Source organism: Salvia hispanica, chromosome 4 (assembly GCF_029641045.1).
Source record: "Salvia hispanica isolate PSC_SH4W2 chromosome 4, Shi_PSC_v1, whole genome shotgun sequence".
NCBI lineage: Eukaryota > Viridiplantae > Streptophyta > Magnoliopsida > Lamiales > Lamiaceae > Salvia > Salvia hispanica.
This window is the reverse complement of record NC_142695.1, coordinates 7,092,823-7,212,636: the sequence shown is the minus strand read 5'-3', so window position 1 is coordinate 7,212,636 and position 119,814 is coordinate 7,092,823. Positions and strand designations below refer to the sequence as shown.

Sequence of the window (119,814 nt, the reverse complement as noted above, 5' to 3'; positions counted from 1 at the left end):
GTGAATTCTTATGGCAATTATTGACTTGACTCGGAATAACAAAGGACAAATACAATAGATGAGAAGAAAACATGATTATAAATTTTGAACATGGTATAAATTTGAGACTCATATAATAGTATAATACTATTTCTAAAAGCCATCTCTAAAAAGGTTCCTAAAAAATTGTGTCGATTTATTTATTGTTTTAAAGTTTAGTACTATTAAAAGTTTTCTCTCAAAATTTGTGACTGTTCATTTTATTGTTTTTAACATAATAGTGCTAGTACTTATTATTCCTTACAAATAACCAACTGATTAAATAACGAATTGCGTATTAATTTTCCTTCCAAATTTATAACTTATTTTCAATAAATTGTGTATTAACGAAATATAAATCTATCGACAGTGATCAAAGAGACACATTTTCGTCTGAGGGGGGAAATATACGTACTCTCTCTGTCACATTCTAAGTGACACATTTTACTTATTGAGATGTTCACACTCTAAATGATACTGGAGTACTATATTTCTAAATATATAAACATCACTCTTTCTATTTTTTTCCTCTCTTATCTTATTGGCTTATTCTCTCCACTTTACTCATAAATCAACAATACATAAAACATCATGCCAAATTAGAAATGTTCCACTTATAGTGAGACGGAATTATTTTCCTTTTTAGTAAAAGTCAACACATTTCTCTCGTTTAGTTTACTCTCTCATTTTATAGTCTCTTCATCTCTGTACCTTTTTCATTTCTTACTTTATTCTTCATTTACTTAACTCACTTAATATAATTTTTCTTAAATCTCGTATAAAATAAACGGCTTCATTCCTGCAGAACAGAGGAAGTATATATTCAGCCCCTACAAGTATATTATTTTGTAGAGTTAGGCCAAAAATGGTCCCTAACATATGACTGTTTTATGAATTTGGTCCCTAACATTACCTTTTTGATTATTTGGTCCCCCACATATTAACTCTGACCCGAATTGGTCCCAAGTTGACGGGACCGTCAATAATAGACGGAGCAGCGGCACCGCCGCCGGCTGAAAACCGCCGCTATTGTCATCGGGCCGCCGCCGCCGCCGCGCCGACTTCGTAAAACAAGTTTCTAGGTTAGAAACTTGTTTCATCCGCCCCCAAATCAGAGCTCCTCAAGGAGGTGAACTCCACAACCGTCGTCCTCCCTCCGTCATCGCCGTTCCGACGCCACGCCGGCGGTACTCTGATGGTTCAGGCCTCCGTCGGCTGAGGTGCATCTCCAATTTGAAGAGATCTTCCCCCAAATCGACCAAATCGGAAATCCCCAAATTTCAAACTCTTCAAATCCGTTGCCTTCGTCACCGGTCACCACCAAAGGTCGTTGCCTCACCCTCACCGGACATCACCGTCGCTCAGCCGCTGCCGCTGCTCTGTCTATTATTGAAGGTCCCGTCAATTTGGAACCAATTCGAGTCAGAGTTAATATGTAGGGGACCAAATAATCAAAAAGATAATTTTATGGACCAAATTCAATAAATAGTCATATATTAGGGACTATTTTTAGCCTTAACTCTATTTTGTATCCGCCCTTATTTGAGTAGGTATTTGAGTCTAGCCGTCATGGCCCACATTTATATTATTATATTTCATCTATTGCATCAAACAAATAGCAATCGATAGCTAGGATTCATAATGTATTAAGAAATGGCCGTATATATATATATATATAGGGGAGCACTAGGGCGCATCCTTAATTAGAGTGCTAACGTACATCCAACCACGTGCTGCCATGTGGCACGAAAAATGCAATATTGTATATATAAAAATGCAATACACATTTGTGAAGTTGTTCATGCATTTTCGCAGATTGCATTTTAGTTATAGGAAAATTGCATTTTTTATTGTTAAGTTTTGCATTTCACATAAATTGCATTTTTTATTGTTAAGTTTTGCATTTTCACATATATAAATGCAATCCGTATAGATATAAAATGCAAATTAAACAGTCAATATCAAAAATGCAAAACTCAACAATAAAAAATGCAATCTTCATATAACAAAAATGCAATCTATCGAAATTCATATTGCATTTTTCTATATATAATATTGCATTTTTCGTGCCACGTGGCAGCACGTGATTGGATGTACGTTAGCACTTTAAAATTAGTTAGCATATATATATATATATATATATATATATAGGGGAGCACTAGGGCGCATCCTTAATTAGAGTGCTAACATACATCCAACCACGTGCTGCCATGTGGCACGAAAAATGCAATATTGTATATATAAAAATGCAATTCACATTTGTGAAGTTGTTCATGCATTTCCGCAGATTGCATCTTAGTTATTGGAAAATTGCATTTTTTATTGTTAAGTTTTGCATTTTCACATAAATTGCATTTTATATTGTTAAGTTTTGCATTTTCACATATATAAATGCAATCCGTATAGAAATAAAATGCAAATTAAACAGTCAATATCGAAAATGCAAAACTCAACAATAAAAAATGCAATCTTCATATAACAAAAATGCAATCTGTCGAAATTCATATTGCATTTTTCTGTATATAATATTGCATTTTTCGTGCCACGTGGCAGCACGTGATTGGATGTACGTTAGCACTTTAAAATTAGTTAGCATATTAGTACATCCCTATATATATATATATATATATATAGGGGAGCACTAGGGCGCATCCTTAATTAGAGTGCTAACATACATCCAACCACGTGCTGCCATGTGGCACGAAAAATGCAATATTGTATATATAAAAATGCAATACACATTTGTGAAGTTGTTCATGCATTTCTGCAGATTGCATTTTAGTTATAGGAAAATTGCATTTTTAATTGTTAAGTTTTGCATTTTCACAAAATTGCATTTTATATTGTTAAGTTTTGCATTTTCACATATATGAATGCAATCCGTATAGATATAAAATGCAAATTAAACAGTCAATATCGAAAATGCAAAACTCAACAATAAAAAATGCAATCTTCATATAACAAAAATGCAATCTGTCGAAATTCATATTGCATTTTTCTGTATATAATATTGCATTTTTCGTGCCACGTGGCAGCACGTGATTGGATGTACGTTAGCACTTTAAAATTAGTTAGCATATTAGTACATCCCTATATATATATATATATATATATATATATATATATATATATATATATATATATATATATATATATATATACACCAACTAGCACTAAATAGTTACTCAACAATAGAAGACGACAACATAATCTAATAGTATCTATTTTAATTAGTACTACCGATTAGATGAAGGAATTTAATATGCGAGTTCTTTGAACTTTAGCAGCAAACATTTTGGACTCTGATCCATCACAAGAATGGGAATGCATCATCCAAAAATAAATTATATAAGATTTATGCGCTATCCCAATCTCATGTTATATTGATTAATTATTTAAGGCCGGCCATCTCTTTCCTTCTTTTTCCACTTGTTTAGTCGGTCAATTCATTTATATTTATATAAACAAATTAAAGTGGCCAACTAATTAGACTAATCTAATTTAATACAAATTCAATTATATTTATGTAAAATAGATTATTTAAATTCGGCAAAATTGTAAGAGAGCTCGCTAACTAATTAGGCCAGAAATATCAGTAATAAGATTAATTAGGTTAAAACCAGTCTCCATCTGGATGCGGCTCCTACATACTGTATATGTTTTCGTTGTTCTTTTTTTTTTTAACTTATTCATCTCCATGCTTTTTCTTCTTGTATGTTTATTTTTTCCCCTCTCCCTTCTCTATTTTGATAACTATACAATGATTTGGCTTGAAAATAATAAATTAAAATTTTTAGAAAGTGATTTTTGTTTCTTCATTGTTTTTACGCATGAGTGCACTAGCTAGTCTACTAGCAAATATCTCATACTAATATCAAATTTTTATAAGATCATCTGAAGTCAAGGTCAATTAAATACTACTTTACTTCTATTTCGTTTTTCAATTCAGAACCATTCATCACAAAATATTTACGTTTCATTATCAAATTTACCGCTCCATACGTCCAATAAAAATATGGACATATGATATAGCACGGGAATTAAAAAAATTGATAAAGTGAGAGGATAACTAAAGTAGTGTTAGTAAATAATAGAACTCAAATTATTATTAGTGTTTTAATGAATGTATAAATTGTAAAACTTGATGTATATGAGTAATAAGTTGGAATAACATTCCATAAATGGAAATGTCCATATTTTTATGGGACGAGCGGAAATAGAAAGTGTGCATATTTTCATAGGACGGGAGGAGTATATTCTTCTTATTTATACAATTTTATAATTCAATAAACTCTAATTATAATGTACTATGATTTGAAATGAATGGACAAACACACGATAAATTAAAACTGAGGAAAAAATTCAAAAAGTTAAAAAAAGTTCTCACTAAAACATAACGATTCAAATATATATGGTGGTGCAGTGCAGTCTAGAGTTGTCTGCGTCTTAATTAGAAAATACTACATGGTCTAGTTTGATTATATGCTAGAAATAAGTTAAGATCGAAATTAATACAGTATATAATTACATCTACGCTAGCGTCTAGTATTGACTGATGCAGACTTATTTTTAAGATACTTATTTTTGTATGCATCCTAACCGCATGTGGGTCCAAAGATTATAGAAGTATATCTCGAGCTTAATGTTTCAAATTTAAACTATGTTCAAATTTGAAGTCTAGTTAGAAATTTTGTCGGCTCAAATTGAACAAAGTAAATCTATTCTGAATTTCCTTGCAGGCTTATTTGAATTCCTATGATTCTCAAATATATATGGTGATCAAATATAACTGCTTGGTTCACCACATAAAAAATGGTGCAAGAGTATATAATGGAGTAACTTAAAACTAGGAACCTCTTTTCATAGATAAATAAATATATAGGAGTAGTATTTAATTAGTATTCATTTTTGATAAAAAAGTGAAAAATGCACATTTTACAATATTTTTATTCTTTTAGAGATCTCCAAGAAGAAAAGATAAGTGAAAGAGGTATATCATTTATTTATCTTCTAAAATGTTTAGAAAGTAATATACAGCCTTCCAAAAAGTAATCCATTCTAAAGGAAAAATACATATAGAAAGGTAAATTATTTTTTAAAAAATAAAATAATACTAGTACAAATTTATTAAAACATATAAAATGTAATACATTCTCAAAATACCTTCCTTATTGGAGAATGGTTTTTCATGAAAAGAAGGCAAATATGATAATTATAAGATTTTTCTTTTCCATTAATAGAAAGGCAAAGATACATTTCAAAATAGGAAAATGTATGATAACTTCTAAAATCTATCTCCTTGGAAAATAATTTTTTATGAAAAAAAATAAATATGAAAATTATATACTACTTTACTCTCCATTTATCTTTTTTTTAGAGAAGTTCTTATACTTCAATTAAGTAGGGACGTGGCAAGTTAATTTATCCAACCGTACCATTTTAGTGAAAAATGGATCTTGCATAATTATCTCAAACGTTATAGTATTATTAAAGATGGTCGTAACAATACTATCTCATAGTTTCAATTCATCGGTGGTGATGAATTGAGATTTTTTATGCTAATTGAGAAATGAGATGCAATATCAGCCACTTATTTTTATTAAATGAGTCGTCCTAAATTTGCCACATAAAAAATATTTTTACATTAATTAATTATGAAAGGGCAGAAGGGTTATATCATGGTAAATTTTATTCCATAGATATTTAATTAAAAATTTTAATTTAAATTTTAATTTATATTTTTTTTTATTTTTTTAAATTTTTTAAATTTTTTTATTAATTTTTTTAATATTTTTTTATTTTTCAACTACGTATACAATTCATGTCAACTACACACATATAATGTCAACTACATATACAATTCATGTCAACTATGTATACAATCCATGTCAACTATATACATATAATGTCAACTACATACGTATAAAATTAAAAACAAAATAAATTTTTTTAAAAAAAAATTTAAAATATAAAAAAATAAAAAAAATAAAAATATTTATTGAATAAAGTTGTTGACATTTAATGTGTAGACTATTGACGATAATACCATCTAGTTGACATAAACTACATGCTGTTGACATCTCATAAATATTCTGGATGAGTGGCTGAAATTCATCTCAATTCTCAATTAGGTTCAAAAATCTCAACCTAACAGAACCCTTCAATTCATAGTATATTATTAATATAATAAACGAATGTAAACTATTTTAATCTTTATAAATGTGGCGCCAAAAAATCAAAATATAAAAATAGACAAAGACCCATGTACCTATTGTTTGTTCTTTGTTTCTATCCAAGCTGATTATATGAAGTACCACTCTCTTTCCATCTAAACTATAAAAATATATGCAATTTCAGATGATACATATTTTAATATTTTTTTTGTCCCACAAAAAATATCAGATTTATGAAATGATACAGGATTTTAGAAAATTTTGTTTTATATATTAAAGTGGAGAGAGAAAATATAATATTTTTATTAATTGAGAGAGAATTTTATCCATAAACGAAAATGTCACATCTTTAGCGTGACAAATTAAAAAGGAAAGTGAGACATATTTTATGGGACGGAGGGAATACGTAATTAAAAAGAGAATATAAATATTTAATAGTACAATAATAATTGATAGTAAAACTATTATTATTAGTGTTTGTTGAATTATAATGATAAGTTATAATGATATAAGTAATAAATAAATTAATATATCTGAATAATAAATTAGAGACAACTTTCTATGAATAAAAATGTGTATATTAGTATATATCTATAGAATTTATGAAATAGAAATGCACTTACTATTATGAAAATGAGAAATACTCCCTCCGTCCACGATTAAGAGTCTCATTTCTAAATGGCATGGGTTTTAAGAAATGTTAAGAAAAATGGGTGAAAGAAAGTTAGTGGAATAGAGGTCCCACTTATATATATTAGTTTTAAATGATGTGTGAGTGGAATGAGTTAGTGGAATGTGGGGTCTCTTTACCATTTATGGTAATTATGAATCGGGACTCTTATTCGTGGACGGACCAAAATGGAAAAATGGGACTCTTATTCGTGGACGGAGGAGGGAGTATGTTTTAGGTGAAGTTCTATGAATATATATATATATATAAGGATGTGTTAAGATGACAACACTTATTATAATGACATCATACCACCATTCTCGGCCCTTGGATCTGGAAATCGGGCGATTGTAAAGCTGCCATGTGGCAGCAGATTTTATTTAATTTTAATCATGAAAAATTGCCTAGGGGTAAATTTGGAACTCTCCTTCCCAGATCATTTACACGACAGCAACAATCACACAATTTTTCATTCCAGAATCACCAAATCAAACTCCAATTTTCATCCAATTCTGGGAAATTTTACGCGATTCAATTGCGCATTTCATCTCCAATTTAACTCAATCCATTCCATATGAATCTGCTCCAATTTCTCTCCACACGAATCTGCTCCAATTTCACTCCATAAAAATTTGCCCAATCCATTCCATACGAATCTGCTCAATCCGTTCCAATTCCACTCAATTTTTGATTTACTGAATCTCGTTCATCTGATATGGCCGACGACTCTATTCTCAATTTTATCTGTAATTTTGTGCATAATTTTGGAGCATATTGTTAATTGAAATCGTTGAATTTTGTGAATTTCGTTCTGCAAGTCGTGATCTGTAATTGAACTCCATGAGTTTTGATGTGTAATTGAACTCCGTGAATTTACTAAGTAATTGAACTCTCCGATTTGTAGTAGTTTACTTCGTGTATTCTCCTTTGGTTTCTTTGAATCTCTTCTTGTTTCTTTCTTTTTTGCTGCTGATTTCATAAATTTTGTTGTTAATTTTGCTGCTGGTTTCAGTTTTGGTCACAAATTTTTTCCAGTGTTATTGAATATTGCAGTGTTACCATGGTTATATTGCAGTTTACATGTTCTGTTAATAATTTTTGTTCATGTTGTAGTTTAAAAAAACAATTGCAGATTAATTATTAATTTTTATATTATTGTTCTCAGGTTGCATTCCATTTTAGTAATTGGTGTTTGCTGACGGAATAATTTTATTTGTGTCGAGATTGCAGTGCATCCAATAACTAAAGGTTCGGCAAAGTGATTCTAAAAGCCGTTTGGTGTCCGCGAAGGAGAAGGCTATAAAGTTGAACAACAAACCATTGCGTCGTTGTAAAAATTGTGGAGAATTAGGTTACCGTGACTCTAGGAACTACGACCGACAAAAGGGAAAATAAAATTATTAGTTTATATTTTTCATACCCATATTGCAGTCTTATATATTGTATATTGCAGTATTAGTACCACCATATTGCAGTCTTATATGTTGTATATTGCAGTATTAGTTTCGCCATATTGCAGTCTTATATGTTGTGTATTGTAGTATTAGTATCGCTATATTGTTGTCTTATATTATACATTGTATATTGCAGTATTACTTTCGCTATATTGCAGTCTTATACGTTGTATATTGCAGTATTAGTATCGCCATATTGCAGTCTTAATGTAACGATTGTCGACTACACTATTTGCTTCAATCTATTATTTCCAGAAGGATTAATTATTAATTTTATACTATTTGTTTTCAGGTTGCCTTCATTTCAGTAATAAGTGTAACTTCAATCCTTTTTAATTACAAATTATTACATTATCATATTGCTGTGTTGTTCAATGAATGTTGCACTGTTACCAAGACAATACTGCAATTTACATATTATTGATGAGAACAACTTAGTTTGTGTTGAGATTGCAGCACACGACTATATGAGTTGCAATGCACTTAATAACAATATGATGTATAATGTTGAGACGTATTCTTTACCTATATTTGATATCAAGCATGAAACATTTTATAAGTAACTGACATCAAAACAACTACGCAAAAAAAGTCAAATCAAATTAAAACTGCAAAATTACATGTTTCAGTACTAAGTTCATTTACACAGCCAAGATTTCATTCATGTTCAGAAAAGCCAAGAGTTAATTTATTGTTCATGGTTTCTTGTACTCCGCAACCATCTTCTCAACATCTATCGGTCATCTCTTTTTTACCTCCTCGAACTGATGTAAGGCAATTCTCAACACACAGCCAAGGGCCTATTCTTGTTGCAGGGCCTTTAATCTGAACAGCAAGACATTTTTTACCCCCTTGTTTAGCTTTACCAGAACTACAAAAAAAGAAGATTGTTTCAATACTGCATTATTCTAAATGATGCACTGAAATATATAACAAGCAATACAGTAATATAACATGCAAAACTGCAAGATGATGCATTATCCTTAATGGCCCACTGCAATATATAACAAACAAGACAACATTATTCTAAATGTTGCACTGCAATATATAACAAGCAATATAACAAGACAATATATAACAAGCAATACAACAAGATGATGATGCATTATTCTAAATGGCCCACTGCATTATTCCTAATGACCCATTGCAATATATAACAACCAAGAATGCATTATCCTAAATGTTGCACTGTAATATATAGCAAGCAATACAACAATATAACTTGAAAAACTGCAAGATGATGATGCATTATTCTAAATGACCCACTGCAATATACAACAAACAAGACTGCATTATTCTAAATGATGCACTGCAATATATAACAAGCAATACTGCAAGATGTATCACAATACCTTCACCTCCTGGCCCTCTTAGTTCTTCATCGATATTCATTCTATTGCTTGTTTCACCTTCCACTTCTTCCTCATTCATATTCTGATGATAAGTTCTGGTTTCAGCTTCACGTATATCCCTTCTAGACTCTTCCTCTTCTGCCTCTGATCTTGTTCTTTTTCGTGCCATTTTAATTTATCTTGCACTGCATTAAACCAATAATATCAATCAAATATCGTCCACCAATCAAGCAACATCCAAAAATGAACCATATACAATAAAGCAACATACAAAATGAAGTAGATACAACAAAATCATCCACAAAATGAATCATGCAATAACATAATTAACACCGCTTTTATACATTAATACAACCAAATCAACAATTGACCCATATCATATAGTAACATAATTAACCCCACTATTATAATTAACACCACTTTTTTACATTAATACAACCAAATCATCACCACAAAATGAATCATACAGTAACATAATGAATCATACAACCAATCAGAAACTAGCAACCACAGAAGCATAAAATTGACCCAAATTCCATATACTAGGAGCAAATCAGCAATTCAACAATTCAGATTTCAAATGCAGACACAACTTGAGCTAGAGAACTTGCAGACAAGTTATTTAAAGAAGAAATTCAAGGAATTTTGAGCTATAGATTGCACAGGGTGTAAACTATTTATTTTCAATTCACTTCGGGTACAACAACACTTAATCCAATAGAAAAAAATCACAATAGTCGATCACAATGTGTCAAAAAACCTTTATATCACCACTACATGGAGCAAATCATCATACAATTGCAAAAATCACCAATAGATGGAGCAAATAGCTACACAATTGAGAAAATCACCAAAAACACCCATTAAAACTGAACTCGCGACTATAAAAAACTTTCATATCACCATTGCATCTCTGAAAATCGATATGCAGAAAAAAAAAATCATACCGCCGTTCGAAATCGAGTTTTCCATCGGAAACGTTGTTTCAGTTCGCCGTCGAAGTGAGTCTTAATCATCATCGAAGTGAGGATTAATCGCCGTCGAAGTGAGGGTTAATCGCTGACTCACGGTGTAGAGGCGCAGGCGGCGGCGCAGGCGGCGTGAACTTGTGAATTTAGGGTTTCTCGTAGTGAATCAGCGGTAGAGAGGGGGGGGGGAAGAGAGAGAGAGAGACAGATTTAGAGGTAGAGGCGGAGGCGGCGGGATTCGGAGGCGGTGGGATTCAGAGTAATCGCTATCGGAGAGTCAGGGAGGGAGAGAGACGGATTTGGAGAGTGATGTTATTTTTGGGGGATATCCCCAATATGATTCTATATGAAATGACTAAACCGCCCCTGACTGCAATTTCGTATACACTAGACAGCAATCTCAATTCTGTTCGCGAAATTCAATCTTGAGCGTTGGATTTTCGAATCTAAGGGTGTATATTGGTGATATAGTGTTATTTTATTTATGGTGGCACCATAGTGCACATATATATATATATACACGTCGCGAAAATGGGGGTGGGTTTCATAATGATAATCATGTGTGACGAATTGGTGCTCATTTACTTTTTTTTTTCCATCCGTCTTTGCATTTAATTATCAATTTTTTTCACCTTAAAGATCATCAACAATGGATGCTCTGTCATTTTTCTGGCTATATTTCTCAAGTCACATTATCATTCCTTCTTATTATGCACATACACAACACAACACTCGATTATTTCTTTTAACACATCTCTCACGTAATACGCAGTACGCCCTCCGTTCCACAGTAGATATCATACCTGAGAGATAACATAGGATTTTAGAAAATGTTATTTTGTGTATTAAGTGGTGAGAGAAAATATATTTTTATACTCCCTCCGTCTCATGTTACTTGAGGCATTTCTTTTCGGCACAAATTTAAGAAAGTTGTATTTAGTGAGTTAAATAAAGTAGAGAGGGGAATAAATAAGAGAGAGTAAAGCAAAAGAAAGAATAAAACAGGTGTGATTATAGTTTCGATTGATGTGATTCAAGTAAGTAACTTGGGATAACCCAAAAAGAGAATACGACTCAGGTAACTTGGGACGGAGGGAGTAATTGATGTGAGGGAGAACTTTTTCTAAAAGAGGAAATGTGACATCTTTTGTGAGACAAACTAAAAAGGAAAGTTTGACATTTATTATAGAACGGAGAGTACTTGGGTTCACAATAGTTTTTTTCTCTAATATTTTTTCTTTTCTTTTATTTTTTTCTCTATTTTAATTATTTATTCAAAACTGAGTGCAGAAAATGAAACACATTTATTAAGACGGAACGAATGAAGTTACTTCCTCATTCCCAAAGAATATACACTTTGGATTTGACACAGATTTTAATGCAAAATTGGTAAAATAAGATAGAGGTAGAGAGAAAAATAATTAAAGTGTTTTTAATGGAGAATGGTCTCATCTCATTAGGAAAAGAGTTTTCAAAATTAGAAAGTATATATTCTTGTGAGACGGACTAAAATGAAAGTGATATTCTTGTGGCATGGAGAGAGTATAATTTTAATTTCAAATAACTATAAAATTGAAACACTCTTACAAAAGAATAATATACATTGTGAAACTACAATGGCCACGCCTTCCGAGCATTGGCCACGATGCCGCCAAACTGCGTCACGTCTTTATGTGCTTGATACCAGTGTTTCCATAGCATATCATGTTCAGGGACATCTTTCTGCCTACTCGTGATGTACTTCTCAGCGACCCGTTTCCAAAACATCTCGAACTTGGAATAGAAAAATTAATATTTCTCTCCTCACCTCTGCGGTGCAACGCACACTCGCAATGGGAGTGCTTCTTTTGAGATATTGAAATGACTCAATTATAAGAGAATTTTCAAAAATTAAAAAATGACTTAATTATGAGAGAATGGTTGGTGTAGTTATTATTTGAATACATTCCTATATACTCCTTTCATGACTTCATCCCAATAAATACTATACGCCATAAAACATTTGGTTTTGATATGAGAATTTATACAAAGTTGTTTTGTGACTTGATGAAAAGAAAGTAGGGTAAAGAAAAAAAAAATAGAATGAAATTATTTTCATTTTAGGAGATATTTCAGTTTTAATAGGATAAATGGAGTGTGCATTATTATATTTCTTCTCTCATGGCAATCGGTAATAGTGTAATAGATCTGATTCAAAAGTCAATATTTGCATCTAGAATAATGAATTTAAATGTGCGTTTGAAACAATACAAAATTTGGACTTTGATAGGACTCCTTTCATTCTGTACTAAAAGAGTTATACTATTAATTTTTTTTAAATTAATGTTTCAGTAATTTCAATTTGTGGAAATTTTTTAACATATTCTTCATGTCTCTGAAAAGTATGAATTATTTTATTTTTAGTCCGTTTTCAAAAATATAAACTTTCTAATTTAGGAAACTATTTTGTGAAATCTATTCTCTACTAACAATACTTTAAAAACTTTGTATTTCTATCTCCCTGTTACTTTTCTATTTATGCATTAAAACTCGTGGCGAACCAAATATTCATACTCTTTGGATCGGAAGTAGTATTTTTTATATATATTTTATTAATATTACTCTTACTTTGATTTTTATTTACTTACTACATACTATTTCTACTATTTTATTATTTCTCAAATTAATATATAAAACATATTTTCTTAAATCTCAAGAGCTATAAATAAGAAAACGTCTATGTTTACAAAGAATGAAGGGAATATGTATCAGGTCATGCACCATCCAAAAAAAGTTATTAGTCTAAGTCTACTAGTCAAAGCATATTATATAATGATTCCGGTAGATATTTTTACATATCAAGGAAGGCTAGTTACTATTCTTCACTTGAAGGACGCATGAGGATCATATTTACATCGACATTGTAAATTTATAACAATAATTGCACATGTGGATACACGGGGCAAACCCCACCAAACAAAAGTCAATTCTAAATTTTCTTTTTAAAATCGTGGAATTGATTAGTCCACAAATTAATGAGAAAATTGTTTTTCTTAAATATTACTACAGTCTCAAAACTTGAAATAAATTAAGTTACAATGTACACCACGAGTAAATCCTCATAAACATTGGAGTATTAGAGCAGAGAAGGAGGTAGATGAACGGGCCCCACCTATGTATAGTAGAGAATGTGATGGTAATCTGGCTATGAAACTACCAAATTTCAAAATTTATTTTCGATCAGTAGACAAATAAAAATAGATTTGTTGTTGCTAACCAACTTTTCCTTGTCCAATCTTCTTTCTGTTTACTATAGTCCATTCGTTTTGGATCATTAATTAATCCACTCGATTTCGATCGAGATACTTTTTCATTCGATTGCATTAGATTGAATAAACCATTCCTTCAATTTTGGGTGAATATTGAGCTTTTGCTAATTTTTTTTGTCTAGGGTCAATTTTATTGAGCTCGCAAATATTCTGGCTTATTTATTTATTTAGTATACTATATAAGTCTCTATCTGTCACAAAACTTAGAATCTTAAAAACCTTAATAGTTCTAGTATTAAATATCAAAGAAAGCAACAGGCAAAGTTGGCTGCCACCAACAGTTGAAAATTCTACCTCAACTTTGTATTATAAATAGAGCATTCAGCTTCTTCATTTTCCACTGCGCCATCACCTTCTGCTTCAACTTCTTTGCAACATACAAACTTCCTCATAAAAAAAATGTCTCAGACACAAGCAGAAATTCAGCGCCCTGTCGCCAATTTCTCCCCGAGCCTGTGGGGCGATCAGTTCATCAATCAGGATTGTGGTGCCAAGGTACATTCCTCACTCTATATATAGTATTATTATATACTAAAACCTTTATCAATGACCATATATTAAACATTACTAAGTATATACTCCACTAAAAGATTTCTTCATTGTTTACTTTATAGGCTGAAGAGAAACACTCCAATGCAGTAGAGGAGTGTAAGAAGGAAGTTTTGGATATGATGACAGCTGCTGAAAACAATCTAGTTGAAGCAATGAACCTTATTGACACGCTCGAACGTCTTGGCATTTCTTATCACTTTGAAAAGGAGATTGAAGAAAAACTGCACCATTTCTTCAATCTAAATACGGATTATAGTGATGATGAATCCTGTGATTTGTACACTGTTGCACTTCATTTCCGATTATTCAGGCAGCATGGCCACCGTTTATCTTCTGGTACGTATCATTTTCTCTTAATTCCACATCTCTGAAAACTAAATTCAATAGAAGTACTAACATACTATTATTGTTGAAGCAGACATTTTTGCAAGATGGGTCGATGTGAATGGCAAATTCCAGGAAGGCCTTAAGAATGATGGCAAGGGTTTGTTAAGTCTCTATGAAGCTTCGTACCTGAGAACACGTGGAGAAACTATACTAGACGATGCGCTTGAATTTGCTACTGCCACTCTCAAGTCCATAGCGCCACACCTCGAATCTCCTCTTAGCAAACAGGTTGTGCATGCTCTAGTTCAACCTCTGCACTATGGAAATCCAAGAATCGAAGCTCGTAACTTTATCTCCATCTATGAAGAATACCAAGACAAGAATGAATCTCTCTTGAGGTTTGCTAAATTGGACTACAATCTATTGCAAATGCTACACAAGGAAGAGCTCCATGAAGTCTCAAGGTAATAATATATATATATATGATGACTGAGGCCTTTAATTTATCATCAATACTTCTAAATATATTGTAAAAACTAATTAATATTTATGTTGTACATTTATATACATATGTGTAGGTGGTGGAAAGAATTGGACCTAGTCTCCAAACTCCCATATGCGAGAGATAGAGTGGTGGAGTGCTTCTTTTGGGCTATGGGAGTATACCATGAGCCACAGTTCTCTCGTGCTCGTGTCATGCTCACTAAAACTATTGCCATGACCTCAATCATAGATGACACTTATGATGCTTACGGTGTCATTGATGAACTCGACATTTTTACTGAGGCAATAGAGAGGTAGACCTCTAAACTTACACTGTTTACAATTCTTCTTGACTTGGTTGGTGCACAACTTGATCAATTGCTTTATTATTCAGGTGGAATATTGAAGAGATGGATAAACTACCTGAGTATGTGAAGCCATTCTATAAAGCTCTTTTGGAACTCTATGAACAATTTGAAGAAGAATTGGCTAAAGAAGGAAGATCCTATGCTGCACACTATGCCATAGAATCTGTATGAGTTCAAATATTAATTATTCCTTTATACATGCACTTAAGAAATATCACATGATTTTATATAATCTGATAATATTATTTGTATTTCTAAAATAGCTCAAAGAATTGGTGAGAAGCTACCACGTTGAGGCCAAATGGTTCATACAAGGATATTTACCACCATTTGAGGAGTATCTAAAGAATGCCCTCATCACCTGCACTTACTGTTACCACACAACGACGGCGTTGCTGGGGGACGAATCTGCCACCAAGGAAGACTTCGAATGGCTAAGCGAGAAGCCTAAAATGCTTGTGGCAGGGCTACTCATATGCCGAGTCATTGACGACATAGCTACTTATGAGGTGGAAAAGGAAAGAGGTCAGAGTGCTACAGGCATAGAGTCATACATGAGAGACAATGGAGCCACAATAGAAGAAGCGGTCGCTAAATTCTTCGAAATAGCAACAGACGCATGGAAGGATATAAATGAGGAGTGTATGAGGCCATCTCCATATTCGAGAGATGTTTTGATGCGCATTCTGAATCTTGAACGCATCATTGATGTTACATACAAAGGAAATGAAGATGGCTACACTCAACCTGAAAAGGTTCTGAAACCACACATCATTGCTTTGTTTGTAGATCCTATTGAAATGTAGAGTTTACTTTCTTCTTGCCTTCCATAAGGCCTTTTGTTCTCTTCTCATGAGAATATAATAATACCAATAAAATGTTTTATTTTACGTATGTTGGCTTCGTAGATTCTAACAATTCGGTTTCTCATCTACATGCCTTGGAAGTTAACAATTCGTCCCCCAACAACGCCGTCGTTGTGTGGTAACAATAAGTGCATGTGATTAAAGATAGAATTAATAAAATTTATATATAATCAATTTTGGTTTTGATTAAAGACACTTCATTAGTCCACATTCAATACTATGCAGTCTATGTAAGACTGTTAATTTGATCATACTTTATGTGGTCAATTATCTACAAGGAAAATATGCACATTAAATTAATTAAATGGAATTTCTACATACTTTTATCGGAATGTTCATGTTTCACGAAAATTAGTAGCAACATTTTTCAACATTAACTTTTACTGGAATTATGCACGCAGACGTGCTTTGACTGCTTATCATTCCCTATTACTTTATTTTGAAGTAATTATCCTAGCAAATAGATAGTCCAATGTTTGTTGCTAAGATATTTTATAATTTCAAAATATTGTTCAATTAATACTTTATTATAAAAAAATGGTATTCATAATTTGACTAAACCCTATTTTCTTCCCGTGCTGAATTAGGTGAAGTCAGTCAAATATTTTACCCGCATATTGAGACCCACTCACCAAAACATACTTTTAGTGGAAATAAGTGATTTGTACGTGTAAATTTATCATGGTAAATTTATAATTGTGAACTATATGTTGATATAGTTTTTCTGAAATTCAAAATTACAATGAGGGTATAAAAACAATAAATATAATTATAAATTTTTAGATAAATACTTCCTCTGTTTAACTAGACACTGGAGATAATACAAATTTTAATATTGTAAACGCAAGAAATAATTATTTCCATGGGCTTGATACTTAAGCCGTTTTACTTGGGCTTGATACTTGGCCACTTTTATCACGTACTAGCTATGTCCCTGAAAATTTGATACATATTACCATTTTGGTTCGTCTCTGAAAATTTGATACACTTCACTTTTACTATTTTTGGTAGTGGACCACATATTCCACTAACTCATTCCTACTCATATTTTATTATAAAACTAATACTTTAAAAGTAGGACCCACATCCCATCAACTTTTTCAACTCACTTTCCATTACATTTCTTAAAATCCATGTCAGATCAAAATGTAGCAAATTTTGGGGGACGGAGGTAGTATAGAATTAGACAGCAATTTCAGCGCATCTCGTTGACTGCTGGGCTTATCAGTCTTGTTCTTGCCCGTTTGATTTGCAACTCTTTGCTGGGCTTATGCAGTGAAATTAATTCATAGGAGTATAAAATATTCAAAGTATACATCTTAAAAATTCAATATTATAAAATACTCCTATAACAAATTAAATATCCTAAAAATTTAATGTCCTTTAATAGAAAACTACTTCATCGACCTTATGTTGGCGACTTGGCGTGGAGTGCGACAATCATGTCAACGTTTCTCGCTGCGAATCTTTTTTGTTGCTATTCCACACCAGTGTCATTCGTCAATCTAAAGGTTAGACGAACTTTTTCTAGGCACTGCAACAATTAATCCAATAGATCATCCATGCCGATCTAGATTGTGAAACTTAATTAATCTCTTCTGCCATACTTGATCATCGTTACTACTACAATATAGAAGAATTAGACTATGTGTTTAAGAAGTAAATCCTAATGTTATGAATTAAATGTTTATATGCATAATTATACTCCTAATTCTTTATCTCATATGAGAATTCAGATCGATACAACACATCTACTTCATATTTAAAGTGTAATTTGTAATGTGTTTTTAGTGAATAAAAATGGGTCCATTATGTAGAAAAGTGGTGTGGCTTTTCATAAATAGAAAGAGTACCATATTTTAATAAAACAACAACTACAATAATCGTTAAACATTATATATTCGTGATAGTCGATTGTTTAAAACCTCGTAAAAAAATTAATGTCTTTTCCACGTAAAATGAAATGGAAGCATTTATTGTGTCCTTTGCTCCACGTCCGATAAAAGTTTACAACAAAACATAGAAATGAGGGTAGTTGGCGAGAGTGACGAATAGTTGGCCACGACGTTATGGTAGATTTAAATAAGGGTACCATTAATCACTCCCTCCTTCCATGAAATATTGTCCAATTTTAATATTTTGGTTTATCCGCGAATTGTTGTCCATTTTTATTTTCCTTTCATTTTTGGTAAATGGACACACTTTTTTATAACTCATTACACTCGCATTTATTAGAAAACTAGAAGTGTATATATATGAGATCTACATTTCACTAATTTTTTTTCACATTTCTTGACACTTATAAAGTCAAACTTGGAGAATATTTTGCAAAAAAAAATGAAAAGCATTTCCCTTTTGTCCATTCAACATCAATGTCTTACTAAATACCAATTCCATACCATTGCTTGACCATTAATGCTTGGAATAACGCCACTAGAATAAAAAAAAATTGTACTACAATAAAGAAAAGCATTTATTATATTTACTGACATTCCGCCAAACTAATTAATATCCAATTTTATAATGGTAGGATCACATCAACCGCTATACTCCCTTCGTCCGCGATTAGGAGTCCCGGTCACTTTTGCGCACCTATTTTGTAAAAATGATAAAAAATAATTAAAGTGGAGAAATGGTAAAGTAAAAAGAGAATAATGTTGAGAAGACTCTTGTCAACATTATTCTCTCTCTTACTTTATCATTTCTCCACTTTAACTATTTTTTATTATTTTTATAAAATAGGTGCGCAAAAGTGACCGGGACTCCTAATCGTGGACGGAGGGAGTACTAATTAGTCGTATCGACCATGCATTGTAGTATGAAAGTTAGTTAGGCCATCAGTCCTGGACGTGAAACTAATTATGCTAAATTAATTGTGTAGTTGTCACACAAAAAAAATTAACTATACTACGGGCACTACATGTGATTGGTGGTTCTAATTTTTTTAATAGTAAAAATTAAAAAATAATGTGATTTTTTAAACTTTTAATATTAAAAAAAATAATCATATCATAATTAAAATTAGCTATATGTTAATATATTTGAGAGTTTCATTTTTGCTTTCTAAAAGTTCCAGAGAAAGAGAAAGAAAGAAAATTTAACATAAAGCGATTAAAAAGGTGATGTAAAAAAACTATTTCAAACTTTCAAACTATAAGAGAATATCATACTCAATACTAGAGAGGAGAGATAAAAAAAAATATGATAACCAGTATCCAAATATTCCATTAAATATTCCATTTTTATGAAAGTTCAAATTAACATATTCTTCGTATCTTGAGATTATTTTTGGTGCAAAATTGTACTAATGATTAATGAAAAATACTACGAATGTGATTATAACTTAAACTAAAAACTACCTATAATATTTTTAAAATTTAAAACTATTAACGTGCAAAATGCAAAATTTAGGGACCATATGGATAGTTTCATTCTAAATACAAATAGTATGATTGCATGCATATAATAATTATTCATGCGAACCATAAAAGTTGAGAAAACAGAAAACGACGAATCAGGGTAGTTGGGTTTAGTGATATATATATGGCCACGTTTTGCAATACAGATTTTTACTATATTAATTTTCAAGTCACCAGTCATATATTGCCACGAGTTCAACTTAATTTTTACAAAAAAATATCTTTAAAATAAATGAAAATTTAAGTTATGTTTGGAAATTGCTTGAAGTTTTAAAGTTAATTTTCGATTTACTATAAACTAATTAAGCTTATCGTTTTTTAAACTCAACCTGGCTTTAACTTATATATGTACACTCAAACCGGTATACTGTGTTGTGTGACAAACTGCATCTTTTTTTATAAATTAGTTTGATTACCATATCTTTTATTTTAATAAATATCTATAATTATAGGGAATAAGAGATAACTAATTAAGTTAATTTTTTTGTTTTTTGCAAAGTTTGATTAATTTATGGTATTTGAAAATATACCAGTATTTAATGTTTTTATTGACAGCAAAGCATACATACTCAGATACTCTAATCTTATGTAAGGGTAATATTGACAATATATATGAATGTAGTGTTATTTAGAATATTTACTACATCAAATTAATGATTAGGTATTGATCTTAATTTTGAATTGAAAATTGTTAATTAGTTAGCAATTGATCACATTCATGTAGGGCTTACAATTTTTGGTACGACACAATAACAAGACACAGACTCGCATGAAATTAATACGACACGAACATGCACGTTCAGGATTTGGGTCCTAATAGTGTCGACCCAATAAGAACACGAAGATAACGAGTTGGGTCGGGTTGGGTTACACGTTAAGAAAAAAAAAAATTTATTAATTAAAAAAATATTTTTTATTAATTAAAAAATTATTAAATTTAAAATTTTAGTTATTTTTTTATTAAAAATAACTTACTTTAATTTTAATTAATTAAAAAAATATTATACTTTAATTTTAATTAATTAAAAAATATTATACTTTAATTTTATTAATTAAAAAATATTAATTAATTTTTTAGTATGAATTTTAAGAAAATATAATGCTTAGATTTTATTAAAAATTAATTTTTTTAATTAATTAATTTTATTATATAGATTTAATATCACTTTATTTTTAATTTTATTATTTTGATTAAGAAAATAATTATTTTAATTTGTAATTTTTTATTTTATCGAGTAACATCATGTTTAAATCGTATAATAAAATCATGTTTAAATCGTTATCGTGTCGTGTCAAGCTAACTTACTATCATTAACAGAGAGTTGACTTTTTTTTGGGGGGGGGGGGGGGTACACGATAACACGCACGAACCCGTTAAGAACCCGATGATTTCGGGTTGGGTGGATTGGGTCGATAATTGGTTGACACGATAACGACCCAACACGCACAATTTGACAGCCCTACATCCATGTAGTATAGAATATTCTAATTTAACACTACCCCCGTTCGGCCGGTCCCAACCCTCTTTGTAAAAAAAATTAGGGTATATAAAAATAAGCATTTCACCTCATACTATTACGTCTAGCTAAAGCTTGAACGACTATGTTCTAATCGATCAACTAAAGTTTTTCAAAACAATCGAGTAGTTAAGCCACCACATTCCATACGTAAACATCATCTAAAATTTTGCCTAGGGCTGTAGGATAGCCAAGAAAAAAAATTAAAATTATATACATAGAAATTAACTATTTAGTTTCAAACTTTGAACGACTACTCAGAATAGGACTAAACTCTATAATTCGAAATTGCTATTTACCTATTCTGTTAATTAGTACATCTCCATTCGTCACTCTTTGCCGTCTTTTGTATTACTGCCTCACAATATACGAAATCTTAGTAGTTGAGATAAATTTCCAAATGCATAGAAATCGATATGGAGGCGTACGATTTATTCATATAGATTTGTCGTTCCACTTTTACTATTATCAGTAAATGACCTCACATTCCATTAAGTCATTTTACTCATAATTATTTTGGAACTAGCATTTCTTTTTAGTTTATCCCACCAAGTAAATATCACACTTTCTTTTTAGTTGTTCCATAAAAGATGATACTTTGTGAAAAGATTCTTTCTCTCATCAATGTATAAAAATATATTTTTCATCTCCATTTAACACTAAATTCTCGTTCAATCATCAAGTGTGACATCCGTTATGAGATAAAAGAATAGTATATAAAGTGGAGCTCACGTTATACTAACTTTTTTCATCAACTTCTATTCACATAATCAAATAATTTTGAAAACCTGCGCACATATATTAAGGCTCGAGGAGTAAATTTTTTTATTCCCTGTAGTCTATTAAAGAGCCATATCAATTGGGTTGATTTAGGTGTATATTTTAATTTAGCGATATGTCATATTTTCGAAGATTGCTGATTTTTTTGCCTTGTAAATGGGCCCGATCCCAGGAATTTTACACTTTGTTTACACATGATTTTCATTTCTAGTTAGAGTAAAATTGTTAAGTTTGTGATATTGATGTCACGTTTATATGTTCGTATACGATATAATGATTCAAATCCAAACACCGTTTATTACACTAAATATGTCAATACGTCCCAAAAATATGGACGTAATACATACATTAACACTCTCCCTGATTCATTAGTTACATCCTGAAAAATATTGAAGTACTATTCCGAAAGCCAAAAATATCGATCTTTTCACCAAATACACAAATTCATTTCTTTGACAATTGTATAAATACTTATCAATAATGTGACATAGATAAATAACCGAGCCTTTAGAAATAACATCTAAACATATCTTATTAGTAAAGAAAAATCACAAAGTTGCATAACATACATAGAGACAGAAAATAACAAAGAAAAGCATATATATTACCACACCAACTTAACTTATATTATGAGAAACCACACATGACATACCATTTTATCTTGAGCAATTAATAAAAATAAATGAAAGCACAATAGTTGTAGTAGGAATAGATTAGCTAGCATATCCCCACACTTGAATTAATTAATGTTGACGCTGTGTAGCACGACCGTCTCGACCGTGAGGCCCGGCCCGAACCCGAAGAGCACCCCCCACTCAAGCCCTTCCCCGGTCGTGCTCAGCCCCTCCTTGGCGGAGGCCTTCCTCATCTCGTCCAATATGAAAAGCACGCACGCGCTCGACATGTTCCCGTAGTCGCTAAGCACGCTCCTCGTCGCCCTCATCTTCTCCGGCTTCAGCACCAGCTTCTCCTCCACCTGGTCCAGAATCGCGGGCCCACCGGGATGCGCTATCCAGAAAATCGAATTCCAGTCCGATATCCCTATGGGCGCGAAGGCCTCCTTGAGGCTCTTCTCGATGTTTTTCGAGATGAGCCCCGGGACGTCTTTGAGTAGGTGGAATGTGAGGCCTACTTCGCGCAGGTGGCCGTCTATGGCCCCCTCGCTGTTGGGGAGGATGGTCTGGGCGGCGGAGACCAGCTCGAATAGGGGGCGCTCGACGCCGACGATGGGGTCGGAGCCGACGATGACGGCGGCGGCGCCGTCGCCGAAGAGGGCCTGGCCGACGAGGCTGTCGAGGTGGGCGTCGCTGGGGCCGCGGAAGGTGACGGCGGTGATCTCGGAGCAGACGACGAGGACTCTGGCGCCGGCGTTGTTCTCGGCGAGGTCCTTGGCCATGCGGAGGACGGTGCCGCCGGCGAAGCAGCCCTGCTGGTACATCATGAAGCGCTTGACGGAGGGGCGGAGGCCGAGGAGCTTGGTGAGCTGGTAGTCGGCGCCGGGCATGTCGACGCCGCTGGTGGTGCAGAACACCACGTGGGTGATCTTGGATTTGGGCTGGCCCCACTCCTTGATGGCCTTCTGGGCGGCTTCCTTGCCTAGCTTCGGGACCTCGACCACCACGATGTCCTGACGCGCGTCCAGGGACGGCGCCATGTACGCGGTCACGTTCGGGTTTTCTTTCAGGTACTCCTCCGTCAGGTGCATGTAACGCGTCTTGATCATCGACTTCTCGCCTGATCATAATTAGCATAAATACTTAATTCACTTTTTTTATTAGACAATGGATTTTGTTTGGATTGTAACGGGAATTTGAAATTGAGAAGCAAAAGATGAGACATGAGTGCGTATGGGTGTTTTTAGGTTAAGACACATTGCATGTTGTAAGATGACAAAATTTCATGCAATTTCGTCATCTTTTTCTTGGAATGGAAAGAACTACAATTGGAATATTATGAAAAATAACCTAAAGTTTTCCGAGTTAGTGTTTAGTACTCCAAAACTCTGAAAAACTAGCCAAGAGTGGGAATTTGGATGAAATTCTATCTGACGAGTAAAAAATCAGTGGTCCGGACTGATTGACAAGCTGTGCGTCCAAGCAATTGTAATCACAATTCCATGAAGATAGGAACGGGCTTCTATAATTATGACTTATTGAACACACCACGTGCAATACGTTCTAATGCAAAATAAAAGGAAACAAGGAAATAGGAAAACTTACACATGCGCTTGAACTTCTCTTTGAGGTCGGTCATATGCTCGCTGTTGGTGATGCGGAAGTAGTAATCCGGATAGGTGCTCTGATCGACGCAATTGGGAGGGGTGGCGGTTCCGATGGCGAGCACGGTGGCGGGCCCCTCGGCGCGCTGGGCACGGCGGATCTCTTCCACGGTCACCATTCTAGTTCAACAAAAAAAAGCGGTGGTTTAGGAGTGGGAGAGAGTGCAGTGGTGTGGGAGAAAGTTTGTTAATTTGATTATGGGAAGGAGTAGGCTAAGGGGCCATATAAATATGGGTTAAGTGGTTTGGTAGCTGGGATCACGTGAAGGAGTAACGCCTTGTTGAGTGGTAACAACTTAGGGGCAATGTAGCACGTGACATCGGACCATCCACGTGACTTGTATTTTTTGTACCAAATTCATCCCTTCAAATTAGGTTTCTAGTTCTACCGAAATAAATAAATAAGTATTAACCTTTCAAAATATGAAAGTAAGATTATATGGTTGAGAAAAAGAATTATTAAGTGACGATTTTATTAAAGCTATTATACTTTCTACAACTTTATTTTTAAGATGCAAAATAAATTTATTTTTATAGTAGTAATAAATTTGGTTGCCCCGGTGAAAACAACAAAAAGAGTGTCTAAGTTCAGTTTGGCAAATAGCCAATTTGGTACATAGCTAATAAATGCCACTATAAACTAAGTGGAGAACTAGCCACGTTGGTATACTTAATAAGTTGGCCGAAAGTTGTTGAAGGTTAAATGTCATTTCTACATCGATAAATCAGCAATATTATCTAGCCATGGCTACATGCGAACGGTTAACTAACTATTAGGATGTTAATTTACTATTATAATTTATAGGGAAGGTATGATTATGAATATGTAGATGTATGGTCATATTAGAATTTTAGACCGCTGACTACACTTTAGGAGTTTCTAAAAGAAGTTCGTGCTTTTCAGAGACATATTAAAAATAATAGAATTTATATTTCTCAGGACGAATGAAATATAATAAATAACTAAATCATCATTTTTCAATTAATTAATACAAAATGAATTTTTAGGGGGCAACACTAAATACCACTAAATATTTTTAATTATTCCTGAACTCCTTTGTTAAATGATTTTGATTCAAAAGATGATACTTAGGCTATCATATATATTTCTATTTGTCCGATTATACACACGAAATTGAATTATTCCCATTTCACAAACAATTTTATTAAATGATTTTGATTTAAAACATAATAGCTTATGGATCCCAATATTACGAATTTGTTCATTTTATTTCATAAATTAACTTTAAAATGTAATTATACTACAAAAATGATTAATTTTACTGATAGAATTTTTTTTTAGTAATTCCTATTTTTACGTCGTTAACGGTGCTATGGGCAGAAATTTTTGTCTATAATTTACGCATCGGTAAATTTTTTAGCGAGTTTCATAGGTAATTACCGAGGGATTGTCCACCTTCGGTAATTTATCTTTTTTTCTTGTAGTGTTAATTTTATTTAAAATGAACAAATTAATTCTAGGATGAATAGTGGCAAAAATACCACTTACTACCTCCGTCCACCAAAATTTTTCTCATTTTTCCATTTCCGTTCATTCCCCCAAATTTGTCCCATTTCACTTTTACTATTTTTGGTAGTGGACCCCGTATTCCACTAACTCATTCCTAGTCATATTTTATTATAAAACTAATATATAAAGTAGGACCCACAATCCACTAACTTTTTCAACTCACTTTCCATTACAATTCTTAAAACCCGTGTCGGGTCAAAGTGGGACAAATTTTGGTGGACGGGGGTAGTATATGATTATATTTTAGTCCAAGGATCTACCAAAATATTTTTATAAGTCCAGAGGCTACTGATATGCAAACCTCAAAGTTCACGGACTAACTATGTAGTTCACTATAAAAAAAAGAGTGAATTACAAAAACAGTCCCTGGACCATGTGTTTATCTCGCCCTTAGTCCCCAGACTATTAAAATATCCTCAGAAAACCTTGGAATAAGCGTTTATCTCGAAAATTGTCATTTTTCACTGTTTCGTGACGAAAATACCCTTTGAGAGGGGGGGGGGGGGTTGGGTAATTTGGTTTTTTTACGTTTTAAATCTGATATTATTTCACTGATGTACTAAATCTGATATTATTTCAAAATTATCATTCTTCTTCCCTTTTGTCATCATTCACTTTGTTTCTTTATTTCAATATTAGATTTAATTTTATAAAATTAAATTTTAAATTTTGATTTTTAAATATCAATAAATTTTTTTAATTAAAACTATTAATTCATGGACACTATAAATATTGATTAAAACTATTAATTTCTGTTATTTAATATAATATTCAACTGAATTGAAGAAGTACAGATTAATCATGATGGAAAAATAAGAGCTATTCTATTTAGCCTTCGTTCGACTGTTATAATTGCTTGGATTAAATATTATGAAGTTGATTAAAAATTTGATACTACTAAAAATTTGATATAGGAGAATTTTTGTTAAAATTTTCTAGTTAATTTGATTATTTTTAAATTAATAAACGAAAATTATATTAGTCTTACATTAGATGCATATTTGTTTCAGAATAAATCGTGTTATATGATCTATTTATGATTAAAATTATTAAATATTGATTAAAACTAAGGCGTCGTCGTACCTTATTGATTAAATATTAGACACTATCAAATATTGCTTAAAACTATAAATTTTTTATTTAATAGTAATTTTAATAATTAAAAATATATTGTTATTTAAAAATCAAAATTTAAAATTTAATTTATAAAATCTAAAATTTAATTTTATAAAATTAAATCTAATTTTGAAATAAAGAAACAAAGTGAAGGATGGCAAAAGGGAAGAAGAATGATAATTTTGAAATAATATCAGATTTAGTATATCACTGAAATAATATCAGATTTAAAATGTTAAGAGTGTAAAAAGACTAAATTGCCCAAACCCCCCAAAAGGGTATTTTCGACCAATTACTTCCTTGAATTATGGTCTCTAGAGTTACTAAGCTATCACAGATGTAAAATTATATCTTCTCCCGAAACGTACAATTCGTAGATTGCTACCTAGAACCGAAGCGTCCTTCCTAGAACTAAGACAACAACTCCTAAAAGCTCCTAAGACAAATTTGCTTTATTCAAAGGCTCAAATCTCCCGATTGTATTGGGAAAGACGTCAATTTCTCCTCTTTAAATTAAACTACTCATCTCCCGAGTATTATAGTAAAATCAATCAAATAATATATAAGCACAAGTGACTCAACTTAGTTTAACACAAGTAGTACCCGCAAGTGTACGGAGACAGTGTAGAAATTTGTATCAACTTAACTACCACGAACAAATGTTGACTACTATCTAAAGAATCATGAAAGGTTTGGTTGTTTTCTAACACTACGAAAAGCATATAATGAACAAATAAACAAATAAAAGCAAGTAAACATGGAGTAAAAAGATAATATGGAGAAAATTGTAGAACTCAAGGATCCGATGCACAATTCCAAGCTCTTATCCAATCAAATTGTCTTACCTTTTGGCGTCTCTAGAATTACTAAGTCGACCACAATTATAGATTAAACCCCCTCCCGAGGTGAGAAACCTGCAGATTAGGTGCTAGGATTGAAGTCCTCTTCTAATCCTAAAACCCCTAACTCTTAAAAGCTCGATTAGGTCAAAGACCTCACTCAAAACCTCAACTCTCCCGAGTTTTATTGCATTAAGGTGTGAATTATTCTTATTTCCAGATTAATTATTTCATCTCCCGATTAATCTACTTAATCCTACACAATCAAGTGGTGATCAAGCAATTGAAAGGAATAAACCCAAGAATAATCAAATAACTACAAGAGCAAGGTAAGAACAAAATTAATTGGATAAAAACTATGAAATTAGTGCATCATCACCAAGAATTCTACAATAAAGTGTTTAGCTACTCATGTTCATGGAGAAAACTAAGTTTAACTCAAAGGATCCGAACAAAAACATGAAAGATAGATACTAAGAACTCATATGGAACGAATCTATGGAATGAAGTCTTCAATCTTCCGATTTGGAGTCTTCAATCTTCAATTCTCTCTCTAGAAGTGTTCTTGGAGGTCTGTGTAGGTGTTGGAGGCGGTAAGGTAGAATTTATCTCGCAGAATGCAACCCTAGGCGTTTTTCTCCTGATATTTTTCCGTCAAAAATGGCGTTTTCAGAAGTCAAACCCGTCAGACTGATATACCCGGCCGGGTGGGATTTTTTTGCTGGAAATTCTACCCGGCCGGGTGTCGTTTTTCGACCCCTTTCTGACCTTCATATGCTGATTCCGTCCTACCCGGCCGGGTGGAATTTATCAGCATGAAATGCACCCGGCCTCCACCCGGCCGGGTGAAGCTTTTGGAGGCTCCGCTGCCTCCTTTGCACATACGGCCGGATTTTCGCCTCTTTTTCGTCTATTTATCCTAGAACACTCAACAAACACATGAAACTCCAAAAGATAGGATAATTGGCTGGAAATAGACACTTCAAGCATCAAAACTCAACATTAGGCACCTCAACAGACCAATTAAGCCGACTAAAACATGAGTTTATCAACAAGAGAAATCAAAATAACTACAAGAGCTAACAAGAAAAAACAATTGAATAAATAACTTATAATCGGGATCGGGTATTCAAACTAGGAGATCGTTGGGTATCGGGTATACCCGATTACCTGACCAATTACCCGATTCAAACTCTAATTAGGTCTAAATTTTACCCTATATTTATACAACACAAACTTAAACCACCATATATCTACTCTCGGTGTGGGAGAACCAAGCATGAGAAAGAGCCACAACAATTTTCTTAACTCTCCTTTCTTATTTCTATGGCTATACTCGTCTCTAATTACTTTCAACTTTTAAAAATAAAATGAGTTTTAAGTATATGATGAACCCACGAGCATGAGTTTTTATTCTCCTACATCAACATTGGTTAATGTTTGATATGCATATTTAGTTGCTCGGCTGCTCCACACCATGTCTGAACATATATTCATAGTGTTTATATCACCATAAAAAAGTTGCAAGATGATAAAAGTATATGCGAAATTATTTCTTTCAGTTAATGAGTTAATATTTTACATTAACTTGAGCAGTAAAGGGATGAATAGGGTTATACCAGTTGCATAAGAATATTTCATACCATTTGTATTAGTATTAGGAGAAGCTTTTAAGCGAGAACAATTCCCACATCGATGATAGATAAAAGAAGGCGGACCAAAATCTATAACTAACACAGTAATTTCTCATTACTTAGCGGGACACGCGGCGGGTGTGGGTACCCTCATATGTGGGTCTGCATACCCGCATTGCGGGTCGTGTATCGGGTGCCATAAAACGTGAATTTTTGGGATCGGGTACTCGCAAAATCGGGTGCGGATACCTGCTGGCACCCGTTTCGACACCCCTAGACTGACGCTAGCTAGTGTTGGTGTAGTAAGGATTAATAATTAAATTATAAAAACTGGTTAAATTTTGATTAGATTTATGAAGTTTAATATTGAAATATCAAATAACAAAATTTTATTTTTTTTTCTAGTTGTCTCTTTTTATATAAAATGTAGTATTACGATAATAGGAATGGGATCAAATGAAAACTCTAAATATTGTACAAGTTCAAAATTATGATCTGGACCTTTGAAAAATGTCAACAGATCACAAAAAAAAACAGAAAAATGTTAACAGAATTTCAACGGTAGTCAATAATTGATGTTGTGTTGATACTGTGTTGACATTAAAATCTTGGAATTTTACAGTGTGTTGATATTGTATTGAAACAGTGTTGAAGCTGTGTTGAAGAGTTTTGAGTTTGTATAATATATAAGTTTGCATTTTATTACTAACCCTGTGATAATATTTAAAATTATTCTCTCCGTCACACTTTAGGAGTTCCATTTGAGTTCGACATGAGTTTTAAAAATGTAAAGAAAAATTGATGACAAAAATAGTGGAATGTGGATCATACTTTTACATATTAGTTTTAGAATAAAATATGTGGAAAAAAGTTAGTTAAATGTGGGGTCTATTACCATTTATGAAACATTTGTCTCGAGACTCCTAAAGTGAGACAGAGGAAGTAAATTTTTTCATTAATACTATAACAAAAGAAAAAAGAAATGAAATAAAAATTACTTATTTTTATGAGATATGTCATTTTGAATATTAGTAATTTAAAGACGAAATTTTGTACTATATTATTGAGACAATTGAGAAAAATTAAAATTTCTTAATTTTGTATTACAATTTTAAAATTCATAGGATATATTAAAATTTGACCAAACTTCATGATTTAAATAACTATTAATCCTAACAGTGATAGAATTTACTTTCAAATATGCGGTCAGCCAAACGTCCCTCTTCACCACCGATCCTCCTCCTCCTCCTCGGTCACCAGTGTCGCCTCTCCCACTATAGCAGCCACTGCAACCACATTACAATACCAACGTAGACATCTCCGAACCGCCTCGTGACCAAAATTGACCTTTTAAACGAGTTCAATAACCAAAATGTACATGTTTTAATTTTTTGGAAATATAACAAACTATTAAATCCACAGTGTCTCTTACCCATACGTATAAAATAATAAAATATCGAAGAGCCAAACACGTACGTATACAGATCAAAATTTTGTTATTTAGCACAGTTAAACCACATTTTTCATGTATTAATCTAAAGAATCTATGAAACTTTAGATCATACTAAAAATCAGTGCTTTTGATTTTAATATCTAAATTCTTATAGTAGCATTTTCATGAATATAATTTGTCCCGAAGTTGATATTTTTGTTAGGTACAATCAGAATGAAATGATAGGCAATCCTTTTACAGATCATACATTTATTGAGGAGAATTGAAATAATGAAACAATATGACATCAATTCAGTTTCTACTTTCTACTACAATTTTATGGACAAGCAAATAACACGAGCAACTGAGATTAGTTTCTCTACACTAGAACGTGGACATTCCATGTCCAATTAAATTCCTCATGCATTGCTTAGCAACTAAGATTTTCTAATCACTTCATTTATTACTACTACTATTATTATCACTATTATTATTTTTTAGTGTATTAAATGGAAAAATAAATATAATAAAATGTATTGATGAGGAGACAAAAGAATATTAATTGATGTAATAATGAATAAATGAAAATTATAATTAAACGTATTCATGATGATTTGTACAGTACCTGTTAAAAATTCGAGTTTGACATTTTTATTGGGAAGTCAAAAGATGAGTGGAAGAAGATAGTAGTACTACAGTACATAATTGCAAAAAATTATGGAGTAGTTAATGGAAATGTTTAATTATAAAAACACACCGTAATTGTTAGAAATATAATACGGTTCATATACATGTCTATACTATCATCAATTTTGTGGATCCTTTACGTAGAATCTTCATAAACAAATGTACTAATTTTCTATATCAATATTTTCGACATAGAAATAGAATGCTTTATAGATATTTAGATATTCTTGTTTATGGTCCCAATATAGAAGCATTTGTGAAAAATGGTCCCATGAGACATTAGTAAAAAATGGTCCCATGAGAAGTCATTTATAAAAATGACAAGGACTTTTAAAAATAAAAAAATATGTAGTACTAGTATTAATATTTTAAAAATGGTCCCATGAGAAGTCATTTAAAGAAATATTATGAATTTTCATATGATTTCTTGATTCGAAATAATTAAGGTGTATTTAATAAAAATATATTTTTTTCGAATCTATACTATATATTCAGTTTTAAATTTTAATATTTTACTAATTATTACTGAAAGATTAGCATGTAATATATTTACATTATCCGTCCACTATTTATTAAGTCCGTTTAACTCGGCTCTGGTTTAAAGAAACATAGTAGAAAAGTAGGTTGAAAAGTTAATGGAATATGAAATCTACTAATTTTAAAATAATATGTGACTGAAATGTGTTTGTTGAATGTGAATCCATTACCAACAATAATAAAAAATAAATGTGTCAATTAGTTGTGAACGGAAAAAGAAAATTAGCGTCAATTAGTCGTGAACGATGGAAGTAATATTTATAAATCAATTTTTGTTAATATCTAAAAAAGTTCAAGTATATATGTATAATTTATCTATATTTATTAGTTAAATTGACTCCAAATTTTTGGGCTGTAATATAAGTACTAGTGTACTACTCCTACTTATAAATTCTTTTAAGACATAACAATGGGCAAAAAAATTTTGTGATTTTGAAGAATAGCGTATTTACAAATTTGCCCGCAGCGCAGTATATCCGTCCACACGAGGAGTATAACTACAAATATATAATATTCTTGTAAAAGGTTCAAATCTCATCCCTAAGGGCCTCCCATATAGAAAATTAAATGATGGAACGATAAGTAAGGATGTGCTTATATTATAACCATATGAAACATGATTTTCTGTTTTTAGCTTGAATCAGCTCTGGAAGTTAATTTTATTTAAAACTAGATAAATATTTTTATAAGATAGCAATTTTAAATAGTACTCCTAGTTTCTTATCACAAGCCCTCAATGTTCACCCTTCACATCAATATCATTTAATAGAAAGTGCAAACTAATTTTCAAGAATCATTAGATGTTTCAGCCGACACGCGATAGCACCATCATGAGTAATGTCTAATGGACATTGTGACCCACACTTGAAAAATGAAGAGTTAGGTAGCATACTGAATTATAATTTGCTCAAAATATTACTCCGTATTTGAGGCGTTAGATCTACGATGTGGATGGTGGAGACTAAAAGGCATTTCACATCTGCAAATAGAATTTGGAGGAAATAATATACGGATCTATGCATACATAGGGTTAGGTAGGGATGTCAGTGTAGCTCGAAACTTGTGGGTTGGTGCGAATAGCCCGCTAAATTTATAGGGTTAGAGTTAGAAATTTCTAGTCCGATAAAATTAAAACCCGATTAGCCTGCATCCGATTAACCCGCAATCTGTTAGGGCCAGACCCGAAAACCCTATGGGCTGGCCCGAAAACTCGATAAAATTTATATTATTATTTTTTTACTCCTAATTCAACACTTCATTGATTAATTTTATAATATAGATAGCTAAAAAAATAACTTTCAATTTTATACTAAATATATACATTATATATTAAATTTTTATTAATATAATATTAATAAATTAATTAAAAACTTCATATTCACTAAAAAATATTTAAATTTCTAAACCACATTAAAATTTCACAAAATATCTCAAATATTAATATTTGATCATGTTTATGATTGAGTTTAAGCATATATCTCAAATTTATCGTGATTATATATTTTACATTTTATGAATATAACTAAACTTCTTCATTATTTATTGGATTGATCGCATATTAATCTTATCGGTAGCAACCCGATTAACCCGATGGGTTAGCACGGAACCCGAACTTTTAGGGCTAGGGCTGAACTTTTATACCCCAAAATCACAACCCGATTAGCTCATATCAGATTGACCCGCAACCCGAATAGGGTTGACCCAAAATCCGATGGGCCGACCCGTTTGACATACTACATAGGGTATTATTAAACACACAATTTTGTCCTATCTTAAATCTTGTAAAAATAGAATGCGCACGTGGAATATGTATAAAGTATACTAGTCCAAATAAATTTGTAAGCTAATCCAGCTGAATTAGTATATTGATCTACCCCCTCTCCTGAAATGTTATCCAATATCATTTTGATCCGTCCGCAAAATATTATCCACTTTAAATTTTTTCTATTTTTGGTAAATAGTCATCATTTTCCACTAACTCATTATACTCACATTCTATTATAAAATTACTCCCTCCGTCCCATTTAAGATGACACGTTTTTCTTTTTAGTTTGTCTCAACTAAGATGACATATTTCCTTTTTTGGAAACTTTCTCTCTCCAATTAATACACTGAACCACTTTTTCTCACCCCTATTAAAATATTCACCTTTCTTTCTCTCTCTATTTTAATACTTCCACCCACCTTTTCTCTCTCCAATTAAACACATTAACCAATTACTCATAAAACCCCGTGCCGGCTAAGGAATGTGTCATCTTAGCCGGGACGGAGGGAGTAATATATAAATGTGGGACCTGCAATCCACTAACTTTTTCCACTCACTTTTCTTCACATTTTTTAAAATTTGTGTCGAGTCAAACCTGAACAATATTTTGCTGACGGAGGAAGTATAATAAATCTCATATGGATCTGTATTTTGTATTTATATAATTATACATTCATAAATTCCGTAAAATTGGCATGTGAAGGATGATTCGGGACAACCACGCAATTTAATCAGCACAATCGTACAATATAATCAACACAAGTACACAACCATACAATTCAGTCCGTACAGCCGTACAATACAACCAACATGGTCATACAACAACATATACTAGAAACTCAATCAACATATATTACCCCTTCGATGAGATGAAGACTTGCAATAGGAGTTTACCTTTGTACTTCTAGTTTTGATTAAATTTCAGTTATTTTGTAAGTCAAATCTATCCCCTTGAGGGATTAAATATACGTTTTTGGCTGTTTTTAATTTTGGATTTAAGTTATTTTTATTTGTGTCAAATTCTATCGAAGGGATTGAATTTATTTGCAGTTGTTTTTATATAAGATTAGAAGTTGGATTATAATATAGTTCTATCCTTTAAGTCATTAGAGACTATCTTTTAGTTTCCAATTAGTAATACTCCTCTCGTTCCATAAAAATATAAATATTTGGGACAACACGGGTTTTAATACACAACTACTGAAGTAAGAGAGAGATAGAAAGAAAAAATTCAGAGAATATCATAGTTCATGTATTTAAATTACAAAAGAGGAAAGTTTAGGGAAACAATTAGAAAATGTCGAAAGTTCATTTATTTGCAGGCTAATAAAATGTTACTATATCGCTTTTTAACCTTTCGCCTCGTAGACAACTATATGTCAAGTGTACTCCACATCAACTTTAATTTGACCGAAATTATTTGTCGGAGAAAAAAAATAGAAAAGTTGATGTATTCATATTAAAAAATAAAAATTCGAAAAAAAGCTCGAAAATGTTGAAAGATCATATATTTATCGGCAAATAACTTTATAATAATGATAAGAAAATTTTAATCCGGGTTTTTATTCAAATGCTATATAAAAGTGTGCATACAATTAAGACAAGGCAAAACATATGAAGGTCATTGTACTAAGAGTATATATTATTTTATTATGTTAGTTCATAAATTTTTGTATGTCCTTTTACTAATGTATTTTGTTTCATTATATTCTTTGTTAATGCATTTTATTTTAAGAGATTTTTTTGTTTGATTTTTATTTAATAGACTTTATAATTTAATTAAATTTACTTGTGTTAATTAACTCTACTTTTTATCTCTTATTTATTTGGGAATTAATTCAATTGCAATATCGTTTCAATAATCATTGAAAAAATAAAAAACTTTATAAGTTGATAATGATCATATCAATAAATTTAAAATTTTCCAATAATTCTTTAGTAATTATTGTTATTGAATTAAATAGGAGAAAAAAAAAAACTAATGAACGTAAGAAAAAATAATTAAATTCTGAAGTATGTTAAAAAAAACCAATCAAATGAAAAATAAATGCATATAAACTTTTTATATCAAAATACATTAGTATAAAGACCTAATTAAACAAAAAAAATTATAAAATGATCCAATAAAAAAAAATGCATTTGTAAATTGACTAAATGAAACAAAATTTGATAAAAGACCTAATGAAAATGTACTAGTAAAGGACCTTTCAATGTGTTTTGTAAAATAAAATGCACGTTTCACAACCATGCATAATGCTGAATACAAATAAGAATAAAGTAATTACTCAAACATTGGTTAAACAAAAAATACATCATGCGAAATAGAATAGTGATTAGTTTATACAAACACATATTTTGCGCTTAATTAATGATGAACAAAAATACTGCGTAAGGTTATATATATTGATATACTAGTGTTGAATCAGCAGGATACGATAATCTTCCCATAAATTGATTTTTGAAGAAAACAAATTAAAAACAGACTCATGAAGATTCCTATTTTTCGAAGGGATCATGCGTTTGATTACGACGACGTAGAAAGAAATTTGTGACCAATGATAGCAAAACAATGGTGTACAATGAATTTGGAACATGCCTAAAAATATCAGCCTGTATAAAATAAAGGGTGAAAGAGAATTTCACGACATCTGAAAATATCTCTTAACTAATTAAAATATTGGCGGAGGACATCATCTTTTTTACACGATATAAAAATAGAATACGAAACCACATGAAATCAACAGATTTGGATTAAGTCCGGATTGTCAGTTTTTGACACAACACGATTATTCAACATGAATTTATAGTATAAAATTAATGGACTTAAGGCTAATCCTTATTGGATTCGTGTCTTTATTAGTTTAACCTGTTAAGAATTCGATAATTTCAGTTTGGGTTCGGGTTGAATACTGATAACCTATTAAAAATTAATATCTACTTTAATTTTATTCTTTAAATGGTGTAATATCATATTTAATCACGTAAATCAAGTCTAAGTCGTTATAATGTTGCAATTGTGTCATAGATCAATTCATTTAATATCATGTCGTTCACGAGTTCGTGTAATGTGTGACTCATGTTCAGGTTTGAAGGTAGCAAATTGGATTCGTTTTCAAATTGAAACTTTCTTTAATAGCAGATTCGGTAATCCTGATTGAATTAAATCGCTATCAAATTGACTTGATAACGACCCAACTCAGATGAGTTTGCCAACCTATTGAAAACATAGCAAGAAATTACATATCATGTGGTGATGGTAGGTGATGAATATTGTTTGTCAAATCGCAAATACAATTTATAAAATCAAAAAGATTCGGTGAATCAACAAACAAGTTAATTCAAATTAAAAAAAAATACATAAATTGCTTCTACCTTCCGAATAAATATTTAGATATAATTTGATCAGCTATTTACAAGGGAATTACGGACATTAACTAATCATTTTTACTGTAAAATAAATTTTGGCCACAATCCTAACGACGTACAAAATTATAAACATACAAACTTTTAACATTAAATGGTAGTATGAATAAAGAAATATATGAAAATTTCCATATGATTTTGTTGTCGCGTAATTCCACTAACAAGATTTTCGAGTCGTCGCCGTGTCGTGTAACAGTTAAAAATGAGTAGTTACGAGAAAACTCGAACTCCATTTTTTGAACATTTTTTAGCATCGATGTAACATTTACATAGTGTTATATTTATGGTCACTTCTTTTATACTACACTATATGGAGTCCTAAAATAGAAACAATTTATAACTTGTATATTTATTTATTACATGTTTTGATATAACGTGCACGATCCATGAAGCAAGACCACATATATTGGGGCACTGTAACTATCGAGGAAAGAAAAGGAAATATTTTCCACATATATTGGGCATTATTATAGTATATGAAATGGGTTGGTAGATCACAAGGCCATCATATTCCACTTTTGAATCAACGGTCATGGTTCATGGTTCATGATTCATGATACAGTTAGTATACGTTCATTAATTAGATTGTACCAAGCAAAATAAATGGTTTATGCTATGCACATTTTGAACAGTCTAGCCTGATGTGTGATGTGTATCCACTTGCGTTTGTCGGTGATTTAATTCCCTTAACTTCAATTTTAAATTTATCAGTTTCTTTTATAGGAAAGTAGCAGACGTGGTTATGCTAACTATTATATTTATAGTGTATTAATAAATAAAATTTTTATTTATCATAAATTACACCAGTTTTTAAGTGTCTTAACTTATTGGAGGAGTTTCAAAGTCTAATATCTAGATGGTTGAGTAATTGATTCACAAAGTATCTCATTGGACGATATTTCAAGTTGCAATCTCATATGTTCAACGATGGAATTATCTCATTATACGATAATTCAAGTTGCAATCACAATGGGGGCCGATCTCCCATCCCCAACGCCTCCGCCCTTGCGCCGGTGCAACGCCCCAGTCGATGCGGATATCGGCCCTCATCGGTCTTGCGATGGGCCTCCATTGCGGGGTCTCGAGTCGATCGAGGCGCAAATATTTTTTTTTTTATTTAATTAATCTCTTCTACACATCTCGGGCCGATTGAGGCGCCGAGTCCGAATGATTTGTGTTTCCGTTATTCTCTATGTATTTACCTATCTTTATCTTGGTTTTTTTTAATGTAGGATGTTTTATTTTGTTTTTAATAAAATATATTTTTTTATTACTTACGTTGTCTTTAATTTACACCAATAATTAAAAGTGAAATATATAAAAATAGTGCTAATGTGGAAATAAGATGGGCTCTGAGATAGGCTCTGGGATAGATTGTCACTGTATGGAAATAAGCTCTGAGATGAGCTGTTGACGTGGCAGGAGAAAATAGAGATAGGCTCTGAGATGAACTGGACATCTCAGACAATAGATTGAAAAAACTTAAATCCCAGCATGGGTATGTGTTGTAAAAAAAGAACCTTGATTATACAATAAGTTCAGGGACAATTAGTGATATTTGTTTTCAGAGACTACGCTCCATGCAAACACAATAATTCGTTTATATTTGGTTCACGTTAGCATTTGTTCCTTCTATATGTTTCATAGATTCGTTTTGATTCTGAGATGTAATATTGGTATCATATGAGTATCAAAATTTGTACATATGACAAACATCAAGTTATCCCTTTTTCTCTAGCTTCATAAGATTGATTAGAATAAATGTAGGGTCGATTGGAGGAAACCTTGAACAAGTTCATCAAATTTAAGCAAGGAATTGCTATCTTATGGCCATCTTCATTACTTTATTAGGAAATGGTGTTTGGGCTGGATCTGTGGGCTCGGGCTTGCTAATGGGCTTGAGTGCAGGAGAACTAATACTATTATAGTTATCTTATCAACATGTAACAAATCCATCTTAAAAATAAATCTGCCCATCATAAAGGCCCAATAGATCGTTCCTAATTGAATATATCCTCAACCTTTATTATTACATCATGAAAACATAAATACATCTTTATGAGTTATAGCATTACAATTTACAAAACCGAAGTCACAGTGAATGAATCGGCATGCTTCGCAGCACAACCGTCTCCACCGTGAGGCCCGGGCCGAACCCGAAAAGCACACCCCAATCGTGCCCCTCCCCAGTGGTGGTCAGCCCGTCCTTAGCGGAGGACTTCCTCATCTCATCCAAAATAATCAGCACAGTCGAGCTAGACACATTCCCATACTCGCTCAGCACGTGCCGCGACGCCCGCAGCTTCTCGGGCTTGAGGCCCAACTCCGCCTCGATCTGATCCAGTATCGCAGGCCCACCGGGATGCGCAATCCAGAATAAAGAGTTCCAATCCGAAAGCCCCAGCGGCCCAAACGCCCTCTTCAGGCTCTCCTCCACATGGGCCGAGATAAGGCCCGGTACATCTCTCAGGAGATGGATCATCAGCCCGGATTCACGCAGCCGCCCCTCGATCCCGCCTTCGCTGCCGGGGACGATCGCCTGCGCCGCCGAGAAGATCTCGAAGAGCGGCTGCTCCGCCCCGGCCACCGGGTCGGAGCCGACGATGACGGCGGCGGCGGCGTCCCCGAACAGCGCCTGGCCGACGAGGTTGTCTAAGTGGGCCTCGGTGGGCCCGCGGAAGGAGATGGCGGTGATCTCGGAGCAGACGGCGAGGACCCTGGCGCCGGCGTTGTTCTCGGCGAGGTCCTTGGCGATGCGGAGGGCGGTGGCGCCGCCGTGGCAGCCCTGCTGGTAGAGCATGAGGCGGTTGACCGAGGGGCGGAGGCCGAGGAGGGTGGTGAGGTGGTAGTCGGCGCCGGGCATGTGGGCCCCGCTGGTGGTGCAGAAGATGAGGTGTGTGATGCTGGATTTGGGCTGCCCCCATTCCTTGATGGCCTTCTCGGCCGCCTCTTTGCCCAGCCTTGGGACCTCAGCCACCACCATGTCCTGCCGCGCGTCAAGAGACGGCGCGGCGTAGGCGGCGATGTTCGGGTTTTGGTTCAGGAGATCTTCCGTCAAGTGCATGTACCGTTTCTTGATCTTCGAATTCTCGCCTGCACACAAAATCAATACCCGTCAAAAGTTGACCCGGCACGAGTTTTAAGAAACTGTAATAGAAAATGAGATGTAATAGAAAATGAGTTGAAAAGGTTAGTGGAATGTGGGGTCCACTGGCAAAAGTATTAAAAAGTATGCGTGACAAGTATTGACAGACGGACTAAAAACTAAAACTAGTGACAAGTAACGACGGACGGTAATTCTCAATAGGTAGCCAATAATTGTGCATGCATGAAATAGGAAGTCTTACAAATGCTCTTAAACTTTTGCTTGAGATCGGTCTTATGTTCGCTGTTTGTGACACGGAAGAAGTAGTCGGGAAACGTGCTCTGATCGACGCAGTTCAAGGGCATGGCGGTGCCAATAGCCAACACGGTGGCCGGACCATTGGCTCGTTGAGCACGACGGATCTCCTCCACATTCACCATTTGAATATTTGGAAAAGTGGTTCTTGCGACCGAGAGAGAAAGAGATAGTGAGTGATAATTAGATATTGATGTACAAAGAATCGAATAACAATACAAACAGAAATGATTTTATTAAACTCAAAAATACTGTACGAAATGCTAAATACACAAAATAGCACCATAATACTTGAAGAACACACCTTAGAGTAATTAATTTTGTCTGATCAGTTGTACACTAGTTAGGCCAAACACAGTGTGTCTATATATTGATACATATAATATCGGTGGTGAGTGATCACACGCTTTGGTCTCGATGAAAAGACATGATGCCTATTTATAGGCAGTGATCACATAAACCACTGACGTGTTTTGGCTCTAAATAGCTATTCCAGATCACTCTAGCTTCTACTAGATCTTGTTTATGTCGACCATGTTACTCTCCATCACATGTCGACTCACAACAAGTTGAACGGGAGGGTCGCTTGCAATTAAAGAGCCGACTTCCTCTTCGTTTGTCCAAAAAATGATCACGGGCTATTTTCAAATTTAATTAAAATTCAATTTTAAATTTGAAAAAAAAAATAAAAATAAATAAATAAATAATAATAATAATAATAATAATAATAATAATAATAATAATAATAATAATAATAATAACAACTTTTTGGACACCCGCTAATTATCCCACTTCTTCGTGTGCTTAGGGCAGCTGAGCATCGTGCTTAAGCGATAGGCACGCGGTCATGTGGTTTGAGCAACCAAAAGCATGCGTTGATGTGTTTGCCCTAATTAGAATTTAGAGCAACTTAATTCAGAGTTTTAAACCTTACACTACAAAATAAACGAACATTTACCTAGCAACGAAATAATAGGAAAAACCACATAGTGCTAGGAAAGATGACATTTCCCGATCACGTTTTCGAGCACATGTGATGCTCGCCATTTGTTTCGTCGAAATTATTACCGAACACTTTTTCGAACACAACACTAGTTTTTCCGAGCACCAGAAAAGTGCTCGGAAAAGTGATCAACTCCTTTATGCGAAGTCCGAGCAACAGAGCTCGGAATTTCCAAGCACCAATTTGTGCTCGTATTTCACTTTCCTGCTCTTCCTGCATGTGCTCGGAATAATGCAAACACCAATAAATTTTTTGAAGATTCCTAGCACAATATGGATAGAAGGTCAATATTATCTTATATGGCGATAGAATCCCCACAGCAATAGATTTTTCAAGATTCCTAGCACAATTTGTTGTTGTACCTTGAGTAATTAAATCACAACCCTTAATTTAATTCATGCCAAAAGAATCTTGTATCGCCATAGAAGATAATATTGACATTTCATCCAATCTGAGATAGTTGAGTCAATTCTTTTTTAAACCCTAACAATCTTAAGTGAGTGAGCTTCAGAATTAGTCCCTAAAGAAATGTGGTTTATCTCTTAAATAGGAAAAATCAAGTTTTAAAGATCTGGACGAAGAAAAAACATACTACTCCAAAGTACTTCTGATGACTATTTTGCCCCAGAGGCCTTGAAGGTGTATGATTCTATTTAAAATTCATTAAATCATTTTATTTATTCTATAATATTTTTTATTTAACTCACTAAACTTCTTAAATCTCATCTTCAACAATTTGCATCATATCCAACATGTTTTCCAATAAATATTGTTATACAACAACTCTACTTCAACTATACGCCAAATTCATCTAAAAAAACTTCATTTATTTACTACTATGTGCCATAAAAATAGATATTTTTGGGATTATTTAAGTTTTAGTGCATAATTTATACTCTCTCCGCCCACAATAAGAATCAAACTTTGTCATTTTAGTTCATACCACAATAAGAGTTATATTTCATTTTTACCATAAATGGTAAGTAGGTCTCACATGCCAGTAACTCACTTCACTCAAATTTTATTATAAAACCATGATAAAAAAGTGGGTCGCATATTTCACTAACTTTTCCAACTCACATTTTTCTAAAATTCTTAAAACTCGTGCCCACAATAACAGTGACTCCTATTGTGGGACAGGGGGAGTATAATATGAGAGAGATAGTATATAAAAAAAATGATTGAAGTATTGTTAATGGGATCGAGCTCGTTAGAGAGAAAAATTTTACCAAAATTAGTAATGAAAGTAATGTTTATTTTTATGGAATGAACGAAGTATATTTTTTTTAATTATATTTACACAATATATCTAAAGTCTACAATAATTCTACAACACTTTTACCGATCGAAAATTTATAATCATAGCCTCATAGGTAGTACTCCGTGCGGTCTTAGTTTTCAATATTTTTTAATTACTATTTAATAAGATTTTATCGTCTATGGTGAAATTTTATTTAACTAAAAGTCAATTAAATCCATTAATACATTAACTAAATGAGACCTTGAAAAAATTTATAAAATTAGTTTAATGGGCTAATTGACCAAACTATATTAGGTCAATTAAACACATTAATGTAAGAAAACTATTAAATTGGGCCAATTAAACTCACTAAAGAAACAAAACTGTTGAATTAGGCCAATTAAATACATTAATGTAACAAAGTCGCTCTGCCTGTAGGGTTATTAATTTTATTAAATTTTTATTTATTATTTTCTCAATTCGTCATTCTCATTTTTTTTTCAGTCTATCCACCAATAAAAGTTTTAATTTCACTTTTATTATAATAAAGTGAATATTATATTTCACTCACATTTTATTATAAAATTAATACATATAAAAGTAAGTATGACTCACTCAAATATTTTATTATTAAATAAGAGATATTTAATCATGAGAGGAAAAAATAAGATCAATCAAATTATTTAGATTCAAAGTCATAAATTTGATCAAAATATATTTAACTGTTAAAGTTTTAAAAGAATTATTAATTTATAGACTAAAACATATACTTTTAATGAAATTATTAACTTTAGACTAAAACATATTGTGAGACCAAAAGTTAACAAACTTAATAACTTTAGACTAAAACATATACTTTTAACGAAATTATTAACTACTCTAAACTAAAACATATAGTACTATTTAAGACCAAAAGGTAACACATTTAATATATCGGTATATGACTAAATCTAAAATTTTTTGAAGGCAAATATGAAATATCAATTTTGAATTTTGAACTTCAGTCTTAATTTCAATAATTTTCAACTGTCATAAAACGACGCTCATTCATGGACCAGCCACGCACACACTACAACAAGCCCCGTGGGGGTAAAGAGTGCGCGTGGCACGCTGGCTCGCTAGACAACTACCCCCACAAGCAACTCCCCGAGCCAGCCCACTCGCAACTAGTCTCGGCAAGACGAGTCCGAGGCGTTATCCCTAAATTTCATTTTGTTCCATAAGAAAACGATTACTCAAACTGGCGTCACACCTAACTTAGATAATGGAGTAGACAATAGTACAAAGGAAATAACTAAATAAGTTTATCAATACGATTAACCATCTGTAAAATCATCACAATTTAACCATAACCTGTAAAATCATTTAAGGATAAAAATGTGGTGAAGGACCAGAGCCCTCGATGTCCAGTTCTACATTATTACCATCCCAACAGTTGTTTCTTTTTAGCATATATTATCATCACAATGCCGAAACTTCAACTGCTCATTTAGCATCCTTGGACAGAAAATTCTGAGATTCGACTTTTCGAGTATTGCAAAGCTCGTCACATGAGTCCCCTCGTTCGAAAACAGCAGCAGCTCCCATCCCTGTGCCTGTAATTAAGATTCACACAGCAATATCTTGAGCAAACTATACACACACACACACACACACAAAGACAGAGACAGACCTATGCACATTGACACCACACCATAGCGGCAATCTTTGCCTCGGCGCTTCATCTCATGCAACAAGGTAGCTACACATCGAGCTCCTGCACTCAACAAGCATGCAACGATAGATATAAGATACAAATCCCTGTGCTTAGGAGTATAAGTTGTTCAAATTCAATACTTTTACCATCATGCTAGTTACCGGTAACAAACTGTAAGCTACATAAACTACATCGTAACAAATAATTAAACACCTGTTGCGCCCAGGGGATGTCCAATAGCCATCGCGCCTCCGTTCACATTAATCTTCTCAGGGTCAAGTCCGAGCTTGTTACGGCAGTATAAAAATTGAGAAGCGAACGCCTGAAGAATGATTACAGGAATCAAAAACCGCGCAACAATATAAACATTTAACCCTTTTGCTTTTCAATAACTTCACCTCATTTATCTCGAATAGGTCTATGTCCTCAAGTTCAAGACCAGCAGATTTGACAGCAGCAGGAATTGCGACTGCAGGGCCAACACCCATGATAGCAGGGTCTACACCAACAGCAACAAAGGTCCTACACACGCATACAACAAGAATTAGAGAAGATTAGTCGCTCAGACAGCCTCAAGGCACTTTTTACTAGTGCATTCAAACCCCATCCATCTCATAGCTCAGCACAAAACAACAGTACATTAAGAGTTTTTCATTTCCAAGCAAAATGAAGAATCTACTTAAAATAGAATATGCATGCACTGTTTTAAAGAGATGGGATCAACAGACTAATACAATAAGAATGTATGAGCACGGAAGACGTGGTTTGGTATATTTTGCAGGTTCATGCTTCTCTAGATATAAATTACTCAGGAACTTGCTAAAACTGGCAGAACAGAATCGTGTATTTGAGGATAGAACAATGAATCAAAACACAGGTTCCAGCTAACAATTAATTTCCAAGATTCATTGCACAAACCTAAATACTCCAAGGATGGGAAGCCCCTTCTGCATGGCAACACTTCTCTTCATGAGAAGTACGGCTCCAGCACCATCACTCACTTGGCTCGAGTTCCCTGAAGCATCAAGATCAAAATTAGCCCAGTAGAAATATCTGCTTTACAGCACTCAGCAGCAATAACATTTACCGGCTGTTGTTGTGCCATCTTTCTTGAAAACTGGCTTCAGCTTGCCCAAGTCTGCCACAGAGGAGTTTGGTCGTATACCATCATCAACAGATATTGTGACTTCTTTCTCATCTCCAGATTTTGGGTCCACAATCTTTTTTATTTACAAAAAAAGATTATGCAAATTCAAGTTCAGAACCCCCAGCATGATACAACGACAAAAGGAGAAAGAAAGAAGTGGTAAACTAGAATGAAGCTTATTACCTTAGTTTTTACAGGAACGATCTCATCTTTGAACTTTCCTGAGGCGGTGGCAGCAGCTGCCTTTCTATGCGAGTCTACCTAAGGAACGCATCCCAGCAAATCAATAATGTGCAGAGTGCGTACACTATGAAAGGTCGAGTGTATGCACATATTCAACTTACTGCAGCCTGATCTTGCTCCTTCCTTGTCACGCCAAAACGGTGTGCAACATTTTCTGAAGTTATACCCATTGGAAGAAGACAATCTTGCGCTTGGACCATTGTTTTCACCTGGAATGTGTGCAGTGTTAGCCATTGCCTGTTCAAATCTCTCTTAATGGAAAGAACTAATGCACTATATGAGTAAGTTCACCCGTGGATTGACTGATCCTTCCCAAGCCATGGGATTAACAGTCATTGATTCTATTCCAGCACCAATCCCTGATTGAAAATAAGCAGAATTTAGCAGATTGACAAGAGCATAATTATGATGTTTTTAGGGAAACAATATATATATACTACATACCTATATCGTAAAACCCAGCTCTGATAGCTGCAGCGACATCAGCAACAGCTTGAAGGCCAGAAGAACACTGCCTATTCACAGTTCTAACCGGAACAGTTTCTGCATGTGAAGTGGAATTTTCATTCAGATAGACCCACTAGGATATAGGTGAAAACCAGAGATATAAACTAACGCCAATTACAACTTTATACCAGGGAAACCGGCATAAAACGCTGCCATCCTGCATTCACTGGCTCTTTGGGAGCCCGGTGCCAGTACCGAGCCTACAACAATATCCCCGACTTCGCTTGGATTTACATTAGTTTTTTCTATGACTGCCTGTGACATTCAGCAGTTGCAAAAATAAAATATTGAAAATTCTCAACTATATTTGCGGAGTATAATAGAAAGATAAGTACCCTCAGAACAGGGGCAAGTAAATCATCAGCATACGTATCTTTGAAGCCACCCCTCTTTGCCTTGCATAGAGCAGTCCGGTGGGCACTACAGAAACAAGTAGAACGCCCTCAGGAAACAGCATATCAGTTAAACAAATATTTAACCACGTCACCCTAATATTATAAGGGTAACTATGAAATATGTGTGAGGTTGGATCACTTACGCCACTATAACCACATCATCACCAAAGATAGAAGACCTCTGATATGCTGCACTGTCCCCGGCCGAACATATAGATGCCTGGTTAATAAAGCAAAAACCTACATTAGTGTAAAGCAAACAAAAGAAAGAGAGAAGAGCAAAATAGAAATACAGACAGCTAGCAAGATCATATGTGCCCATTGCTGCATCATATTTGCATTGATCAGAACGAGAAAATGGTACACACACATAAAAGTAAAAACATTAAATGCATAAGCAGAAGTTACACTATCAGTACTTCAGGTTTGAGAAAACAAAATTTCATATAAGTTTCTACAAAGTGAGTAAATCTAAGCATAGAAAATAAAACGTCACTCATTAATAATATCCAAAAGGCTTCAGCTTTCAGTAGTGACAAGGTCTTGCATAATTGATTTTGCAACAATCATTCTCTCTCACTACACCCTTCTCCAACTTAAAATAAGCTTCATTCAACTATAATAAGCAGCTTCATATCCTGGATCACCCCAAACATATCTCTTGATTCCTTTTATACTCAAACATTTCTTGTTTACATTTCATATAGAGTCTTACAAAATCAATCCTTGTGAATAACAGTCACAATTATTAAGAGATGGAGTTGATAATTTCAGAATTAAGTCCAACCATATCTGATTTGTAATTGTCTTTTGATCACTATCCGAGCTGATTAAGATTTAAGAATAGAATGAGCAGAAACCAAAACCAACTTGTATTTATTCCAATTTGCAGATGAATCATGAGCTAAATACCTCAATCATAACAATTTCACCTAAAGTCATTTGACCCCAAATATTCAAAGGATTGCATTACAAATATAATTAGAAGTATGAATTTCACCTAAAAATTTAATTTTGAGTATATGATTAATCAAATATCCGATACAAGTCCAATCAATAAAAAGGGTTGACAATTTAGAGGGGAAACTCACGGAAATAGAATCGACATCTTCGAGAGAGGAATTAGTGAGGGATGGTCGTAGATGCTGGAGCAAAATCCTCTGCCTCTCAGTTGCTTTCTCCATCGATATATAAATGATCAGAGCAGAAAATGGGTAAATGAAGAGTACACAATTTTGTTTGCTTGATGGTATTTATATAAGAATGGAGGTTTATAGGGAAGTGTGAAAAAGATAACGATTTAGATCACATACGCATTTGCCGTGTAATTACATCAATATTTGGATAAGCTTTGTATGTATATCTATTATTTTGAATAGCCGTGGTTTTGGTCGGTGATTGATTATCAAACTGTAATTAAGTATATGAATGGCAAAATTAGTTGAACTTTGTAATCCTATTCAATCGATTTGAGCTAATTTAATTATCAAATTGTAGACGGCTTTAAGAGAAACGATAAATTTTGACATGGAATTATATAGTGTATTAAGATAATTGGAACTATTTATTCAAATAAATACCATGATGCTCAGCCAAATCTCTACATAGCTATAAACAATAAGTATTTCGTAATACGAGATTGGAAAATTGAGATTTTGACACAATTTTCTTTAGGAATAGCTATGAATATCAATAAAAACAGTGATCTTTTCATTTATTTTGACGTTGAATAATGAAATTTCTAGTTGCGTGTACAAATTCGTAGCGTACAGATTAATAAGACATTTATTTTGGAAATAAGACATATCTAGCTAGTATGCTGTAAACAGTGGTGGATCTACGTGGGGGTTTGGGGACCCAATGAACCCCCAACAATTTCAAATATTAATATACTATATTTTATATTGGTAAATGTCCTCGCCTTTGCAGCTAATTTTGGCTTTTAACCTTTTTCAATTGTATTTTTACTATATTTTTCTGATGTTTTTAAATATTTCTTACATCAATTATACAAAAAAAAATTCATATGTTAGTACTTCGTTAATGAATCTATTCAAAATTAATCATTTCAAAAAAAAATTAGATAGTATTTTTTTATTTTTCTACAACTATTATTCAAAAAAAAATTCATGTTATATAGAAAGTACTACTCCCCCCGTCTCGGCTAAGATGACACATTTATTTGCCGACACGGGATTTTAGGAGTTATTGGTTAAAGTGTTTAATTGGAAAGAGAAAATGTGTGTAAGTATTAAAATAAAGAGAGAAAGAAAGATGAATATTTTAATATGAGTGAGAAAAAATGGTTGGGTGTATTAATTAGAGAGATAAAGTTTCTAAAAAAGGAAATGTATCAGATTAGTTGGGACAAACTAAAAGGAAAAACGTGTCATCTTAAGTGAGACGGAGGGAGTACTTCATTACTTAACTAATTTCAAAAAAAATTCATAATTAATACCCTCTCCGTCCCAAGGTAGATATCACACTTGGGAGATGGCACTGGATTTTAGGAGATGTTGTTTTGTGTGTTAACTGGTGAGAGGAAATATAATTTTATAATTGATGTGAGAGGAACTTTTTCCGAAAAAATGTGACATCTTTTGTGGGACAAACTAAAAGGGAAAGTGTAACATCTACCTTAGGACGGATGGAGTATTAAGTACTATATACTATACTCTCATATTGAGAACTGATATGCTGAGCGCTCAAAATGGGCGCCCAGCGTGAGCGACCAAACAATTTCGCTCAATTTTCTTTTTTCACTCTCATTCTGAATTAACTGTACACGCAACTAGAAACATTTGAAACGACACGATTTTTAATGCACAATTGGTAAAGCAAGTGAGAAGAATTGGTAAAATAAGACAGGGAAAAAAATGAGTAAAGTGAGAGGAAGAGAAAAAATAGTGTGAGTAGTGTTAGTGAATTGTGGAGTCCATATCCTAAAATAGAAAAATTCTAAAGTTTCTATTTTTAAGGAACGCCAAAATGAAAATAGTTATTATTTTTAAAAAACGGAAAGAGTTGTATAATACTCGGAAAATACGGGGCTTATATATTCTCATTTTCTTGCAAAGATCTGTGAGACTGCGAGGCATATATATTCCCATTTTACTGCAAGTTGCAAATTATAAACATTTGAAGTGGTAAAATTTTTAGTGTACAAAGTAAAAGGATATATAAAAAATATGTGAAATATTGTTAATAGATAATAAGTCACACCTTCTATATTTAGAGAGAGATATCAAAAAGCAAAATGATTTAACTATTCATGGATAATGAATCTCACTTGATTAGAGATTCTGACGATAATTTTAAAATTAGAAAAAGATTTAAGTGATGATCTAAAAGATAAATAGTTAATGTTTTTAAGAGCATTTCAAGTGCACGGATGTCTCATTCGAACATCCACTAGGATTTCCCAAAAACACCTCCTGTCACGTCACTAGGATTTTCTCTGCACAATCCGCCCTTTCCATGCGGACTTCCCGCAATAAAAAAAATTCACAAATTCACAAATAAAGCAACTTACGTTTACGGAAATAAAATTTCGACACGAATACGAACGGGAAAAATTAACAACTTCATTAAAAAAAAACATACATGATTCGAAAAAAAAAATTACATAGTAAACAAAAAAAAAATATTAACCACATCAACGTCCACCCCTCCGCGTCCAAACCTCTTCGATGATATCGTGCTGAAGTCGAACATGGGCATTTGTTTGCCGCATGTCGGTAAATGCGCGCATCCGCTCGACCTCTCCATGAGGTACCCCCATATTCACATTCGCGGTGGCCACGCCGTGGCTTGGACCGGCACCCGTATCATCTTCATTGGTCCACTGAGTCAGTTCCGCAGCTTCATTTTCGACAATCATGTTGTGCATTATGATACATGCATACATGACATCGCCGATGTTGGGAATATACCACTGCCGTCTGCCGTTAAGTCCCTTCACTACCGCCCATCGACTCTGGAGCACACCAAATGTCCGCTCCACATCCTTGCGCGCTGCCTCCTCACGGCTCGCAAAGTATGTCTTCTTTTGTCCGAGTGGATGCTTGATCGTCTTCACAAAGACGGACCAGTTTGGGTATATCTCATCCACCAAATAGTATCTCTTATCGTGTTGGTTGTCGTTGGCGACGAAACTGATGGAGGGACCAACGCCATTGCACTGATCGTTGAACAGGGGCGACGACTGGAGAATGTTGATGTCGTTGTTCGACCTGGCGACTCCAAAATAAACATGTCATGTCCACAGCCGGTAGTCAGCTACAACTTCAAGGATCATTGTGGGATGCTTGGCTTTGAAGCCGGTAGTGGTGTACATCCCCTTCAAGGCGGTGGGGCAGTTCTTCCACTCCCAATGCATACAATCTATGTTGTCCAACATCACAGGGAACCCGTGCACCGACCCATGCATATCTATCAGCCCCTGGCAGTTGCCCGAATACCGCTCTAATGCCCGCGCAAAAATTCTGCACACACTCGACGGCTATCGACTCGCCAATGTGAAGGTACTCGTCGATCGGTCGCGCCTCCGTACGCCAGTTGCCTGATTGCGACAGTGCACTTCTGTAAGGGCGTGAGACCAGGTTTGCCAACCGCATCCTCCCTGATCCTGAAATACATGTATCTTCTCTCTAAAGCACTCACGATATGCATAAACAGCGGACGATGCATCCTAAAACGTCGCCGAAATAAGGCATCCCCAAAACGCGACTGCGGAGCAAAGTAGTCTTGATACAACCGAATATGTGCAGCAATGCGGTCACGGGATATTGTAGTTCGACGACGGATCGGCCGAGGTACCGCCGCCTGCTGCCGCCGCTGGGCCCTCTGCTGTAGCAGCCGATCTATCGCCCCTTCCACAACGACCTCCAATTCATCCTCGCTATCACTGTCACTAGCGCCCCCGCCACTACCACCCGCACGACTACTAGTCATTTTAGATATACTTGAAAATAGAGATGTAGAGAGAGAAACTTGTTAACAAGTGGTGTGAATGAAATGAAGTTGAACGAGCCGTATACATAAAGTTTTTTTTTTTTAAAAAATTATAAAACTTGGACGTCCGACCCAGCCACAATGGCGGACGTCCGCCTGCCCGTCGCCAGGATATCCGAGGACGTCGGGTGTCCTCACGGGACGTCCATGTCCGACTTATTTTGTTCCAATGGCGGACATCCCGGTCGCCCGTCGCAGAAGTCCGACCAGACGTCCGCCACCGGAGATGTTCTAAGTGAGAGTATATTATCTGAAGACATCATAGACAGTACGTTACTCAATAGTAAAGCATTATATTTTCAAAGCCCGAATGCGAAACCAACTGAAAATGAATAGTACAAAGAAGTGAAAATATCTGTATAGTTACAATGTATGCATAAGTAACAGATAATTTGATGAATTTGCCATGTTTCAGAATGTGATGAGCAGGAAAACTCATGACAATAATCTCAGTACATATACAATAATCATAGTCTCAAGAATATCGAACACAAGTCTATATGGAACAACAGGCAAATAACACAAAAGGCACACCAGGTGCTGCAACGCAGAAACACACACGAGATAGATGCGGGAAGCATCATATCTATCTGTATGAGTCGGGGCGCTTAGGTTTGCTTTGAACGACAGCCTCGATCTTCTCCATTATTGCAGGCGTAAGCAAAGGAATGACATTGATAGCCTTCATGTTCTCTTGAATCTGCAAAGCAGTAATCAAGAGGCAGCTACTCAGTTTTTGCCATAAATGTGCGAAGGTTTGGTCACAAGAAACATTAATATGGTGTCACAAGCCAACCTTCTCTCCCTCTCTCTCTCTCCCCTGTGCTTTAAACTCATTTTTTTTATCTCCAACAAATTTCACCATTTCAAAGAGATAACACATAAATTCAAAGGGATAAAGTGGGCATGTGAAAGAGAGAAGAGGAGAGACAACATAGTGATAGGTGAGGACCATTAATGATAAAGCAAAAAAGAGAAGAATAAAGAGTGGTTATTTCGTTTTCAAGAGTTGAATACTTGGATAGTTAAATGAATTATAGATCTTTATTCGAATATAGATCTATCAATTGATTTTGCAACTCAATCTCATCATGGTATGGTAACTAGATCACTATATTTTCCAAGACCGTATAGTTTAATAAAGTAAGAAATTCGGATATTCATTTTAACATAATATCCCTAAGGTTTCGAAAACAAAGAATGTAAGAAATGTAACGGAAAAGAAAACGTACTAGCAAGACTAAGTGTATAGATAACGGAAATGAATCCAATAACTCAATAGCATAGAGAAAGGATGTGTAAAGGAAATGGGCCATGATGCTGACCTGGGACTCCTTGGTGGCACCTGTGATAACCGAAGAAACATTGGGATTCGAAGCACACCAAGCAATTGCAAGCTGTGATAATGGCACACCGAGCTCATCTGCAATTGGTCTTAAGCCATCTACTTTCTTTAGCACATCATCTACCAAGGATCTGCTAGCAAGATTCTACAGAATTTGCAACATACAGGATTAACAAGTAGTAGAAGATGACGAAGAACTACACAACATGGGAAAATAGTGAAGCATGTGCAAATATGAAGATAAATGAGTTAACTAAGCATGACACTAACATAAATTGTTATGGGATTTCATATACAGGAAGCCACAGGATTTGTTGCAAACTTCCCCACAAAATATAGAACCAATTAAAATGTAAAGGGTTATGGGTGAAGCAATAATTCCAAATTGATCTCTCTGCGTTCTTCTCTTAACAACTACTGTGCCCCCACAACCAAACTATACAGATATTTTAAGCACTAATTCAGTGTTGTTAGGAGCGCGGGGCAGGGGCAATTCGGTAAAAATCGGGTGTGCGCCCGACAAATCGAGGTACTCTATCGAGTGTTCACATTAAGTCATTAACAATTGGTATGAGTGTGAACTCTTCAGGACATATATATTACAGACTAATAATTACTTTTGTTTTGAAATATCATTAATTAGGAGTGAATTAAGATAAATGACATTAAATGGGTGTAATTTTCAAACACAGATAATACTATTAATTAGTATACTAAAAAAGGCACATATTTTTTAAAAACAAATGAATGACATTAAATGGGTGTAATTTTGAAAACAGATATAATTAGTATTCTAAAAAAACACATACTGGTCTAAAACTTTTTCTGTTTCAAAAACTATGAAATGAAATGAAATTTCATAACCCTTTTAAAAAAGTTACTGCAAACAGAAAGTTCCCCATCAGCGACCAGCCGCCCCCGGAATGCCGCTTGCCCCAAGCCCCTTGGGGCAATTCTGGTGGAGACCCGGTCGATTTTAATAACACTGAGGCACTATCAAAGTCCCAGTCTCACTTAACTTCCATATAATGGCTTGTAACTGTTACTAGTTCAGCACAAAATAATCACGAAAGCAAAGAAAAAACACAAAAATTGTTCACCGGTTTGTGACTACATGACCATGCCTGAGGGCGTGTCAAGTCAAGGAGTTTTCACTAGAATATTTTGAGACACAGATACAAGAGATTACATAGCTATTTATATTAGGAATCAACCCCAATCCAACTCAAAATGATTCTACCAAAACTAACTAAAAAAATACTGTAGTTCATAAAAAATCTCGTTCAGGCCAAAACTATAGATCACACAGCAAAAACATCAACATAGAGGCATGCAGGTTGGCAACACAGGCTCGGAGAATAAAATGTGAATAAAAATTCCCATTAGAATTTCAAACAGCAAATATTTTCCTTACCTTATAGTTTTCCAAAGCAAACCTACTGTCTGGAGGGATACTTCCCGATTTATACTTGCCGGTCAAAACTCCAGACGCGAGTGGACTCCATGTTGTGAGGCCAATACCATAGTTAGTGTACAGCGGAAGAAACTCAGTCTCAACCTGTGGAATTCAATGCAGAGGATCGCAATATAGGATCAAATACATATCAAGTAACAAATCCATCACAAACAATAACAGACCAGCTCTGACACATTCCCCACCTCCCAAAAACGGACTTGCAAGAAAAGAAAGCACATTCCCCTGACACTAATTGGGATCAATCAATAAATCCCTAACTGGGAATTGATAACTACTATAAAACTTTTTGACGCGAGGAAACTCGATCCCATTGAAAAATCAGATCTTACATAAAACACCTATCTAACCAGCTATAATTTGCAGATAAAGAAGAAAAAAAAACAGATCTTTACATAATTCAATCGAAGCAATAAGAAATTCCCAAATCCAATCTTACAAATCGAAAAACCCTGACCTTATGCCTGGAGAAGAGATTATACTCGGGCTGCTCGACAATGGGGCCAACGAGATCGAGCCTTTGAGCAACTCCCCACGCCTCCGTGATCTGCTGTGCCGACCACTCACTCGTCCCCCAATAATACGCCCAGCCCTTATCAATCACGTAATTCATAGCCCTGACGGTCTCCTCGATGGGAGTGGAGATGTCGGGGCGGTGGCAGTAGATGAGATCGACGTAATCCATGTCCAATCGCTTCAAACAAGCCTTGGTGCCTTCGATGATGTGCTTGCGGGAGAGGCCCTTGTCGTTGGGGCCGGGGCCGCCCCAGAAGATCTTGGTGGAGATGACGATGTCGGAGCGCTTCCAGCCGAGCTCCTTGATGGCCTGGCCCATGATCTCCTCGGCGCGGCCATTGGCGTAGACCTCGGCGTTGTCGAAGAAGTTGACGCCGTGGTCGCGGCAGCACTGGAGGATGGATTTAGCCTCCTTGACGTCGAGCTGGTTGCCGAAGGTCACCCACGCTCCGTAGGAGAGCTGGGACACCTTCAGCCCCGATCGCCCCAAGTTCTTGTACTGCATTGTTTGGTCTGGAATTTTCATCGAACGCTTGGTGGGGAGAGTGAAGAAGTGATGCTTTTTGTGGGTTTGGTTTCGTTAGAATCAATGGACTCTGTTTACTAAGCAGACATATGAAGCAACTGATTTAGCAAGTGTACTGTAATTGCAGCCTTTTTTATAGTTGGCATTTTATTTTTCTAAATCGAATATTCTATTAAGGCCATTCGCAACGCTATCTCTTATCCGTCTCATCTTTTAACTATTCATGGGTCCCACTGTACTTTTCAGCTCATCTCTTAACTAAGAGACAACACCTGCATCCCTCCATCTCTTAACCATCTCTTAACTATTCATTCAATTTCATTTTTTATTTTTATTTCCAACAAATTCAATTAATAAAAACACACTTAATTAAATAAAATAAAATCACAATTTAAAAAGCTTAAAGAATTGTAAAATACATAATTTCAAAATACATAATTAAAAAATAATAAAATTAAATAAAATAAAAATTACAATTTAAAGGCCTAAAAAAATAAAAAATACATAATTAAAAATTAAAATTTAAATTTTTTTTTCGAATTTTTGATTTAAAAAAAAAAAAAAATTTATGATGTCATAATTCCGACGCCCACTCGCGGGCCGGCGAGTGGGCGTCACGCCATCGCTTAGCGCGCGCCACGTGGCCGCGCGCGTCATCTCGTCAGCTCGAGGCCGGCCTCTTCCGGACGCGTCGCGCGACGAGATGTCTCGTCTCGTCGAGACGAGCGTCGCAACGCTGTCTTGATGTTGTCTCGTCTCGTTGAGACGAGACCGAGACAGCATCGAGCCGCGTTGCGGATGCCCTAAGTTTTAGCTTAATAAATTTTGAGATATAAGAACATCTCCAATGGAGACGGATGTCCCTAGCCCTTCCCGACAGACTTCCCAAAAACACCTCCTGCCACGTCATAAGGAACTCTCACAGCACTACCACGTCATAAGGACATCTCACTGCACAGTGGCGGACATCCCATGGACTTCCCGCAATAAAATAATTCACAAATTCACCAAATTAAATAATTTACGGAATGAAACAATGTACGGAATTAAAATTTTGTATCGCATACGGACGGACAAAGTGCAAAAATAATTCTATTAGATTAAAAAAAAGCAACAACAAAAAAAAAAACTTAAACAAATTACACTCATGAACATATCAACGACGATCCCGAACATATCAACGACGATCCCGACGCAACCAACGACGATCCCGACGCAACCAACGACGATCCCGACGCAACCATAAAATAGCAGACATATGAAGAAATTGAAAACCAACTGATTTATTTAAATGCGCTGTAATTGCAACCTTTTTTTGTAGTTGGCATTTTAGTATTTTTCTGAAGCGAATATTCGCTATTAAGTTTTAGCTTAATAATATTTGAGATATACTTCCTCCATTTCAGATAATTTGTCTCACTTTGATCGAGCATTGGTTTTAAGAAATGTAATGAAAAGTGAGTTGAAAAAGTTAGTCAAATGTGGATCCTATTTTTATATATTAGTTTTATAATAAAATGAGAGTAGGAATGAGTTAGTGGAATATGGAGTCTACTACAAAAAATGTTAGACCGATATAGAAAAATGGGACAAATTATTTGGAATAGGAGGAGTAAGTACCTTCAATAAATGATTAATTAGTATAAAATTTATTAGTAGTATAAATTAGTAACTACAATATATTTTAATGTATTTAAAATATGTAAGAGTTTTGATCAATGTCGAACCTTCTTAAAAGTCGAACTAGAGACCAAATTTTGGCCATCCATTTTTCTTATTTTTTTAATTTTAATTTTAATTTTTTTAAAAAAAATTTAATTGTTTTTAAAAAAAATTTAAAAAAATTTGTTTTTTTTTGTTCAATAAAAACTTGCTGGAGTAAAGAATAAACTATATTCACTGCATAATGAACTAAATGAACGTATGTTATGAAGTAATTTTTCGCATTCATTACATACCGAATTTACTTAAACTGAAAGATAATTATGTCATAACATATTATGAAGTAATAAACTAATGGAACGAAGTAATAGCATGACTGAATGAAGTAATAAACTAACGGAATGAAGTAATAGCATGACTGAATGAAGTAATAAGTTCATTACTACTGCTTGACGTTTAACACATTTAACATTGTATTTCAATAAAATGTCATATTTACTTCATTACTAACATTCATTTGGTTCATTATTTATTGAATATAGTTCATTACTACCGCTTAACGTTTAACACTAAAATTTGTTGTATCATTAATGTATTTCAATCGAGTAATGATAAACAACCAAATTTTGTACAACCAAAACAAAATTATATTAGTAATTTTGATGTGTTAATTAAATATTAAAATAATAAATATAGTTAGTTAACAAATTAAAAACCCTTTATTAATTTTTGGCCTCATTTTCAATTTTTTATTTTTATATTTGAATTATTTCTCTATTATTTTTCAAATTTGAATTAAAATATGCATTAATTATATTTTATGATTCAAAAAAATTTAAAAAATTATACACAAATACCATAATATTATGCACGTTCCCTATACTATATATATGTCTATACTTTTTTAATTAAATACATAAATAAATTAATTTTTGGTTGTACAAAATTTGGTTGCATAGCTCTATTGATTTCAATAACATGTCAAAATTACTTCATAACATACTTCATTTAGTTAATTATTTAGTGAATATAGTTCATTATTTACCCCGGCAAGTTTTTATTGAATACAAAAATTAAAAATTTTAAAAAAAATTAAAATAAATTAAAATAATTAAAATTAAAATAAAAAAGTTTTTATTAAATAAATTATTAAATTAATTATAAATTAATCCTAACCACAATATTAAAAAAATAAAATACTCTAATTTGATCTCTAGTTCAATTTTTAAGAGTGAATTTGTAGATAATGAGACCCTGTACTTTAAACTTTGTATTCTATATGAATATCAATATTCCTCCTAGATTTTTTCCTATTAATTTTACTGACCATGAGAAAATGCTAAATCTAACCATGGGAATAATTTTTAGATAACCATGGAAAAATGCTGAATCATATAGATGTCTACAAAACACGTGAAGAGAAAAAAAATCAACATACTGGATTTCTACGAATTCTATAATATGTAAATCTATATTCCTAAAACTTGAAAATCCTAAGCTCCGGTCTTAGGCAGCAAAACTTGAAAATCCTAAACTCTAGCTTTAGGCAGCAACTATTTTAAATTGGGCGGATCCAAGTGTAATGAGAGAGGGGCTTAAGCTCTCAATAGATGTCCATCAAACATGTGGAAGAAAAAAAAAATCAACATATTAGATTTCTACAAATTCTATAATATGTAAATCTATGCTCCTAAAACTTGAAAATCCTAAGCTCTAGCTAGTAGCGGAGCCGGCTGATAATATGGGGTACCACCGTACCCCCGAAACAAAGGGTATATACTGAATATAGAGATTTGCTTATTAAAAAGTATTGTTGGCATGATGGTTTAATGGGCTTCATTTAGCACGAAGGTTATGAGTTCAAACCTCTTAGACTACATTTTGGGTCTCTTTATTTCTTTTGAAGCTTTTATTATGTTCTAACATTGGAAAATTCTACTATATCATTTTAATTCTTTTTCTGTTTTATTTTGTTAAAACAATTTGTTTTAACTTTTTCCATGTTTTGTTTAACAAACAATTGAAAGTTACTCTATAATAGATATTTTTAATTAATTCATTTTCGGTTTTATTTTGTTAAAACAATTTGTTTATCTTTTTCCATGTTTTGTTTCATCAAATAATTAAGAGTTACTCTACAATAGATATTTTTACACTATATGATTTCTTGTTAGTCATTATGTTTGCATTTTATATAAAATATTTATAACATAACTAAGAGATTGAAAAAGCTTTATTTCTTTTGAAGCTTTTATTATGTTCTAACATTGGAAAATTCTACTATATCATTTTAATTCTTTCTCTGTTTTAACTTTTTCCAAGTTTTGTTTTATCAAACAATTGAAAGTTACTCTATAATAGATATTTTTAATTAATTCTTTTTCGGTTTTATTTTGTTAAAACAATTTGTTTATCTTTTTCCATTCATCAAATAATTAAGAGTTGCTCTACAATAGATATTTTTACACTATGTGATTTCTTGTTAGTCATTATGCTTGCATTTTATATAAAATATTTATAACATAATTAAGAGATTGAAAAAGAATGTAAGGCTTTTCAAAACTTCTAATTATTTGTTGTGCCCTGAATAAAAAATTCTGGATCTGTCACTGGCTCTAGCCTTAGTCAACAACTATTTTAAATTGGGCGGACCCAAGTGTAATAAGAGAAGGGCTTAAGCCCTCAATAGATGCCTACCAAACACGTGGAAGAAAAAAAAGAAACCAACATACTGGATTTCTACGAATTCTATAATATGTAAATAATCCTAGAACTTAAAAATCCTAAGCTCTAGCCTTAGGCAGCAGCTATTTTAAATTGGGCGGACCCAAGTGTAATAAGGGAGGGGCTTAAGCCCTCAATAGATGCCTACCAAACACGCGGAAGAAAAAAAAGAAACCAACATACTGGATTTCTACGAATTCTATAATATGTAAATCTATACTCGTAGAACTTGAAAATCCTAAGCTCTAGCCTTAGGCAGCAAAATTTAAAAATCCTAAGCTCTAGCCTTAGCCAGCAACTATTTTAAATTGGGCAGACCCAAGTATAATGAGGGAGGGACTTAAACCCTCAATGGATGTCTACCAGACACGTGGAAGAAAAAAAAGAAATCAACATATTGGATTTCTACGAATTCTATAATATGTAAATCTATACTCCTAGAACTTGAAAATCCTAAGCTCTAGCCTTAGGCAGCAAAACTTGAAAATTCTAAGCTCTAGCCTTAGGCAGTTAGGCAACAACTATTTTAAATTGGGCGGACCCAAGTGTAATGGGGGAGGGAGGCTTTAAGCCCTCAATAAAAAAAATTAATTTTTTTTTCTATTAATTGTTTTTAAAATATATTCAAATTTAGTGTAAATTATATTATAGTGTAAAGCCCCTATAAATTATCTAAATTACTCAAATATATACTTTAAAATAAAATTTAGAAACCTCAGCCTCTATCGATAAATATTTCTACGTCCGCTACCGATTTATATTTTTAATGAATACAATTAATAGGGAAAATGTATGTGGAATATTGGTTATAATAGGAAATAAAAAATAGAAATAAGTAAAAAAAATAATTAAAGTCCAAATAATGTTAGTACTCCCTCCGTCCCAATTAAGATAATCCATTTTTTCGGATGTATTTTGGAAAAATGATATAGTTAAAGTTGAGATAAAGTAAAGTAAGAGAGAGAATAATATAGAGGAGAGTCTCTTCTTTATTATTCTCTCTTTTACTTTGATTTCTCTATAATTTAACTATTTATTACGCCCTATGTCCCCCAAATATTGTCTCACTTTGGCCACTGAAAAGTGAGTTGAAAAAGTTAATGGAATATGACTACTAATTTTATATATTAGTTTTATAATAAAATATTAGTAGAAATGAGTTAGTGGAATATAGGGTCCACTATTAAAAATGGTAAAAAAATGAAATAGGAAAAATTTTGTGGGAGAGATAAAAGTGAAAAAATGGGACAAACTTTTAGGGACGGAGTGAATATCAATTTTCCATAATAAGTGTGAAAAAAAAGAAAGGGATCGTCTTAACTGGGATAGAGTGAGTATATAATTTTAAATAAATTAAAGTATTTTTAGTATCATACTTGAGTGGATTTTTATGAGATTTACCCAAGTACCTTAATTACAAAATTTAAAGCATGTATTCATAGCCTATATTGGTTCTTTCGTAATTATATGGATTTTAAGTTTTGAAAAGAATTATGCTAAAAATCTTGACCCATCACCATATAATAGTCCAACATCATCACCAAGCCCATGCAACCCAACGATACAAGCCCGCCCACCATCTCCTCAACAAACTATCGATCCATAAGTATGACATGACATCCATGAGATATAATTCACTTTTGTTATTTTTATAATTTAGTACTCTCATTGTGTATTTTATACTAGTGACACATTAATATTTTTGAGATGTAACACATTTCAAAAATAGAAACATTACTTTGTTTGTTATTTTCTCTATTACTTTATTCTCTATTTAATTCATAAAATAATAGTAGTACTACGTAAAAGGAGTTAAGCCCAAGTTTAAGTTTGGAGAACTCATTCCCTTTCAACAATTGTTTCCATAGTGCGTCGGCCTTCTTTAGTTAAGTACTTTGAAGAGTGACCTATTCCAAAATTTTAGTTAAGCATGAGCACCAAATCATCATATGGTTTAGTGTATGTCTGTAACTTTTGTATTTACTACTCCAAACCTGTTTTCCAAGGCATTAGTAATTTTCAGGACCTAAAAAAACATGAATTTGATACTCCATTGATCACAAGTGCGTTGATGTCAATGCAAAGTCGAGCAGAGCAGTATTCTACACTAATATTTCCATGAAAAATCAGAAAACTCTTGAATCCTTTCCAAAATAAATTCGATTAAAAGTTCAACACATGAACAAAAATATGAATAGATTCACAAATTCCAATATCCTAATACCCTCATCAGAAACTAAGCAGAAAGATGTGCATAAGAAGAGGGCATCACAACATAGAAGAATACATAAGTTGGACCCAAAGTAATTCCAAAACACAGTTGCAATCCAACAGAAATCAAAGCTGTTCATTACTTAGTCATCTGATTATTCACAAGTGGTATTAGTCTGCCGCAGCTGTTTTCATTCAACATGTACATGTAACATATCCTTGCCTATTATGTCCATTTATACAAGAAATTACTATTATCAAATTACAGCCGCTGCCTTTTAACTCGTCACTAGGTGAGAAATTTCTTCAATAGAACACAAAATTTATATTTTAAGAGGTTCACAATCAAATTTTTACTTTATTTCACAAAATATTGGAGAGGGGTAAGAGAAGGAGGGAAGTGAAACAAGGTGAGGGGTGCGACGAGTGCGGTGGCGAGGTCAACCGGACGGCGACGATCGAGTTGTTTCAATGCCTTTTGAGAACTACCCACTTTTATTTTATATTTTTAACATATTTACAGTAAAATTGAAATTAAAATGTACGCATAATAAACTTTTATATTCTATTCTTTAGTTTATATGGAAACAATATTATTTTGATACACTTAAACGACTATAAATTTCAAATGAAATGCTTCAAAATTTTAGTTCCATAAAAATCAAAACAAGACAGGGTCTCATTTCTTAAGATGAATTCTAATTGCGCTTGTAATACCACCAATTATGTCTTTATCGTCAAAAAGTTTTACGTGGATATCTTGCACGCTTCCATCGAAGTACAATTGAAAAAGTTATGAATGTTTTATGAAAACAGCGCACTCTAGAGATTTCCACTCGACCAGTGGTTTTACCCTTTTAACTCCACCTCAGAAAAACATATCCGACTTATCAAACATATTTCCACATTCGTTTGTGCCGTCATGCAATCCATTCAAAACTTATCAAACGGTTCTACATCTCATTTGTGGCATCATTCATCCATCCTTCAAGTCTTCTGCAGCGTTCTTTGTCGAATCCTAGTTGATCATCAATCAAGCAAAATGACCATATCAATTTAGTACTATGTTTTTCCTTCGATCTCTCTATGTGTGTCACTTATTGTTAACCTTGAAGTAGAATACCATGATCTCTCTAATGAATTTTTTAGTCGATCATCAGATCACTTACTTTGTCAAACATCGATTTTTTCCTCTATGACTTTAACTGTGCACTGACATTGTTCCAACCAAACTTTCTAGAAGGGTCGATAGCAAGGCACAAATTTCATCAGGGAATTAGGATATTCATAAAAAATAGTCTCATTTCATAAATGAAAACTTCATCTCATACTTTATCCACTTTTTCTTCTCTTCTCTCTTTCTTACTTTATCATTTTTTTTCTCATTCTCATTCTTTCTTTGCCACGCGCCGTCTATAAATCAGACTATTTTTTTTTGGATCGAGGAAGTATTATATTTATAAAATACATGAAATATTAGTTTAAAATTGAAATTCATATTTTCTCAATAAAAAAGAGAGAGAGAATAGTTGTCCTCCAATGGACTCTATTTGCCCTGTTTGACTGGCAAAGTTGTTGGCCTGTAAAATAGAGATGTGTTATGCACATAGGCGTCAATCACTCCGCAACAAATTTGGCCTTTCCACTTTTATTTAAATAAGATAAGTCAATATTTATTCAGCGGCGAATATGAAAGCGTAATGTAACCAATTAGCATTATTATTCAATTGAAGATTGTTTGACGATAGAATAGATTGAATGAAAGAATAAAATTTAAGTCAACAATATTCATTGAGCGGCGGCCATCTGCAACCATGTGATTTTCTTGATAGGTGTGAGCTGCTAATTGTCGGAGCTATTACTATCAAATATTCAAGAAAATGAACACAAATATGTGGCATTATGATAATGATGCATTCAACATTGTTTTTGTATAAGCCGAAGTATCCATCTTTTGATAGATCGATTTTGGAAATGAATTCTACTTGAAATGTTGTAGTAACATTAATCAGCCTCGTACTCTGGTCCACTAGGGCGCTCGGATTTGATAAATATAAGTTGTAAATAACATAATTTGAGTAATGAGTTGTGAAAAGTTTTATAAATGAATGTGAATTAAATTTATGGAATAGATGAAAAATGGTACTCCTATAAAATAAAGCCTAATTTATAGGCCATAAATCATGACAGCCTTTTATTTCCGCGTTATTTTATTCCTATTGGTTTCTTAGCATATAGTGAGACATAGATTCTCTTAATGAATATAGCCTTTTTCAATTTTAATATTTGTGCTTGTGGCCTTAAAAGCAAACTTTTTAGTGTATAAATTTTATTCAACGTAACCACTAATGACGACTTTACTCATTTTATTCGGCATAATAATTTAGAAGAGTAAAATCAACTGTAATGTAAATCATGGAGTATTTGATATTGTGTAATGTGATATTGTAATTTTTAAAAAGTCAAATCATGATTAGGGCTGGGGAAAAATACCGAAAAAATGATATATCGCTCGTATCGTATTGAAAAATATCGAAAAATTATCGAATTTTCGATATATCGTAATTTTCGATACGAGAAGATATCGTATCGTAAGTTTTCGATACGATAACGATATGAATTTTGTTATATCGCGATATATCGTTTTATATCGAAAATACGATATATATCAAAAAATTTCGATATATCGATATTTTCGATATATATCGATCTTTATTTTCGATATATATCGATATATATCAAAATTTTCGATATATATCGATATATCGAATTTCGGTACGATATATCGAAATATCGATACGATAACGATATGAATTTTTTTATATCGAAAGTTCGATATATCGAAACTTTCGATACGATAACGATATGAAATTCTTTTATATCGATATTTTCGATACGATACACGATACAGCGTTTTCGATACGATAAATCGTATCGACCCACCCCTAATCATGATTATCTGAAAAAAAGTCAAGTAGATTGAAAGGAAGTATTTAGAGAGTATATGATGGAATGCAATGGGAAGGAATTTAGATATGATAGAATAAATATTCTCAAAATTGAGATATGAAAAAAAGAGTTGAGTATATATGCTAATCTTATTATAATAATTGTTTTTGTTCCCTTTTCCTTTTTATCTCGTTGGAGGATGAGAATCAAAATTTTTACAAAAATCAATGACTCACAATAAGATGTAGTAGTATAAAAAGTTAGTATAGAGTATAAAAAAAAAATCTAATTCAATAAATTATATTTATATATATAGTGCAATAGTAAAAAAGGGATCAACGGACTCACGATAAGTCGTGATGAATTTGGTATATCTCCTTCAATACATTTGATGTTCATAAGTCAAGTGGAGCTAGTATTTGTTTACTTTGTGGTGTATATTTTTTTACCTAACTACTATATGTAACTTTTTCATACCATCCCAATTTTTTCAACAAATTTGTTGTGCACCTTATCCTTATGAGATGCAAAAATGTAATGTTACCTAAGAAACACCATAGTTTTATTACTAAAAATCGAGAATGTTAAAATTGGAAAAAAAAAAACAAAAACACAAAAGTAAATAATGTTATTACTAGATGTGTTTTAACTTGTAAGTGATGGTGACATAATAAATTCTAGATAAACAATGTATTGTCTCCAGGAAATTTAAGTGGCCTACAGATTTCAGTTCGGTAAATAACAATATCTAAAGTTCACTTCAGACCCAAGTAAAAAATATAAATACACCATACATGGAGTATTATTTTGAGCAATTAATAATAAAAAAACAAATAATGAGTGGTAATCCACGTGCCCATTTCTGGATTTTTGTTATATGTCACAATCTCCCATTTTATATAGGAGTATTTTCACATACTTGTTGGAATCCCGTTAAGTTAGATGTTGCATGATATTTAATTTGGTCCCAAAATAGAGAATATTTATAGATGAAATTGTCATTTTGCTAACGGCTCCATAAATAACGTAACGTCCCCAAATTCCAACCTTTATCTGTGTGGATCAATTTGTGTTTGTTTGGAGAGGAAGCAACATCACACTCACACTCTTAGATTGATTGAGCTACCTTTCATCCACTCAACTCTTATCTCCAATGGTTTTTTATATCAAATTCTAGGGAAGCTCAAGTCATGACTTTCTATAACTTCAATCAAATTTAATAAATGGCGATTTAAATTGCAATTATCTCTTCGTATTATTGAATGGCATGTCTTGCTAAAATTGGTTCAATCAACCCATTCGTATAAAGTTCATGTTAAACCAGTAGAGAGTAAACTAATAATCCTCCTGTCCCACTTTAAGTGTGACATTTCTAATTCGGCACGAGATTTTATGTAGTACTATTATTTTGTGAGTAAGTGGAGAAAATAAAGTAACAGATGGGAAAAAATAGAGAGATTAGTGTTTCTATATTTAGAAATGTGTCATTTAGAGTGAGATATCCCCAAAAGGAGAATGTGTCACTTAGAGTGTGATGAAAGAAGAGGTAATTGAACCCAAAATTATATCTAATCTATTTATACTACAAAATAGTATGAGATTAATTTCTCCATCTTGAGTCTCACACATAAGAGATGTCATCAATCCATCACAGAAAACGGTGCACACTTCGTCCGTCATTAGTTTTAATGAAAGCTAGATTAACTGTTTCTGTTTTGAGTGAAGAAATGAACTCACTTTTATTTTTCTATACTAGTTAATGTAGCTAATGATTTGTCATGTTTGGTTTTTTAAAAATAGGCATACGATATAAGGGCAAATTAAATACGCAAAGTATATAAATATGTCCAAAAAAATAAAAAATAAAAGTGTATATTGTCTTATAGGATACTTTATACTCCGTATACTACAAAGTATGCTCTATTTTTTAGAACAGTTATGTATTACGATTAATAAGGTTATTTAATTTGGTATATAAAAATTTGGGAAATACACAATTATATGCAAGTAATATATAAATGTACAATTGATAAATATAATACTAATTTACCGTAGTATAATAAGAATATAATATACCATTGGGAAATGGTATGCTCTATTTACCTTATGTGAGCACTATCCTTGTTTGATGTACGTTTAATATTATTTGTATTGTTTTATACATTTAGTTTGATTCTTTGAATTTTTAGCTTACAACATTCATAATAAATTAATAATTAAAGTTTGTTTTTTCAATTTCTTTATAATTTCAAATAAGTGAATAAATTAATCAACTGAGCTTTAATTTTTATTAATTTTACAAAATTTAAAATGTCAATACTTTTTTTTGAATATATATATTAAAATCAAACTAAATATATAAATTGAAATAAATAATGTTAATGTGTGTCAAATAAGAATGATGTAAAATTTTCTTACTTGAAGGTATGTAGTAGTAAGACTTTGAGCTGTGACGCTATGGCATAACAGGTTCCACAAAAAATTACTCCGTACTACTATATCCTCGTACTACTATATCCTGTATCACTAATTTATGTTGCTAATTTACAACTCCATCCGTTCCAAGATATTAGACCTTTTTCTTTTGGGCACAGGAATTTATGAGATAGTTGTTTGGTAGTGTAAGTGGAGTTGCTAGTAGAGTAAATTTTTACTATAAATAAAAATGGTTCAAGTGTATTGAGACACCCCAAAGTGGAATAGGGGTCTAATATCTTAGGACGGAGGGAATACTAGTTCGTCAAACCTATATATAATATAATTGTCTTGACATTTTACAACAATTAATATTTTAAATGCATTTAAAGATTATCCTTTTCTATTCACTCCATTTCAAGTCACATAATGAGGAGTACAATAACCTGAGAAAAGGCCATCAAATATTTGATTTGAATTGTGGAGGGGAATCGAAGCGGTAAATTTGAAAGAAAAAGTAAAAATAAAGCTTAGAACTTCTATCTTTACCAAAGTTTGAGGTCCGATCTAGAATGGTTAAAATAAAAACCCAAATTCCATAGAGAGCTTGACCAAAACCTCCACTTTAGCAAATAAAAGTTGAAGGGTTTAGACCGCCAAATTTCCGGTAGCAAACAAGGCCTACGCAATCTGCCTTTCACTTTTAATTATGTAAAAAGATGTTAATTGAGTGAAAATCTGAATAAAGCTAAAGGCAAAAAAAGCTTCCCCACAACCATCTTCTTGACTATTTTTTTCATTAATTAAATCAAACTCATAGCATATAGCAACATGCTCCATTGCTTGTAAGTCAAGGGTTAGTAATTATTACAAATTTGATCAATTTGTGGGCCTATCCGAACCCCCTCTTCTTTTAATTTGTTTCTACGACCAAAATAATGACCTTTAAATCGATATCGAATTTGGGATAAATTTGTCTGCTTATCCTCTTATTAAGCGCTAAATAAAACACTTCAACTATTTTTTAATCATCGATTATTCTCCATTGATTACTGCGGTCACATTGTTCACGGACCATGTGCATAATTATATTAATTAAATTTGATATCGAACTCTAACATTATAAAGTCTAGACCATAATTGTGATTTGTGAATAAAAAAAACAAGTTCCAAATGGACTTCGACTAAATTCGATAAAAAAATACTAATACCCACAAAATTTGATGAAAAAGTAAAATAATAAAAAAAAATTGCGAAATGAATATGTAATATTGGGTTGAGGTTAGTTCCAGCGGTCATGATTGACTTTGCTTTACCATCACTACCTAAAAGCTTGTATTCTTATAACTACCCATGTTCACTAATTAGCCATCACCAAATTAAGACTTTGGTTGAGAGTTGTTGGTGATGAATAGTTTTCACAAATTTCTATATAGTTTTGGTTCATTATTATTTATCATGATAATTTAGATGACTAGCTAGGGATGAGTTAGAGGAAATTTTTCAATCCGAACCACAGTTTTTTTTATTTTGAACAAAATTTGCACTTGTTTGATGATTGTGCAAATTACAAGATTTTTTTAATAGTTTATCTATTTAAGTTGATTATATGTCGTGAAATAAGAAATGATAGTCGGAATTGAGAAAGGCAAACAATGTAGTTGAAAAGAAGTTGGTTAATGCTCTTTTTGTAGAAAAAGGGATTCGTTAACGCAAAACAGTTGAAAAGGGAGAAGTAACATTTACGGTATAATGCTAAACAAAGCATCATCAGTTGAAAAATATCATAATGTATTGCATGTATATATATCACTATATCTATATGGTGAAACTTGAAAATCACAGTTTTTTATAGTTACAAAGCGTGAAATATTGCTATGATGTGAAGCACTTGGTGGTTGGTTGCATGGAAAACATAAAAGTTAAAACTGCCCCCAAAAAGGCCAATTCTCTTGGCTCCAAAAGTGCTGAAATTTCAATTTTTTTACTTTATAAATAAATCTACTAGCTAGGAATATATTTTGATACATACCTATATATTAAAATTTACTTTAGACAATTAGATTTGATGTTCTTGCGTTTTTGTTTATGATTTTTCTTTCTTTCCTCATTTTTTTCTTTAGGGGTGGAATGTATTTTTAATGTTTTCTATCACAACAATATTGTCATTTACTCATTTGTATAAAAGTAATACTACTACAAATTCGTGATGTTCTAGTGCTTCTCCACGATCACGAGCGAAAACTGATTGAGGAAATTATACACCGACAATTTCATGCATTGGGCCCCTAATGTATTTAATATTCGAAATAATAAATTATAATGATTGAAATATTGGTAAACTTTGGATTACAATTGAAGCATACACGAATCATGGAGTTCCATGCATCGTATGCGGAAAGTATTTAAAAATACTCTGGATGGAAAATAGATTGGCTCGTGGTGTTTGTTGATTAACTATTAGTAGCCTATTTGATCATAGAGAGGTCGTTTTAATTAGTATCCAACGCAAAGAAAATCGTAGTTATGCTAAAGTGCTGGCCATTTAACAAAAAAAATCGTATACTACTCTTATTATTCGTAAATTACACGAATCATTTAAAAACCAAGAAAAAGAACTCGACCTATTGATCATATTCTAGTAAAATATTCGTCTTATTATTTCGAACCGGCTAAATTAAAGACTTGTCGCCTCATTTATTTTTGGAAAAATTGTCTAAAAAGTCATAAATTTAGTCAAATTTTGGTTTGTTCCTCAGTGTTCAAAATCATTCAAGAAAAATCATTAAGATTATATATATTTTCAATCATTCTGTGGTAAAAAAAATTTATTAAGTTATATCTAACACAACAACGAAAAAATTTTCTATCAATGAGTTAAATAATGTTGCCTATCAAATAGGAAATTACATCGTTTGATAGAAAATATGAGTAATATATTACATGTATGTGACCATAATTTTTTTACCATGAATAATTAATAACAAATTTAAGCTTTTCCTATATGATTTTCAAATTGTAGGATAGAATCATAATTTGGCTAAACTTCATGAATTTTCTAGCAATTTATCCTTTTATAAAAAAAAACAATATGTCATGCATTTGATAAAGAAACGGAACACTACGGTGGAGTCCGATTAGACTCCATTTAATACCAAGTGTTCGGTGCCAAAAAATATTTGAATGGAATTGAATTACAATTCCAAATCTCTTCAATTCTGCTATTTGAATTCCATATCTAAAGTAGTTATTTAGAAATTTCAAATAGTATATAAAATTGAATGTTAGGCTTTCGGTTAGCCTAACGTCCGAAATATCGAGCACGAGTTTGAGATTGGAACGATTGAAGAGAGTGAAAAACTAATTTGAGTTCTAAAGGGCGATTTATCGCAAAAACAATGAATGAGACAATAAGTTTAGAGATTTCTCAATGAATAAAGATCTATATTGACTTTTTATTTATAAATTATTAACTAAACCCGATAAAGATAAAGATTGCGCAAAGATATCTAACTAAAATTAAGGATACACTAAATCAAATAATATTAAGAATATATCATATTATTGAGATTTGTTGGTTCAAGGGCCCTATCATTGAACATCATCCCACCGTGCATACGTATAGTAATGCACCCCGAGGAAGTCGCTTGAAATGAGATGAATAACCTTAGCTTTGTTATAATTTTAAGTGAGTTGATTAAAAGAAACAATAACAACTCATGACACCTTCTTCCGAGCTATCTAAAAGTACACCTTATAGCAATAATGAATTAGTATTAAGTAAGATGAATGTATGATCAAAATCTATCAAACAAATCAAAATTCACATATATTAGCATTAGATAGAAGGTAACATATATTGATAGGGCAGAAGTATTTCGTGTTTAATTGAGAGAATGATTATGAAAATAGAAGGGGTGAAAAAGGAAATTCTGTTGTCACGGATATGATTGAGTAACATGCGCCGACAGTCCCGGCGCAAGCCATACTAATATTGCATTACCAAACTATATTAAGTATAATTAGTTAAATAAAGAAAAATTTAGTGGAAAGTTATTCCGTGGAATCAGCAATCCCCCGTGAAATCAGATGTTCGTACGCCGTCACGGTACGGGCCCGCCTAACGCTGGAAATGGAATCCCTTCTCTCTCTTTAAACACTTACAAATCACCCTACACTTGTTACAGTTTAACTAAACTATAATAATTTTCAGTCATGAAAATTCAGCTAAGATCGAAACAATATTATACTCCTATTTTGAATAAAGGTTATTCAGAGTCAACCAAACTAAGAATAAGATACAATATTTATTTAAAAAAAATTATTTGTCATTGGATACTACTACATCCGTACCATTAAATTGAGTCGTATCCTCCTTTTCAGAATGTCAAAGGTCAAAACTATGTTGAGTCAAAATAAAACTTTAAATTACTCTATTTTATTTTATCTCCTACATTATTATCTATTATCTCTTCTACTTTATTCTCTATTATCTGTATTTTATTTTCTATTATCTCTTCTACTTTATTCTTTCTCATCTTGCATTTTTTAGTATAACTCATTTAATACAATTTCTTATTTTTCGTGCCAAAAAATACTATCTCAACTTAGTTGGGGGGAAGAAGTATTAAAATGACCAAATTACTCCCTCCGTCCCCGATTAAGAGTCATACTTTTCCATTTTGGTCCATCCCCAATTAAGAGCCACACTTTATTTTTACCATAAATAGTAAGTAGGTCTCACATTCCACTAACTCAATTCACTCATATTTTATTATAAAATTAATATAAAAAAATTGGTCTCACATTCCACCAACCTTTTTAACCAACCTTTCTTTACATTTCTTAAAACCTGTGCCCGGTCAAAGTGTGACTCCTAATTGGGGACGGAGGGAGTATGTCATATTGATAATGTACTATAATGAAAATACGTACTATTACTGGATTTAATTTCTGCTGCTGATTTAGTATAATATTCCTATATACTCCTGTTTATTTAGAATAAGCTCGAAAAATCCTATTGCATCATTTGATAGTGTGGAACCATAGTCCATATGCTGACATTTTGTCAAGACAAACGCGTAGCACCACAGTTAGTTGAAAAAAATCAATATGTTTTCATATGATAAATTTTTACAATATTATTTTTATTTATTAAGGAAAACTAATCACTCTCACACAGTAACACTAATATAAAATTAGCAAGTAACTTTCAGTTACCAAATCACAAGAAAGAAAAGAAACCTAGTATACTGACCCTGACTGATTAAATTATATAGAATTCATTAAGAGTTGATTAATTTGTACTTTTGCATAACTTTGAATGGTTAAAACTTAAAAGCTTAGAAAATCATACTGTAATTAATTTTTTCTAACATATATGTGAGAGATTATGATTCGTTCAATTTTTATCACCCAAGTAAAAAATAGAACTCAAAAAATTGAAGGGGAGACAAGACTGATTCAAGAACTTTCAGTTGCTTTATTAATTTTTTTTATAAGCAAGAAAAATAGAAGAAAAAAGAGAAAAACATGTAAGCTGTTGCACGTGACTGACCGACGGTGGCACGTGACAGACACAGTGGATAAAAAGCGCAGAACTGCAGCAGTTATCAGTAGTTAGTTAAATTAGTCACTTAATTTTAATTAAGTAAAGCGCTGTCAGTAAAAGAATATGATTAGCAACACTAACCGCGGTCATACAAATTAACAGCAATACTGGTTTTGGCAGTTAGTTAACGGTCGTTAAGTCTAACGTTTTCTGATCGTTGGCAGTCTATAAAATCAGCAGAGGCCGTTATGTCGGGCCGTAGCGCTTCTTCTTCATTCTCCTCATTTTCATACCCCTTTCTCTCTCTAAGTCAATTACATACACATTTCATCTAGAGAGAGAGAGGCTGGAACTGCGTTCTGTGAAGACAATGGCGATGGATTCGAAGAAATTGGCGGTCTCTCTGTTTTCAGCTATGCTGTTTCTGTTTTTCGTTGGAGCTATGGCTAGAGTTGAGAAATCTCAAACCGCGATACCGAGGTTCGTTTTTGCTCTGCATTTTTGCTCATTGTTTCTCGCATTTGATCCCATGGAGAAGAGCAGCAATGTTCCTGCACATTTACAGCTTTGTTCCACAATGTGGATTGCGTATGCGTGATTCTCATTGAATTTCCCCTCTTTTTTCGCTACGAGTTTTTTTTTTTTTTTCTCAATCGCATTTTTCTCTGAATTGCTCAGCATTACATAATTTCTGAAAGAGAAATGATTTTAACTTTTCTGTTGATTCTTCCGGTTCAGTGAGGCGGAGAATTTGCAGAGCTCCCCAAACTCAACAATGGCGGAAAAGTGAGTAACTGAAAAACTTCAATTCTGTTTTTTACTTTCGACCTGAGTCGACTCACGAGTAACATTTTCCTAGATGTTGCAGCATCGATCCCGTCCGTTAAATAACATGCTTGAATCGATCTCAGCCGTTTATTCTGTTTATACGCAATTCCTCACCCATAATCTTATTCCCTTACTTACCCTCATTAAATGCCCATTATTCCACCCAACCATCTCCATGAAAAACGAAATAAAAGATGCCGTTGGTGGCATATTCGTAATTTCCTTTTTCAAGCAGTTATCAGTTGATTTCTCTCTCATAAAAACAAACTTTTTGTGTGTATAATGTACGTAAATCCGGGCTCTCTTTCTTCCACTACCTTGAGCAGTGAAATTAAACGCCACTACTAGTGCGTGCACTGTGTGTAAAATAATACCCATTGCAATTAATCGAAATCTGCCTAAATAATTCGCCGCGGTTGTCGGTCGCCCATGTGAAATTTTACAGTCTCCATTCCTTTTTTCTAACCAGAAATGGGAAAACTTTCCAGCCAAAAATTAATTTCTGAAACCATCATGTGACTTTAATTTCACTGTGATGGTTGTTTGTTCAGGTTGGGAGGCATTGATGAGGAGGCCTTGAATGAGCATGCTGTGGCTGATCCAGAAGAGGTTGTGAGAATGGTTGAAATGTGAGTGATTTTTTTTAATAGTCTTCCTACTTTTTCAAGAATTGCTGGAAATAGCCTTTTTGTGCATTTAATGGGTTGAGTGAGAGCATTAACTGACACAATGAGGTTTAGTAGTAGTTGCTGTTAGGAGTTGTTTCTTGTTGTGGTCCTCCCTCAATGAGACCTACCCTACCCACATGCCTTACTACATAATTTATGGAGTACACACCAATATTATTTATCCATCTTATTCTATAATAGTGATTTGTTTATTGATTATCCAATTTCATGTATTCACATTGTTTTGGGAAAGATGGGTCAATGTTGTTGTTCAGATCAGTGCACATGCAAGACTGTAGTCAGTCTCAGATCCACATTCAGGATTTGTTTATTTAATTTAGTGTTGGAACATGCATAACTTCATTTCTGTTTTTAGTCATTGATTGTTGCTGCTTTCTTTTTAAGGACTAGATAAAGTTGAATAACTGACCTTTGTTTTGTTGCTTTATTTAAGCATAATTGAAGAGCTCTGTTTCTTTATGTTATTTTCACGTTCTGTAAAGCTTGTATCATTTCATTCTAGTCATGTGCATGTGTGTAAGCAAGCATTCATTTTTTTGGAATAATGAAAGACTTGTTCTACCTTTTTGCACGTGACAGAGTGTGCCTAACGTTGTTGCTTGGCTTTAACATGCTTGAAACTGGTCCTGTCAAAAGGGGGAAAGGAAAATCTCCTAATTAACCCACTAAATGGAAGAGATTGATAAATATGATGACTTAATATGAATTATTCTTTGATAATGGAGTTGTGACAATGTAGTAAATGATGATGGTGAGTTTGGGATATATTACAGGGCCACTCAGAACAGCACGGAGAGGCGAAAACTGGGATATTTCTCATGCGGAACCGGTAACCCCATTGACGACTGTTGGCGTTGTGATCCCAATTGGCACAAGAACCGCAAGCGCCTAGCGGACTGTGGCATTGGTTTTGGGCGCAACGCCATTGGAGGCCGTGATGGGCGGTTCTATGTCGTGACTGACCCTAACGATGACAATCCCGTGAACCCCAGGCCGGGAACTCTAAGGCATGCTGTTATCCAGGAAAAGCCCCTCTGGATCGTGTTCAAGCGTGATATGGTTATCAAGCTGAAGCAGGAACTGATCATGAACAGTTTCAAGACAATTGATGGGCGTGGCGCGAATGTCCACATAGCTGGTGGAGGCTGCATCACAATCCAGTATGTCACCAATGTGATCATCCATGGCCTCCACATCCATGACTGCAAACCAACTGGCAACGCCATGGTGAGGAGCTCGCCTTCCCACTACGGTTGGAGGACTATGGCTGACGGCGACGCCATTTCCATCTTTTCGTCGAGCCACGTCTGGGTGGATCACAATTCGCTCTCTAACTGTGCGGATGGCCTTGTGGACGCTGTGATGGGATCCACTGCCATTACCATTTCCAACAATTACTTCACCCACCACAACGAGGTGAGTTGTCTACAATTGTTACATGTTTCAAGATTGCTGTGGGTGATATTTACTGATTTGATTGATTGATTCTTGTGTATATCGTTTCAACAGGTTATGCTCTTGGGCCACAGTGACGCCTACACGAGAGACAAGCAAATGCAGGTGACCATTGCCTTCAATCACTTTGGTGAAGGCCTTATCCAGAGAATGCCAAGGTAATTTAATTGCACTTTGGCCTCCTCAACCTCTTGAATTAGAACAAACTTAATGAGAACTCATAAATCTGCAGATGCCGTCATGGATACTTCCACGTGGTGAACAATGACTACACTCACTGGGAGATGTACGCCATTGGTGGAAGCGCAAACCCCACGATCAACAGCCAAGGCAACAGATATCTTGCACCAAGCAATCCTTTTGCAAAAGAGGTACTGCAACAAATTCTTCTTTTCTCTGTCTCACTCTGTATAAAAATGTATACACTGCTTAATATCAATGAATGCTGTGATCAGGTGACAAAGAGGGTTGACACGAATCAAGGTCAATGGAAGGGTTGGAACTGGAGATCCGCGGGCGACCTCATGCTTAATGGAGCTTACTTCACCCCATCCGGAGCCGGAGCTTCAGCCAGCTATGCAAGAGCTTCAAGCTTAGGCGCCAAGTCATCATCCATGGTAGGAACCATTACATCCGGATCCGGTGTTCTTGGATGCCGCCGTGGTCATCAGTGTTAGCACACACTCTGCATCTCCCTCTTCCAACTACATCAACACAAAAGGCAAAACAAAATCACTTCACCTTATTTTTTTACCCTTTTTTTCCTTTTGCCATTTTAGATTATGATTTGACCCCATTGAAGCATCACCCTATCCATATTATAGTGATTGTTGTCTATCATCCATTGAAACTGGCAAGTGTACATTTATGACACATGTCCAACCATATCCCTCTCATCATCTACATCGCTCTCGCCTTCTCCCCGTTGTTGCTCAACCTCGTCCTGCTTCAGTCAAAAGAAAAACAATGATATTCTTGGGAGCAGGTGCTGAAGCGTTGTCCAAACTCTTTTTTTTTAAATCATCTTTCAGTCATGGATTCTCCACAATTTGCCTATCCACATATATCTCATCTTTAAGTCTACCGAAATTGTGTTGGCTTTCATTCTTCATAGGAACTAAATGATATTGTAATTTTCTATTTCTCTTTCTTCTTTGTTTTAGCTTCTTTTTTTTTTTTTTCTTGAGTCATACAAGCTATAGTGTGAATGTCTAAACATTGAGTTATTGGGGAGAGAGAGAAATGAGGACCTTTGTAATACATGATGCATGTTATTAAAGGTTCATTGCCTTTTAGCTTTTCTCCACTTCTTTTTGCTTTGTCTTTGTCAATGAAAAGCATTATTGCTGGTTTGTGTAGATGATTCTTGTGTCTACATTTGATTTTATTCTTTCTCAATAGCTTGCACTGATCATTCTATCAGTAGATGCTTTCATTACACTCGTACTATTTGAAAGATGAGAATTAACTACTTGAACAAGTAAAAGTTATGTCTCCATTCGAGTGGGGATGTTGGCAATTTTCTTCATCTTGTGACATGTTGTGATTATTACAATAATGTTATCATAGTTATTGTTGTGGTGATTTTACCCCTTAATCATTACTGTCTGTTACCTTTGATCATGTGCAAACCATTCTTCACCATTGGAGCATTTTTTTAATTAGCTTCAGCTTTAGGTGTATTACTAAATGATTAAAAGAGGCAGACATGATCTAGGATGCTTATCCCTGCTGGAAGTCATATGCAAATAATTAGCGATCCAATGTTGCTAAAATTTCGATCTTTTGATGGAAAATAATGCTTATAATTATGTTTTTTTTTTAAACACGGCACTTGCTGTCTGTTGTCACGTTCGAGAGTTCTTTAATTGGTACGATAAAATAGAGAGAGAAAAATTCATTTTAACAAAGAAATTGTTCGATTTATCAATTACTTTAATATCATTTTTGTTAATACTAATTTACTTCAATTTCGACATGCCACTTAATATTTTTGGTGTTAAAAATTGAACCTCGTAAAATCGATAGTGTACAGTTTCTAATGACTATGAGACCGAGTATAGTACTAGTAATTAAGTATTGAAAACTTGTAAATAAAATTAATTAGGAATTAATCATTTCCATGTTACGCACTATTTATTTTGGTAAAGTACAACCCAATCGATTCTCTGAAAGAAAGTACTACGATCGAATTCAAAAAAACATGCATGATTCTAGCGAATTGAGCGATTAAATATATTATTGATTAATTATTCTAAGAAGAGAAACTGTTACTACTCTGTAGTTCTCTAAATCATCCATTATCTCTGATTCTCTGCAGTTTTTTTTATTTTATTTTAGAGTTCATGTTCCAGTTGTATCAATAATTAGCTTTTAAACACTTAATATACACAATTTAGTAGCATCTGTTTATAATTAAACAAACAATATATGGGATCCAGCTTAAAGAATTATATGCATAAAAACTAATGAACAAATAGATATTAAGAAAATATCATTATTCCTCACATGGTTATTCTTGATTGCGATTCAAGAATTCTTGATCTTACTCATGCAAATTTACCTTTTTTGCAATTGAAAAGTGACCCTCAAACAACCAATTAAAAATGGTTGGCGGAAAGAATCATATCATATCAACTTATTAATTTTATTTTTAAACGTGTTACATACCAGGAAACTTAAATTGAACTTTGTCTTAAATTTTTTATTTTTAAGTGTGTGTTACATACCAGAAAACTTAAATTGAGCTTTGTCCGACATCATTTATGGAGGTGTGTGTACCTTATAAATGGATTCAACAGAGCAGAAAATTGCATTGAATTTAGGATTTATATCCTACACCGCTGTTGTGAGTGTGTATGTTTATGGAGTACAATTAAGACAAAGTAGTACCTATAATTGAAAGTTTTGTATCGAATAGTTGAATTATTCTCTTATCACAAAATTAAGATGCCTAAAAGGTGTACTACTACTTATTATAGGAAATGGTTCACATAAAAAATTATTGTAAACATTAAAAATTATAGTTAATCGGTCATGAAAATTATAAATAGGCTAGTCATTCCATGCATTCTACACATATCAAACACTAGAAAGCATTCTGTTTCAACAGAGACGCAAGCCGTTTTATCTTTGGGGACGAAACGTCAATCCGAAGAGCACTACCGGGGCGTATCTCGTCTTGCGGAAAGAGGCCTCCTCAACTCGGATATTTCCTATTCTACGGTCTATAATTTCGATTTCCGTTTGTAATTTTCGTTTCAGTTCATTTCTGTATTTCTTCTTTGAGTTGTATTACGCCCGGTTATCTCTTGTAATTCCATAAATCCAACATGCATCTCTTTAGTTGTGGATGAATGCAAATATGGATTAGAATCATACAACAAAATATATTTTTGATTTTCATTAGTATATTAGGTGCAAGTGGCCACTTTGACTACTGTAAATAAATATATGAACCTATTTTCTTATAGAAAACTTGAAAATCTTATTGAAAATATAACAATAAAAGTTGAAGTTCGAAAACATATTAAAATCAATCTACCCACCCATGATTCAGTTTCTTTCTTTAATTTTGTTAGTTTTTCGAGCTTTAATTCATTCAATTTCAAATTCATTTTTTCTTTTTAAATTTAAAAACGAAATTGATTGGTGTGATTTTAAATTTGAGAATTGAAATAAATTTTAAAAACCAGAACAATTAAAATATATTTGATGTGTCAGAATTGAAAAACAAGTATTGAAGTGCCAAGATATAAATAGAAAGCAAAGTCAAAATGAACGATAAAATAATTTTAAATTTGCAAAAAATAATCAAATGGAATTTAAAGTTAGCAAGTCACGTGCGAACGTGCCTAAACAACATACCATGCATGTGATGCGCAGGGACCCACACGCCATGTGCCCCCAATTTCATATCTTTATCACTTTCTTTAATCCTCCCCTAAATTTTACTAATAAAATCAACACAGCTAAAACTTGCATTCTCACTATACAATAAATATATTATGTATAATTGATCTGGCTACTATTTATGGTAAAAATGATATATCGAAGTACTACATTATAAAATGACGTTATTCTTCAAATTAACTAAAAATGATTTACTCAGACTTGGATAATATATATAGTCCAATTCACACAAGCAAAAAAAAGTAACTTCCGTGCATTAATAATCAAATCATGATAATCAATTTATAGGTTCTAATCTTATAGCTTCAAGCATATGTGACCCTATGTTTCTCAAATAAATTTGATAAATTATACAGTATATGTAATGTATCTATGCGCTTTTACTTAAATAGACAGCTAGCACATATAGTGGTTGACATAATAATCAAATCTTGGACTGCTATGGAGCAAAAATTAGGTGAAAAAAACCCATGATTGGTGGAAATTAAAGAGTTGAGAGACTTGGGTAATGTGAATATATTCACTACGTTGGATTAATTATGTATGAGATTTATAATTATGTTGGGTGATTCATTTCATTACAGCTGGAAATTTGTTACAAATTTGATACAATGATCACACCTTTAAACATAATTAGTTGATTTCATATGAGTCGTGTGGTAGATATATTTTGCGACGTTACGGATGAGTCATGACGATCACTCTTTGCATATATTACTCCCTCCGTCCCAGATAATTTGTTCACTTCCTTTATTGTACTCGTTTGGTAAAAATAATATTAATAAATAATTAAAGTGGAGAGAAAGTAAAGTAAAAGAAATAATAATATAGAGAATAGTCTTGCCTACATTTTTCTTTCTCTTATTTTACCATTTTTCAACTTTACCTATTTATTATGCCCTCTATCCCACAAAAGATATATCACACTTTCCATCTATTTTAGTTTGTCCCACAAAAGATGTCACATTTCTATTTTTGAAAAAGGTTCTCTCTCACGTGAATATAAAAATTATATTTTCTCTCTCCATTTAACAAACAAATTATCAACGATTCAAGATTTAATGAAGTATATATTCGATCAAATCATAAGGGGTGGAGCCAAAAAGTTTGAAGATGCATAACATGATTTATTCATGAGGTTGGGCTAAAGAATTGTGCAAGATGATATTTGGAAGTGAAGATTTGAGTAACCCAAAGTTGTAATAATTTAATTATACGCAAGTGGACCAAAATTTGAAGAAGATATAAGCTGTTTACTGACAATTGAAGCCAAAGTAATCTGATCATAAAAAACGAAAATTGGCTTCGTCGAAGCTTCCTCAAATTATTTTGGTATTTACTTCATTTACATGTTCGAAGAATAAATAGATAGAAAGATAGAAATATATTAATTGACTTTGATATTCTTTCCTTCTAACAATTAGGATATCCTTTCTAATTTTTTTTTTCTTTCAATTTCATTTTTCTTATGTTATAGGGTTTCCTCATCGTTGGATTGAAAATATTTATCAACAACATGATTGTGAATTTTATCTCTCTTAAGTTCTGTTTCGAATTTACAATTCGTGAATTTTTTATCCGACTCATCAAACAAACTTTTGCATTTGTTTATGACGTCAATCATTTCATTCACGACTTATTAAAGAGTTTAATCATCCTATATATGAGAATGGTTCAGATAGCAAATATAGGTCCCCCATCATAATGGAAACTGAAACATTTCTGCGCACATTTTTGCACCCCTTACTTTTAAATCTTACTACAACCCCATTGATGTATTTTTTTTTATAAGTATGGAGTATGCTCAAGCCAAGAAACAATGGCAAGGTAAGAGTTCAAGTGTACAAAACAATTAAAAACACTCCTCGCAAAACAAACAAGTATCAAAGAAAAAAGCACAAAGAGCGGCAAAATCACGTGCTGCAAGAAGAAGTTCAACCAACAAGAAAAGACAACCAAACGCATCAAAAAACACCATAAAAAACAAGACCACCAAGACTGAGAGAAATGAAGCTCCTCAACCAAAAAAGGTGAAATGTGAAAACATACCACGATCACCTCCACAATGTCACTGATTTAAGCTTTTTATCGACCACGACCACGTCTCATTGACTTATCTTTATAATAATCGAAGTTATACTCATAAAAAAAAATATTTTAGAAAATACAAGAACCAAAATCTTATTCAATACTATATTATACTTCTTCTGTCCCATGAATATAGACTGAATTTTTTTTTTCGTACGTCCTATAGAATTAAGCCATATCCAGTTATGGAAACATTTTCTCCTTCTTATTTACTTTATCATTTATGAGCTTCATCATCCACTATATTATTTCAACTACTATTTCTTTTTCTCCTTTACTTTACCAATTATGTGTCAAAACTCTTGTTATCCTCAATTAGCTTATTTTTATAAGACAAAGGGAGTATTATGCATATTATTTTAGAGTGAATTACATATTTAGGACCTATACTTATCACAACGAACGTTTGCGGTCCCTATACTTGCAAAATATCATTTGCGGTCCTTATACTTGTACTTATGCACGTTTTAAGGTTCTTTTCGCTTTTTGATCTTTTTTGGACGAAAATACCCCCAAAGAAAAAATTTGTACACTATTTTCTCTCTTTCATCCTCCTTCTTTCTTTTTCCTTTGTCTATAATAAAATTAGAACTAAAATTATGGATTTGTTAATCTTATTTCCTTTTCTCACATCAAAAATTTCTCTTCGCAATTCTAACAAAATAATGTAAAATAAATTTCTTAGCTGAACTTTTGATTTGTCTAATTTCCTTCTTCAAATATGTCTCATCTCAATTTTTCTTTTAATTATACAAGTCATTTACAGAAAGAAGAAAGAGAAAAAATGAAGAAGAAAGAAAAAGGAGAGAAAATAGTATATAAATTTGTCCTTCATTTATTTGGGGGTATTTTAGTCCTAAAAATGTCAAAAAAAAAGAAAAAGAACCTTAAAACGTGCATAAATACAAGTATAGGGACTGCAAATGATATTTTGCAAGTATAGGGACCGCAAACGTGCGTCGTGATAAGTATAGGTCCTAAATATGTAATTCACTCATTATTTTATCAACAATATTAATTCTTTTGTCCACAAAAAATCTCAAATATATATATTTAACACAGATTTTAGTTAAATAATAAGTAGTGGAGTACTATTGTTGTGAATGAAGTAAAGATCTCATTTTATACTGATAATTACAGATAAATTAAGTATTACGATTTGCGAGTGGAGTAATTAAAACTACGACGAATGAAAAACTTTGTGAATATCTGAAAATAGCTACTAGAAGGTGAATTTGCGTTGAACCTGTTACTTTAAATAGGTGTGCCAATTCTGCTATACATAGAAAAGAAAATTATCAATATTTGTCTGTGATTAACGTCTATAATAATCCTGTTCTAATATCGAAAAAACTATATGAAATTCTCACATAACGAATGCTTTTACGTACTATCCCATAAAATAGAGATTCTCTAGTAAATAAATTGCAAAAATTATCATATCAAACTCTTCATAGCGAACCCACTAAAAGAAATATTGTATTTTGGTAGTATTAAGTATTACAGAATTTATTAAGCTCAACCACAAAACAGACCCTGATGTGCACAGCCTGCGCAACATTTAGCTAGCTAGGTGCAATAAAATCCAATTAATTTGTTGGATATTAATTAGGTAGATTCATAAACTGTGGGTCAAAATTAATAATTTCAATTAATGAGGTCGTTGAAAATTACATGCGTTTATAATTGTGACTTCACTTCTTAATTCAGAAGATTCTAATCTGAAGCAGAGATTGGATTCTGATTTATAAGAATCTGAATTGCAATACTTTAACACCTCATAAGATCCTACAAATTTATAAGATTCAACATCTCTGCTACCACGAAACAATCTGAATTGAAATACTGTAACATCACAATTAAGATCGTACAAATATGTAAGATTCAACCTCTTTATCAACACAAAACAATTAAACATCTCTATTAACACAAAATAAACGATACTGTAATAAGTCGTGCACTTTTTACTAACGTAGAATTAAATTATTAGTGAATAATGTAATTATAGTACGAGTGTACGACCATTATGATGAACAAAAGTATCATATTCACAAAAAAGTGATCTAAATCTAAGTACTAGGAGTACAACATTAACCAATTTATACTATCTAGATGATCAATTAAATATGATTTTCAATTCAAAAGATCCTGAGTTAAAAGCAGATAAGTATAACCAATTTTTACTATCCAGATGATAACATGTGGATGTAATCATATACAAACTTTAAATATTGTACAAACTCAAAACTATGATCTGGACCGTTTGAAAATGTCAACAGATGACAAATAACACCAACAAAAAATGTCAACGCGATGTCAACGGTTGATGCTGTGCTGAAATTGTGTTGATACTGTATTGACATTTTTTATTGCTATTATTTTGTCATCTATTGAAATTTTCTAATGGTCCAGATCATAGTTTATACAATATATAAAGTTTGCATTTTATCACTATCCTGATAACACATACTCGCTCCGTCCCCCATTAGGAGTAGCACTTTGATCGGGCACGAGTTTTAAGAAATGTAAAGAAAAGTTGGTTGAAAAGTTAGTGGAATGTGGGACCCACTTTTTTATATTGGTTTTATAATAAAATGTGAGTGAAATGAGTTAGTGGAATGTGAGACCTACTTACCATTTATGATAAAAGTGAAGTGCTACTCTTAATTGGGGACGGACCAAAATGAAAATAAATAACTCTTATTCGATGATGGAGGGAGTAGTATAATAGAACTTCTTAATATTGAATTTTAAAAAATGTGTGTGAGTTCGAAAAGCATCAACTATGCCAATGCATATTCAATCCAAGAAGGTCGATACGTTTGGGTCAAAATATGACATCCTACTTCACTCTTCATTGGGCTTTACAAGCTCTGTCCAACCCATGTATGTAATCAATAATAATGAAGAAACCTAATTAATTGTTGTTTCAATGAAAAGTGGTAGTAATTAATTCTTGATTTATAATAAACTCAGAAGATGCAAATGAGAAAATTAAGAAAATTCCTAGTATTTATAAAATACTGTATCATTATGTGAGAATTGATGGAACTTTTAAGATATCAACTGCACGTAGCTAGCTAGCTGGGATCCTATTACGCAAATGGGCTACGACTGGTGGAAGCCATGGTCAAATTGACAATGGACAATTGGACACGTTCCAATTTAAAGATTAAAGATCCATCGTAAGTCGAATTTTTCTAAAGTACAATGCTGCTTGGCCAGAATAATTACAATAAAAAGAATAATATTATTAATAATTATAATTAAACTAATAATCCCTTCGTATATCATTTATAGTCTCATTTTGAGCAGCACAGGTTTAAGAAACTGTTTGACTTTGTGAAGAAAATGAGAAATGAGTTAGAGAAATGTGGATTCCACTTTTATATATTGTTTCTATAATAAAATGTAAATATAATGATTTAGGTGAATGGTAGGATTCACAAATGAAAAAAGGTAAACTAGATTTTAAATTGCGAGCACCAAAAAATTCAAAATGAGACAATTTTTTCATGGACGAGGGAGTATTATTGGAAGATGCATGTAATATTAAGGATAGCCTAAAGCCCAACCCGATTATTACTTCATTGTTTGAGCAATGTCCCTCACGCCGGCCACAAACTTAGAAATGAGTATGAAAATATAAATTAAAATTAAACTCCTTAGATTCTAGACTTTGTCATCGATTAACATACTGTACTAGTATATAGAAATTTGCACCTGCATGCATATAGGGCCTTACATATAAACATAGTTTGGGGAGTTTTAAGTAAAAAATGTCAGTGATACTATAGGCCTTTAAACATTAGTTGACTTAGAGTGAATTAGTTCCTATTGGGATTTCAACAAGCTAGTGGTATATAGTATATTAAAGTAGTACATTTTCTTTGTTTTAACAGAAAAAGAATTTAAACTAGATTATGGAAATCTTTCACTATTCTCTCGCTTTCATGTAAGTTATGTGGACAATAAGAGTCTACTAAAAGAGATTGTAGATACGCCCCCTGATATGGTCTGTGGATGTATACAACACACAAATATACTTAACTGTAAATTCCTGAATCAAGAAAAAAGCAAAACTCAAAGTAGAGATGAGGTCCAACATTCATTAAATACAGCTCTTCCTGCATTCCCAACACGCGTTTGAAGCAGAGTTTGCATGCCCTTCAATTGGAGTTCAAAATTATGGAAGACAAACATTCATCATATAGAGAGTTGACCACCTTCAATTCATCTCTTCTTTTCATTCACCTAACTCTGCATATTTTTAATACACCGCTTCAAACCATACAAATTATCCCTATAAATATCACCCCTAATTCATCACCTCAAAACATCCCACCTTCTCTTCATACATCTCTGTGTTTAAGGTAAGTGAGTGAGAGAGATGGCTAAGTTGTATGCTATTGTGTTGATTGCACTAGCAATTGTGCATGCAAGTGCAAGAGATGTTCCTATTGAGAAAGAGACGGTGGTGAAGACTGCTGATGCTCCGGCTGCACACGGTGTCGGTGATGAGAAAAACTTCATAGCTTATGGCGGCGGCGTTGGTGGATGGGCTGGCGTTGGCTACGCCGGCGGGATTCCGATGATCGGCGGCGGCATTGGCGGCGCAAGTGGGATTGGAGGTGTGGGTGGGCTAGGGGGTTTGGGAGGGATTGGCGGTGCTGCCGGTGGACTAGGTGGGCTAGGCGGAGTTGGAGGCGCTGCCGGTGCTGGTGGTGTAGGTGGAATTGGAGTTGGCGGTGCGGCCGGCCATGTTGTACCTTGAGCTTCATTGCTTGTACTTTGTCACATGTTTTAGGGTTTGTGTTTTGTTGATTTAAGGGACTAGCTAGCTAAGATTTTCAATTTTCGTTAAGTGGTGTTTCGTAGTAGTGTTGTAATTTCCTTTTTTCTGTAATTCTCAATGTTTTGGAATGTGGTAGCTGGCTAAGTTTGGTGGTGTGAAGGATTATGTTTTGATCTTCGTTTATCTATCAATGAAATTATTGTTATGTTTTCTTTTTTCTTTTTCCTTAGTGCATAACTGTGCCATAATATCATGACCATATCAAGAAATCTAACCATACACAACTTTTTTGTAAACTATTAAACTTAAATTGAAAATTTTAGTTGACCCTGATCGATAGTACTACGTACATAAATCTTAAATGCACGTGACAATTTTTATCTTTATGAAATCGGTCATTCACGTAATACATACAGGTATATTTGAAATTTTATTTATGGCTACTTGACGCTTAACCTCTGTAGTAATGTATAATTCCCTATTTACTTATCTTATCAGAATTAAATAGGGAGTAGTACGAATCTATTCTTATGGTTTCCGAGAGAAGGAATTAAGTAAAGTAGTTGCTAGGCCGCTGAATTTTATATAGATTAATAAGGCTAATAACCAACAATAAAGCCCAAATGCTCTATGTCTTCAACCTCTCATTTCATGTACGCTTGGCCTAAGATGGTTCCGTCGCTACCTAGATACGTGCTAGGAAAATTCTGACGCAATTTGAGTTTTCATTGCTACTTGTGAAATGCTCGGTAAGTTTTCGCTGCTTGGTAAGTGATCTCAATCTGCTCGTAGAGTATAGAGTACTGGTGTTGCACGACAAACTTTACTCGCTAAAGCCCGTATTTTTTTGTGGTGTGTAATAGAAAGTATTTTAAAACTGACAATAAATGGACGAAAAATGAGTAGAATGCCATATTTCAGTTGATCAGATCAGAGTATAGTACTCCGTAGTACTATTATTTACGTACATGGTTTTATATTTTTATTTGACATTGAGCATAATATTTTAATTGATATATCAATAAGTAATACTTCATCCGTCTATAAAAAAAGAGGGTGTAATTTTTCATTTTGATCGATCCGTCAAAATTAGTCTCAATTCTGTAGTAAAACTCGCGTCGTCCACATGATTATCTATTTTTCTATAATACTTTACAAATTACTACTACAAATTAAAATTTGGTCATCAACAAATTAGACCATTTTTTATGTATGCATTAATTCCATCAGCATTTAATAATACTTAAGCCAATTGTGTTATATTCCCTCCATCCAAGGTAGTTTTGTGGTTTCTCATCATTGTATAATCTCTCCATCTTTTAAAAATAGGAACTTTGAAAAATTCACATATTTTAATGCAAAATTGGTAAATTATGAGAGAGGGTGATTAAAAAACAAGTTATAAAGTAAGAGAATGAATGGATTGTAGGTCATTTTCTAAAATCGAGAGTTTATTTATGAAACAGATAAAAAAGAAAGAATTATATTTTTTAGGAAATGGAGGGAATATCAAATTAAGTGATTACGTTTGATCCAAAATATCCCCCCTCCCACAAAAACATGGAGTAAAAAATAAAACTAAAACTAAGAGCAATATAGTCATTGATAGTGAATTGTATGCTTGGAGAGAATGACATTTTTTAGATCGTCAGAAGCGCATTGTACACATACACATATATCAAGGTGGAAGAAGAAATTATGTGGAAGATACAAAAGCTGGTGAAAAAATTGTTATAAACCCCCAAATTCCGGTTTATTAAATGGCATTTTCTGTAACCACTACTGAATAAAAAGAATAAAGAAAGGGAATAAGTAAATAAACCTTGTAAGATCGCATAAATATATTTAGATGAATACTACAATATTTTTTGAAATTTATCAATTATATCATAATCTTCATAGATCGATGTGTTCTATTAATGTTTGAGACTAATCAATTTGAACACACATTTTGTACTCCGAAATAAGTTGTATAGAAAGAAATTAATAACTCCGATCGTTTACTCTAAATGTAATAAATATAGTAACAAATTAATTCAACACGCAAAACGCGGTAAGTAACATGTGGTTGAGGAACAACATTTATCTTTTGATGTTGTAAAAATAGAATAAGAACAAAGTCTCCAATTAACCCCATGAAGTTGTGCCCCTCACCCCCACCTATATATATGCGCACATATCTAAAGATTAAATCACTCCCAAAACATCCAAGAATTTAAGTCATTTATAGCCATGTCTCAATTTCATTTTCCTAGCTTGGCACTATTTGTCATGATCATGATAATGAGCACCACTGCACTTAGCCAAGTTGTACAGTCTCCACCGCCTCCCGTAGCAACTCCACCACCTCCTGCCTCTTCTGGAGGTGGAGGCGGGGGCGGAGGAGGTGGTGGTGGAAGCTCAGGAGGTGGAGGTGGAGGTGGAGGCGGAGGCGGTGGTGGAGGCGGTTGGGGAGGTGGAGGTGGAGGTGGCCACAGTTGGCTGGGTTCACGAGGTGTGAGCCTCGGAGGCCGTGGGGGCAAAGATGGTCGAGATGAGAGTATTCCGGTGAATGGAAAGAGAAATTCACCAAGTTTTAATTAGAAACCTTGGTTCTATGTGGCATTGTGGCATGCAAATGTATCTTGCTAACTAGGGCTTGTATCTTCTATTTTGCATGCTAAATAATAAAAAAAAAAACTATTCAGTAAAAGAGTGCATAATTTTATTCAAGCAAGCAACTTGATTTTATTTACATACAATGTGGTTTCCTAATTTTACTACTACTAACTTTTGCTATGATTTATTTTACCATCTTTTTTTCAAGATGTTATAATTTACTTGAACTCCGTTCAAATTTTAAAATATGGATAAAGAAGACAAATGCATTGTTCTTACAATCGAAACGCATAAAAAAGAAGAATTTGTATAACTTTGAATTAAATAATCTTGAAATTGGGATAAAAAAGATAATTTGTACAACTTTGAATTAAATAATCTTGAAATTGGGGTTGGCATCTTTTCTTGTCTTCTTTTTTTACTTTATAAAATGTGAATTATCAAAACAATTCTTGACGTTTTATTGAAGTAATGTCTAAAAAAGTTACTCAATCCGTCCGTCAAAAAATGAACTTGTGAAGGGGCATGCGTTATAATACAAAATTGATTATGTAAAACAGATAAAAATGAAAAAAAAAAATTAAATGTATTTTTAGATGAAATTCTGTTGAGTAGTCATTGTATTGAATTTGATTTTATTGTTTGGCATAAGGTAAGCGAGTCATTGTCATGGATTAAATTTGTATTGAATTTGATTTTATTGTTTGGTTAATAAATTTAGCAAAATGTTTGGTTGATAATATTAATAACAAAACTAATACGTATTAATTTTGAGTTTATTTGTTATTAATAAATTAATACTATTACTGATTTGATCTAATCAAATATTGGCAAAAATTAATTCAATTTTTATTAATATGACAAAAATTAACTACTACTCCTACTATGTAATACAGTATTAATATAATTTTATTAACACTCAAATAATTAAAAAAATAATAATTGTGTATGTAAATTCTACTTATTTAATTAAAAATTATTCCCACACCTATGCTGTTGAAAACGTGTGAAATATGGGGGAAAAGAGAAAGGCCTTTGGCCTTTCACTTCTTGTAACCTCCAAATGTTTATGAGGTGCCTTCAAGGCAAGACCTCTCATATGTTCTCTCCTATCCTATAAATAGGTGGGTTTGAGAGATGAGAAAGAACACCAACAAATGCATTACATCTTCTCTCAAACTCTACATCATAGTGTGCATCTTAGGAGCATTGCATAGCTCGATTCTCGGAACTCCATCAAGTTCGCCGGTGCCTAGCGGGTTTGAGGTGCTTTTACACGCTAGGAGGAAGTCGTTTTATCTTTGGGGGCAATACGCCATTCCGTGAGCACTAGTCGGGGCGTAATTTGTCTTGCGGAAAGAGGGCTTCCCTCGACTCGACTTATAGTTCGGTTTGTTTTATTATTTCCGTTGTAATTTTCATTCCATTTATTGTTATTATCTTCCTCGATTGTAATAGTTAGAGTACCACCTGTAACGGCTTGAGAATTTTATCCCATTGGTTCTAACAATCGCAAGACAAATTATTGTACTCTTCTAAGACAGGGTTATACCAATCGAAGTTAGAGGAAACATGAGCTCCAAAGCTGGAATGAAGAAACGAACAGTCGCAATGTCGATGTGCAATGAAGTGGTTAATTCCTTGAGAGCTATTCTCTTGAGAATTGTGTTTATCGTTTGTCATTTGACAAGCAAGACCAATTTTGACTTGGTAGTAATAATTGGGATGCATGTGGTGTTGAATATACCAATGCACATATGGTTCAATATAATTGTGTACTTATTGATGGAGACAATATTGTGCAAATTATTTGAACGTGTTGTTATAAACAACAAAGATCACGAGGTGGTCGCAATGGTCTCCGATGTGGACCATGGTAATAATCCAAATGAATGGTTTGTTGATACGGGTGCCACATGTCATGTGTGCTCCGAGAGAAACGTTTTTTCTACTTACAAATCTGTTGGAGGTAGAAAAGTACGCATGGGAAACCAAGCCTCTTCTGAGGTAGTTGGTGTGGGTAATGTGTTCCTAAAACTAGGATCTGGAAAGGTTCTTACCCTTAAGGATGTGCTGCATGTCCCAGACATCCGAAATAATTTGGTGTCAGGCTCACTTCTAGTAAATCATGGATTTTCACTAGAATTTGAGTGTGAAAAGGTTATATTGACCAAGAATGGAAAATTCATAGGTGAAGACCACCTAGTGAATGGGCTTTTTGAGCTGAATGTTACGGTCATTCACCGTGGAAAAGGAATATGCAATAAAGAAGATGACACATCCTCTTACTTGCTTGAGAGCTCTGATTTATGGCATAATAGATTGGGACATGTAAATCTAAATGCTATAAACAGATTAGTAAATCTTAATTTACTAAAGGTTGATAAGTTTAACTCACAAGAAAGATGTGAAGTGTGTGTTGAAGCCAAAATGGCTAAGCTTCCGTTCCATTCGGTAGAGCGAAGCACAAAACCTCTTGAGTTAATCCATACAGACGTATGTGATTTGAAATTTGTGCAAACAAGAGGTGGTAAAAAGTATTTCATCATATTTATAGATGATTGCACAAGGTATTGTTACCTTTACTTATTAAGAAGTAAAGATGAGGCAATTGAAGCGTTTAAAGACTTCAAAAATGAAGCCGAAAATCAACTTAATTGTCGAATTAAGTATGTTCGAAGTGATAGAGGTGGTGACTATGTGGTGCCGTTTACAGAATTATGTCATGCAAGTGGTATAATTCACCAAACCACGGCTCCATATTCTCCTCAGTCGAATGGTGTTGCTGAACGCAAAAATCGAACACTTAAAGAGATGATGAATGCTATGTTGATTAGTTCAGGTTTACCCCATAACATGTGGGGGGAGGCTGTGTTAACGGCAAATTATATCCTGAATAAGATTCCACTAAAAAGTAGGGATGTGACTCCCTATGAGTTGTGGAAAGGCAAGAAACCTTCGTATTCATACCTCAAAGTGTGGGGGTGCTTAGCGAAGGTAGAAGTGCCACCTCCGAAGCAAGTTGCAATAGGCCCTAAAACAGTTGATTGCATCTTTATTGGCCATGCACTTAATAGTAATGTCTATCGTTTCCTAGTCCATAAGTCAGCTGTGCCTGGCGTGGCTGAAGGAACAACGATTGAGTCAAGGAATGCTATATTCTTTGAGAATGTTTACCCTTGCAAGAGGCAGGAGGATCGTTCTAGTGAAAGAATGATGGATGAATCCACTAGTTCTAATCCTCCAAAAAGGACGAGGTTAAGTCCTGAGGATGTAGAACCAAGACGTGAAAGAGTTAAAATTGCTAAGACTTTTGGTCCTGACTTCATAACCTTTATGTTGGATGATGAACCAAAGTCGTTGGCAGAAGCGTTGTCTGGCGCAGATGCGCCATTCTGGCAAGAAGCGATCAATAGTGAAATTGAATCAATTATGAGAAATAACACATGGGTGTTAGTAGACTTGCCAGAAGGTTGTAAGACCTTAGGGTGCAAGTGGATCCTGAGAAGGAAATATAAAACCGATGGTACTATTGAAAAGTACAATGCTCGCCTAGTTGTAAAAGGCTTTAAGCAGCAAGAAGGATATGACTTCTTCGACACGTATTCACCCGTTACGAGAATCACTTCCATTCGGGTGCTGCTTGCTATTGCTGCTTTGCACAATCTTGAAATTCACCAAATGGATGTGAAAACTGCATTTCTGAATGGTGAATTGGAAGAAGAAATTTATATGGAGCAACCTGAAGGGTTTGTAGTACCTGGCCAAGAAAGGAAGGTATGCAAGCTAGTGAGGTCTCTATATGGATTAAAACAAGCGCCTTTGCAATGGCACTTGAAGTTTGACAATGTGATGTTGTCAAATGGGTTCACTATCAACGAGTGTGATAAGTGTGTATACATTAAGAACACAAATATTGGGTTTGTTATTGTGTGTCTTTATGTGGATGATATGTTGATTATGGGCAGCAATAGTGCCATTATCAACGAGACCAAAAATATGTTGAATAGAAATTTCGACATGAAAGACATGGGTCTAGCTGATGTGATTCTCGGAATCAAGATTAAAAGGAATCCTGAGGGAATAGCTTTGACACAATCTCATTACATTGAGAAAGTGCTTAAAAAGTTTCACTCATTTGACTGTGAGCCAGCTAAGACTCCATTGGAACCCAATGTGCATTTGAGTAAGCACACGGGAGAGCCTATAGCTCAAGAAGAATACGCAAGGATCATAGGGAGTTTGATGTTTATCACAAACTGCACCCGACCAGATCTTGCGTGTACGGTGAATAAGCTGAGCCGATTTACGAGCAACCCAAGCAAGAAACATTGGAAAGCTCTGCATAGGGTTTTGAGATACTTGAAGTATACTGTTAACTTTGAGCTGCAGTACACAAACTATCCCCAAGTACTTGAAGGGTACTGTGATGCAAATTGGATCTCTAATTCAAAAGACTCGTTTTCGACGAGTGGGTATGTGTTCACTGTGGGGGGTGGAGCTGTGATTCACTTGGATTTTACATGATTTTAGAGGGTAGTTTTACTTGGTTTTGATCATATATTGTGTACTTTGAGACATGGTTATAGCTACTTCTCTATTATGTTGATATTTTGACCATTTTGTGAAGAATGTGTAGAAAAATGTACAAAATATGTGGATGTGCAGCTGCTCAATGTTCGAGACAGCTTTTCTGGAGATTTTGAAGTCCGATTCGCATGTAATTCATACCATTCTCTTTGTCTTCAAAAGAGCTTCGCGTGGATATCTTAAACGTCTCAATCGGAGTTCGGTAGAAGAAGTTATGGCCGTTTTACCAAGACAAACGCACCTGGCGACCCGCCAGCAAAACACGAAAAAAACGCCGTAAGCAGCTGGCGACTCGCCAGCTTCGACGCACACCCAACCTGGCGACCCGCCAGCTTCGTCGGACAGCTTATTTCGGGCCCAAAGTCAACCCTAGGTATATATATGCCTAGGAAACGCCTCCAAACACAACTTACACGCCTCCTACCCCAAAAATACTACTTTTTCACCTAGGAAGAAGAGAAGAACGAGCAGAAGACGAGTATTCATCGCAAGATTGAAGACGAAGCCTCCAATCCGCCCAATCCAATTCTAGGAGTTTCTACTTTTAGTTTTATTCTTGTTCAAACAATGTTTTTGAATATTTCTTCGACTTTTGTGTTGAACATGAGTAGCTAAATCCTTCGTAGAGTTCTACGGGGGAGATACAATGATTCTAATGTTTAATTGATTTCCTTTTTCTATGCCTTGGCTCATGTGGTTATTTTGATTTCTTCTGTGCTTATACGTTTATTTGACTGATCACCTTATAAATGCATGTGGATTTTACTACAAGAACTGAGAAGTGAGTAGTTTAATTTGAGAGAGAAGAAATTGACGTCTTTGCCAATATAATCAAGAGATTTGAGCCTTTGAATGAAGCTAAGTATCTTAGGAGCTATTAGGAGTTGTTGCCTTAGTTCTAGGAAGTAGACTTCGGTTCTAGGTAGCAATCTACAAATTATATGCTTTGAGAAAAGATATAGTTTTACCTTAGTGATAGCTTAATAACCCTTGAGACCCTTTGTTGGCATAGTTAGGAAGTTAGTTGAGCATAGGATAGTTGTTATCGATCCCGTAGGATTCTACCTTCTCATCCTTGATCTACATCCGTTTTCTTATTTGCTTTTAGTTCTCTAGTTATTTTTAATTGTTTTTACCTTGCTTTTAAATAGATTTAGAAAACCCAAACTTTCCGATTCATCTAGATAGTAGTTGAGGTTGGTTCGTGGTAATTAGGTTGACACTCATTGTCTCTGTGGATACGATACTCTTTGCTTACTATTTGCTACATTAGCCCCGTACACTTGCGGGTATACTTGTGTTAAAAATAAGTTGAGTCAAGCTGTTTCGTGGAAGTCAACGAAACAGACGTGTATAGCTCGATCCAGCATGGAATCTGAGTTTATCGCTTTAGACAAAGCAGGGGAAGAAGTTGAGTGGCTTAGAAACTTCCTAGAAGATATTCCATGTTGGAAGAAGCCAGTGCCGGCAGTAGTGATACACTGTGATAGCCAAGCGGCTATAGGGAGAGCACATAGTGGCTTATACAATGGTAAGTCTCGACATATTCGTCGGCGACATAATACCGTGAGGCAGTTGATCACAAGTGGTGTTATCGCAGTTGACTATGTAAGGTCAGTGGATAACTTAGCGGATCCGTTAACGAAAATTTTAAACCGTGATCAAATGCATAAATTGCTAAAAAGAATGGGACTGAAAACCACATTTTAAAAGATGATTTAGTGGTAACCCAACCATACGATTGGAGATCCCATGGGCTTGGTTCAATGGGAAAACAAAGCTATATGACTCTAGTTGTAACACTCGGAAAATATTTTATCTTCGCCCATTCTTTAGAAAGCATTGAGTGTTGTAACCTGCATGTGGTAAGAGACTAAGTTTAGACTTTAAATGATTCTTAGAAGCCTCGAGGAGGTGGGTATTGCAGGATACCCGGAAAAGAATCACCTATGTAAGTGAAGAAGTGCGGGCCGCTTCAACATGTGAATCACTAATGAATCCAAAGTGGTGTTCCATGGCCAGTAAAGGACACAAACGTGAGAACTGATGAGTTTGTAAATAGTATTGTGTCAATATTATTGTCTCGGTATACACCAAGGAGGAATGGTTCAAGGCATCACGTCCACCAGGCCGCCTGTATGCCCGATAGTGTTGACTATGGAAAGTTCAAAGCCCCAAGCTACTATTCCAAATGCAATATTGTTTCTCGAGGATTGAGCGAAGAGTCTGCATGCATGCAAACACGTCTTGTGTTGGTTTGAGTTGTCAGTGCTCTAACCAATGTGGGGGATTGTTGAAAACGTGTGAAATATGGGGGGAAAAGAGAAAGGCCTTTGGCCTTTCACTTCTTGTAACCTCCAAATGTTTATGAGGTGCCTTCAAGGCAAGACCTCTCATATGTTCTCTCCTATCCTATAAATAGGTGGGTTTGAGAGATGAGAAAGAACACCAACAAAAGCATTACATCTTCTCTCAAGCTCTACATCATAGTGTGCATCTTAGGAGCATTGCATAGCTCGATTCTCGGAACTCCATCAAGTTCGCCGGTGCCTAGTGGGTTTGAGGTGCTTCTACACGCTAGGAGGAAGTCGTTTTATCTTTGGGGGCAATACGTCATTCCGTAAGCACTAGCCGGGGCGTAATTTGTCTTGCGGAAAGAGGGCTTCCCTCGACTCGACTTATAGTTCGGTTTGTTTTATTATTTCCGTTGTAATTTTCATTCCATTTATTGTTATTATCTTCATTGATTGTAATAGTTAGAGTACCGCCTGTAACGGCTTGGGAATTTTATCCCATTGGTTCTAACATATGCTACGCCCCCAAACCCCACCCATCGCCTACTCATTCCAAACTTTTATTCATGAACTCACCAATCTGCCGAGTCATTAACTCGTCGAATGTGCTCCACTCAAAATTTGGTATTCATGAACACAATTCCTCCCAAATTGATGAAAAAAAAAAAAACAATATCAAGGATGGGAAGGGAAGTGAGACAGAGAAGAGAGGGGCTTGAGATAGAAGTAATCGCAGGGCCTGAACACTTCTAATCGGACCCGTCACTGCCGAGACGGGCTTGAAGCGGGCCTTGCGGGCCAAAATTATTTGTTTTGGCAAGTGAACAACACATTAGAAGCATCATATGACTGAGTCTTGGGCTAATTGGGCAAACCAAGCGGCTCTTTAGTGTGAGTACTAAATTACAAAAAAGTACAAATTAAAAAGTTCATAATTTTATTCGACGAACTAAATCAAAGGAAATAGTTCGTATTTAATGGACGGAATGAGTATAAAAATAATAGAGTAGTACTACTTTTTTAACTTTTTGTCGCTCGCATCCGTAATATGTTCAAGCAGATGTATTTTTCGGTTTAACAATATGCATATTACGGAGTATTTAATATTATATAAAAAACTGAGTCACAATTATATTTTACAAGAGTAAAACTATAAAAGTAACATCAAACTTGAAAATGCAAAACAATATGTACCGTAGAATTCATGAGATTGATGAATGAGAGTACTGTGTCTAGCTACGTATGAAATTTAACACTCCATATAGATTGAGTTACCATAAATTATGATCGCCCAAGATTCGAAGTTTACATTATTTTTACCCAACACTAAAGAATCAAAGTTTGATAGTATAATAACACTATTTTCTTCCACAAAAAAATACGGTAATATCGAATAAGAGCCTCTATTAAAAATTCGTTTTTAACGAACAAGTACTAACTCAATGCAAATAGTTTTTCCCTCTAAACCGCAGTTCATGTAGACGAGAAGTAACATTCAAGAATGCTTCTTCACTGCATGGGATTGTCAGACCTCCCATGGGATGCTCAAATCCATATTCTTCCTCTGAAAACCTCAACAAATCTTGAAATAATTGAGTCTTTAAATACGAAATCGGAACTATAAATCGACTCTTATCCTTACTCTCCCCTACATAAACCACCAAGAAACCCCTCGGTGCAGATGATCTCGATGAGTAACTATGATCAACGTGACGACTCCTAGTCAAGAAACACCTTCCCATTTCACAATTTTACCTAATGCGTGTGCTTATTTGTTTGGGTTGTGAAAATTTGAGAAAGATATGATGCATTGGGAGTTTCTGTCTAATTGAAGGCTTATTTATACAAGTAATGTTTATGTAAGTGATTATCACTATCCCCATTTTTTAGGATTGCCTATGCGCCCATGGTTTTGTTGGGGAGATTTTTATAATTTTATTGCTTTAAATTAACAACAGACAGTATTTCAGCCTAAATCTTCTATTTTTATTTTCCTTGTTTCAACCTTTTTTCTTAATTATTGTACAAAATCTTGTTTGTAGGGATGTAGTACGCTATCAATGTATGGGCACTGAAATATTTTGAAAGGGGAGTTATTGATACTTTTCCTAGATAAATGGTTAGTTAAGTTGCATGATTATGAGATGTTCATAAGCAATTAGACACTTAATTATCAATAATTTATATAGATGCCTGAGTCATTATTCAACTTTATACTACAAAATTAAGGGATTTTTTAATATGTTTAATTTTGTTGGGTCGAGAAGAATATTTAGTGTGACCTACCCACCTCATAATGGAAGGACAATTATGCATACGGGGCTCTATATTTAAAGTTTGTTAACTTTTTTATATGTTTTGGTTTAAAATTGTCTAATCGTCGACAGATGGATTATTTAGGATCGCTTTGATTAGGACAGGATATTTCGTTACGTACGTAACATCTCTAACTATTTATTCTCTTATCTTTATTTCACAATTATCAAAATATTTTACTTATTTATTATAATTATTATTGATATTCTTTTTATTAATTAATATTTTATACTATCATGTTGTACTACATGTGACATGCCGAGTTAAGATAATTAAGCTCACTACAACAAACAGCCAAATTAGAGCAGATATTTTAATTTATTGTTATATGGACAATAATCTTTGATCAACCAAATCAAACTTGAAAATTAAATAATAGGAGTATATTACATTGATTTGATTTTCTTGATCAATTTAAGTGTGCAGGCAGAGATTAGGAGATATTTTGGCATTTTGAGTTGGATACTAATTAAGGAATGTAAGTCCTTAAACTAGCTAGTTGATCTCAGTCTTTAAATATTTAAACAAATATTTTTCTGCTTAAATTCAGCAGCTTAGTCATTGTCTTTATTCTTTATATATACAGACCCTTTTAATATTAATTGACCTTGTTAAGATAATATTATACCAATAAGGACATGTTAATTGCATCAAAAACGATATGCAACTGCGATATATAATATAATTAATGTTATAAATTATAAATTTATGTTAGTTATGAAACTAATAGAACCTAATTAACTATTCTAAATTCATTTTAAAAGAGACTTGTGTAAATGCAAGAGATTACGTTACGGTTAATTGACATTTAAAAAGAATTCAAATTACAATATCCTAGCTTGAATTTTTTGTAATCAAATCACGAGTTTAGTTCTTATTGTTCTTAGTTTGTGAAAAATGAAATTTTGCGATTGCTGAAAACTTAAAATTAAAATAACATATATTAAATAATTAGTACATCATTTTAACACAAATGTGATATAGCTTATAATAATGCTCCAGCCTCCAGGGATATAAATAATACTAACACCATTTGCTGGACCCAAAGGATGAATTCAACAATAATTAGCGAGTAATTCTAAATTTCTAGGGAGATGTCTAATTAAATAGTACGCCACTTAATAAATATTAGGCAGTATCTTATTCCTTTTAACAATTTAACATTTTAAAATCTTGAATTAAAATTGGACAGAATTTGTTCACTTTAAATATGAAGTTAATCAACCCATCTAAGAATATTTTAGAAAGCTTAGTTAATTAAACGAAAAATAAAATTAATATTACCTTCCAACACTGATTTCCGACATTCATACATATTTTATTGATTCAATAAAATTTAGAAAATCATGGGACTCTTGGAAAATTCATTTACTTTTATAAGTTTCTTTAAATGTTGAGATTATGGATTCATACATATTTATATTTTTTAAGTAGCAAATCATAGACTTAACTTTTAACATTGTCGTATTGTTTAATTTAGATTATCTCAAAGCTTAGAGTAGGTAATCGCGATATGGTAGTATATACTTTAGCTCACCCAATCGCCCACTGTTTTCTCCAATATTGGTTTAGTTTTTTAAAATTTGTATCAATTATTATATACAGATATTCTCTATATAGTGAGGCAAAATACTAAAATATGTACAATACTTCTTTGTTTTAAATAATATCCCAAAACCCATCGTATCCAATCCACATCACATATATAATTACATGTCATTGAACAAATACTATTTGGCTGCAAATTGTTTCTCGGAAGATTTGGAGGTGAATTAGTTTAATATTCTTGTTACGACTTTGAATTAGTTTAATAGTTTATTGTCCATTTTGAATTTAACATACTGGACCAATTTTAATACCATTAACAGAAAAGTCACTGATAATAATAAGAGCAAAATCATACTAAGTACACACTTGCAAATGTACGTACGTCCACAAATCACCTTTCATTATAGTTAGATAATTAATAATCATATCTTAATTATTACTCCCTCCGTCCCCTATTAGGAGTCACTCTTTGACCGGGCACGGGTTTTTAGAAATGTAAAAAAAAGTTGGTTGAAAAAGTTAGTGGAATGTGGGACCCATTTTTTATATTGGTTTTATAATAAAATGTGAGTGAATTGAGTTAGTGGAATGTGAGACCTACTTACTATTTATGGTAAAAATGAAGTGTGACTCTTAATTGGGGACGGACCGAAATGGAAAAGTGTGACTCTTAATGGGGGACGAAGGGAGTAGTTTTCTTAATTGAGGTTTTGACATCTTAAGTAAGAATTTGGTAATGGGTATTTGTTCTTGAATTGTAACATATTCTTCAAATTCTAGTTTTGCATATAAAGCATAAAATTTGCAAATACATTATTTAATTATATATATAATCCGACTTCGCAATCAATCAAGATTCCGGTGCTAACATCATTGATTCAGTAAATAACACGGGCATGTGTATAGTTGCTTGAAAATTCCTAAACTTTTGCAATCAATCGATATTATGGCATTAACAAGCTTGTTGACTAAACTACGGGGAACAATCCCGCTCCTAATGCTATTTATGGTGATCACTCTCTCATATGTCATTTTCGTAAAGCAAAACTTTATAGTTCGTTGAATGCTTCAAATCTATCCATTACCGCAGTCCTCAATCATCTCCTTGAATTTGAAGTTTAACTAAATCATTTAATTACTACTCCCTCCGTCCTCGATTAAAAGTCACACTTTGACCGAGCACGAGTTTTAAGAGATGTAAAGAAAAGTTGGTTCAAAAAGTTAGTGGAATGTGAGATCCATTTTTTTATATTGATTTTATAATAAAGTGTGAGTGAATTGAGTTAGTGGAATATGAGACCTACTTACTATTTATGGTAAAAATGAAGTGTGACTCTTAATTGGGGACGGACCGAAATGGAAAAGTGTGACTCTTAATCGGGGACGGAGGGAGTACTTGTTTGACCAAACAGAGCAATAGATAAGAAATAAATGTATTTCTCTACATTTACATTGGTAGAATCAACTTCTAGAGGGTGTTCGGTTTGCAAGATTGTACTCCCTGCGTCCCAGATAATTCGACCCAGTATTCCATTTCGGGACGTCCCATATAATTTGTCTCACTTCACTTTTACCATTTTTGGTAGTGGACCCCATATTCCACTAACTCATTCATTCTCACATTTTATTATAAAACTAATACTTTAAAAGTAGGACCCACATCCCACCAACTTTTTCAACCCACTTTCCATTAGATTTCTTAAAATCCGTGCCGGGTCAAAGTGTCCCAAATTATCTGGGACGGAGGGAGTATCTCGTATTAAATGTGTAGTGTGTTTGGTTCATGAGATTCAATCTTACAACTCAATCCTAGATGGCATGAGATAATTAGTCATAGCTAATCCCCTATGACTAAAATAATCTCACAACTCAATCTAAAATTATATTTTGATGTTATTTTATTTAGGAAACCGAACGCCACCAAAGGTATTTTGCTAAGTCCTTCATGCAACAGGACTTGATGGAAGCAAAATATAGGAGAATCGGTTATATTTGATGAATTGTACGATAAAGATGTAGCAATCAAATAACCATAATCGGCTCACTTTCTCCTAGTCTGGGACGGTTGAATCGAACTCAAATCGCTTCTTGCTTACTCTTGTCATTATTGATCCAAATCTACAATCATCTAGTTTCCTCTAAGAGCATCCGCAACGCGGACTCGATTTTGGCTCTGTCTCGACTCGACGAGACGAGCCAGCATCGAGTCAGCGTTGCGAGGCTCGTCTCGTCTCGACGAAACGAGACATCTCGTCGCGCGACGCGACACGGCGAGGCCGGCCTCGAGCTGGCGAGACGACGTGCGCGCCCACGTGGCGCGCGCTGGAGCGTTGCGTGACGCCCACTCGCCGGCCCGCGAGTGGACGTCGTAATTATGACGTAATAATTTTATTTTTTTTTATAAATTCGAAAAAATCGAATTTAATATAAAAATAAAAAATCAAACGGTCAAATGACCGTTGGGGACCAAACGGTCGAATTTTCAAATTTTTTTTTTTTTTTTATTCTTCTATAGATATACTCTATACTTCATTCACCATTTTACACACAAACACAACTTTTATTCCTCATTCCTCTTCCATTTTACACACAAACACTACTCTCAAATTGTTGAAAAAATGTCCGGCGATGGAAACTCCAGCGGCGGCGGCTCCGGCTGGCGGCGCTCCGTTGGGTTCGACTTGAACTCGTTCGACGATTGGGCGAGCATGTACAACTGTTTGGGTACTCCCGGTTCGTCGCCGGGCACCCAGGGCTTGACCACCCCGCTGGCGTACCAAACACCACATTTTGATGTGGATGCATACTATCGTCCCTCCCCCCCCCCAGAGGTACGGGCAATCGCCGGGATTATCCCAAATTCCGGAGAATTTTTTGGCGCCTGATCGCAGTTTGCCCGACTGGCCAATCGGTGGAGGCTCCGGCTCCGGCTCCGGCTTCGGCAGGATCAACCTCAGTCTCGGCGTCAATGCCGAGGAGGAAGAGGAGGAAGAGGAGGCAGCGACTGCAGAGGTTGGTGGAGACGGCAGCCGGCATGCATACAACCAAGCCGAGACGTTGGCTCTGTACGACGCTTGGATCAGCGTCTCGTACGATCCTGTCGTCGGGAATCAACAAACCCACAAGTGCTTTTGGGAAAAAGTCACCGAACTTTACAACGCCCGAAGGCCGACGAATACCGTTCCCCGCAACGTGAAGATGCTCCGCAGTCATTGGGACCGAACCGACAAAGATGTCAAAAAATTTTGCGCGATATACAGGGGAGAAGAGGCGAATTATCAGAGCGGAGCCAGTGGAGCCGACATTCTGAGAGCGGCGTTGCGGGTCTTCAAAGACGACGTCGGCAAAGATTTCAAGCTTGTCGATGTTTGGTCGCAAGTCCACCACCTTGACAGGTGGGCTGGCGGTGTCGAGTCGGCCTCGGGCTCGAAACGCACGAAGCGCACGGCGCGTGGCCACTACTCGTCTAGTGATGGCGGCGAAGGCAACACCTCACGTGAGGGCACGCCAACCGATGATGCAGGGGGGTCTTCTTCCGGTGCACGACGTCGGCCGCAAGGGACCAAGGCGGCGAAGGCGGCTAGAGCCAGGGGGAGAGCGAGAGCGAGAGGGATGGGCCGTGGCGGACCAAGCCAGGCAGGCGAGGGCTCGGGCTCCGGCACGGGCACGGGCTCGCACACCCTAATGTCCATGTACCTAGTCGCCACGATGGCGGACCTCTCAAAAATGAATCCTGGCCAAGTTGCAGCCCATATGGCCGGAATTGAGTATATGAGAGCTCAACTTGGTATAGTTGTACCGCCGACTTCGGGGGATGATGATTCGCCGGCGGGGTAGTTTTTTTATTTTTTAGGATTTTAAATTATGTATTTTTTTCTATTTTTTAGGCTTTTAAGTTGTAATATTTATTTTATTTTAATGAAGTGTGTTTTTATTAATTGAATTTGTTGGAATTAAAAATAAAAAATGAAATTGAATGAATAGTTAAGAGATGGTTAAGAGATGGTTAAGAGATGGAGGGTTGCAGGTGCTGTCTCTTAGTTAAGAGATGAGCTGAAAAGTACAGTGGGGCCCATGAATAGTTAAGAGATGAGACGGTTAAGAGACGGATAAGAGATAGCGTTGCGGATGGCCTAAACCATCTCTCTCTAGTCTGCTCTCTTTTTATCGGTATAAATCGTAAATTCAACAAATGAGAGTGTTTAATGTGGTAGTATATTACAATGTCGTTTGATTGCCTTGAATGTAATGTCTTTTTATTGTTGTCTGACTTTAGTTACTATTGTCTGATTATGTCATGTAATTTAATCAACCAGTAATGTGAGTAGGGATGTCAATCTAGCCCGAAACCCGCGGATCGATCTAAATAGCCCGGTAAAATTATAGGGTTAGGTCCGGAAAATTGTAACCCAAATACATAACCGGGCTATACGGGCTGACCCGTTTGGGTTGGCGGGTTATGCGGACTGGCCCGGGTGGGTTTGCGGGTTAGCCCATGGGTTGAGCATTTTTAAAAAATATGAAATTTTGGGTTTATATACTTATATATATCAAATATATATGGCATATGAACTATATAAGGTAATAATGTCTTCTTTCTCAAATCAAAAGTTAGGGTTAATGAAATATAGAGTATATTAATATCATAATATGTACTCATATAATCACATTAAACTCCATAGAATTTATTTTTTGATATACTATTATCTATACTATCTTTTTTAACTTCTTAGAATTTATTTTTTCGTTATACAATTAAGAATATTATTTAACTCCTTTTGTAATGCATGATTTCTATTTAATTGTCATTTAATTGTATTCAGATTCACACGTGCTACTAATTGAGCGATATGTTTATGTATTTTGTTTCAATTTTCAATAGCTATTATTTTCCTTCTCTTGATCACTTTGATAATACCTCACTTTACGACAATCAGTTTTTTTTTATAAGTTAGAATACCGAATTGGATAGAAAGAAACAAATAAGATCACTCCTGGCCCGAAGAGCCCGTGGGTTAGCTCGAAACCCGAAGATTTAGGGTTAGGGCCAAAAATATATAACCCGAAAAATTTACAGCCCGAATAACCCACACCTAAATAGTCCGACAAACCGAGTGGGTTGGCCCAAACCCGAGCGGGTTAGCCCAATTGACATCCCTAATTCGAAATCTTAACACATGAAATATAACTATTCAATGTAATACTCATGCTAGTTAAATAATTTTAGAATTATTTGAAATATTATATTATTATTTATTAATAAATTTGCTTTGTCATATTTATCTAATTGCAATTATTTTTAAGAAAAATCAATTGTAAAAAGGAATTTAAAAAATATAAATAACTAAGATAAATATTTCTAATAGTATTAAAATTTGGTCAATACTAAAGCAGAAATAATTGAAATATACATGCAGATCTAGTTGAGGAATTTATATAGGTGAGTCCTGGGATGGGCTAGGCAAGACTTGGGCTTAGGTTTTGATTGGGCTTCTAATGAGCCTATATATAATTCATTACTAAAGTTTACAATAAAATGCAGGGAACTCAAGAATATAACGATGCATATTTCCTAATTTTTTTCAGGTTTCATGTACTCCATATGCATGTTATTCCAAGATTGAGAGTTTGTAAAAGAAATGTACGTGCACGCACCCACATGATTAGGAGAATATACATATATTTATGATTTACCATTTCAATAAATCGGATGTGGTGATATCCATATATGTGATTAATGAACAAGCAATCCATGTAACACGAACCACAAGGAATGCCTCTTATCTTTCCACAAATTCAGACGTGACAAAGACATGATGGAGAACGAATACAAAACAATTTTTATGTACCCATTTTAGCAATGTATAGTGTGTCTTCTTTTTAGTCCGTCCCACAAGAGCATGTATTTTCTAATTTTTGAAATTCTTTTCTCACTAATGAGGTGAGACACATTTTTTACTAACAAAACTTTAAATAATTTTTTTCTATTTCTCTCTTATTTTACCAATTGTACATTAAAACACGTGTTCAATCAAGAGTGCATATCTAACTCTTTACTAACTCTTTTTGGAACAATTATTTCTTGAAAACATTTCTTTGCCAAGGTTTTAACATTACCATCTAAAATGCTAGTATTTGATTTTGTATGGGTGTTGTTGCAAATTGTAACAAAATGCTAGTTTTGTATATCTACATATAAAATTGGATTAATTTAATTTAAGAATATCAGTGTAAAACGATTATCTATTTATTCAGTACACATAATTTTGTAAATGTAATGCATATACATATATTTTATATTTTTATCTAATATTCTTGAATTGGAATCATTTTCATAAATCTTTTATTATTTAAATCAAATACATGTAATTTCTAGAATAGTATTCCTTCCGTCCGTCAATTAAAAACACACTTTGATTCGACATGAGTTTTAGAAAATGTATGAATTATAAAGAAAAATAGTAAAAATGTTAGTGGAATATGAATCTCATTTTTATATTATTAATTTTATATTGACATGTGTTAGCTTTGTGCGTCTCACAACATCAATTAAATAAGTGAGGTGTATGTGAGGGCGCGTTGCATCTGATTATAGCTCATGATTTTTTTCTATTTTGGGGCTGAGTATAAATACCCATTCTAGAAGAGTGACGAGAAGTTAAGAGAGAAATTACACACATTCAGTGAGTGATACACCTTCGAGAGCTGGTTCGAGATTCAGTCGGAGAAGAAGGCTGTGGGGTGATCTTAGTGATCGGAAAGTACAGCTCGGTTCTAGGTGTTCTCACATCGCATAGGTTAGTTGATTCTCTGTCGAGTTTCAGTTGTGGTCAGCTTGTGTTTGTGAAAAGTTCTGTGTGAAATTTCAGTTCTTGTACATCTGTAATCCTCATTTCAATATCAATACAAAGTGCTCGAGTTCTCCCGTGGATGTAGGCTTCATTGGCCGAACCACGTATGTGCTGTGTCTTTTGATTCTTGTGCTTGATTTCTGTTTGTGTTCGTTGCAATTGGTGATCCGTGTTTCACAAAATGGTGCCGTCTGTGGGAATTGAGTGCGCAAGATTGACGATGGCTGCTACTCGATTTGATTTCGAGAAGTTTACGGGTAAGAATGATTTTGGGCTTTGGAAGGTGAAAATGAGAGCTACGTTAGTACAGCAAGGGCTCTGGGAAGCGATGAAGTATGAGGAGCCGGATAAAACGGCTAATCTTGAGGATAAAGCCGTGGTCAAGAAGATGGATATGATGGACAGAGCGCATAGCGCGTTGATGCTAAGTCTTGGAGATCGAGTTTTAAGAGAGGTGTGTAAAGAAAAGACACCATCTGCCGTTTGGAAAAAGCTCGAGTCGATCTACATGACGAAATCACTAGCCAACAGATTATTCTTGAAACAGAGACTGTATTCTATCAAGTTTCTTGAAGGGAAAGGAATTATGGAGCAACTTGATGATTTTATGAAAGCTGTGGATGATTTAGAAAGTGTAGATGGGGAGATAAAGGATGAAGATAAGGCTATCATGCTCCTTAATGCCCTTCCCAAGAGTTTTGATCAACTCAAGGATGCCATCCTATATGGAAGAGATAGTTCTCTCACCTATGAAGAAGTTCTAACAGCCTTGAAAGCAAAGGAATTTCAGAAGGTCTCTGTTGCGAAACCGCTGGATCAAGCGGGTGAAGTTCTCAATGTAAAATCTGGGGACAAGAAAGCTGGGAAGAAGAAGTGGCAGAAGAAAGGAAAACCTGAGAAAAAGGAAGAAAAGGAAACTAGATCATGCCATTATTGCAAGAAGCCGGGGCACTTGAAAAAGAATTGTTATTCATGGAAAAGAAAGAAAGAAGAGGAAGCAGCTGGGGAGAACAATGCAGATATTGCTCAAGATGTTGAGACTGCACAAGCTCTCAATATAGCAGATTTTGACATCAATGAGTCATGGATAATGGATAGTGGATGTAGCTTCCATATGTGTCCCAAGCTTGAGTGGTTCAACAACATGAAGCAGTCTACTGGATCGGTACTTCTAGGAAATAATCAGATCTGCAGAGTCATAGGGATGGGAGATATCAAACTGAGAATGAAGGATGGCTCTCTGAAAATCCTCACTGAAGTCAGGTATATCCCTGAAATAAAAAGAAATTTAATCTCCTTAGGAGCTCTTGAAAGGAAGGGTTGCTCTTTCCTGTCTTCTGATGGCATCATGAAAGTGATGAAAGGATCTGATGTGGTCATGGAAGCTAAGCGCAGGTATAGTTTATATTATCTGCAGGCTGTAGTAGTCATTGATGAAGTCAATGTGGTGAAGAAAATAGATCCAGAGATTTGGCACCTCAGGCTCGGGCATGTTTCGAAGGATGGAATAAATCAGCTCATTAAAGGAGGAATAATAGAGGCTGATTTCAGAATGATCTCCAGAGATTGTGAGGTCTGTGTCCTTGGCAAAAGTAAAAAGTTGGTGTATCCTACTGGAAAGCACACATCATCCTCAACACTAGACTATGCTCATAGTGACATATGGGGGCCAGCTCAGACTGTTTCAGTGGGTGGATGTAGATATTTCTTGTCGGTTGTGGATGACTATTCAAGGAAAATTTGGCTATACATCATGAAAGACAAGTCTGAAGCCTTCAGCAAATTTAGAGAATGGTGTACAGAGGTTGAGGTGGAGAAAGGGTCAGTTCTAAAGTGTCTCAGAACAGATAACGGGTTGGAGTTCCTTTCTCATGAATTCGATGATTTCTGCAAACTCAAGAGAATTAAAAGGCACAGGACCGTACCAAATAATCCACAACAGAATGGAGTGGCCGAGAGAGCCAATAGAACAATCCTTGAAAGGGTTAGATGTATGCTAATCTCATCTGGAATGCCTCCAAAGTTTTGGGGAGAAGCAGCTGCAACAGCAGTGGTCTTGATAAATAAATGTCCTGCAACAGCTATTGATCATCAAACGCCCGATTTCAGATGGTTTGGACATCATGGTAATTACACTATGCTCAAACCTTTCGGATGCAGAGCCTACTCACATATCAGACAAGGCAAGCTCCAGCCAAGGGCACTGAAATGTGTCTTGCTCGGTTACCAGAAGGGTGTAAAAGGGTATAGGTTGTGGTCTATGGAACCAGGGAATCAGAAGGTGGTGATTAACCGGGATGTGATTTTCAGAGAGCAAGAAATGCCCTATAAACAAGCAGATAGAGGTGGAACATCAGATAGAATAGAAACACCAGTTGAGGTGGAGCTGTTGGAAGATTTTGAAATTCAGCAGCATAATGAAGATGTTAACACATCTGACTCTGAGCAACAAGTCCATGAAGTCAGTGATGATGATGATGACCAGGATGCTCCAACACAAGAGAATCTGGAAAACTACCAGCTAGCAAGAGACAGAGAAAGGAGAGCAAACATTAAGAAACCAGCAAGGTACAGTAATTCAAGCCTGGTATATTATGCTTTCTGTGCAGCAGAGGAGGTAGAGTCTACTGAGCCTGGAACTTACAAAGAAGCAGTCAAGAGTAGAGACAGAGACGGATGGATTAAAGCTATGCAAGATGAGATTGACTCCTTGTTGAAGAACAAAACATGGATTCTAGTTACAAGGAAAGTGATGCAGAAATTGATTGGATGCAAGTGGATATTCAAAAAGAAAGTTGAAGCGTCGGAGGATAACAGAATCAGATACAAGGCCAGGTTGGTGGCTAAGGGGTACAATCAGAGGGAAGGAATCGATTACAGCGAGATATTCTCCCCGGTGGTGAAGCACAGTTCCATCAGATTGCTCATGGCCTTGGTTGCACAGAATGATTGGGAATTACATCAAATGGATGTAAAAACGGCTTTCTTACACGGAGAGCTGGAGGAGAGTATATTCATGGAACAGCCAGAGGGGTTTATAAAACCAGGAGATGAGGAGAAAGTATGCTTACTGAAAAGAAGCATCTATGGACTGAAACAGTCCAGCAGGCAGTGGAACATCCAATTCGATGAGCATATGAAGAAAATTGGATTTGTAAGTTCTAAATATGATAGCTGCGTATACATAAAGGAAAGAGAAGGAAAATTAGTAGCCTTTCTGCTCCTATATGTAGACGACATGTTGGTAACAGGATCTGATATCAATGAGATTCAGAAAGTGAAACATGATCTCAAATGCAGATTTGAAATGAAAGATTTGGGAGAGGCCAAGAGGATTTTGGGTATTGATATCATCAGAGATAGGAAGAGAAGGGTACTATGGTTGAGTCAGCAGAATTACATTGATAAAGTACTCAAGAAATTTCAGATGAACGAGTCAAGAACAGTCTCTACACCATTGGGGCAGCAGTTTCAACTGTCAGCTGAGCAGAATCCTAAATCTAGAGAAGAGGTGGAGCAAATGGATAAATTACCCTATGCCAGCATTATTGGAAGTGTCATGTACGTGATGATATGCACTAGGCCCGACCTTGCTCATGCAGTGAGCATTACCAGCAGGTATATGAGCAATCCGGGGAAAGTGCACTGGCAAGCTTTAAAATGGTTATTGAGATATCTTGGTGGAACAAGAGACTATGGAATCATGTACAAGGGAAGTGTAGATCACACCAGAGATTGCTTGGAAGGATATTGCGATTCAGACTACGCTTCAAATCGTGACAATAGAAAGTCTCAGACCGGGTACATATTCACTTTGTTTGGAGCAGCTGTGACTTGGAAGTCGAACTTGCAATCTGTAGTGGCTTTGTCTACGACCGAGGCTGAATATATTGCCTTAACAGATGCGGTGAAAGAAAGTTTCTGGTTAAAAGGAATTTTGGCAGATCTGGGATTGATGCAGAAAAAGGTTGTGATTAATTGTGATAGCAGCAGTGCGATTTGCCTATCCAAGCATCAGACGTTCCATGATAGAAGCAAGCACATTGATGTGCGTTTGCATTTCATCCGAGATGAGGTTGGAAAGGGAATGATAGAGATTAAGAAGATTGCTACTGAGCATAATCCAGCAGATGCATTGACAAAGGTGATACCAGCTTCAAAGTTCATCTATTGCTTGGAGTTGGTGAATGTTCTTAGGAAATGAAGGAGCGTGGAATTGGAGATCAGGACAGCAGGTTATTGATGTTTTGATACGAGGTGGAGATTTGTTAGCTTTGTGCGTCTCACAACATCAATTAAATAAGTGAGGTGTATGTGAGGGCGCGTTGCATCTGATTATAGCTCATGATTTTTTTCTATTTTGGGGCTGAGTATAAATACCCATTCTAGAAGAGTGACGAGAAGTTAAGAGAGAAATTACACACATTCAGTGAGTGATACACCTTCGAGAGCTGGTTCGAGATTCAGTCGGAGAAGAAGGCTGTGGGGTGATCTTAGTGATCGGAAAGTACAGCTCGGTTCTAGGTGTTCTCACATCGCATAGGTTAGTTGATTCTCTGTCGAGTTTCAGTTGTGGTCAGCTTGTGTTTGTGAAAAGTTCTGTGTGAAATTTCAGTTCTTGTACATCTGTAATCCTCATTTCAATATCAATACAAAGTGCTCGAGTTCTCCCGTGGATGTAGGCTTCATTGGCCGAACCACGTATGTGCTGTGTCTTTTGATTCTTGTGCTTGATTTCTGTTTGTGTTCGTTGCAATTGGTGATCCGTGTTTCACAACATGTGAGTATAATGAATTAGTGGAGTATATTGCCTACTTACTAAAAGTAGAAAAAGATAAATATGTCTTTAAATGACAGACACTCCAAAATGGTGTGTCTAGTTTTGACAGAAGGAGAGAGTAGTAAAAAACAACGAGCGACAGTATTTGGATTTTGTGAATACTAGTCTAAAAAAATTGTCACAATTAAGAATGTTTACATTTTTTAATTGTAGCAAAAAATCTTGAATTCACAATATATCCATGGCATTTAAGTTATGAATTATAGCAACAAATCATTAATTCAGGATAGAGAACATTAACTGAGTGTGAAATACGGATAAAATAATAAATGTGAATATTATTTATACTAATAAATGGAATTTTACTTTACAATAATGACATTTTTATTTTCTCTCCTTGGAAAAAAGACCGTTAGATTATTATTTAACTGGCCATTATTTTATCCGCATTTCACACTCAGATTATGTTCTCTATCCTGAATTAATGATTTGTTGCTAACTTAAATACCATGGATTGTGAATTCAAGATTTTTTGCTACAATTCAAAAACGTAAAGCATTCAAAAATCTATATACCGTGTTTTTACTTGTTTACTACGGAGTATGTTAACAACTAATATTAACATTTGCATTGTGAATGATTTTTCCTATAATTCACAATCAACTCAGCATGTTCTTAATTGTGAATTAGTATATGATCGATACTATAATTCATAACTTCGTTGTAAATCACGCTTATTTTTTCCACAATAAGTAGTACTACTAATACAATACATTCAACAAATATCGAAATATGTATAATCAAAGCATTCTTGAAGCCTGAAAGGAAACCATGAAAGCACTAATTCAAACAAATCTAAGCCTAAGGTAGATTTTGATTATAAGAACAAACCAAATAGCGCGGCAAAACACTAACCATCTAATCCATTACAACAAACCTCCATCTAATCCCATAAAAAAAACAAATAAAAATCCTTAAACCTAAGCTAAATTATGCTAATTAGCTCAAATCCAAACAAAAACAAGAACTCCTCTCCCTCTTAATTCTAAACCCTCACACTGCGGTTGCAAATTGCGTCTTCCGTCTCATCTCAACAACCCTTCGATGAGAATTCGAGTGCAGTTTGCTCGAGAAAGTCGGGCTGTTCGCCGGCCGGTACTCCGGCAGCAGCCGCCCCGACTTGTACCGCACTCCGCAAGCGTTGCACAGCGTCTTCGGCCCCATCGGTCCGGCCCGCCACTGCGGCGTCTTGTCCGACTGGCAATGCAAGCACCTCCGCCCCAACCGAGCGCCGCCGGACGACGACGACGTCCGCGGCAACAACCAAGTGACTTGACCCAGCCACATTGCCTGATCGGGTAACTCGCCGTAACTCGGCCTTGGTCTCCGCCTCCGGCCATTGGTCCGGGGTCGGACGGGGACTTTGAGACTGCCGCAGCAGCTCGCGGAGGCGCTGCCGTTTCCGTCGCTGCTGCTGCTGCTGTTCTCGAGGACGGAGCTCGGGCTGTGGTGGTTCACCAGCAGTTCCGGGTTGTCGGACAATATGCCGAAGCACGTCTCCACCGCCGGAAACTCGTCCTTGTTCGACAGCCATTCCAATTCCTCCTCTGCAAACTCCTAAAACATGAATGTATATGTATAAGATTTAAGTATTCTAAGAATTACATGATCATATAAGCTAAATTGTTTAATTTAGACCCATTATAATCATAAATGGATAATCATACAACAATGAGTCATAGTCGGTTGTCACCCCCTCCAACCATAATATTCGCACAACTTAATCCAAAAAATGGATAATCATATGATAACTATTCATGGCAACGAAAAGAACCATATTAATTAAAATAAACTAATGAAGTAACTAATGTTAATAAAAACCGGCCGGTCTGTTGAGTTAACTCACTGAGTTGACTTGAATGAGAAAATGGCCGACTATAATAATAATAATAATAATAATAATAATAATAATAATAATAATAATAATGTTGTAGTACTATGTGTATGTTTTGTAGTACAAATGCACAATAAAGTCAAAATATTCCAAGTGGAGAAACGCATAGAATAATTCACGACGACAAATTCGACTCCTCAATTATACAGAAAAATAGTATACCTCCATAATTTAAATTTGATTTTATTGTGCACGAAATCGGAAAAAGACACGAGCATCGGTTTTACAGCTCAATCACGATAATCCAATCACCAAAAAGAGGCAAAACGACTTTCACTAATCATTCAATTTAATTTCGATTAATCACATAAATTTTGAGTTTATCAAAAATATAATTTCTCAAAAGCACTTCTTCTTCCCCTTCACATAAATTAAAATAAAGTTGAACGAGACAACTCGGCCGAGTCAACTCAGAAAAAATAGAAGTGAATGAAACTTACGGGAAATGAACCACTCAACAGCGAGTCATCACCAAACGCCGTCGTTAGGGAAGACGAAGAAGAGCGAGAAGTTTTGAGGTCGTAGACTTGTTCTTCCGTTTCAGCGCCGAGAGTGAAGTCGAGAAGGTCGTCGGAGACCACAAAACACGGCTCCGCTCCGTCCAAAATCTCCATAATTAACGGCGTTTGCGAAGAGAGAAGGAAATTTGGGGTTTGAAGAGAGAGAGAGAGGAAACGCCTCTACTTTTTCTTCTTCTCTTGTTGTGAGGGATAAGAATAGAGGTTATTATCGAGGAGAATTAATTGAATTAAACGAGGCGCAGATTTTTCTTTTTTCTTTACTTTATTCGAATGGATGTGAATTTTTTGACTCTTTTCTATTGTTTATATATAAAAAGGATCCATGTAATTATGTTATAGTATTAATTAAAGAGAAAAGGGAATAGTATATAATTAGGTAATATTTAGAAATGAATCAATTAAGATTTTGTGGACATATAGAATATTTTAATTTCTTTGCACAAACCTTGAGGAATTATTCCATGTTATTTTAGTACTCGTGACGAGGGTGTTCGGTTTGCAAGATTGTATCTGAGATCATATTGGTAGTCTATTTGGTTCATGAGATTCAACCCCACAAATTAATCTTAAATGGATAATCATGTGATAATTAGTTATAGCTAACCTCCTATGACTAAAATAATCTCACGACTCAATCTTAGATTATATCTTTATAGTCTTATTTTATCTTGGAAACCGAATATCACCTACATGTTTAGTTATGCGTGCCCTCTTATAGTAATCAAATGATTTAGGTATTGTCTTTCTTCTATTTTTTGTTGTATTCAGTTTTAAAAATAGGGAAGTGAAAGAAAATGATACTCCCTCTGTTATTTAAAAATAGCAACTCTTTTCTTTTTAGTACATTCTTTAAGAATAGCAGTTTTCAAACTTTCTATTTTAGGAAATTTTTATACCTCTATACATCAATGTATTTACTCCTACTTATACCCACTACAATTAACAACTTAAAGTGAGCCCCATAATCCACTAATATTAATTCCATTACTTTTTTCTCTCTTTCACCTATTTTACCAATTTTTTTCTCCCTCTCTTTTACTTTAATAATTTTTCTTTCTCTCTCTTATTTTATCAAATTGTGATTAAAACCTGTGTCGTTTCAAATTTCCCTATTTTTGAAAAATGAGGGAGTAATTACTATTGGATGTATATTTTGGAGAATGGCAAACTAAGCAATAAAAGTATTTTAGGAATGTCAAATATATAATTACATCATCATGAACCATAATGTTTAATAGTGCATTAGTATATGAATATCGAATGTATAAATTTACTAATAATTTTTTTCGAACTTATATTAGAAATATGAAACAGAGTAAATGTCGCATCTAACATAATCTTTTCACAATGTTCACAACATTTAAAATATTTGCATTCATAAGTCATAACAGTAGTTTCATTTTGAATTCGAAAATTAATTAAAATTTAAAATGTTATGGTCACCTTGACTCGTGAGGCGAAATTAGGGGTGCATACTAATCGGGTCAACCCGGCACATGATTCGGGTTCGGTCATTTTATAACAATTCCAGATTGTGATGTTTGAATTTTGATGGTTGGATATAATTTATTGGTATATAGTTTGAATTTCAGTCACGATAAGAGTTGAAATGCTAGATATGGAATAGTTAAAATACATTATAAAAATTGACTTTATTCAAATTTCAAATAAGTTGAGCAGATTCTCTCCCACTGCCACTATTTTAGAATTTGCCACAAAAAATAATAGTGGAATTGCAAACTATATTTATGGTGTGGGGTGACAACATAATCTTTGACGACCCCAAAAATTGTAGCACAGCTATTACATTTGGTGTCTTTTAAAAATATAGCACATTCAAATATCATTTTCTATTCTATGTTTCAGGCTTCTATATACTTTTTATTACATAAAAAATCACACTTTTTCTATATAGTAAAATTCTTATTAATAGGAGTATATTTTATCCATTCATTACATTTACTAATTGTTTCATTAAAATATGTTCATCCAAATTTATTGTTCACCGGAAGATTAAGGGTTGATTCCTTCTAATCTCAATTTGTAGATTCTTTCTGATCCGTGTTTCTTTTTATCTCAATATCTATAATTAATGCATTGGTCGAATAATTTATATGAACAAATGAAAAAAAAAATTATACTCCATAAGATATAAACAATATTATGTAAACTATATATAATTATAATCATGTATTATATTCACATCAAAGAATTTGTCGTAACACGAATTGTTAATTTAACTGAGTTACAAAACTATTTTGTATTTTGAAATATGTCTTTTAAACTCATGAACAGTGTTACTATAAGATATTGAATTTAGTATTACTATTTTAATGTGTTATGGTATACTAGTAATGATTTTGTCATATACTCCTATTTCGCACACCCAGCCAAAGCAAATAGTATCCTGAACAAATTTTTAGTTAGTAATGAAAGTGTATAGTCCATAGGATATAGTGAGTTAAGATAGTGGCTTTTCATTTGACAAAAAATATTTAGGTTAATGTGGAGATGATAAAATAAAAGAAGGATTAAGTAGAAGAGAAAAATAAATAAATAAAATACAAAAGATCAAACAATTGACAACAAGGATGATTATTATAATGGTGGCCATTGTTCTATGTCAAGAGATGCAACCAAACAAGCTTCTTCCAAATGGAGTACAATCACGAAATCAGAAGTCTGAATAAACATTACAAAATGTATTAGTTAAATAAAAGAAAATGAGAAGTTGACAAAGTTTTATAACTTAGATAATGTCGAGTGACTGGGCCGCTGTAGGATTTGGGTGGTAGTTTACCAAACATTATGTGAATATGACTTGTATTTAACTAATGTAATTTTTTATTAGTAGTGGGTGTTATTCCAAAACATGTTATATATATTTTGTCATATTTTGTCTTTCTTCCACTTGGATTGAGAGAAGTCATGAGATCTAGATTCTAGACTTGATTCTCTATCACGGGATAATCGCACTCTTTGGCATTTGTCCACACAAGTAAGAAATAATATAAGTAAGATTAGTGTAGTGATAAAATATATTGTATAAATTCTAAATTATAATCTGTATTGTTAAAAAATATCAACAGATGACAAAATAGTAGTAACAGAAAATGTCAACACAGTTTCAACACAATGTCAACACCGGATCAATCGTTGATATTGTGTTGACATTTTTTGTTGTTATTATTTTATCATCTATTGATATTTTTCTAATGATCATAGTTTGAAGCTTATACAATATATAGAGTTTGCATTTGATCATATCCCAATAAGAGTAACTATTATTGTTGAGATAAAAAGCAGGCATCATGCTAATTTAAGTGTGCTCCAAATGACAATTTAGACCAAATAAATAGATCTTAAGCTCGTATATCCTACCAAGTGGAGCCTAGAGCTGAAGTAGAAAAGATACATGGAGCATATTACTCATCAATAAAACGGCTGAAATGTTATAAGAACAATTTTATTGTGAAAATATATAAACTAATTGTTAGGGTTTGGCGGCACACACTCGAACTCCAACTATGATTGAATGAACACATCACGTGGCAATATGTCCAGGGGCGGATCTACTAGGAGGGAATAAGGGGCATTTGCCCCTCCTCAATATATTTGATGTAGTACTATTTCATGGAGTAAATTTTTAAAAAAAAATTGATTTCCTTTACAAATGCCCCACCTCAAACCATTAAAATTTCTTCTTAGATATATTCTTGACTCCGTCGAATCGAGATCCTGGCTCCGCCCCTTAATATGTCCAAACTACTAAATTTTACTCATACCATTAACATTTTCCATCTAAACTTTTACATCTATATTTTTCAATTTCTTAAAATGCATGTCGATTCCAAATAGGATAATTAATAGCGAACAAAGTGATTAAGTGAGTATCTATCTCTTCTACGTTCTACGCGCTATGAATATTTTCATCCGAAGTTCTAAACTTTTGACCTTTTTTCTTTCTAATTGTAGAAAATTTTATATACTAATAACGGCATCATTAGCTTTTGGTCGATCGACTTATAAAATTTATCAGCATTAATTAATTAAAATCCAAGTAATTAAAGTTTATTATCCTAATCTACATTTAATATATTCTTCCACCACTTTGGACGATTTTTATAAGTATAAGTACTTTGTTTATAACGTAGTGAGTTAAGCATATATAGATACGATTAATTAGGAGATTTTTTCTCTTTTTTATTACAGATAATATATAAGGAGAATTTCAAATAAAAATTCGTTTGAACCTTCTCATAGTAGGACTGTAGGAGTATATATAATAATGAGCTCCATAAATTCGATCGGTATTTATTTAACTTTTGAAAATCATGTGCTCTCACGTCCAACTGAATTAGTGAAGGGAAAAGCACTCAATCTTTTTTTATATATCGAGCCTTCTAACAAAAACTTTTTAACCTTTTTTCAGTGCGTATACACATTAATAATTACTACTAATTCAGTATTATCTTCTAATGAGCATTGTCTCCTTTCTCTATATCAATTGAGTACAACAAAACAAAACAAACTTTTTAAGGCTTATTCAACGAAAATAAAAATTCAGAAAATTCATCAACTAAAGCTTCAATGACCTTAAGCATATAAACTACGTATACACCAATGACCTTAAGCATTAAATAAAATCTATAAACTACGGAGTAATTATTAAGAATAAATGCATTAGCCCAAAATAAAAGCAAATAGTAGATTTTTCCTAAAAAAGCAAAGTGGTTGTTTAGCTCACTAATTCTTGTGATATTGTGCAAGAGTCATGTGAGACACGTAGGCCAGCCTTAGTAGTGAGTAGGTTACAACGGGCTTCTTGCTAATAATTTTAACTACTACTATTTTTATTTTTCAATTTTTTAAAATTTCATTTCATGGACCCTAAAATTTTATTTGAATATTCCAAAGAGAGATTCGGAAATTGTCCAATCCCATATGTAGGAGCAGGAGTATGTGCCAATTAATCTCACTGTCACACACCCAAATGTGGGAGTAACTATTTTGGGAGAATGCTATCAGACGAGAATTATGAAATAGTAACAACTAACAATTAAACCCACAAACACGAATTT

At 34.0% G+C, this 119,814-nt stretch overlaps 8 protein-coding genes, 1 long non-coding RNA gene and 1 pseudogene across 11 annotated transcripts; 3 read left to right on the top strand and 7 right to left on the bottom strand.

Annotated features, from left to right (window-relative positions):
* Nucleotides 1–8,965: 8,965 nt before the first annotated feature.
* LOC125211139 (uncharacterized) lies at nucleotides 8,966–10,750 on the bottom strand. Its single transcript, XR_007174465.2, has 3 exons — nucleotides 10,615–10,750; nucleotides 9,668–9,852; nucleotides 8,966–9,186 (listed from the first exon to the last, which is right to left on the bottom strand). It is a non-coding gene; the product is annotated as an uncharacterized LOC125211139 (long non-coding RNA).
* A 3,548-nt stretch (nucleotides 10,751–14,298) lies between these two features.
* On the top strand, nucleotides 14,299–16,567 carry LOC125197048 ((-)-5-epieremophilene synthase STPS3). The gene is made up of 6 exons (XM_048095744.2): nucleotides 14,299–14,438; nucleotides 14,558–14,831; nucleotides 14,914–15,286; nucleotides 15,401–15,619; nucleotides 15,700–15,838; nucleotides 15,937–16,567. The coding sequence occupies exons 1-6, from the start codon at nucleotides 14,343–14,345 to the stop codon at nucleotides 16,477–16,479; spliced, it is 1,644 nt and encodes a 547-aa protein (XP_047951701.2). The 5' UTR covers nucleotides 14,299–14,342; the 3' UTR covers nucleotides 16,480–16,567.
* Nucleotides 16,568–22,838: 6,271 nt separating this feature from the next.
* LOC125194261 (chalcone synthase) lies at nucleotides 22,839–24,742 on the bottom strand. The gene is made up of 2 exons (XM_048092389.2): nucleotides 24,475–24,742; nucleotides 22,839–23,989 (listed from the first exon to the last, which is right to left on the bottom strand). Exons 1-2 carry the CDS (start codon nucleotides 24,650–24,652, stop codon nucleotides 22,995–22,997), a joined length of 1,173 nt encoding a protein of 390 aa, XP_047948346.2. The 5' UTR covers nucleotides 24,653–24,742; the 3' UTR covers nucleotides 22,839–22,994.
* A 14,734-nt stretch (nucleotides 24,743–39,476) lies between these two features.
* On the bottom strand, nucleotides 39,477–41,454 carry LOC125194260 (chalcone synthase-like). 2 transcript variants are annotated; one of them, XM_089056208.1, is made up of 3 exons: nucleotides 41,202–41,454; nucleotides 40,845–41,044; nucleotides 39,477–40,590 (listed from the first exon to the last, which is right to left on the bottom strand). In XM_089056208.1, exons 2-3 carry the CDS (start codon nucleotides 41,020–41,022, stop codon nucleotides 39,590–39,592), a joined length of 1,179 nt encoding a protein of 392 aa, XP_088912334.1. In that variant the 5' UTR covers nucleotides 41,023–41,044; nucleotides 41,202–41,454; the 3' UTR covers nucleotides 39,477–39,589. The 2 variants fall into 2 exon arrangements, with proteins under 2 accessions (XP_088912334.1, XP_047948345.2); XM_048092388.2 differs by lacking the exon at nucleotides 41,202–41,454 and having other exon boundaries at nucleotides 40,845–41,120.
* Nucleotides 41,455–44,431: 2,977 nt separating this feature from the next.
* On the bottom strand, nucleotides 44,432–48,420 carry LOC125195696 (3-ketoacyl-CoA thiolase 2, peroxisomal). The gene is made up of 14 exons (XM_048093862.2): nucleotides 48,220–48,420; nucleotides 47,272–47,348; nucleotides 47,069–47,153; nucleotides 46,862–46,988; nucleotides 46,671–46,769; nucleotides 46,518–46,585; nucleotides 46,328–46,435; nucleotides 46,167–46,244; nucleotides 45,924–46,056; nucleotides 45,755–45,851; nucleotides 45,235–45,358; nucleotides 45,050–45,158; nucleotides 44,813–44,896; nucleotides 44,432–44,735 (listed from the first exon to the last, which is right to left on the bottom strand). The coding sequence occupies exons 1-14, from the start codon at nucleotides 48,310–48,312 to the stop codon at nucleotides 44,626–44,628; spliced, it is 1,392 nt and encodes a 463-aa protein (XP_047949819.1). The 5' UTR covers nucleotides 48,313–48,420; the 3' UTR covers nucleotides 44,432–44,625.
* Nucleotides 48,421–52,452: 4,032 nt separating this feature from the next.
* KAB1 (potassium channel beta subunit 1) lies at nucleotides 52,453–56,106 on the bottom strand. The gene is made up of 4 exons (XM_048094734.2): nucleotides 55,418–56,106; nucleotides 54,901–55,044; nucleotides 53,467–53,631; nucleotides 52,453–52,841 (listed from the first exon to the last, which is right to left on the bottom strand). The coding sequence occupies exons 1-4, from the start codon at nucleotides 56,000–56,002 to the stop codon at nucleotides 52,728–52,730; spliced, it is 1,008 nt and encodes a 335-aa protein (XP_047950691.1). The 5' UTR covers nucleotides 56,003–56,106; the 3' UTR covers nucleotides 52,453–52,727.
* A 17,671-nt stretch (nucleotides 56,107–73,777) lies between these two features.
* Nucleotides 73,778–77,844, top strand: LOC125195982 (putative pectate lyase 1). 2 transcript variants are annotated; one of them, XM_048094301.2, is made up of 7 exons: nucleotides 73,779–73,994; nucleotides 74,253–74,300; nucleotides 74,894–74,971; nucleotides 75,805–76,447; nucleotides 76,541–76,644; nucleotides 76,719–76,857; nucleotides 76,942–77,844. In XM_048094301.2, exons 1-7 carry the CDS (start codon nucleotides 73,885–73,887, stop codon nucleotides 77,161–77,163), a joined length of 1,344 nt encoding a protein of 447 aa, XP_047950258.1. In that variant the 5' UTR covers nucleotides 73,779–73,884; the 3' UTR covers nucleotides 77,164–77,844. The 2 variants fall into 2 exon arrangements, with proteins under 2 accessions (XP_047950259.1, XP_047950258.1); XM_048094302.2 differs by lacking the exon at nucleotides 74,253–74,300 and having other exon boundaries at nucleotides 73,778–73,994.
* An 8,916-nt stretch (nucleotides 77,845–86,760) lies between these two features.
* Nucleotides 86,761–87,493, top strand: LOC125196537 (uncharacterized). The gene has a single exon (XM_089056191.1). The coding sequence runs from the start codon at nucleotides 86,877–86,879 to the stop codon at nucleotides 87,258–87,260; it is 384 nt and encodes a 127-aa protein (XP_088912317.1). The 5' UTR covers nucleotides 86,761–86,876; the 3' UTR covers nucleotides 87,261–87,493.
* A 10,709-nt stretch (nucleotides 87,494–98,202) lies between these two features.
* Nucleotides 98,203–98,505, bottom strand: LOC125194554 (auxin-responsive protein SAUR21 pseudogene; annotated as a pseudogene).
* A 14,597-nt stretch (nucleotides 98,506–113,102) lies between these two features.
* Nucleotides 113,103–114,931, bottom strand: LOC125200242 (GATA transcription factor 1-like). Its single transcript, XM_048097945.2, has 2 exons — nucleotides 114,653–114,931; nucleotides 113,103–113,875 (listed from the first exon to the last, which is right to left on the bottom strand). Exons 1-2 carry the CDS (start codon nucleotides 114,824–114,826, stop codon nucleotides 113,312–113,314), a joined length of 738 nt encoding a protein of 245 aa, XP_047953902.1. The 5' UTR covers nucleotides 114,827–114,931; the 3' UTR covers nucleotides 113,103–113,311.
* Nucleotides 114,932–119,814: the final 4,883 nt, after the last annotated feature.

Bases quoted from the DNA above. Each gene is read 5' to 3' on its own strand.
- LOC125196537 (XM_089056191.1), top strand. From the start codon at position 86,877: ATGGCTAAGTTGTATGCTATTGTGTTGATTGCACTAGCAATTGTGCAT.
- LOC125195696 (XM_048093862.2), bottom strand. From the start codon at position 48,312: ATGGAGAAAGCAACTGAGAGGCAGAGGATTTTGCTCCAGCATCTACGA. The intron at 47,349-48,219 runs GTGAGTTTCCCC...TTTATTAACCAG, and splicing joins AAGATGTCGATTCTATTTCC to GCATCTATATGTTCGGCCGG. The intron at 45,159-45,234 runs GTGAAGTTATTG...ATCATTCTTCAG, and splicing joins ACCTATTCGAGATAAATGAG to GCGTTCGCTTCTCAATTTTT.
- LOC125195982 (XM_048094301.2), top strand. From the start codon at position 73,885: ATGGCGATGGATTCGAAGAAATTGGCGGTCTCTCTGTTTTCAGCTATG. The intron at 73,995-74,252 runs GTTCGTTTTTGC...CTTCCGGTTCAG, and splicing joins TCTCAAACCGCGATACCGAG to TGAGGCGGAGAATTTGCAGA. The intron at 76,645-76,718 runs GTAATTTAATTG...ATAAATCTGCAG, and splicing joins CTTATCCAGAGAATGCCAAG to ATGCCGTCATGGATACTTCC.
- LOC125194261 (XM_048092389.2), bottom strand. From the start codon at position 24,652: ATGGTGACCGTGGAAGAGATCCGCCGTGCCCAGCGCGCCGAGGGGCCC. The intron at 23,990-24,474 runs GTAAGTTTTCCT...AATTATGATCAG, and splicing joins AGAGAAGTTCAAGCGCATGT to GCGAGAAGTCGATGATCAAG.
- LOC125194260 (XM_089056208.1), bottom strand. From the start codon at position 41,022: ATGGTGAATGTGGAGGAGATCCGTCGTGCTCAACGAGCCAATGGTCCG. The intron at 40,591-40,844 runs GTAAGACTTCCT...TTTTGTGTGCAG, and splicing joins GCAAAAGTTTAAGAGCATTT to GCGAGAATTCGAAGATCAAG.
- LOC125197048 (XM_048095744.2), top strand. From the start codon at position 14,343: ATGTCTCAGACACAAGCAGAAATTCAGCGCCCTGTCGCCAATTTCTCC. The intron at 14,832-14,913 runs GTACGTATCATT...TTGTTGAAGCAG, and splicing joins TGGCCACCGTTTATCTTCTG to ACATTTTTGCAAGATGGGTC. The intron at 15,287-15,400 runs GTAATAATATAT...ACATATGTGTAG, and splicing joins GAGCTCCATGAAGTCTCAAG to GTGGTGGAAAGAATTGGACC.
- KAB1 (XM_048094734.2), bottom strand. From the start codon at position 56,002: ATGAAAATTCCAGACCAAACAATGCAGTACAAGAACTTGGGGCGATCG. The intron at 55,045-55,417 runs GTCAGGGTTTTT...TGAATTCCACAG, and splicing joins ATCTCTTCTCCAGGCATAAG to GTTGAGACTGAGTTTCTTCC. The intron at 52,842-53,466 runs GTCAGCATCATG...ACTGCTTTGCAG, and splicing joins GTGCCACCAAGGAGTCCCAG to ATTCAAGAGAACATGAAGGC.
- LOC125200242 (XM_048097945.2), bottom strand. From the start codon at position 114,826: ATGGAGATTTTGGACGGAGCGGAGCCGTGTTTTGTGGTCTCCGACGAC. The intron at 113,876-114,652 runs GTAAGTTTCATT...TTCATGTTTTAG, and splicing joins TGTTGAGTGGTTCATTTCCC to GAGTTTGCAGAGGAGGAATT.